The sequence below is a fragment of the Pan troglodytes genome, chromosome 21 (assembly GCF_028858775.2).
Source record: "Pan troglodytes isolate AG18354 chromosome 21, NHGRI_mPanTro3-v2.0_pri, whole genome shotgun sequence".
In the NCBI taxonomy this organism is placed as follows: Eukaryota; Metazoa; Chordata; class Mammalia; order Primates; family Hominidae; genus Pan; species Pan troglodytes.
The window spans coordinates 43,563,349-43,706,473 of record NC_072419.2 but is presented as its reverse complement, the minus strand read 5'-3'; the positions used below and the strand labels follow the sequence as shown (position 1 = coordinate 43,706,473).

Below are 143,125 nucleotides of genomic sequence, written 5' to 3'. Positions count from 1 at the left end.
CTTCTTATGAATATACCACCAAGGGATCTATTTGTGCATGTTTTAGCACTCCAAAAGGAAGGGCTGGGGACACTGGGCGATTAAGGATACAGCAGTGAGCAGATGGGGTATAGTAGAGGGATTACTGGGCAGTCACATGCATTAGGTTGAACAGGACCTTATTAAACCAGCTACCTCTCATGGGTAACCTAATTCCTGTGTCCTTCTAGGGCCTATCATTGATGACATTTGGGTTGTTTCTAGTTTTTCACTATGACAGATAAAGCTGCTGGGAGCATTCAGTGTGCATCTTTGAGTGGCCTGTGTACTCCTTTCTCTTAGGTATATCCCTAGGAGTGGGATTGCTGGGTCATGGGATAGGCATATGTTCAGCTTTCACAGATATTGTCAAACAGTTTTCCCAGTGGTTGTACCAATTTGCACTCAGCAGAAAGGGCTTATTTATTTACTTATTTATTTATTTAGAGAGAGGGTCTCACTCTGTTGCCAAGGTTGGAGTGTGGTGGTGTGTAGTGTGTGGCTCAGGAACCCCTCCCACTTCAGCCTCCCAAGTTGCCACGACTACAAGCGTGCACTACCATGCCCAGCTAATTTTTGTAGTCTTTTTTTTTTTTTTTTTGGAGAGACAGGATTTCACCATGTTACCCAGGTTTGTCTCAAACTCCTGGCCTCAAGCAATCCTCCTACCTCAGCTTCACAAAGTGCTGGGATTACAGGCATGAGGCACTGTGCCTGGCCAGAAAGGGCTTTTTTTTTTTTTTTTTTAAAGTCAGGTTTATTGAGGTACCATTTGCATAGAATGACATTCACTCTTCTCAGTGGACAGTTTTAACAAATACATGTCATTGCATACCTCCCACCACAATTAAGATAGAAAACATTTCCATCAACTCCAAAACTCCCTCATGCCCCACCAGCCCCTGGCAACCACTGATCTGTCCCCTGTCCCTCTACTTTGCCTTTTCCAGAATGTCATAAATGGAGCCATACGGTATGTAGCCTTTTGGGTCTGGCTTCTTTCACTTATCGTAATGCGTCTGAGATTCACCCATGTTGTTGTGTGATTAAATGTTTGTTCCTCCTTATTTCTGAGAATCATTCTATTATATGGCTGTGCCACAATTTGTTTGTTTGTTTTAATGTCTTTGCAAGTTGAAAGATATTTGGGTTGTTTCATATATGGGGCAATTATGGATATGGGGCAATTATGGATAAAATTACGATAAATGTCTATGTAGAGGCGTTTGAGTGGACAAGAGTTGTCATTTCTAGGGGAAATACCCAAGAGTGGGGTTCCTGTGTCATATGATAAAACGTATGTTTAACTTTATAAGAAACTGTCAAACCATTTTTAAAGGCTTACCATTTTGGCACTTCCACCAGCAACCTATGAGAGTTCCAGTTACCCTTCATCCTTGCCAGCACTTCATATATTGTTAGGTTTTGTGGTTTGGTTTGGTTTTTTGATTTTAGCTATTCTAAGTGGGTATGTAGGGGTTCAAATCTTTTTCTCATATTTTGGTTGAGTTGGCTGGGAGGGTTTCAAGTGGAGGAACAGCATAATCAGATGTGTAGTTGAGAGCGGGCTGGAGGGAAAGCTAGACCAGAGTGGACGAGCCTGTCTTCTGGGGTCTGGGAGGTGCTTGGTGCATTCAACGGGATGACAAGGCCCACCTCAAGAGGATGGCCCTGAGGGTGCAGGGTGCGAGAGTCTGAATGAGGTTTCGGAGGGCATTAGGGAAGTGCTGGTAACTCGTTGGCCGTCGTGTTCAACACTGCCTTGGGCTGGAGTCCCCAGAAGCAGACCCTGGGACAAGAATTTAGGAGCAAGTGATTTATTCAGGAAGCGGTCTCAAGACAAACTGGACAGGGAATGGGGAAGCAGGACAGGAAAGGGAGAGGAGGTCCGGCCAGGCTGTGACCTTAGACCAGGTCCCGCAGGGGGCTGCCTCAGCCTCACCCCACAGGGGAGCTCCACTGGGTAAGTCACACTCCCGAGCTGTCCCTCCTGGAGGCAAGGAAGCTGGGCTTTCAGAGTCCTGCACCAAGGCAGGCATGGCTATAGGATTTGGGATGCATCGTGGGGTTGGGACGCAAAACATAAACACCCATGTAATTCCAGCTCTCAAAACCTGTGGGAAAAGAAGCTCCCGGAACTTTAGTCACAAACACAACTTGCAAGGGCTAGTCGTGGGAAACTAACATACCAAAGATAGGGTTCAGGGGCATAAAACACTGGCTAAGCAGGGTCTGAAAGGATCTAGCAGAGCCTCAACACGTCCCACCTCAAACGCGGCATCGTAGCATCTAGAACAGGGTCTGGCCCCTGGTAGGTGCCCAGTAAATACTTGCTGAAATCACTGAATGAATAAAGCACTGAAGGCATGGCAGATGGGACACTCAGGAAGGAGGGCTGGTTCTGAGGAAAGATAGAGTTTGAATCTTTGAATCTTTGCTCAAAAAGCACCTGTTAATTTTAGCAAAGAGGCTAAGACTTTTCAAAACCATCAAGTTCCGGCTTCTTCATGTTTTTAACAGTTATTCACTTAGTTCACCTATTTCATCTTGCATTTACCATAAACATCAAAAATAGAGTTTGGTTTGGGGCCCGATGACTTTGAGGTGGTGACATGTCATCAGCAGTGTTAGCCAAGGATCCAGCACGAGGGAGAGTGTAAGGAGGCCAGAACGGCAGTCAGAGAGATGATGGCCCCAGAAGAGGGTGTCGAGAGAGGAGAGAAGAGGAGGAAGGAGGCGGGTAGTGGCTCACACCTGTAATCCCAGCACTCTGAGGGGGTGAGGCTGGAGGGTTGCTTGAGCCCAGGAGTTTAAGGCTGTAGTGAGCCGTGATCGCGCCACTGCACTCCAGCCTGAGTGACAGACAAGACCCTGTCTCTCCAAAAGGAAAAAAGAAAAAGAAGAGGAGAAAAAAGGAAGTCTTAGAGGCTTAGTGAGCCAGGGAAGAGGAGCTACAAAGGGTGAGGAGGGCACAAAGTGGCCAGAGAGTGGGCAAGAAAGCCAGGAAAGAAGTGGATGCTGGGGAAACCCAGGGGTCACACATTTGAGGAAGAAGAGGTGGTTGATGGTCTCAGATGCTGCCCAGCTAACACCACTGGCTGAGCCCTCATGGAAGACCCTGATGACATTGGCCAGGGAGGTTTCGATGGCCCACAGGGCCTGGAGCAGCCCAGAAGGGGCAGCCAGGCCTGAGAAGGAGGGGGACTGTTGGTAGAGGGGTGGAGGAAAAGACAGGGTATACTAAGAAGGAAGAAATGGGCTGGGAGGCCCCACATCGATGAGATCCAGGCCTGGTGGAAGGCTCAGATTTAAGCAATCCCTCAGTGTTGGGCTGAGCTGCCAAGGTGAACTCATTAAGTCCTCAGTGTGTAACTTTATCCCCGTGTCCTGGGTGAACTTTGTGGGGTCCCAGATCCTCCCGAGCAGCGGGGTGGTGTTACATCATGCCTAGGGCCCCCAGCAGTTGTCCCACTTGGCTGTGGCCGATGTTGAAAGCCCCCAAGAGACAGGCAGGCAGGTGAGCCTGTGGGAGCCTCGTGGCATCCTGGAAAAAAACATGGGGGTAGTGAGGATTATGACAAGAAGGGGAGATGCAGGGAAGGGTGCCCAGGAAGGAGGGGGACTTTGATGAAGGCAGAGGCAGGATGGGAGCTTTTGAGAATTTATGGGTGGAGAGAAAAGAGCCAGCAGAGAGGGAGAAACTGGAGGAAGGAAAAGACAGATGTAAGGCCCGGGAGGACACAGGCAAGGGACAGCTGGCCTTGGACACAGGAAGGTGCAGGCAGATCGCTGCAGAGGCGTGAGGGAGGGGAGTGGCAGCGGCCAGTGCCTCCACAAATGCCTCTGTTTTCTCCATTGAGCAGGAGCTGGGCTTGTCTGTGGGGCCCAGGGGAACAAGGGGGGAATGGGGGCCCCGGCGGAACAACTGCTACGGGAACGGAAAGGCGTTTGGGGACCAGTCAAGGGGTTGCTGAGCTGCACTTAAGACCCAGCCAAGGTTGGAGAAAATTAATCTGTGCTGGCGCCAATCGGCATGGTGATGTGATTTGTGCCTGCAGCACTTGGCAGCCCAGGGTGAAATGGAGAAAACAGGTGGTTTTCTTAGCTCCTGCTCATCCACCATCTCGTGGAATCTGCCTGGCAACACTCACTGCCTCCGATTTACACATGAGAAAACTGAGGCCCAGGGAGAGGAGGCCACATGGCTGGAGTGTTGCGACAAGTGAGTGGGGACACAGGACCCAGTCCAGGGCCATGGGCTCCCTGCTTGGGGCAGCCCCCATGGTCTTGCGACCTGCGGCTGGCACACACTGTGAAAAGCATTATGGCAGCCCCTGTCCTCACCACTGAAACACACAGGGAGCCTGTTCCCTTGTGTGCCCATAACTGTGCTCAGCTCAGCTTTGCCTGCTCACTAAAACCTGTCAGGGAGGGACCAGGAGGAAGCTGCAGTTCAGAGGAGGCACGTAACTGATCCAGGGTCACATAGCATTAAGATATCAATTCTCCCCAAATTGATCTATAGATTCAATGCAATTGCAATCAGAATCCTAGCAGACTTTTGGTAGAAACTGACAAACTGATTGTAAAACTGATAGAGAAATGCAAAAGACCAGCAGGGTGAGGTGGCTCACTCCTGTAATCCCAGCACTTTGGGAGCGGAGGCGGGCGGATCACCTGAGGTCAGGAATTCAAGACCAGCCTGGCCAATATGCTGAAACCCCGTCTCTAATAAAAATACAAAAATTAGCCAGGCATGTTGGCGGGCACCTGTAATCCCAGCTACTCAGAAGGCTGAGGGAGGAGAATCGCTTGAACCCAGGAGGCAGAGGTTGCAGTGAGCTGAGATCGCGCCATTGCACACTAGCCTGAGCAACAAGAGCAAGACTCCATCCCCCCAACAAAAAAAAAAGAAATGCAAAGGACCTAGAATAACCAAAACAATCTCAACAAAGAAGAACACATTAGGAGGTCTTATGCTACCTAATTTGAGGACTTACTATAAACCGACAGTAATCTAGATGAAGTGGTATTGCCTGTGGTTAAATGGAACCTAATAGACAGTCCAGATGTAAAACCACACATACACAGTCAATTAATTGACTTTTGACAAGAGTGCCAAGGAAAGGATAATTTTCCTGAAATGCTGCTGGAACAATTGAAAAACCACATGGAAAAAAAATGAGGCTTAACTCTTATCTCACATCATATCCAGAATTTATAAAGAACATTCTGGCCAGGTACAGTGGCTCATGCCTGTAATTCCAGCACTCTGAAAGGCCGAGGCGGGTGGATTGCTTGAGCCCAAGAGTTTAAGACCAGCCTGGCAACATGGCAAAACTCATCTCTACACAAAAATGAGCCAGGTGTGGTGGCACACATCTGTAGTCCCAGCTACTCAGGAGGTTGAAGTAGGAGGATCACCTGAGCCAACTGCAGAGGTTGAAGCCAAGGATTACCTTGACCGGGGAGGTGGAGGCCAAGATCATGCCACTCCACTCCAGCTTTGGCGACAGAGAGAAACCCTGTCTCAAAAACAAAGCAAAACAAGAATGCTTACAACTCAGTAATAACAAGATACTCAAGCTGATTTTTTTTTTAATTAGCAGAGATCTGAACAGATACTTCACCAAAGAAGATATATGAGTGACAGATAAGCACATGAAAAGATTCTCAACATTGTTATTCAGCAGATGCAAATCAAAGCCACAATGAGATTCCACTGCACACTCACTAGAATGGCTCAAATAAAAGACTGACCATATCACATCTTAGCAAGACTGTGGGGCACCTGAAACTCTCATACATTGCTGGTGGGAGTTCATAATGGTGCAATCACTTTGGAAAACATTTTGGCAATTTCTTATAAAGTTAAACACACACCAACCATTCAACCCAGCAATTCCTCTTCTATATACTTACCTAAGAGAAATGAAAACATAGGTCCACACAAAGGCCAGCCCTCAAATATCATAGCAGCTTTATTGATAATAGCCTAAAACTGGGGGAAAAATTAATGTTTGGCCGGGTGCAGTGGCTCATGCCTGTAATCCCAACACTTTGGGAGGCCGAGGTAGGTGAATCACCTGAGGTCAGGAGTTTGAGACCAGCCTGGCCAACATGGTGAAACCCCGTCTCTACTAAAAATATGAAAATTAGCTGGGCGTGGTGGCAGGCACCTGTAGTCCCAGCAACTCAGGAGGCTGAGGCATATCGCTTCTCGGCCTTTTGTCTCAGATCAAGTGTAGGAGGCTGAGGCAGGAGAATCGCTTGAACCCGGGAGGCAGAGGTTGCAGTGAGCTGAGGTCGCACCACTGCATTACAGCCTGGGTGACAGAGTGAGACTCCATCTTAAAAAAATAAAAATAAACTGGGAAAACAATAAATGTTCATCGGCATGCAAAAAGGTAAATAAATATGTATATAGTTATAGAATGAAATACTACTCAGGAATGAAAGGAGCAAACTACTGATACATGGATTAATCTCAGAAACATTATGCTGAATAAAATAAGCCAGAAGCAAAAAGGTACTTCCTGCGTGATTCCTCTATGTGCAACTCAGGAAAATGTAAATCTGATCTACATTGATGGAAAGCAGTTTATTGGTTGCCTGAGGCAAGGAGTGGTGAGAGATTGACTTCAAAGGGCCATGGAGGGAAGTTTCTGGGGACAGGAAAGTTCTATATCTTGATTGTAGTGGTGGTTACATTGGTGTATGCATTTGTGAAAACTTATCAAGATGTACACTTAAAATGGATGCATATCATTGCATGTAAATTATACTTCAACAATTTAAAAATATTATGAAAATCATTATCATGAGAAAAATAGAACTCTGTGAACCTGCTTATACTTAATTTATTGGGTATTGATTATTTTTATTTACTGTTGAGGAGGGAGAACCATAATCCTGGGGCCTCTGCATGGTCCGTTTTTTTTTTTTTTTTCGAGACAGAGTCTTGCTCTGTCACCCAAGCTGGAGTGCAGTGGTGCAATCTCAGTTCACTGCAATCTCTGCCTCCCGGGTTCAAGCAATTCTAGTGCTTCAGCTTCTCAAGTAGCTAGGATTACAGGCACCTACTACGATGACTGGCTAATTTTTGTATTTTTTGTAGAGATGGGGGTTTCACCATCTTGGCCAGGCTGGTCTTGAACTCCTGACCTCAGGTGATCCATCCACCTCAGCCTCTCAAAATGCTGGGATTACAGGCATGAGCCACCACACCCGGCCCTCTATTTGGTCTTAATCTAGCCCTGGAAGGTTAGTCAGGGCCAGATACCAGAAGGCTTTGAATGCCAAGTACAGTAGTTTTAAGATGTCTACACATGCTTTTACACACCTCCCTTCAAGGTAGAACCTAATTCCTCTATTCTGAGTATGGACCGAACTTAGTGACTTGCTTCTAGCTATAGGACAAACCAGAAGAGACGGTGTAGGATTTTGAAGACTCAGTCATAAAAGGACTGCAGCTCCTCCCTTCCTCTTCCTCCTTCTTACCCTCCACTCTCTCTCTTTTTCTCTCTGATTACCTCCTCTTGGGGAAGCCAGCTGCCATGCCCTGAAGACACTTAGGGAGCCCTGGGAAGAGAGCCACATGGTGAGGAACTAAGACCTCCTGCCAACAGCCACTTGATTGGGCCATCTTGACAGCAGAGCCTCCAGCTCTGGTCAGGACTCCAGATCACTAAGCCCCAGCTAATAGCTTCACTACAGTCTCCTGAGAGACCCTGATCCAGAACCATCCAGATATGCTCCCAGACTGCTGGCCCTCAGCAACTCTGTCAGATAACAATGGTTTGTTGTTTTAAAATGCTAAGTTTTGGAACAATTTGTTACACAGCAATGGATAACTAATACGTATTTTGGTATTTGGAAGTGGAGTGCTACCATAACAAAAACCTAAAATATGAGAATTGCTTCGGAACCAGGTACTGGGGAGAAGCTGAAGGATTTTCATGAGAATTATAGTGAACATTTGAAGAGTTCAAAGAGAAACTATTTATAGAAGCATGACGTCCTTTGCAGACTGCAGTGAGCATTTTGTTTTGTTTTCTTTAAGTGAGGAAGATCTTATTGGAAACTGGAGGAAAAGGGATCCTTCTAATGTAGTAGCAAAAAGTTTAGTAACACTATTGCTTACAGTAACACGAAAAGTACAAAATGTGCCCAGTGAGACAAGTGATCTAGTGAAGGAGATTTCCAGGCAAACTGTTGAAGATGTCATCTGTTTATTTTTGATATTTATGGTAAATGCAAGATTAAAGAGGTGAACTAAGTGAATAACTGTTAAACATGAAGAAGCCAGGACTTGATGGTTTTGAAAAGTCTTGGCCTCCTTGCTAAAATTAAGAAATGCTTTTTGAGTAAAGATTCAATCCAGAACATTGCCAAGAAAATATAATCTAAAAATCAGGTGAGGGTGTGGCTGCAAAAGATCTAAAGTGGTTCCTCAGAGTACTCTCAGTCAGCAAAGGGCCCTCTAAAAAATTTAAAGACTTACCTCACAGACCCTCTGACTCAAACAGTTGGATGTTTAAGAGCTTGTCTCTGCAGAACCACAAAGTAGTCAAGGGCTTATCTCAAGAGATTTTTAGATGTGGCTTTTGTCTTGTAGAGTAGATCCCAAAAAGATTCACAGGAGAACAACAACATTTTAAAAAGAATTATATCACCAGGCACAGTGGCTCATGCCTATAATTCCAGCACTTTGGGAGGCCGAGGCAGGAGCATTGCTTGAACCCAGGAATTCAAGACCAGCCTGGGCAACAAAGCGAAACCCCATCTCTAAGAAAATATAAAAATTAGCCACACGTGGTGGTGTGTGCCTGTAGTCCCAGTTACTGGAGAGGCTGAAGTGGGAGAATCACTTGAACCTGGGAGGCAGACGTTGCAGTGAGCTGAGATCACACCACTGCACTCCAGCCTGGGTGACAGAGCAAGACCCTGTCTGAGGGGGAAAAAAAAGAATTATATCAACAGAAATAGCATCAGCATGTACTGAAAGGGACAGAGGTAGTGTGAAAGGAAAGAGGCCTTTGAACTTGCTAAATTCTATTAGCAGGAAGCAGGCTGAGAAAAGAACACAGTTGTAAACACAGGCTACTTTTTACTTTGAGGTAGACCCAAGAACCTAGAAGGAGACAGAAAGAGCAGAACCCCTTGGAAAATTATTTCTGAGCCAGAGTAGCATAAGTCCCAACCCTTCAACATTTCCCCAGCTAGATTTCAGAATTACTATGGACCAGCGACTTCTCTGTGCTTCCCATTTCCCCTGGTTCTGAACGATTATCCTATACCTATTCCACCATTGTATATTGGGTGCCGAGTGGGGTTGAGGGGTAGATAGGTAACTCACCTCTTGGGATTCACAGGTTTACTCATTGAGAGGGAGTGTATTGGTGGGGATATGCTTAGGGAACCACTCCCAAGGAGCCTCACCCACACCTGCATATGGTTTAGATGACAAAAGTCTTGAGTTCAAGCTCATACTGTACCAGTATGAGACTTCAGGGTCCTTCGGAGGGTGGACTGTATTTTGCATGTTAGAAGAATGTAAATAATTTGTGGTCAGAGGGAAGACTATAGTGCTTTTAATGTACGTCCACAATTTTTTTTTCTTTTTTCTTTTTGAGACCAAGTCTCGCTCTTTTGCCCAGGCTGGAGTGCAGTGGCATAATCTCAGCTCACTGCAGGCTCCACCTCCCGGGTTCAAGCCATTCTCCTGTCTCGGCCTCCCAAGTAGCTAGGTATGTCCACAAATCCTTTGGCACTCTTACCTTTAAGAGATAGAGCTTAATTCCTTTCCCCTGAATGTAGGCTAGACTTAATAAGTCACTAGTGAATAAAATAAAGTGGAGGTGATGATGTACAGCCTCAGAAACTAGGTCATAAAAGTCACTGTGGCTCCCCAGTGTCCCCTCTCCCTCCCCACCCTCTTCCCCTCCTTACCTTTCTTTGTCATCAGTCTCTCTGGGGGAATCCAGCTGCCATGTAAGAACACTCAGGCAACCCTGTGGAAAGCCCATGTGGTAAGGAAATGAGGCCTCCTGCCAACAGCCCTGGGAGGGAGCCATCTTGGAAGCAGATCCTTAGCCCCAGTTGAAGCCTTCAGGATGCAGCAGCCCCAGCTGTCAGCCTGACTACACCTCATGAGAAAACCTGAGCCAGAAACACTCAACCAGGCTGCTCAAAGAATTTTGACCTCAGAAACTGTGAGAAAATCATTTTGTCATGTTAAGCTGATTGCATGGGCGTAATTTGTTGTTATGTTGTAAAAGATGATACACCAACTTAAGGAATCTGATATTTCTCACAGGAGCAATGGGGTGCAGTGGAAGGCGTTAGAGAAAGGAAATGACATAGAACGTTCTGGGATTAGTGCTATGGCCTGAATGTTTATGTCCCCCCACAAAATTCATATGTTGAAATCCTAATCCACAGGTGATGGTATTAGGAGGTGGGGCCCTTGGGGGATGATTCAGTCATGAGGACTCTACTCTTATGAATGGGATTAGTGCCCTTGTAAAAGGGGCCTGAGGGAAAAAACAAACAAGTCCATTCAAAAACGGGCAAAGGATATGAACAGATACTTCTTAAAAGAAGACATACATGTGGCCAACAAGCATATGAAAAAATGTTCCACATCACTGATCATTAGAGAAATGGAAATCAAAACCATAGTGCAATACCATCTCACACTGGGCAGAATGGCTATTATTAAAAAGTCAAAAAATAACAGATGCTGGTGAGGTTGCAGAGAAAAGTGAACGCTTATACACTGCTGGTGAGAATGTAAACTAGTTCAGCCACTGTGGAGAGCAGTTTGGAGATTTCTCAAAGAACTTATAATAGAACTAATATCTGACCTAGCAATCCCATTACTGGGTATATACCCAAAGGAATAAAATCATTCTACCATAAAGACACATACGTGTTCATCATAGCACTATTCACAATAGCAAAGACCTGGAATCAACCTCAATGCCCATCAACAGTGGACTAGATAAAGAAAAATGTGGTAAATATACACCATGGAATACTATGCAGCCATAAAAAAGGACAATATCTTGTCCATTGCAGCAACATACATGGGGCTGGAGGCCATTATCCTAAGTGAATTAATGCATGAGCAGAAAACCAAATACTGCATTTTCTCACTTATAAGTGGGAGCTAAACATTGAGTACACATGGACACAAAGAAGGGAGCAATAACATAGAGGCCTACTTGAGGGTGGAGGGTGGGAAGAGGGTGATGATGGAAAAACTACCTATCAGGTACTATGCTTATTACCTGGGTAATAAAATAATCTGCACACTAATGCCCCGAGACATGCAATTTACCTATATACCAAATCTGCACATGTACCCCATGAATGTAAAATAAAAGTTGGAAAGAAAAATGAATGATTTTCTTAAAAAGTGGCCTGAGGGAGACTCCTCACCCCTTGCACCATGTAAGGACACAGCTGAAAGGCACTGTCTATGGACCAGGGAGCCTTCATCAGACACCAGATCGGCTGGTGCTGTGACCTTGGACTTCCCAGCCTCCAGAACTTTGAGAAATAAATATTTGTTGCTTGTAAACCACCCAGTCTATGGTAATTTGTTATAGAAGCCTGAATAGAATAAGGCATTTAGAAAGAATTTTCTTGGTCCCAGAGTGAAGAAGGGATTGGAAGTCACAAGATTCACAGAACACTTCATACAGGTGGAGACTCTGAAGCTAGGTGTCTGTGCCACACAGCTGAGCCAGGGAGTTGTACTCTGGGCAGAGGAAGAAGCCTGTGCTGGGGCAAGGAGGCCAGACATTGCCTTATGTCAGAGGTGGTAGGTGTAGGTAGAGAATGAGATTCTGAGCATAACTGTGAATGGACGGTGAGCTGCTTAGGCCCTGAACAGGCCTTTCTACCCCTTCCCCATCCTAACCTCAGCCAGCACCAGCAGTTGCTCCAGGATGTGTTGGGCACCTACAGAAACGCTGCTCAACTTAAATCCCTGTGAGCCCCACAGTCAAGCCGAACTATCCCCACTGTGCACTGGGGACGCAGCAGTGAATAAACAGACAAAATTCTCTGCCCTCATCAAGCTTCCATGTTAATGGAAAAAAGACAGGTAAAGAGCAGAAGGAGGTTAGGGGACGAAGACAGGCAATTAATTTTATAGACAGTAAATATATACATAGAGAGAAATACACAAGGTAATGGAGCATTACAAGTTGAGTTAGTTTCAATTCTAAGTAAAGTGATATCTTATCTCAGGCTGCTATAACAAAATACCATCTACTGGATGGTTTAAGCAATATTTATTTTTCGTCGTTCTGGAGGCTGGGAAGTCCAAGATCAAGGTGCCAGCGTATTTGGTGTCTGGTGAGGGCCCTGTTCCTAGTTTGCAGATGAAAGCTTTCTTGCTGTATCCTCACATGACACAGAGAGAGGGATCTGGTCCTCTCTTCCTCTTCTTTTAAGGGAACTAATCCCATCGTGGAGGCTTAACCCTCATGACCTCATCAAAACCTAATCACTTCCCAAAGGCCCACTTCCAAATACCACTACACTGGGCATTAAGGCTTCAACACCTGACTTTTGGGAAAACACAAACATTCAGTCCATAGCAGGTGGTTAGGGAAGGGTTCACTGAGAGGGTAACGTGAGCACTTGTGAAGTGAGCAAGTTGGCCACGTGGATATCTGGGGGAAGCGTTCCAGGTAGAGGGAACCAAGTGCAAAGGCTCTAAGGTGGGATCCTGACTCCCAATGTCTCTACTAACCAATAAAGAGCTTTATGAAAATTAGAAAGAAAAACTAGGCAAAACATTGGAAACAATTGTTTGCAGACATTGAACAACAGGCAGTAGCATAAGACAGTGATCCCTGAAGAAAGGTAAGCAAATCAAGTTAGCTCTACAGTTCACCCAGCTTTCTGTCTGGAGGCATCTTAGGTGCAGGGAGGGGAAATTCAAATAGAGTCCAGCAGTATTGCTGAGTTGATCTTTGAGACCAAGAACAAAGTTCAGGTAGGCTTAGGTGGCTGTAAGTTGAGGGGCAGAGTACCTGACTGAAGGAAGAAAAACAGCTCCAGATATCTACATGTGTCCTCTTGAATCACTGCCATGTGCAAGGCTTCAGGTGTGTAGGGTGAAATTCCCTGAGGCCAGGCAAAGAAAGACTGAAGCATTTTAATTTGAACAATTCCCAGAAGTCACACAGGTTAGGAACTATCCCATAAGTGAAGGCTACTGTGGACCCACCCTAAAAGAGCTTAAAAATAAGCCTCAAAATGATCAAAGTAATTAGCAAGTAATTTAACTGCATGCCACTCTTTAACAGAAGACAACACAATTCCAGACCATCAATAGTGTAACATTTACAATGTCCAGCATCCAATCAAAAATTCCTAGACAGGCCAAGAACCAAAAATTGTAGCTCATAACTAGGAGAAAAATCAGTAAATAGAAACAGATCCCAAAATAACAGATAATGAAACAAGTAAGCAAGAATGCTAAAGGTCTTTTCTATCTATATATTTAAAAGAAATAGACAATCTTTCTTCTAAGCAGAGGCAACCCCAAACCAGGGCTCATGGCTTGGAGAACAGAACAAGGGCTGGGTTTTGTCCTCCACTGACATCCTCTGCCAGGTGCCCTCATGCCATGAACAACCATAGGTGACAGCCCTGGTGTCTGTCTGCTCAAGGAACACCAAGGAAGCCCATGTGGCTGGAGCAACATGAGCAAGGGGGAAAGGAGTGGGAGATGAAAGGAGAGAGGTAACAGGAAATAGACTGGGTAAGGCCTGTGGGCCATGGTGAGAATATTAACTTTTACTGTGAGTGACATGGAAGCTATGGGAGGATTTAAGCAAAGGTGATTCATGATTCTTCCAGAGGTTAATGGAGGATGAAGAGGGGGTGGGAGTGGAGGATGGACAACAAAGGAGGAAGCCTCTTCAGTTGTCCAAGCACAAGATGCTGGGGCCTGGCCAGAGAGAGGGGCTGAAGGGATTGGGGTTAGAAGGGTCTCAGAGTGGTCCCTTGGAAAGAGACTTGGCAGGAAGTGGGACAGATGTGCCATGGGCAGCAGAAGGAGTTAGAGATGGCTCAGTCTCCCACTGCAGCCTGAGGCAGGCAGCGGGGCTCAGTGCTAATGCGAACTGGAAGAGAAACACATCTCAGGGTGTGAAGATGATGCAATGGGTTGGATTCTCCTGTGGAGGAATCTAGTGGCTTGAGAAGAAGAGAAAAAGGTGGGGAGTCTTGGTTGCAGGAGCAGTTAGGGAGATGTCAGCACAGAGGGCAGGGGATGAGTTCATCCGGGGAGTGTGTGAGGAGTGAGAGAAAGAGATGGAAAGGAAGACAGACCACACAGGCAGACCCTGCCCCAGAGTTAGCTGAGCATGCTACAGATGGCTGGATGGAGAGGCAAGCAGATGAAATGTCCATGAGAGTGACAGAGGGTGGAAGCCAACCCTGACCATGCCTCAGAAAGAGATGACCCACTTACACGTACACACAAGTACACACACACACAGCAGGAATGATGCGTGGACAGAGCAAATTCTTAAGTTTCCTCTGGAGAGCAGAAGGAAGTGCAGCTGAGGAGGATGAAGGCAGGGGTGGGAGAAGGGGGCTCGGAGAGACAGGCCCACAGACAGGCAGAGACCCAGGGGCAGTACACAGAGGGGGCACACACACTGACTCACGTATGGGAGCTGTCCAGCTCCTGGAAGATGCTCAATGTCCAAAGTGGGTGGACGAATGGATGGCAGAGCAAGTGGATGCACAGGGGTGAGAAGTCACCAAGCGAATGAGAATCAGAAGGAGAAAAGGCTCCAAGTAAAGAGGAACCCACAGATGTGACCCAGGGTGAGACACACAAACACAGTTGTGTTGCAACATGGGGACCAAATCTAGAGGGAATATGGAATAATGAGAGAGAATGGGAAAAGGAAGGAGAGAGATTCAGAGAGGCAAAGAGGCAGATGTGTGCACACACAGACAGACAGACAAGCAGGCACACGGCAGCCTGATCACACACTGGGGACCCTAGAGTGAGACACAGAAAGAGGCCATGCACAGAAGCTGCTACCACCTCACCAAAAGAGCAGGGACACCAACATGCTCATCGGCAGGAGGAAGCCAGCTCAGCCATTGTGCATCTGATAAAAGAATGTGATGCACCTAAACTCTGACATGGAAGCAGACCCAAGACACATTGCTGAATGAGGAAGGCCACTGCCAAATCACATGCACAGTGTGTAGTATTTATGTTCAAACAACAATAAACAAACCAACAATAATAGAACAAGTTTTCTCTTCTTTCCTTCCTTCCTTCCTTCCTTTTTCCTTCCTATCAATCATCTAGCTAGCTAGCTACCAGTATAATTCACATCAGTCTAATAACTGAGGATCCATGTGGGAAAATAAGTAGAAATCAGGATTTGGGAGGAGGTTTCAAAGGAGACTTTAGTCCTTCCTTCCTGAAATTTTAGTGTTTTTTTTCAACTTGAAGTTCCTCCAGCTTCAGACATTCCTCAGCCTTCCTCTGTGCTGACACTCAGAGAGAACTCAGATGCAGGCTCTCAAGATGCCCGTGGTCTGGCGGGAAAGATCCCCCCAAACACATGCATGTGCCTGGCTGTTCCCAGGGGTGTGATCCTGTGATGCTATGGGGGCTTTCAGGGGAGAGGCCCTGGGACTTCATCAGGGAGGATGAAGTGCCTGAGCCAAGAGAAGCCTTGCTGTGTGCCAGGCAGACAGGTGAGAGGCGTTCCTGCCAAGGGCAGCTTGAGCAAAGGCCAGAAGGTGGGGAGAGGCTGAGTCTTTCTGCACTGCAAGAGGTTCCTTGTGACTGGAGACAGGGCAGAAGGATAAGTCACCAAGAGTGTGAGGGTTTGGCCTTGTCCAGAGCCTTAAAGCAGGAAAAATTGGCTTGAAGTTTATCAGGAGGGTGGGGAGGCGGGGAAGCTGGCTTTGTGGGGTTAGGCCAGTGAAGGGTGAGCTGCCAAGTGGGAGATTTAGAAAGGTGGCTTGGGTGGCCTCACCAAGTGTAGACAGGAAGGGGCAAGGCTGGAGATGGGAAACCCGGGAGGCCCTGGGAGCTGACACTCAGATGGGATGGTGGTGGTGTGCTGGAGGCACAGCCCTATGGTGGGACTGGATGTGGTCAGAAGGAGTCAAGAAAGTGCCTGAGAGTTGGTCTACTTGTGCTGAGGATGGGGAGCTGGGCAGGTGAGGAGGTTGGAGAAAAGAAGAGCAGTGTGGGAAGGGCAGGGAAGTGTCTAGTCCTGTGCTCAGGTACATGGATGTGCAAGTCCCAGTTCAGGAGAGAGCTCTATGTCCAAGAAGGACAATGGGTGGCCACAGATGTCCTGGGGGTGGAGGAAGCTGCCCTTGGGGAACGGGCAGGGCAGGAAGCGGTGGAGGACTGAGCTCTGGGAAGCATCAGTATTGAGAGGTGGATGGAAGAAAGAAACTGCCCAATGGGTGGGAGAAAAGCCAGGAGCACCCAGTGTCCTGAAGGAGGAGACAGTGGCCTCCCAAGCAAGGATGGGCACCCCAATCAGGACCCCAATGGGCCAGAAGAAATGAGGAGGAAAAAGGGACCATGGGCTTTGGCAAGAAGGAGGTCTATGGAGAGCTCTCTTGAGAACCATGGTGGGCTCAATGTGGCTGAGGTCCCTTGCCAAGGATGGGGTATGCGTGGGCTGGGAATGGAAGCAAGTAAAGCCAAGGGTCCCTTTCCCAGATTTTCTGCAGATGGACAGAGAGAGAAGACAGAGCATGGGAGGAACAGGTCACCAGAACACATCTCTCATGCTGGAAAGCAGACTCAGAAGGAGGGAAGAGGATGGCTGTCACCAGGGCAACCATGCTGGCCATGGGATGAAAGGAGCAAAGGAGGAGATGGGAGATTTGGGAGAAAGAGTCAGCACAAGTTTAAAGGGAGGAGGTGGGGAGAAGGGGAAGCCTGGATTTCTGTCCCTGGAGATGGAGGATGAGAGCATAAGATGAAGCCTGGAGAGGAGGGAGGTTGGTTGGAGCCTGGGGAGTGTATGATGCTGGGAGTATGACTGAGTGGGGCTGAGGACAGGACAGTGAGTATACAGGTCTGGGACAGGGGAGATGAGCACAGAAATGCAGAGGAGTTTGTGTGCAGGGACCTCTGAAGCCCTGGTGTGGATAGTATGGCCCATGGAAGGTCAAGGGCAGAGGGGTGAGGACACAGCCCTGGGGAGCACTGATAGTAGAGATCAGGAGGAAAGAGAAGGGTCTGAGAAAGTGGCCAAGACAGAGCAAACACATGCATATATGCACATGCAAGAACACACACGGTGATGCTTGGAGACTTCCAAAGTCCCTATCACCCCATCTTCCCATGGGTGGTAACTGGTCCTCTCTCCCCCTGGACTCCTTAGAACACAGCCCGGGGTTTTGGAGTCTTTGTCTTCAACAGAGCACTCAGGTGCTCAATGTATGTCAGGTGGTAGGAGGGAGGGATGGATGGATGGATGTATAGATGGATGGATGGATGAAAGAGTAGGTGGATGAATGGGTGGGTGGACATATGTATGGATGGGTGGATGGATAGGTGGGTGAATGGGTGGATGGGCAGATGGATGGCTGAATGAATGGATGAATGAATAGATGGATGGAGGAATGGGTGGATGGATGGATGGATGGATGGATGGATGGATGGATGGATGGGTAGATGTATGGATGGAAGGGTGGATGGGTGGATGGATGGATGGAGGGATGCATGTATGGATGGGTGGGTAGATGTATGTATGTATGGATGGATGGATGGATGGATGGATGGATGGATGGATGCATGGATGGATGGATGGATAGATGGATGGATGGATGGATGGATGCATGGATGGATGGATGGATGGATGGATGGATGGATGGATGGATGGTTGGATGGATGCATGCATGCATGCATGGATGGATGGATGGATGGGTGGATGGATGGATGGATGGGTGGATGGATGGATGGATGGATGGATGGATGGTTGGATGAATGCATGCATGGATGGATGGATGGATGAATGGATGGACAAAGGAAGACAATTATCCCCTCATCTCCACACGATGCTGCAGCAGGGACTGAGAGAATGGGGGCCTTTAGCAGCCCCTCGGAGAAAGAGTTGGCAGGGAGGGGGAACAGATGGGCCGTGGGTGGCTAAACAGGAGTAGTCAGAGACGATGCAGGGCTCCTGGCTGCAGCACCACACCGAGGAAGGCACTGACATTCAGTGTTAATGAGAACAGGAAAGGGGCCAGTTTGTAGTGCAGAGATGATTAGATGAGTTTGAGGTACCTCTGGAGGGCCCCAGTCAACACTGGCCCCAAATCTGTGGCATGCAACAGAGAATGAAGGTGGGTGATTTTCAGACGCAGAAGGAGATTGGGGGATGTGCTTACAGAGGCCTCTATGCCCAAGGTGCATAAGGGGCACCTCTTGTGCAGAGGGCAGGTGCAGCGCAAGAGGAGGGAAAGAAGAGAACAGGAGAGGACAGATGGACAAACCTTGGTCCAGAGCTCACCAGGCATGTTGTGGATAGATGGAGTTCATGAGAGTGACAGGGAGGGTGGGACCCAGCCCTGACCATACCTTACAGAGAAGTGACTCACACACATGTGCACCTGTGCACACACACAAAGAGTAAAACTCTCCAAGCCCCAGAAAGAGAGAGAGGGAGCTGACGGGGAAAGTGGTAGGCACACACAAGCACGAACATGTGCGCACACATGCACAGAGCAGGAATGACGCACAGACTTGAAGCAAAATCCAATAAGCCTCCTCTGGAGAGCGAGAGGGAGTGAGACTGAGCAAGATGCAGGAAGAGGCAGTGTTGGCGGGGCACATCAATAATAAAGTTAAAAAATGAAATGAAGAGGGGGCGGCAGGACCCTCGGGGAGCTGAGACGCAGGCAGATGCAGAGATGCGTGCACATGGAAGAGGAGGGAAAGACGGGGGAGGACAAGCCTGACAAAGGGCCTAAATAGAGGGGTGCACAGTGGGACCCACACCTCCACACAGAAGCAGCCACAGATCGTGACCCTTGGGGCAAGGGCCAAATCTGGAGAGGAGGAGAAGAAACGAGGGAGAGGATGAGGAAAGATGAAGGAAGGAAGGAGAGAGACAGACTCCCAGAGACCTGAAGAGGCAGCACATTCCACGGACAGACAGAAAAGAACCCACATACTGTAGACGAATTCTGAGGACCCCTCCGCCCCACCGCCCCACCACACCAGAACCCAGCAGAGGGCAAGGCAGAAGAGGAATCGGTGACAGATAAGGTTGTGGTGACATTATCTGTCATGGTGAAAAGGGGAAAACACCCATGTCCATCCACAGGAGAGCTGGTCACCCACAGTGCAGCTCTCTCCCGAAAGACCCAGATCTGTGAAACAGGGTGCATCCTGGGGTATGCTTGCACACTGGCCCTCTGGGGAGAATGTTCCCTATGGGTTGCTTGTGCCCGCTTCTGTAGTGTAAATACTACCACCATGGCCAATTTCAGGCTAGCATCGTGCCATCGCTGAGCAGGATGAGGAAGAGGTGCCCACTTTGGCTCTTGCACACCAATGACGGTGCACCCACATGTTCGTGGAAAGAACTCGAAGACTCATCACTGGACAGACAAAGCTATTGGCAAAATTTACACAGAGTAAATGGTATTTATATTTTAAACAACACCCCACCACCACCAAATGCAGCTCTGTTTTATTTAGATGAGAGGACACATATAGGCTGTGTGGACAGGGTCACACAGAACTGGCCACAGAGGTTCCCCTTTTTGGGGGAATTGGAGGTGGGAAGCGGGAGGGAGAGAGAAGAGACTTCAGCCTTTTGTCATGCTTTAATTTTGTGAAAGCACAAAAAATTTTAAAAATTTTGTGCAAAAATAATTGCTTCATGTACCACACATAATTAAAAACTAATTTTTTAATTAGGAGAGGAAGAAAATGGAAGGAAAAAAGGGAGCACGAGAGTGAGGAGGAGGGAGCGCTCTCCTCAGTCCGTCTGTCCTCAGTTCGTCTGTCCCTCCGGCCTCTGCCATAGTCACAGCCATTCAGCAAAGACAAATCAGATGCAGGTCCTGCCCTCAAGGTGCTCACAGCCTGGGGGTGGGGAAAGTTGCCCAACACACATATATCTGGGTGCTCCGGACACAGAATCCTCACCCAATAGGTCAGGGGCCCCCAGGAAGAGCTTAGCAAGGACTCTTTTGAGGAGGACAGGGGGCTTCCCAGGGCCTCCCATGACCCTGCTCAGCACAGCTGCAGGATGAGAGGGGAGATGCTGGATGAGGTCAGCATGAGGATGGTCACACAGGCTCTAGGGAAGGCTGCCTGGGGGGCAGCGCACAGGGAGAGGGAAGATGGGGCCCTGGGGACATGGACACAGAGGGCTGATGGAAGGCAAGGAGGCTGCAGAGGAAACAGGAGAAGGGTGGCCCGAGAGGTAGAATCAAGGAAAGAAAGGGGCTGAGAAGCCAGGAGAGACCCCCAGCATCAGAGGCCATCAATGGAGAGAAAATGGGCTGTGGGGTTTGGAGGCCTCTCTTCTCCCCATTGGCAGGTACAGAGCAGCTGCAGGGGTGAGCAGGATGGGAGGGAGGGAGTGGCCACAGCCAGGGATGAGAGTTCCCACCCGGCTGGTCTGGGATGAAAGAAGGCATAGGAGGAAGAAGGGAACAGGTCAAGGGAGAAGGAAGGACTCCTGGGTAGGAGTGGGGTGAGCTTGCCCACCTGCTGAAACAGCGCAGGAGAGGGTCTACGGGAGGGGACAGCTGTTGCCAGGGCAAAGGCACTGCCTGGGAGCACAGAGAGGATCAGAGGAGAAGATGGGAGAGAGCCCTTAGAGGAGGAAGTGGCCCTGGGCTGGAAGTGGGAGGCAGGCAGAGGGCATGGGGCCTGCCTGTTTTCAGTCCTGGATTTGGGAAAACGGGGAAAACACAGAGCCTGTGGAGGACTTAGTGAGTCAATGCTGTTGGCAGGGTCTTCAGTGGGGTACATGGTTGAAAGCGCGCTGCTTCAGCAGAGAGATCTAGCGTGGGCCCAGAGACGTGGACATCTCTCCCTTTCACACACCACACACACTGTGAGGCACAGTGACACAAACACATGGGTGGCACCTATCACCCCATATTTTCATTGCAGATGATGAGTCTGCTTCCTCATGGACACAGATGCACCAGGATGTCTCCTGGGCTCTGGGAGCTGTGTGTTTTGTTCAGCAGAACATCCAGTAGGTGTTCAGTGTATGCTTGTTGGATGGATGGATGGATGAATGGGTGGGTGATAGATGGGTAGATGATGGATGGATGGATAGATGAATGGGTGGATAGATGAATGGATGGGTAGATGGATAGAAATGATGGATGGATACGTAAAAAATGAATGGGAGGAAGGATGGAAAGAAAGGAGGGAAGAAGGAAGGAAGGAAGGAAAGAAAGGAGGGAAGAAGGAAGGAAGGAAGGAAGGAAAATAGATGGATGTGTGGGTGGATGAATGGAAGAAGTAGTTACACAGGCCTATGGTCCAGGCATGAGATGCTAAGGCCTGCTGTGGCCAGGGCTGAGGCGTTGGGTTAGGGTCTTGAACAGCCCCTTGGAGGAAGATTCAGCAGCAGGAAGGGGAGACAGATGTGCCATGGGTGACAGGAGAGGGAGGTGTCAGAGATAACTCCTGGCAGCTGAGATAACTCCTGGCAGGTGGTGATGCTCAGTGCTGAGACCAGGAAGTGTGTGGCTGGCCCTGGGAGGTGATGGGTTGGAATGTGAAGATGACTTGTGGGTGAGAAGCTCTGGGTCCATATTGGTTTCGAGTCTGATTCTGCATTTGAGGGCAGAGTTCGGATGGCAAGTGAGGGATAGCGGTGTCAGCCAGAAGAGTGGGACCAGGACAAGGAGTGGGGCCTGACCTTGGAGGACAGGAGGAGGAGATGGAGTCGAGAAGGAGAGGGGAGGACATAACAGATCGTAGCCTGGAGCTCAGTGAGCACTGTGCATGCAGAGGGATGGGGGCAGGCTGGGCCAGGGTGTTTGCAGCTAGCTCGTCTGTAATAGCGATCATGGGGAAGCAGCTACATGCCCATCCACAGAGTGGCATCAACCACCATTCACCTGGCCTCCGCACTACCATGCAGCAGAGATTCTGAGTCCTGGAAGCCATCTGTGATCCGCTGTTGTGCAGAAAAGCCCACCACAGAGCAGGTGTGCCTGGTTCAATATGATTCTCATTTGACATCAAAACCAAAGCCAGCACCACCCACAGGACTTGCCTTTTTTCGTGAGAAAATATCATATACAGAGAGTGGAATGATTCTCCCAAATCAATACTGAGATTACTTCGGGGGAGCAGTATTTGTACCCTGGGCTAGATGGGATGGGAAGTGGACAAGAACACCAGTCTTATGTACAACACTTTGATTTTTGTTTTTTACAAAGACAGTGGGTCCGTGAATGACTTGTGTAATTAAAAATTAATTTTACAGCCAGGTGCTGTGGCTCATGCCCCTGTGGTCCCAGCACTTTGGGAGGCTGAGACAGGAGGATCACTTGAGGGCCAGGAGTTCAAGACCAGCCTGGACAACATAGCATGACCTCATCTCTACAAAAAAATTTTTAAAATTCAGCTGGGTGTACTCTCTCCTCTCGCTGCCCAAGATGCCGAAAGGAAAGAAGGCCGGGGGATGAAGGTGGCTCCAGCCCCTGCTGTCGTGAAGAAGCAGGAGGCCAAGAAAGTGGTGAATCCCCTGTTTGAGAAAAGACCTAAGAATTTTGGCGTTGGACAGGACATCCAGCCCAAAAGAGACCTCACCCGCTTTGTGAAATGGCCCCGCTGTATCAGGTTGCAGCATCAGAGAGCCTTCCTCTATAAACGGCTGAAAGTGCCTCCTGCAATTAACCAGTTCACCCAGGCCCTGGACCGCCAAACTGCTACTCAGCTGCTTGAGCTGGCCCACAAGTACAGACCAGAGACAAAGCAAGAGAAGAAGCAGAGGCTCTTGGCCCAGGCCGAGGAGAAAACTGCTGGCAAAGGGGACATCTCCACTAAGAGACTACCTGTCCTTCAAGCAGGAGTTAACACCCAGTAACCACCTTGGTGGAGAATAAGAAAGCTCAGCTGGTGGTGACTGCACACGATGTGGATTCCATCAAGCTGGTTGTCTTCTTGCCTGCCCTGTGTCATAAAATGGGAGTCCCTTACTGCATTATCAAGGGGAAGGCAAGACTGGGGCGTCTAGTCCACAGGAAGACCTGTGCCACTGTCGCCTTCACACAGGTTAACTGGGAAGACAAAAGTGCTTTGGCTAAGCTGGTGGAAGCTATAAGGACCAATTACAATGAGAGATACGATGAGATCCACCATCACTGGGGAGGCAATGTCCTGGGTCCCGAGTCTGTGGCTCGCATCGCCAAGCTTAAAAAGGTAAACGCTAAAGAACTTGCCACTAAACTGGGTTAAATGTACACTGTTGAGTTTTCTGTACATAAAAATAATTAAAATGATACAAATTTTGCTTCAAAAAAATTAGCTGGGCATAGTGGCACATACCTGTGGTCCCAGTTACTCAGGAGGCTGAAGTGGGAAGATCGCTTGAGCCCAGGAGTTAGAGGCTGCAGTGAGCTATGATTGTGCCACTGCGCTCCAGCCTGGGCAACAGAGCAAGACCCTGTCTCAAAAGAAAATGAATGTTATAAAGGGTGAGAGGAGAGGCGGCAAACGAGGAGCAAAAGAGACTAGTAGAAAGACACACCTTCCATTTGTCCATCCTCCTCTCCAACCTGAGACCCAAAAGGAAGCCAGGTGCAGATCCTCTTCCCAGGAAGCTCCATGTCTGAGCGAAGAGAAAGATGCCCTCATACCCATGCCCAGGGGCTCCTGGAAGACAGGAGTCAGCCAGCAAAGGCCTCTGTGGGGACGACCCAGGGCCTCATTGTCCTCATCGCACCTGCCAGTTGTACACTGTCCTCCCACCCAGTTTCCTCACTCTTATCTAGTTTGGATTCCACAGTCCCTCTCTCTTTGTTGTTGAACTTGCAAAGCCTCAGCTCTTCAACTGCACAGACTTTGATTCTCCACTTATTCTCAGCCTCCTTTGTTTTTTTCAATGATGCCTTATTCTTAATACGTGGAGGGGGAAGGAAGAAGAAGGAGGCCAGAGGTGGAGTAGGAGGACGTACCTGTAGGGTGGTCATAGGGAGACTCCGTCTCCACCCCAGGCAGATGGGAGCTTACGTCTGGACTTTACTGTGTGCAAAAAGGCATGGATAGTAAGCCACCCTGTTTCCCAGAGAAAACTGCCCCAGCAGAAAAGGCAGAACAGGAAGAAGCGGCAGGAAGTTCAGGCCTGGGGCTCTGGACCTTGCCTGAGCCTGGTGGTGGGTTCAGAGCCAGCCACAGGTAGCCATAGAGAAGTGGGGCTGTGGAGAAAACAGCAGAGCTTAGGTTTCCCTCCCCAGCACTTCTGTGCACAGGAGTTGGTGGGGGGCAGGGCAGGAAGGAGACGTTAACAGAAGGCCAAGATCTCAAGAGAATTTCTCCCTGAACTCTGGGCTTCTGCAGGGCATAGCCTGGGGTTTGGGCGTCTGTGTCATATTCAGAGCACCTAGGAAGTGTCCAACTGATGTTTGGTGGTGGAGGGATGGATGTTGGAGGGATGGATGGATGGATGTGGTTCAGGCACTAGATTCTTACATCTGGGCTGAGGCAGGGGCTGAGGGGATGGAGAGGGATTATCTACCTGCCCTTTCGAGGGAGATGTGGCAGGAAGAGGGGACAGATGGACCATGAAGACAGGGATAAGAGCAGCCAGAGGTGACTTGGTGCTCCTGGCTGCTGAGCCCTGGGTGGCAGAGATGCTCAGTGCCAAGGAGAATGGAGATAGAGCGCCTCTGGTGGGTACAAAAACAATGCGATGGCTTGAGCTGGGCAGGGCTTCGTCAAGCTTGAGCCTATGTCTTAAGGGGAAGGGAAAGGGTCTGGGCTGCATGAGGGGCCGAGGGGGTGGTGTCAGCACAGAAAGCCGTGGGTGAGCACATCCAGGGAATGTTTGCAGAGAAAGCAGAAGACTCCAGATAGGCCTTGGGGCCCCATGGTGTGAGAACAGACGGAGGGGGAGTTAGGGAAGTAGAGGAGGAGAGACAGGACAGACAGACCACCCTTGGCACTGAACTAACTAAGCAGTTTATAGACAAATAAAAGAGCAGGAGACAAACAGCAAGGAGAGTGACAGAGAGGGTGGGGGGGCAACTCTAGTCACGCCTCAGAGCAAGAGATGAGACCCACATGTGTGTTCACAACGGTGACTGGAGAGGAAAAAGGACATGGGTCCTGGCACTCAGTAGCTGCTGTGTTTGTGGATGGATGGATGGATGGATGGATAATGAATGAATGGATGGAGAGATGGATGGATGGATGAATGAATGGATGGGAGAACAGATGGAGAGATGGATGGATGGATGATGAATGGATGGATGGATGGTTGGATGGATGATAGATAATGGATAAATGAATGGATGAATAGATGGAGTGGAAGGATGGGTGGATGGATGGAGTAATTCAGGGAGTAAGAATAAAATCAGATAAAAGAGCCAGGAAGAAAAAGACTCCTATGTGACCACTTTGCTGGTCATCATTGTGATAACCAAAATTTCCTCTGGGAAAGGGGGTGGAAACTAGGATCAGGAAAATCAATAAGAAATTTAGAACTTTAGAGCAAAACTCCACAAGCCCCAGAAAAGAGAGAGCTGCAGGGGAAAGTCAGCCAGCACACGCACAAAGCACACACACACACACACACACACACACACACAGAGATACACTGCAAGAATGACGCACAGCCTCAGAGCAAAATTCAATAACTCTCCTCTAGAGAGAGGGAAAGAGCAGAGATGAGCAAGACAAAGTCAGATACAGGAAGAGAAGGGGGAGTAGACGTCAATAAGAAAGTTGAAAACAAGAGGGGGCGTGAGCCATGCCAGCAGGCAGTGGGGGTGGCAGGCAGAGGCCCAGCATGGGTTCACAGGGGAACCAAACCCTCCAAAAGGTGTGCCACTCCACACATGGCACCTGGGAGGGGATCCATGCACTTTGGCTGGATGGATGTGTGGATGGGGATGATGGGTGGATGAAGTAACCCAGAGACTGGAAACAAAACCTGATAAAGGGCTTGGAGAGAGAAAGTTCTAGATGCCCTCTACTTCCCCTGTCCCTTTCACCCTTCTCCTTTGCTCTAGGAGGCTGATGACACCCTTCAGGGAGGTGCCCTGCCCTCTGGCTTCCAGCTGGGCTTGGCCAGTGAGATGGCCAGCAGGAGATGATGGGGGAGGAGAATGAGATAAGGATGCTTATCCCCCCGGGTCACCTCAGTCTGGGTGGTCCCTCTCCTAGAGGTCTCAGCTCCCAGCAAGGCAGCCCCTCTAGGTGACAGTTTGCCTCCAGGGCCTGGTCACTCATTACTTCCACCCTTCACCCCTTAGGGAGTAGGGGGTGGTCACAGCCTCACAACTATTAGCTCTAGGTTTCTGCAAAATCCCACATCCTGCAATATAGCACCTTTGTAAACAAACTCGCCTCAGATTTTCCTAAATTTAAGTGTTCCATCCCTTTCCTGTTAGGACCCTGACTAACACAAACCCACAGTGAAAAAAATAGACAACACAAACACACACACCCCATGCTGGGACACATAAAGCGACAGCAACATCTAGAAAGAACAGGGAGGGATGAGAAGCTGAGAGGGAACAAGAAAGAAAAGGAGACAGAAAGAGTAACCCAGGGCCCCAGGAGGCGGAAGGGAGAACGCACTAATGGGACGGGGAAACAGGGACACAGGTGTTCGTGGCAACCTCATTTTAATTACAAAAGAGTAGAAACCATCTAAATGCCCATTACCAGAAGAACGGCCAATAAACCATGACAGCTCTGCCTGCTGGAATACTATGCAGCTGACAAAAAGGCAGATGGACAGCTTTATATCTTGAGATGGAAGGAGATCCCCAAAATATGTCAAGTCAAAGTCCCACTGAAGAGCAATATTCATAGCTCAATGCAATTTCTATGAGGAAAAAATGCCCTAAGCCAAAACCTACCAAAAAATCAGATTCTATAGGGGAAAAATATACATTTTTATGTTTAAAAATATGTATGTAGTATAGAATGATTCCTGCTAAAGTAAGAACTGGTTTTCCCCAGAGGAAATGGCTAGAGAACAGGATGGGATGAGTGAGTGTCAAAGGAGACCTTTAATCTTATTTGTAATACTTTACTATTTATGCAAAGATGATGTGGTCATGTGTCACTTAAGTAATTAAATATTCATATTTTTTTCAAGACAGGCTCTTGCTCTGTCACCCAGGCTGGAGTGCAGTGGTGAGATCACAGCTCACTGCAGCCTCGTCGAACTCCTGGGCTCTGGTGATCCTCCTGCCTCAGCCTCCCTGGTAGCTGGGACTATAGGCACATATACCACCACACCCAGCAAATTTTCTGATTTTTTTTTGTAGAGACGAGGTTTCACAATAAGCATTAATTTTTTGAAAGAGAAAGAGAACAAGAGAGTTAAAGGAAGAGAAGAGATCCTCTAGAAAGACACAACTTTCATCCATCTGTCTGTCTGTCCTCCCCTCCAGCCAGCCTCTCCTCCATGCTGAGCACCAGACATGCAGACTCTTCTTAAGAAGCTCAAAGAAAGATGTCCAAACCTAGCCGTTCCTGAGGGTCCCAGTGCCCTTGGGGGGCAGGGGAGCTTCTCCAGGGGAAGGTTCAGCAGGGCTCTCTGTGGGGAGGACACAGGAAGGAGCCCTGTGGAGGCCATGGCCAGGGGAACAGCCCCTCAGGGCAATGGATGTGGGGGTCCCAGCTCAGCAGGAAGAGTTGGCCACAGACACAGTCAAGGTGTGAATGGACCCTATGGCCTGAGAGGGGTGGAACCGACCCACAGAAGAGTTTGTGCAGCAGGTTGGGGAAGGCAGGGCCTGGCCTGGGGAGCGCTACGACGCAGCAGATCACAGAGCAAGAGGATTCCACCAAAGCAAACAGGAGAGGTGGCAGGACAGACCCTCACTGTCCCAGGAGCTTAGGGAGGAGAGGGATCCTGGTCCTGGCACCTTGACCAGGACCCCTCATGAACAAGGGGAGAGGAGGAGATAAAAGATCCTATTCCATTTGGCAAACAGGTCAGTGGAGGCCCCAGGTGAGCCCCATGGTGGGCTCAAGGTTGGGGCAGGTGGTGGTCACAGAGGGCCAGGGAGGGAAGAGGAGAAAGAGCCTGAAGTTCCATCTCAAACTCCTCTGTGGACGGAGGAGAGAGCAGATGAGAGGGAGATGGGAACAAAAAGTCAGCGGAGGGAAGTGAACAAGTTTGCCTCTGAAAAACCCAGGAGAGGGGAACATGGCGTTGCCAGGGCAACCACACGAATGGGGTAATGGAGAGGAGTGAAGGGAAGACGGGGTGGGAGTGTGGCTTAGAGGAGGCAAACCTGAAAGGTGGGGGCAGTAGAGGGGAAGGGCGCCCGGACTCGAGTGCCCAGGGATGGTGAAGGGGAGCACAGGGGAAGGATTGGGAAGTCAAGGATTTCTCCCTGGGCTTAGAGAGTTTGTGATGCCGGTGGGACGTCCAGGAGGTGGGGGCAGGTAAGAAGATGTTTAGATGCGTAGGCCTGGGGTGTATGTAGGGGGGCCTGGGTGGACACAGAGGCAAGAGGAGGGAATCTCAGAAGCCCCACAGGTGGGCGGCCTGGCCCGGGGAGGGGGTATGCGTGGAGGGGCGCAGATGGAAGAGAACACAGCCCAGGGCTGGCTGATGCTGGAGGGGTGAGGGAGAAACGGGTGTGGAGAAGTGGGCTATGCAGAAAGACACCACACGCACACATACACACAACACACAACACAACACACATACAACACACACATGCACATGTACACGCACAACGCACACACACATAACACAATACACACAACACACACCCACATGCACACACACATTACACACACACCCTGAGTGTGATGCTCGGTGACCCAACCCAGTCTTCTTGTGATATAACAACCGGTGTGTCTGCCCTGGACTCCAAGTTTCTTCAGGACACAGCCTGGGTGGGACTCCGGGCTCTTCAACCTCAGCAGCGCACACACAGATGTTTAATTCACGTTTGTTGAATGACTACTGGATAGATGGGTGGGCAGACACAGACAGATGAAGCAGGACAGGAAAGGTGGGAACCAACCTTGACCTTGTGTATACACTCATGCGCACACTGCAGGAATGATGCACAAACAGCCCAATTCAACAAGCTCCCCTGGAGAGTTGGAGGAGCGAGGCTGAGGGAGCAGGAGACAGAGGCACCGAGAGAGGGGGTGGTGCATCAGAGAAAAGTTTGAAAAGTCAAGGAAGGGGAGCAGAAGCCTGGGGAGGCAGACAGGCGGAGGAGCAGGCGCGCAGCCCACCCGCCGGCTCCCAGGAGCCGCTCACGTGCTTTTGTTAGGTGGGTGGTGAACGCCGCAGCACAGAGAGGGCAACCAAGCCTGAGAAAGGCCTCAGGGGGGAAAGCCCCCAGGGCGACGCAGAGGCCCAATGACTCCCACACCTGCCCTTCCCGCCCCACCGGCCCCCCTCCTCCTCCCTGCTCTGGGCTGGGGAGGCTGAGCCCCGTGGATGAGCCTTGGGCCTACAGCTTCGCGCTGGACCTGGCCACTGGGGAACCCCAGCAGGAGAGTGGAGGGAAGAGGGAGGGAGATCAGCATGTCTGCTCCCCTAGAGCTCAGGCTGCTGTGCCCTCTGCTCTCAGCTGCCCTCTCAGCTGCCTTCTGGAAACTTCTCCTCCCTGGTTCCTTCGGATTCACTGGAAATCACAAGTTCGCTGCTCTCCTGGCTCCTGCACCCCCTCCCTCAGCACCTTTGTAAACAGACCCTCCTGAGGCTTCCTAGATTGGAGGGAGACATCTGTTTCCTGTTGGGGCCTGAATGAAGATAGGAGCAGGGGTCAAAGGGCACCTCAGTCCTACATGGAAGGCTTCAGTTTTTTACAAATACAGTGGGTCCTTATAGCATGTGTTGAGTTAAAAAATGATTTTCCAAAAGGAGATGGGAAGCAACAAGGGGAGAAAGAGTAAGAGGGTAGAAGAGCAGAGCTCGCAGATGCCCCGTCTGTCCTCATCTCCACACTTCCCTCAGTGCCAAGACCCTGAGAGAGGTCACACCCAGGCCCCACAGAGCCCGTGGCCTGGCGGGGACAAGGATGACCACAAGCCTGGTGCTGAGTGCTCCCAGGGGAGTGCTCCCTGCATCCAGGAGGGCCCAAGGGAAGGCTCAGCGGGAGCTTCTCTGGGGAGGACAAGGGCCCTCTGGGGAGGACAAGGTCCCAGGCCTTCTTCTTTACCATGGTGGGGCGTGGGAGAAGGGGACGGAACCTGGTGGCCACTCCACATGGAGCCTCCCCGTCAGGCTGATGACATCTGGGCTCTGCAGAGAGGGCCAGAGTGGAGCCTGGCCAGGGTCAGCCTTGGAAGGGCAGGAAAGTGCTGGGGAGCAGGCAGGGCAGGGCCCTGGAGCACCGGAGTCCCACGCAGCTGGCAGGAGAAACCCTTCAAAGGAATGGAGGAGGCCCAACTGAGAGGTGCGGGAAAGTCTGGCCTCTGTGTCTGGGGCCCAGGGAGAGGCTGCTGTCCAGAAGCCAGCACTGGCCTCCATGGGGCAGGGGAGTGAAGAATGGATAGGCTGCAGGTTTGTCAAGGAGCAGGTAGGCAGACTTGCGGGGCACTATGAGGGGCTTAGGGCAGGGGTCCTCAGTTGCAGAGGGGAAGGCAGAGAAACCTCCAGGCCTAATACTCCCTCCCCAGCTCATCTGTGGCCAAACAGGAGGGAGCCTATGAGTCTCACCCCCACCTCCACCACCTCATCTACCTGCTGAGAGGGCCATGGGGAAGAGAGAGCGTCAGGTGGGGGTGGGAGTGAGATTTTGCGGAAAAGATTGTGAAGACCTGGGGCACATTAGAGGTAGGGCAGGGAGAGGGGAGGGGTGGCCAGACAGCTGGGTCTGGGAGTGGGGGTGGGGGTAGGAGGATGGAGAGTTTGATCCTGGCTCAGGGAGTCTGTGAAGCTGGTGGAACCAGTGAACAGAGCAGGGGAGAGAATAGTGAACATGTGATGTCTGGGGCTTGAGCTGAAGAGCCGTGATGGGGGGACACTGAGGTGAGGCAGTTTGTGGCAGGGCCTTTGAATTCCCAGGAGTGGACAAGCAGGGAGATCTCAGGGAGGGAGAGAAGCAGAAGGGGGAGGCGCAGCTGCAGAGGTGTCTGCGCTAGAGCAAGGAGGAGGCAAAGGGGCTGGAGAAGTAGCCAGGAGTGACCCCACCCATGCACACATGCACCCACACACATGCACACGCAAGTGCACACTCATATGTATACACATATGCACACACGCACACACGCACACATGTGCACATGCACACACACTGTGATTTGCAGCGTGACATAAAGTCTTAGGAAGCCTCCATCAGCCATCTTTTAGTGCAGGCATAACTGCTCTGTATTCTCCCTGGACTCTGAGCTCCCACAGGCCATGGCCTAAGGCTTTGTGGCCTGTGACCCCAGCGAATACCCAGTGGGTGCTCAGTGCAAGTCTGTTAATGGATGGATGAAAGGATGGACGATGAGGGGATAGGTAATGGGGGAATGGATGATGGGTGGACAGAAGATGGGGGGATGAATAATGGGAGGATGGATGATGGGGGATGGATGGGTAATGGGGGAGATGCATGATGGGGGGGTGGATGGATGACAGATGGATGGATGATGGGGGATGGATGGGTAATGGGGGAGATGCATGATGGGGGGGTGGATGGATGACGGATGGATGGATGATGGGGGATGGATGGATGATGGGGACATGGATGGATGATGGGGGGTGAATGGATGATGGGGATGGATGGATAATGGGGGATGGATGGATGGTAGAGGATGGATGGATAATGGGGGATGGATGATGGGGGATGGATGGATGGGGATGGATGGATGATGGGGACATGGATGGATGATGGGGACATGGATGGATGATGGGGGATGAATGGATAATGGAGGGATAGATGGATGGATGCTCCTGGCATCACAAACCTGACAACTGGGCTATGTCAGGGGCTGAAGTGATCGGAGTGGGGAGGGGGCTGCTTAGCCACCCCTTGGAGAGAGACTTGAAAGGAAAAGAGGACAGATGGGTAGTGGGCAGCAGGAGGGAGTGGAATCAGAGATGACTCGTGCTCCTGGCTGTGAAACCCCAGGTGGTGGTGAAGCTCAGTGCCAATGAGAACTGAGTGAGAAACGCATTTGGAGGATGGGGACAGGATGTGCTGGGCTTGAGTGAAAGAGCCCAGTCTGTGTGAGCCACGATTCACTGGCAGGATGAGGAGAGAACAAGTAGGGTCTGGGCTGCAGGGGATGCTGGGGTGTCAATGCAAAGAATGACTCTGTGAACCTCAGGGAGCTGGTGAAAAGCTGGGGAGGGAATGATCCAGGACAGGGACCTGGGGCCCCAAGATGTGAGGGTAGGTAAAGCAGGAGGAGTCAGGAAGGAAAGAAAGAGACAGGACAAACAGGCAGACCCTGGTCCTGGCTCAACAAGTATGGTGTGTTGGATGTATGGACTAGCAGATGGATGAAGAATCACTGAGAAAAACAGAGAGGATGGAATCCAATGAAGACCAACATATGTACACATGTGCATGCACACACAGCAAGACCTGGAGAAAGTGGGAAACTTTATGAGCTTGAGAAAAAGAGAGGGAGCTAGGGGGAAGCTGTGCGCACGCATGTGTGTGTGCACACACATACAAACACACACACAGCAGGAAGGATGCACCAACTCAGAGCAAAATTAAATAACACTTCTTGAGAGAGTGGGAAAAAAACACACTGAGCCAGGAGACCAAGACAGAAGCTGGATGAGCAAGATGATGTGTACATTCAAAAAATTAGAGCATGGGAAGTAGAGCAAGGTGGGGTCTTCAGGGAGATGGCCAGGCAGGCAGGTGAGACCCAGGCACATGCATGCACACAGACACCCTGACACACACATGGCCAAGCTTGAACACCAGTTCCTGGAACAGGCTCAGTGCGTTTTTCTGAATGGGTACACGGTGGGTGGGAGGATGGGTGGGGTAGCCCAGAGGGTGAGAACAAAAACCTGAGAAAGCCCCCAGAGAGGAGTCACCTGAAATTATCCTAATTTGGTTGTGATATCACTTTCCTGATGGGACCTGTTACTGTTACATAAACAGAATGGGGAACAGACAACGCACACACTCCCCACACACATACTCAAGAACTAGGGCCAAGTCCAAGGGGAACTGGGAAAGATGAGGGAGAAACAAAGGGCAAATGAGGCAAGAAGGGGAGTGACAGAGCACTTGGAGACCCCAAAAGATAGATGAATGCCCAGACAAGGTTTGGAGTGCCCTGGAACCTAAAAGAGGGAGCCAGAAGGAGACGTGTGTGTTCACTGCAGCCTCGTCTGTAATGGTGAAAAGGTAGACACAACCAAAGTGTCCTTCCCTGGGGAGATGTCTAAATAAACCCCAGTGCCTCCCTTTTCCAGAATCCTATGCAGCAGAGGAAAAGAATGTAGTGCAACTCTCTGTTCTAAAGGGGGAAGAGGGCCCTATGGGGGCTACTGGAGGTAAAAGCCCCTGGAGAATAATGTATACAGTATGAGGCCATTTCTTTTAAAAACACCAAACAGTATTCTGCATTTTCTAGAGGAATATATATGCTTCCATTTCCAACTGTTCATTGACTTTTTTTTTATATTGGCCATTTTTACATTGGCCTTTTATTGTGCAACCTTGCTAAACTCACTTTCTAGTTCTGGGTGGGGGGTTGTAGATTCTTTGGAAGTTTCTATATAGATAGTAATGTCATCTGCTAATGGAGACAGTTTTAGTTCTTCCTTTCCAGTCTATATCTTCTTTTATTTCTTTTTATTGTCTTATTGCACTGGCTAGGACTGCCAATATCATGTTAAATAGAAAGACTAAAAGCAGGTGCCCTTGCCTTGTTCCTGATCTTAAAGGAAAGCAGTATCATCACTGGCTTTGTTTTGGGCTGTTTTATGAGAGAGAAAGAGAGAGAGAGAGAGAGAGAGAGAGACAGAGATGAATTTTTTCCCACTAATTTGATAACTTAGTTTCCTCTTAGGAAAGAGAGGATTGGGGACCAGGAGGTAGGGTGGTGGGTACAGTGGAAGAGACTTTAGTCTCATATGTAATGTTTTAATCTTTTAAGAAGAAAATGTATTTGCATATCACTGATGAGATTGGAAAGTAAAAGTAATTTTGGTTAAAAAAAAATAGAAGAATGACAGGAAGGGGAGAAAGGGACTGATAAAGAAGAGGATGAGGCCAGGCGCAGTGGCTCATGCCTGTAATCCCAGCACTTTGGGAGGCCAAGGTGGGCGGATCAGTTGAGGCCAGGAGTTCAAGACCAGCCTAGGCAAAATGGTGAAACCCCATCTCCACAAAAAAATACAAAAAAATTAGCCAGGTGTGGTGGCATGCCCCTGTAGTCCCAGCTACTCTGGAAGCTGAGGTGGGAGGATCACTTGAGCCCAGGAGGTCAAGGCTGCAGTGAGCTGTGATTGTGCCACTGCTCTCCAGCCTGGGTGACAGGCTGAAACCCTGTCTCAACAAAAAAAGAAGAAGAAGAAGAAGAAGACAAAGAGGAAACCCACAGACATACATGACTTCCGTCTATCTGTCCATCCCCTTCCCCACCCAGCCACACACATCCCTAGCCTTCCTCTGTGCTGACATCCACAGAAGACCCTGACATCAAGGTTCACAGTCTCGTAGGGGAGAAAAGTGCCCAAACCAAGGCATGCCTGGCTGTTCCTTGGGGGAGCTCTTGGGAGATGATGGGGGTCCTGGGGGAAAGAAGCCAGCAGAGGCTTCATCAAAGGGGACATACAGTGTGTTATTCTTGAAAGATGGGTTTGGGAAGGGAAGGAAAAGAGGTCATTGTAGCCGATGGTGAGGAGGAGCCCATAAGACACCCACAGGGACCTCTCACATTGGGCAGATGAACGTGCAAAGGACAAGAGACTGAAGATCTGGCACACAGGAGGTGGGTAGAGGGCCCTGCCTGAGCACCTTGGCTGGCACAGAGGAAGCAGGGGTGGCAACACTGAAGCCAATGGCTCCCTCCCCAGCTCTTCTGATGATGGAAGGAGAGAGGGGACAGAAGGGAGACAGATCAAGATGAGAGTTTCTCTACAGGTTAGAGAGAAGTGGGCATGCTCCCCAGCTGAGAGAAGCCAGGAGAGAAGGGAGAATGGCCGTTGCCAGGGCAACAATACTGGCCATGAGGATGGAGAGGACCAAAGGGGAAGACAGGGGAGAGATGTTAGAGGAAGAATTGGCAAGAAATTAGAGTCAAATTGAAGATGGATATCTCTTCCCCATCCAAGGAGGAAGAGAAGGTGTCTGGGTTTTTGGTCTCAGAGATGGAGGTGGGAACAAGGAAGGGGAGTGGGGATGTTAAGGGGTTTGATGCTATCTTGGCAAGTCTGTGGTGTTGCTGAGCATCTGAGTGGATTTGTCTAGTATAGCATCTACCACAAAATATTTAAAAATGGAATAACTGAATAAAGTAATAAATTAACAAATGAATAAATGAATGAGGCAAACCAGAAGTTATATCAAAGCCCACTATGTGAGAGAGAAACAGAAATATGACCCACAGTGACACAGACAGGCACAGACATGGGTGTGCATTCACACACTCACACACACACACACACACGATGATGCACTCACAAAGGGGAGGCCAAACCTGTGTGGGCTCAGAGAGAGAACCCTGAAGCCAAGAGACAAGGAAGAAGGGAGCTCAGAGGGCAAGTCAGGGAGGCAGAGAGGTGAGTGGAGGGCACAGAGGTGAGAGACATTAAGGAACCAACCTGAAAGGACCTGAGCCATGCCTGTAACCCACAAGAATTGACAGAGCGCCTACTGCATGCCAGACAGTGCTGAATGACCAAATTACAGCACAGAGCAGAACAGATCCAGCCCCTGCTGGGTGGACGTACATGAGCACCGTCTGCGTGAAGCGCATCTCTGCAGCCCTGGTCAGGGACAGCATGGTGCAGGCACACTAATCATGGAAGGACCTGGGCCAAAGCAGGAGGACACAGCCCTGGTGGAGGGTTGGATGGAGGAAGGAGGTATGAAAAAGTGATAAGTAAGACAGATGCCGGCTAGGTGCAGTGGCTCACGCCTGTAATCCTAGCACTTTGGGAGGCCGAGGTGGGAGGATTGCTTGAGCTCAGGGGTTCAAGACCAGCCTGGGCAACATGGCGAAACCCCATCTCTACCAAAAATACAAAAATTGGCAGGGCATTGGTTCATGTGCCTGTAGTCCTAGCTACTCGAGAGGCTTAGGTAGGAGGACTGCTTGAGCTGGGGAGGCAGAGGTTCCAGTGAGCCGTGATTATGCCACTGCACTCAAGCCTGGGTGACAGAGCCAGACGCTGTCTGAAAAAAAAAGAGAGAGATCACTCCCCCAAACACACTGTGTGATGACAAAAGGGACATAACGTCTTGGGAAGTCTCCATCACCCATCTTGAAGGGCAGTGACAACTATTCTGTCACCCCTCTGGACTCTGAGCTCCTGCCTTTGGGGCCTGTGTGCTCAGCAGGGACCCAGTGTGTACTCAGTGCAAGTCTATTAATGGATGGGTGGGTGATGAGTGGATGGACAGATGGATGGATGGATGGATGGGTACAGTGGTCCAGGCTTCAATTTTCTAGGCCAGGGCTGTGGCAGGGGCTGATAAGATGGTGGGGGTTGGGGGGTGCTGAGCAGCTTTTGGGGAAAGATTATACAGGAAGAACAGATGGGCTGTGGGCGGCAGGAGAGTGAGGACTCATAGATGACTTGGGGCTCCTGGCTGTGGACCCAGGCAGGCAATGACACTCAGCGCTAACGAGAACAGGGAGAGAAACACATCAGGGGTGCGGAAATGATGTGGTGAGTTTGTCATCCACTGAGTTTGTGATACCAAAGACAGCTGAGGATTGGCTTTGAGTATCCAACTTGTGAGCATGAGGGCAACCTGGCCCTTGGGGCCGTCAGCACCAAGGGCAGGGCAAGGTGGTGCAGAGGAGGAGGGTGGAGCTCAGGACATGCACCGGGGCCCCAAGATGTGAAGGCAGGTGGAAGAAGAGGATGAGAAGGAGACAAAGGCAGGGATGGCAGACAGCGTGCATTCACACATGCACACGCATACACAATGGAGCAGCCCAGGTCCTGACATGAAGCAGGTGTTTAATCAACCTCTTGTGGATGAATCAACAAATAGATGGAAAAGGTGTAAATGACAGTGACCCAGAGACCAGGAACCGCCCATCCCAAGTCCCAGGGGGAAAGAAGTGAGAGACTGACAGATGTACACACACACACACACACACACACACACACACAGCATGAATGGCTTGCAGACTCAGAGCAAAAACCCAACAAGGCTTCTCTGTAGAGAGAAAGGGAAAATGTGGCTTTGGAAGGAGATAAAAACCCAGGCATTGAGGGAAGGGAGATGGGACCCTCAGACACACAGCAGGGACATGGATACAGGCACCCTACAGATACAGGCACAAACTCACCTCTCACTGACTGGCACAGAATATTTTAGATGGATGGATGGGCGGGTGGATGGATTGATGGATAGATGGATGGATAAATGGAAGAGTGGATGAATGGATGGGTGAATGGATGAGTGGATGGGTGGGTGGATGGATGAATGGATGAGTGAGTGGGTGGGTGGATGGATGGATGGATGGATACATGAAAGTGAATGAATGGATGGGTTGATGGATGAGTGGGTGGAGAGATGGATAGATGAATAAATGGAGGAGTGAATGAATGGATGGGTGAATGGATGAGTGGATGGGTTGATGGATGAGTGGATGAGTGAGTGGGTGGATGGATGGATGGATAAATGGAAGTGAATGAATGGATGGGTGGTTGGATGAGTGGATGGGTGGATGGATAGGTGAGTGAGTAGGTGGGTGGAGAGGAGGATGGGTGGATGGATAGGGGGTGGGTGTGTGAATGGATGGATGGAATAATCCAGAGATGAGAACAAAACCTGATTGCTTCTCAGCCTTTTGGCTAATATCGAGTGAGAACAACACATGATAAGGGTCCAGAATATGAGAGATTCACAGATGTGTCCACACACACATATCACACATCTACACTGTCTAGCATAGCATCCACCACAAGATATTTAAAGATGGAATAACTGAATAAAGTAATAAATTAACAAATGAATGAATGAGGCAAACCAGAAGTTATATCAAAGCCCACTATGTGAGAGAGAAACAGAAATAAGACCCACAGTGACACAGACAGGCACAGACATGGGTGTGCATTCACACACTCACACACACACACACACACGATGATGCACTCACAAAGGGGAGGCCAAACTTGTGCGGGCTCAGAGTGAGAACCCTGAAGCCAAGAGACAAGGAGGAAGGGAGCTCAGAGAGCAAGTCAGGGAGGCAGAGAGGTGAGTGGAGGGCACAGAGGTGAGAGCTGTTAAGGAACCAACCTGAAAGGACCTGAGCCATGCCTGTAACCCACAAGAATTGACAGAGCTCCTACTGCATGCCAGACAGTGCTGAATGACCAAATTACAGCAGGGAGCAGACCAGACCCAGTCCCGGCTGTCCCGGAACTGACCCTCCAGTACAAAAGACAGAAAGAAAGGAGGAGTAAATTAATGAGATCATTTCAGATAATGATAAGAGTGAAGAAGAGGATAAAGTAGGCTGGTGAGACTGAGTCTGGGGGATGGTCAGGAAAGGCCATCCTGAGGAGGTGGCATCTGAACCTAGCACTGAGTGACAAGAAGGAAGGACATAGCCTTGTGGATTCCTGGGAGGAAAGTCTTCCAGTCTGAAGGAACTGCAGGCTGAGCCCTAAGACAGGAATGAGCTTGGTGTGTCTGGGGGAGAGCAAGCAGGTCAATGGGGCTGGAACCAAGCAAGTGGGAGGGAAGCAATGCAGGAAATGAAGCCAGAGCTGGGATCAGGGTCACATCATGTCAGATTTTGTAGACTATGGCACAAAACTTGGATGTTATGAGCAGGAGGTGGCATGATCCTGTTTACAAGATCCCTCTGGTTCTAGATGGAGAATGAGTTGGAAACAGAAGTAAAAACAGGGAGCCCACAGAGGAGGCTGGGCTGGTGTCCCAGAGGAATGATGGGGGCTTGAGTTAGCATGGGGCAGCTAGGGTGAAAAACATGGAATGGATGTGGGGAGCTTTGGGAGTTAAGTCAGTACTCACCAGTGGATTAAACATGGATATGAGTCATGGAAGAACAGGGGGCTCCAGAATGACTTCTAGGGTCTTAGAGTGGTGTCAGTTACTGATGTGGGAAAGACTGGGGAAGGAGCAAGTTTGTGGGAAGATGGAATGAGTTCTGCTTTGGACATAGCGAGTTTGAGATGCCTCCTGGACATCCAAGTTGAGATGTGGAATGGGCAGTGGAGTCAAGTTCAGGGAGAGCTGGAGTTAGGAAGTCGTCAGCAAATAGATGGTGTTTCAACCCAGTGAGCTGATAGAGATCAGGAGAGGGTGTGGGTACAAAAGAGAAGGGGGCCATTTAGAGGTTGGGGAAGCAACAGGATCCAGCAACAGAGACTGAGAAGGAAAAGTACAAGAGTGTCGTATCATGAAGGCCAAGACGAGTGAATGTTTTGAGACTGAAGAAGTGATCAACCTCATCAGGCACTGCTGATGGGACAAAGAAGACGAGGCCTGAGGAGTGACCGCTGGATAGGACAAGATGGAGGTCACTGTTGATCCTGCCAAGAGCAATGCCAGCAGCAAAGTGGGGATGGAAGGCTAATTAGAGGGGCTAAAGAAAGAATAGTTGGGGATTGACTTCCAAAGTCTTGTTTTGATCAAAGACGTGCTCAAGCAAATGAGGTGGAATGGCAGCAGATGAATGCTGGGGAGTGGGATGGCTCAAAATTGAGATTTCAGAGTTGGCACTGTCATTGTATGGCAAGACCAAAGATGTGATCATAGCTGCAGTTGAACAAAGGACAATATTTTGGGCACCTGGGAGGTCCAGATCACAGTGTTGGCTACGCCATCCATGTTGGCATTGAAGTTATCAAGAATGGCCACAGAATTCAGAATAGAGAAGACAGAGAACCAAGAAACAAACAGTGATTGAGGGGACACAAGAAGGGCTTGGCAAATGACCACCCCAATGAGAAGTACTAGTGGAAGTAAACAACACAGAATTAAGAGTGATGTGGGGTGCCCTCCATGGTAGGGCACATGGCAGTCTTCTTTACCAGCACAAGGACCCCAGACAGAGAAGGAGCATGTGTAGGGGATGACGCTGAGTCCACTTGGTCCAGGTGGAGCAGCAGGTGCCTGAGGGACCTCGGGGTAGAAACCTCCAGGAAATGGCTAATCAGAGGCTCAGGATAAAAGTTAGGCAAGAGATAGAGACCCTGGAATCATCAGTATTTGTGTGGTTATTGAAACAGTGAGGAAAAGAGGGGAAAAGGAGTCATGAGGAGGGCTGGGGATGCAACCCTGGGGATGAGAGAGGGTGGCATGTCTGGAGAGACCCTTGTTTTAGACGTGTGTGTGTGGGGGGGGGGGGGGGGGTGTGTGTATGTGTGTGAGATACAGGGTCTCGCTCTGCCGCCCAGGCTGGAGTACAGTGGCACGATCTTGGCTCACTGCAACCTCTGCCTCTCCACCTCAAGCGATCCTCCCACTTCAGCCTCCCAAGTAGCTGGGATTACAGGTGCCCACCACCACGCCCAGCTATTATTTTAGACTTGAGTGGTAGCTGTGCCAGGTCCTGAAGTGAGGGCAGCCAGGCAGAGGCCCAGCTTGGAGGATTGAAGTCAGGGGCTCATTTGGAGCATGTGACGTTTGAGTGGCCACAGACTGACACATGGAGATGGCCACGGGGCAGCTGGACATCCATGCCTGGGTCTCAGGCCCAAGCTAGGAATCATCAACACAAGTCTTGCTGGTTTTGCAAGTCATAGGACTGGGTGAATCAGGATTCCCAAGGAAGTGAGGAGAGAAACAGAGACCGAGAAAGAGAAGATAAGCAGACATTGAGCCAGGGGCTCACCAACATTTCAACAACCTCTACAAGGGGTTCTCCAGGGGCTGGTCATTGCAGGACATGAGGAGAAATGCGGGAGGGACATCCCAGAAAGTGCTGAAATGCTGCCAAGAGTCAGAGGAAGAGAAAAACTAACATTTAAAATGTCCATGAAATTTGGCAGCATGGGGGCCACCTATGAGCTTGACCAGGGCAGAGGCATCAGGGGAAGGGGCTGATGGGAGTGGGTGGAAGAAATGGGGCTAGTGGCGGTGGCGGGAGTGCAATTCTTTCCCAGAGGTTTTCTAGGAAGAAAGGAAAGGAAAGGAATGGAGCTGTAGCTGGAAGAGAGATGGAGTCACGGGAAGGATCTTTTTCTAAGACCGGAGAGGCTTGCAGGCTGGCTCAGGAGACCCAGGGCATTTCCAAAGGGCAGCCATCATTCAAAAATCGTAAAAATTGTGCCCTAGAGACAAGGAGTGTGGGGGACGGGGAATCTGAGAGGAATATAAGGAAAAGAAAATGGCATACCCATGGGGTCGTTCACTCATTCATTCATTCAGAAAATCTTTAGTCACAGCTACCCGTTTAATCTTTAATTACAGCTACGGATTGCAAACCTGGCCCTGCCGCAACAGCTTTTCGGTATTTGCCTAATCCTCGAGATACTCCATGAGGAACATGTCGTCACCAGCTTCGTTAACGGACACGGGGACTTAGGAAGGTAACAGGTGTTTGAGTAAGAGAGCGGAGGTGGTGGGCCAGGGAGGGGGCCCCGGAGGACAGTCGGCAGGAAGTGGGGACAGATGGGTGGTGGGCGGCAGGCACTGGAAGAGTCAGAGATGAGTCCGGGCTCCTGGCTGCAGCCCCGGTGGGTGGTGACGCCCAGCGCTAATGAGAACAGGAGAAAAACACATTTGGGGACTGTAACGACAGGCAGTGGGCTTGAGGCATCGGTGGAGGGGCCAGCAGGTGCCGGCCTTGTGCCTTCATCCAGGCGAATGGCAGGGAGGGACTCTGAGGGTCAGCACCGTGGGTAGGGAATGGGCTTCCCAGTGAGAAGGTGCAGAAGGTGGACAGGGTACAGGGAGCCCAGGGCAGGACAGAAACTGCAGAAAAGAGAAAGATTCCAGGGCCCTTTACACTGAGAGAGAAATGCTTGACACATACCACCTCACACCACCTTACAGGGTGATTCTGGAGCCAGACAGCCTGGGTTCAAATCCTACCTTCACTACTTACTTGCCGTGTGACCTGGGACAAGTCTTTTCACCTCTCTGAGCCTTGGTTTCACCATCCGTGAAAGGAAATAATCATAGGGTCTATACTTGTCCCGTAAGGATTAAATGAAAAGCCCACGGAAGGTGCTTAGGACGGTTTCCAGCATGTGGTGAGTGCTGTGTAAGGATTCACGGCTGCTGCTCTTCTGTTCTGTCTTGTTTTGTCCTTGAGCACCAATAGCCTTGAGAAAGGCAGACGGACACAAAGAGACCCATGATGTGACTGAGGCTTGTTATGACAGAGCCCGGAGTGGAAGCCACTTTCTAAAGGGGAAGCAGGAAAGGCTTCGGAAGGAAGGGCCATTTGAGCAGGGCCTCGAAGGATGCATAGAAGTTAGCCAGGTGGAGAAAGAAGGTGTGTTCCTTCTTCCAGCTGCTCCCAGGATCCACTGAGTGCACTCAGCCCCACGCTAGGCAGGCGAGGAAAATCTCCAGAGAGAACTGGAGTGCCAGGCCCACCCTCCGCCACCCCTGGCCTGGGTACGAGGCAGGTACAGAGAGACAAATAATTACAAGAGAAGATGGGAACAGCAGCAACAATGAGGTGGTGCCCAGGGGTCATGGGAGCCCCAAGGCAGGATGCCCACTTGTGGGGTGACAGGAAGGGGTGCTGTGAGAAGAAGGGAGCTGGGTAAAGGGGAGGAGGAGGGAAGGAGGGTGCATCCCAGACCGAGGGGACAGCCATAGCAAAGTGTCAAAGCTGGGGAAGGCCACTCATGTCCCCAGTGATCCTGACCAGCCTTCCCTCCCCCATCCTCACCGCCTGCAGCCCTCCATAGTTTGTCTCCCATGCTTATTCCCTGAGTATCTATTAAACATCTCGGAGGAGCCACACCTGCGTGGACCAACCTCTTTCCTTCTTCCCTACTGCCACCGCAGCCCCTCACAGCCTCTGCACCTTCCTTCTTCTTCTTTGCTGCCAGAGGGCACATTATCAAACTCCTCCACTGTGACAGATCACCCCCTTGCTCTATAACCTTCACTAGCTCCCTACGGGCCATGCAGTAAAGTCCAGAATTCCTAATGTCTGCTAAAACGGGGCAACAGCAGCTTTCCTGGCATTGGCCCAGGCTCTTCCCACAGCCAAGACCTCCCCTCAGGGCACTTTCTCACCCCTCAGTCCCCACTGGACACGCCTCCCTCCTCAGCTCCCTCTCCCTCCCTGGCTCCCTCTGTCTCCCACATCACCCCTTACTCTGCACCCTTCTGGACTCTTGCTGTCTCTCTGGGCATCTCTGTCTCTCCCTGGGTCTCTCTGCCTTTTTGCCTCCCTTTATCTCTCCCTCTGTCTCTCTCTGTCTCTCTATATCTCTCTGTCTCTCTGTCTCTCTCCGGGTTACTGTTATGCTCTGGGTTTCTGCATCTCTTCCTCTGTTTCCCTCTGTGTCTCTTCATCTCTCTGTCTCTGTCTGTCTTTCTCCCTCCCTCTCTCCATGTCTCTCTCTCTGTGTGTCTCTCTGTTGCCCTCTCCATTTCTCTCTCCCCCTCTGTCTCTCCCTCCCTCTCTCCTCCCCGCTCTCTCTCCATCTCTCTCTCCCTCCCTCTCTGTCTCTCCCTCCCTCCCATTCTCTCTCTGTGCCTCTCCATCTCCCTCTCCATTTCTCTGTCTCTCTCTCTCCCTCTCTGTCTCTCTCCCCACCTCTGTCCTCCTGGAGTCTGTGTTCCATTCCCCTCACGCGCAGCTGGTGGCCGGCACGTTGGTGCAGACCCTAAAGCCCTCCAGGGCAGGCTGTGTGCTGAGTCCCAGTCTTTGTGTTGGGCTCCAGGTCTGCCCCTGGAGGGTCTTTCTCCTGGCCCCCATCCCCACAACTTTTGTCTTCTGTTTCTCAGTGCCTGTCTCTAGAATTAAATTCCATTTCCTTCCAATCCGTGGGTGAGTGCTGCTGTGCGTGTGGTGCCCGCATGCCTGTGTGTGTTCACACATCTGTCCCTCTGTCCACCTGCCTTGGTCAGGCCTGCTCTCCAAGTCTCTCTGAGTCACTCATTCAAATGCCAGCCAGGGAGCCCTCCTGTGCGCCAGGAGAGGGGCTGGGGGCGCCATCGCCAGTGATAAGAATGACTGTGGTGCCATCGGAGAAAACGTTCCTGGCACTGGCCAGGTGCACAGCCTTTGGAAGAGAAGCTAGTGGCAGCTCCATGTCAGAGAGGAGGAAACTGACGCTCAAGGGTGAGGATGAAAGCAGCGACCCTGGAGGGAGACTCAGACCTACCTGCTGCAAATCCACACTCCATGCCCCTCTCTGATGTCCTCCTGCCCTGTACTGAGCTGGAGGCCTTGGGGAGAAACTGAGGCAGAGACGGGGTACAGCTAGTTCAGGGTCAGAGTTTAGGCTGGGAACCTCATGACAGTACGGGACTCTTATGGGCCACTCCATCCCTCTGCTCACCATTCCCACCCCCACCCCCCAGGACCTCTCAGCCACACTGTGAAGTCACTGCAGGCTAGTGGAGGGGTCCCAGGCAGAATCCAGGCCTGCAATGACAAAGCCCAGGCCAGGGCAAGGGGGCAGGGAGGAGACAGGACCTCAGGGAGATGTTTGGGGTTCAGAATGGCAGGAAGCAGGACACTCCGGCTTGGGTGGCAGAAGCCAGGGGTCAAGCAGGGGTCCCACTGCGTGCTGACAACAGGTAATTGGTGCTCCCACGGCACGGCCCACTTCCCAGCCCCTATGAGGGTAGAGCAAGAGGGAAGCTCCTCCGTGGCCAGTCCCCTGGTCCCCTACCCCCTCATCTCCCAGGCCACATGAGGAAAGCTCCTGGAAACAGAACCGTTTCCTGCTTCCACTTGCTGCTAGGAGCTGTGTCCTCTGCCTACACCGCCCCACTCCGCTCCTGGAGGCTCTGTGCCATCCTTTAGGAACCCAAAGACAAAGGGATGGGGACAGGAAAAGGGACTGGGGGCCACAGGCAGGCACCTAGCACAGTCATCCCTGCATCCCGAAGCGGGCAGAGGAGGAAGGAGGAGGGAGGAAGGGCGGAGGACGCAGGGTCTCTTTCTGTCTCTCTCTCCCCCCAACTATTTCTTTCTAGCTTCCCCCCCCCACACACACACACACACGCGTGCACTCACACCCACACGAAGGGAGAGAGGTAGGAGACCCTCAAACAGACGGACCTTCCCAACAAAGACATTCAGATGGGCTGACGAAGACACACAGGGGTGCCCCAAGTGGGGACCCCCAAATGTTTCTGAAGGAATGAATAAGAGAGTAGAGAGTGGGGTAGAATCTGCAAAGAAAAAGTGAGAAAAACAGTGCACAGACACAAGGCAAGGATAATGAAAAGCTCCCCAAAATGTCGGCGACGGCTCCTCTCTCCCTGGGAGGTGGGAGCACAGGGATTTTTATTTGTCTTCCTCTGCACATTCTTTTTGGTATTTTCCACCTTTTCTACAGGGAACACATATGACATCTGAAACCAAAGGAAAACAATAAATGTCATTTCTGAAAGAAAGGAAATGTTCGCAGAGGGGAACAAAAGCTGGCAGGGCTGCAGAGGCGGTGAGGGAAGGTGGGAGTACATGCAGCCTGGCTCACACCCACCCACCGCACACACACACAACCCTCAGCGCCCACACTCACACACACACCACACACACACACACACACAGCCCATTCTTCAGGCTCACAGCAGGAGCGGCGAGAGTGAAATTCCAGAAATCTCCAGGAAAAAGGGTGGAGAAGAGGAGGAAGGAGAGGTAGCCAGGAAGGCTGGAGGTGGAAGGACAGACAGACACACTCACTCACCCCCGCACAGGCACACCTCAAAGGGACACGAGCAATAGGCACCAGCACCCTGTTACTCCTGTGGGTGGTGGGTGCAATGTTCATGGTTTTTTTTTTATTACAAAGGTAATAAAGCTCTCTGTGCTCACGGCAGATAATTTAGAAAGAAATGATGCTCCATCTTTGAATGAGCAAAAGAAATGATGAATGGGGGTGACCCGGGGGAATAGAGGGAGAGCGAACTATGAAGAAACCACAGAGAGGAGGCGAGGGAGACAAAAGTGAGTGGAGGGACACACACACACGCGTGCACACACACACACACACAGAGGATGCAGTGAAGGGCAAGATGGCAGTTCACGAAGGTGCAGAGAAAGGGAGGCGGCAGAAAGACAAGCGCACACACAGGCAGAAGGTGTCCAGGGAGCCAGATGTGTGGACACCCCGCCCCCCATATGCACCCCAGGAGCTCCCACAGAGTAGGGACAAAATCCAAGGAACCTTCAGAGACAGCAGGAGGCACGCTCTCCCACAGACACACACAGTGTGGCCCGGCGTCTGCAGAGTGGGGTTTGTGAATGAATGAAAGTGGATGTGTGTGGGAATCCCCAGGGTGAGGGCAGAACGGAGACGGAGGAAGGCGCCCAGAGACAGAGGGGCTCAGAGACAGACCAGAGAGACGGTGACAGACTGAGAAAGGCAGAGTCCCTGAGAGGAACAGAGAGAGGGCCAGGCAGAGCCCAAGGGAAGAAGGGGCGGACAAGAGTGTGCAAGGTATGCACACCTGTGCACGGGGGCCCGGGCTACAGACCAACGTGGGGGCCACTTCCCAACCTACACCCAGGGGCCTCTCTTCTTGGGAAACGGAACCCACAGAGGCTTCGATTGTTTTCTCTGTATTTTCTAAACATCCTGTCATGAAGATGGAGCGTTACCTTTGCAATCGGGAAAAAAAACGCATGGCTGGGAAGAAGAAAGAAGATAAAGAAACAAAACTGTCGCAGAGGGAGTGAATGGAGATGAAGTTACAGAGAACAGTGAGGGGAGGCCATCAGACGCACACGCACACACACACACAATATGCACACGTGCACACATGCACATATATACACACATCAACATGCACACATACGCTTGCATACACATGCATACACACACATACACACGTGCATACACACTCACGCATACACATACACACATGCGTGCATGCACACGCACACAGGTGTGCACACATGCATACACACACTCATGCATACACATACATACACACATATACATACACGTGTTTGCACATGGGGAAGGAGGAGCAGGGAGGCTGTGGGCAAGGAACGAGGAGGGGCTGGCAAGGTGGGGTAGGCCTCCAAGGCACTGAGCCCCAAACCCCAAACAGGCTGGCACCCACTGAGAAGGAGACTGGGGTGTGTTTGGGGCGACCTGCTGCTGTGTGCAGGCTTCCAGGGTTAGGTTGGGCTGCAGCCGGTTCCCCTTGAACCTACCTCGATCTGGGGGCAAGTCTGGGCTGACCTGGAGGCCGGGCAGGGAAAGGGTCTCCCAGAGGAAGGTCCCAGAGCCCAGGAGCACAAAGCGGGGCCCTGGGGAAGGAAGAAGAGTTTGCCAGAGGGGGAAGAAGGCATGGGGGAAAGAGGGGCCGGGTCACCAGGCAGAGGACAAAGGCTGAGCACAAGGACAAAGGCTTGGAGGAACAGAATATCCTGGTGTGAGACACGGAGACAGATAGCGGCAGAAACAGAGGACAGAGGACAGAGAAGGCAGGGGCCAGGCGGGGCCTGGGCGTGGGCATCTGGAGGACTTGGGACAGGCACTGCTCTGGGTTTCTGACCCTGACGGGAGCGGAAGCAGAGGCCACAGAGGAAGCCAGCAGGGTCCTTCCAGGGAGAGTTGGGGTGGCCATAGAGAGGGAGGTGGGGATTGAGAGCTGTCGGGGGTGTGGAGGGGAGTTCAGGAGTCCTCACGATGGTTTGTGGATGGGGGAGGGGCAGGCCAGCCCTGGCCTGGGCGAGTGGGCTGAGGGTGGGAACCTCCAGCTCTGGAACCAGGGACCAGGTGTGACCAGAGGGTGGGTTTAGCTCTGTGGCCTCCTGGGGAACATGGGGGATGTGGGGATCCCTCAGGATGGAGCTCCAGGAGCAGTGAGACCCAGCTGGAGGCAGCAGTGAGAGGACAAGACCCCAGGATGGACCCCCCCCTCCCAGGGCCCCCAGCAGGGTAGGGGTAGGCAGAGGGAGGGGAAAGAGACACACTCACAGACACACATAGACACAAACACTCAGAGACACACAGACACACACACATACACACAGAGACACTCAGAGACACACACAGACACACATAGACACATTCACAGACACATAGACACACACAGATACAGACACACACACAGAGACACACACAGACACACATAGACACACACAGACACACACTCAGAGACACACACAGACACATAGATATACACACAGTCACAGACACACAGACATACACACAGTCACAGACACACACTCACACACGGACACATAGAGACACACTCACAGACACACAGACACACACAGAAACAGACACACAGAGACACAGACCACAGAGACACATACTCCAGAACACACACAGACACACACTCCGACACAGAGATACACACTCAGAGACACACACACACTCACAGACACACAGAGATACTCAGAGACATACATAGAGACACACACATACACAGGATACACACGCAGACGCACGTACAGACACACAGATACACAGAGACACACAGAAATACACACACAGACACACACAGAGATACACAGAGATACACAGAAATACACACACACTCACGGACACACATAGAGATACACACTCAGAGACACACACACTCACAGACACAAAGATACACACTCAGAGACACACACACAGACACATACACAGAAATACACAGACACACAGACAGACACAGAGATACACACTCACAGACACACAGAGATACTCAGAGACATACATAGAGACACACACATACACAGGATACACACGCAGATGCACATACAGACACACAGATACACAGAGACACACAGAAATACACACACAGACACACACAGAGATACACAGAGACACACAGAAATACACACACACTCACGGACACACATAGAGATACACACTCAGAGACACACACACTCAGACACACACAGACACAAAGATACACACTCAGAGACACACACACAGACACACAGAAATAGACACACAGACACAGAGATACACACTCACAGACACACAGAGATACTCAGAGACATACATAGAGACACACACATACACAGGATACACACGCAGATGCACATACAGACACACAGATACACAGAGACACACAGAAATACACACACTCACAGACACACACAGAGATACACAGAGACACACAGAAATACACACACACTCACGGACACACATAGAGATACACACTCAGAGACACACACACTCACAGACACACACAGACACAAAGATACACACTCAGAGACACACACACAGACACATACACAGAAATACACAGACACACAGACACAGAGATACACACTCACAGACACACAAACACACATGCTCACAGACACACACACAGATACACACTCAGAGACACGCACACAGACACACACAGATGCACAGGAGTCCAGAAGAAGGGGGAGAAGACAGAGCCTAAGAGAGGAGGAGGAAGGGAAATACGTGGCATGAGCAGAGTCAGACATGGCACATCTGGAAAAATTGAGAAGGGAGGAGAGAGGCCAAGAGATGGAGAGAGAGGGAGAGAAGAACAGGAGCAGAGAGAGACAGAGAGAGAGGCTGAGAGACAAAAAGAGAGACAGAGAGAGTCTGAGAGATGGAGAGAGACAGAGAGAGGCTGAGAGATGGAGAGAGACAGAGACTGAGAGATGGAGAGAGACAGAGAGATGCTGAGAAATGGAGAGAGACAGAGAGAGGCTGAGAGATGGAGAGAGACAGACAGAGAGGCTGAGAGACAGAGAGAGAGACAGAGAAGAACGGGAGCGGGCAGTGAGTAGCAGGCACTGGGAAGCTGCCCACCACCTCCCTTCCTTCCCTCCCAACCTCTGTCTCTCTGACAGCCAGGGCAGATTTCAGTAACACCTTAGAGAGAGAGAACAGGCTAGAGGCAGGGGAAGAGCCAGAGAAACACAGACACGCACACACACACACATGCACACACTCACACATGCACACACACACACGTGCCCGGCCAGCACACGGGAGCGACTCGAGGGGTGCTGCCTGAAGGAGGGAGTGGATGCGGTGACTCACAGAATGAGCACGAAAGCCAGACCCCACAGAGAGGGGGCCAGGCGGGGGTTTGGTGTTGTGTGTGTGTGTGTGTGTGTGTGTGTGTGTGTGTGTGTCTCACATGCTCAAAGAATGACAATGACCTCCAGGGCTAGAGCAGAGAGAAAGCAAAGAGTACAGTGTGATGAGATAGACGGATGGACAGACAGACCGACTGACTGAGAGAGGGCACTGGGGGGCACTGTGACACACACAGAGGGCAAAGTATTTGATGCCCAAAAGGAGCAATGAAGCACTAATGCTCCAGTGGGGGAAGGCGTTGCAGAAAGACAGTCAGACAGACACACACAGTAGGGAGGAAACTGGGCGTGGGACACTCAGAAGAGGAGCAGGAAGACAGAGAGGGAGAGGAGGAGGGGCCGAGGGGCCAGGACACACGACCCCTCCTCTCATCCTCCAGAGTCCCTCTCTATAGCCGCCTGGGGGGAAGCCGCTCCTGGGCCCAGGGGACCCAGAGCCGAGTGGCTCACGGCCTGGCCTGACGGACAGATGGGACACCATCAGCACACGGTGCGGCAGGAGTGCTCCTGGAAGCCCCTTCCCTCAGGAAGCCACGGTGGCAAGGGAGACACGGACTCTGCTTAGGGGTGGGAGGCACGGGGAGGGGAAGGCGGGAACAGTCCCCCAGTCTGCAGGGGGAGGTGACTTGGAGCCAGATGCCCGATCACCGGGGCAGGTTGGGAAGGGACACCTCACACAGAGGGGTTGCAAGGGCCAGGAGGGGTGAGAATGTGTGTGAGGGCGGGGTGGTGTCTGAGATGACAGGCCATCTGGGTGGCCGGTGGCTGGTGTGGGGGTGACAGAGAAGGGGTAAGGCTTGAGAGGCAATGGGGGTTGAAGCATGCAAGGGTTTGATGCCCAGGCTAACGCCTGGACGGCGCCCGCAGGATGGAGGGAGCCCAGGAAGGGTTGAAGCAGCCAGGGACACATGGCCAGAAGTGCTTGAGAGGCAGCCACGGGCTCCATGTGCACACTGGGAAGGGGAGGACGGAGCTGGGTGTGGCCTCCCTGGGGACTGGGTGAATGCAGGGAGGGATTTCCACTGCATCCTGGCCAGACAGAGCTCAGAAATGAGATTGTTCATTCAATCAAGCCCCTTCTACATGCCAGGCACTGTTCTAGGAGCTGGAGACGCAACACTGGACGACACAGACATGGGCCTGCCCTCATGGGGCTTACAGCATAGTGGCAGAGATGATAGTGTGAGAGACTGAAACTAAGCCAGAAATAACGTGTAAGAGGATGGCAGGGAGTGATCAGTGTTATAAAGACAAACAGCAGCGTAAGGGGAAATAGAGTGACAGAGACGCATTCAGATGGTGTGGCCAGGAAGGGCCTCTCTGGGGATGGGCAGTCCAGGCAGCAGGAACAGCCTGTGTATCGAAGGCACAGAAAGGGCAGGGCAACTGCAGCACAAAAAGTGGCGGGGTCTGTGGGCGGCCAAGGAGGGCGCAGGCTAGAGCCAAAGGGCCTTCCCTGAAGGTCGGGTGAGGGCCTTGGATCCGCTTCCAAAAGGTAAGGCTCCTGGAGGGAATCGGGGCTCTGGTGAGGACTGAGGAGCATGTCAGGGCCCTGCCTGGCTCTGCCCAGCCCTGCCCCGTAGGAGTTTGTGGGTGCAGGGCTCAGGTACACCTTGAAAGTTCCAGACAAACTCACTCAGCAGCAGGAAGGCCACCAGAGGGGCGAGGGTGGGAGCTCCACGGCACAGACGCAGGCCTGACGCACGCGGGAAGGGGAAGAAAGCTCCAGAAAGGCTCAGAGGGAGAGAGAGAGGGGCTGGAGAGCTCGGAGCGGCGAGGCAAGGCTCCCTACACCGCCAGGGGCTCCCAGATGACGCACACACCAGGCCCACGCAGGGAGAGGGTCTCAGCTGCGCTCTGTGACGCAGGCCTCGTGCCAGGCAAGGCAGTGACAAGCAGACCCTGACAAAGCCTCCAGGAGGGGACTCAGGGAAGACGAGGGGGAGACGGACAGAGAGAGGGGAGTCGTGATGCCTCCAGAGCCCCCAGAGAGGGAAGGAAGGACACATGGATGGTATCACCCAGACACACCCCTGCACTCAGGGAGTTCCCCCAACTCATCTCTGCACCCAGGCAGGACTGGCCAGCAGCCCCATACACCGAGACAGACACACAGACAGCCCCCTACAGACAGCTGCCATGCTGCAGGCCTCCCTCCACACCGGCAAAACCGGCCAGCCAGAAACCCACTCCAGGACACATAGACCACCACACACACACCCCAACACAAGAAACACACACATGCACAAATCAGACGCCAGGACTGCCCAACAGCAGAATGCACACACACACACATCTCTCACAGACACGAAGACAGAGGGACAGGCAGACCAGATACGCAGCGCTGACAGACAGAGACAGACAGACAGACAGGGACAGGCCTGCAGACCCTCCCTCAGACAGGCTGAAACACCCCACTGCAGTGGAAAGAGTTGGGTGGGACAACAGGAGGCAGGAGGAAAGAGACGGGTTCACTAGAAGAGAGAAGTCACAGCTGAGGAGGAGCGTATGAGCCTACGGCCCGCAGCCCAGCACACTCCACTGGAGTCTCCCCACCAGACCAGGGACCAGGGCCGCGGATCTGTCTCCGTATCCCTAAGTCCGCCCCCTGGGGGTGCTGGGTCAGGGAGCATCTACCAAAGGCACGACCAAATTTGCCTGCTGTGAGCCAAGTGCAGGCCAGAGCACTGCACGGGCTGCTGCACTGCAGGAGGTGACAGGTGACAGAGACTCCAAGGAGGGGACTAGAGCACAGCCCAGGAGGGGACATGAATCCCAAGGCAAGGTGCTGGGGAAGGGACGGGGCGAGACCCATTGGGGGACCACATGGACCGGACGTGGGCGAGGAGGGGAAGGGGACCAGCCCAGGGTCTGAGCTGGGTGCTGCCAGGTAGTGGGCATATGAGGCGGGACACCCCAGGCTTTGGTAAAGAGGGGTGTGTGAGTCCATCGTGAGGTGCCCATGGAATGTCTGGAAGGTTGTATGCAGGGAGGGCTGGAACTCAGGGGATGGAGGTGGGGTGGTCCCTACAAAGGGGGAGCTGAGCCCCAGAGTGGGGACAGTCACCAGGCGTGGTGGGAAGGGAGAAGAGGACAAGGAACAACAGTATGTTAGAAGGCCAAGACTCGGAGAAGGAGTCCTCTGGAAGCAGGGCAGGCTTAGGGGACCGATGTGTCTACAGTCAGATGCCAGAGAAGTTGAGGAAGATGGGGACAAGGTCATGTCTGCAGGGAGGTAGGCGAGGTGCTGGTGAGAGCCATGCGGGAGGTCAGGCACAAATCGCAGCTGGAGTGAGTGAGAAGGAGGTACGGACAGCAAGACAGCTCAGGATATGGAGGGGAGGGATGGGGTAGGGGCTTGAAGGGGGCTGGGGGTTGCTCTGCAGCGGAAGAGATGGACCGTGATGAGTGGACAGGTCTGGGCTCGGCTCGGAGATCCTGGCTAGAGACCCCGATGTTGGCAGCTTATGTGTGCAGCAAAGGGAGTTGGCAGAAGGGAATGGGGGGGATGCCAGGGGCAGGAGGAGGTGGCCAGAGCTGGCATGGAGACGGACAGGCCGGCACATGCCCAGGGTGAGAGCCAGCCTGCGCCCATCCCTCAGAGACAGCGAGGGGAGGAAGGAGGAGTGGGAGAGCCAGAGAGAGACACAGGGCTGGGCTACCCTGGAACAATCTCGATGGAGCCCCCAGGAGTGGGAGAGAAAGGGAGGAAGGCAGAGGTGGGGGAAGGAGAGCGAGCGGGGAGGTGGTGGGCAATCGGGGAGACGCGCACACACACACACACACACACTCCTACAGGGACGCACAGAATAGAAGCAGAATTCAATAACAACTTGGAGAGGGAGCGGAGCGGGAGAGAGCAGGCAGGGAGGGTAGTAGGGGAGGGAGGTAGGCACACGCGGAGCCCGTCTTAGGAGGTGTTCAATAACCGCTGATGGAGCGCAGGAACAAAGACAAGGGGCTCCCAGAGGGAAGCAACAGCTGAGAAAGTTGCAGGATAGACAGACAGACAAAATGTCACGCATACACACAGTGAGAAACACCCCGAGCCTCAAGGGGCGGGTGGGAGGGAGCCTGCACTCGAGGGCCAGGACGGTCTGTTTCTTGCTCCGGGTGGTGGAGGCACAGGTGCAGACACATGTGAAATTCATCAAAGCTTTTCATTTCAGATTTGTGCATCTTACGATATGTAAGTTAGATCCCAATTCTTTAAAATGAGAGGAAGAGGATAAAAGGTGGAAGGAAAGGTGAATGCGTCAGACAGGGAGACAGGAACAGACACACACACACAGGTACCAGTGATGCCCAGGGAAGAACAAAACCCGACCAAGTCAGAGGAAAAAGGAAATAAAATGGAACCTGACCAGGAGAGAAAGACCGACTCCTAGACCCCCACATGGAAAAGGAGAGGCCCCTGGGAGACCTGAATTGGGGGTAGGGGATTTATAAGGCAGGAAGGAAATCGCCTTGAGCTAGAGGGGGGCATAAGAGAGTGGCAGGGGAATGGCCCGGCAGGGGTGACCTGCTGGAAGTGGAGTGAGGCTGCATGAGGCCCCCTGATGAGGGAAGGAGCCAAACAGGATGCCAAGCCCAACGGGCCTTGAAGGGTTTGGGGCCAGGTGATGGGTGTGGGGCCCAGGAGGCAGCTTTGTTCTCAGGTCCCGGTCCAGAACCCACAAGCGGGGAGGGATGGAGATGGAGAGGTGAAGAGGGTGGGCGCTGAAATGGCCCCGCAGGAGGGTGCAGGGGGGCGGGTGACAAGAGTGCAGGCCCAGGAAAGGGGTGGGGAGGTAGAAAAGGGCCCACAAATAACTCTTGGACAGACAGACAGATGGATAGATGGATGGATGGACAGAGCACCCTCTCTCATCTGCAGAGCGAAAGCAAAGCCTCGGAGATGATGCAGAAAGAGACAAGGAGAGGTTTAGGGGAAGTGGAGAAAGAGATGGATCCGGGCAGGTGTGCAAAGGTCAAGATGCAGCCAGAGAGAGCAAAGGGGAGAGGAGATCTGTCTCTCTGTCTCTCCCCCTACACCACACACATGCACGCACACACACACACACACCTGTGTGCACAACTCACAAGAGCTGTTCTGCATGTGTGGACCAAAGGAAAGTACAAAGGAAATTACCCCAGGGTGAGAGTGAAGGATTAGGTACAGTGGCAGAGATGATGCCCTGACAGCTTGTCACATACTGGTTCACGTGCACAGACCTCGCCCTGTGAACCCACACACATACAGCCAGGGCAGATTTCAGAGTGCCTTAGAGACTGGCGAGAACAGGTGGGAAGGAGGGAGAAGTGGCAACACACACACACACACACAGCCCAGTACACAGGAGAGATGTAGAGGTGTTGATTGAACTGAGGGACAAGTGCAAGGGACTCAGAATGAACACAAAAGCCAAGCCCTGCAGAAAGGGGGCCAGGGAGGGGCTGCTGTGACCCTCCACACACACACACACACACACACACACACACATGCACATTCTCTCTCTCACACACACACACACAGGCGGGAGCAGCTGCTCCGAGACGAGTGTTTTGGGAAGAGCTGTGAAAGTGAAAGAAACAAACCCCCAGCCGATGGCAGCGACCCCCACGCTGGAGCAAGGGGAGGCAGCTGCTGCCCACGCCGGAATCCCACCAGCCTGCAGCCACGGTAGGCAAGAGCCTCGGGGAACAATGAGGAGCCAGACCTGTTAGCTGCACATTCACATGCTCACGCCTGGGAGGACCCTGTGAGTGTGTGTGTGTATGGGGGGTGCTTAGGAAATGAATGGGAGGTGGAGTCATGGCCAAAACTGTTGGAAAGAGAGCAAGAACACACACACACTCATTCATACACATTCACAAGACACACACATACACACTCACACACACTCACACACAAACACAGTCATGTACACACATACACACATACACACACATGCACTCACACGCACACTCAGGTACATACACTCACATGCACACATATACACAATACATACACACTCACATACACATACACATGTACACTCACACAGGCACATACACTCACATGCACACTTACACACACACACCCCACACACACACATACACGACTTTGCAGCCACTTCCTAACGGGAACAACTAATTAGTGCCTGAATGGGCTAGGCTAAAACCAACAGGCAAAGATAGAAACAAAGAGACAAAGACTCAGACAACAGAGAGAACAAAACAAAAGACAGAGGGAGAAAAAGAGACACAGAAACGGAGCCAAAGACAGGAAAAGAGAGAGAGAAAAGGAGAAAGAGAACGACCCAGTGAGAGAAGTGTGCCCTGGCCACCAGGGCTGCCTCATGGGAATGGCTCAATCAGGATTTTACGAAGGAGCAAGTGAATGAATGAAAGAAAGAAAGGAGGAGAGGCCTCGATGGGTGGGAGGGGCCTCAGCACAGCCGTCGCTGGATGCAGGCAACCGCAAGGGACCGCAGGCCACAGCCACACCACACACATGCCATGCTGCACACACACTGTACCACATCCACACCACCCAAACCATGCAATACACAACCATGCAACACACGCACCACACACCACACACACCGCAGACCACACTCACACCTGGACTGTGGTAGAGAAGGTGTGGGGATTGGGGGGGACAAAGGGAGGGTGAGGAAGGGGGGACCCAGACCTGAGCATGCCACGTGCACACGCGCACACACACACTCATACACAGACACACTCACACACACAAATGCAGGAAGCCCAGAGAAAAGACAAAATGCCAGCAAAACCTCAGAGAGGAGAGGGAAGGAGACAGAAGGCAAATACAGGAGAGACAGGTGCCGGCTGTGCACTTGTCACCCTCTCTTGGTGTCTGTCTGTCTATATGTTGGCCTGGCCCTCTCTCTCACTCCCTCCCATACACACACACACACACACACACACACACACACACCCTGCTGGGCAGGAGCAGCTGCTACATGGTGTTCTAGGAAGAACCAAGGGGGAGAGGGAAAACAACCACCACCCATAGCAGTGACCCCAACGCTGGAGCAAGGGGAGGCGGGCAGGCAAAGGGTCGGGAGCAGGGAGCATGGCCCACCCTGGAAAGCTCACAGCCTGCAGATCTGGGAGAGCAGGAGACCTGGGGAAAGATGAGGAACCAAGACCCCTGCTCCCTGGCAGACACGCCAACGCACAGACACAGGGACACACACAGGTGTTTGTTGCAGGAATGAATGAATGAATGAATGAATGAGGGGACCCCAGAGAAAGAGACAAACCTGTTATGGTGAAAGAGATGAACATAAGCCAGGCACAGTGGCTCATGCCTGTGATTCCAGCACTTTAGGAGGCTGAGGTGGGTGGATCTCTTGAGCCCAGGAGTTCAAGACCAGCCTGAGCAACATAGTGAGACACTGTTTCTATTTAAAAAAAAAAAATAGCCGGACGTGGTTGTGCACGCCTGTAGTCCCAGCTACTCAGGAGGCTGAGGTAGGAGGATCACTTGAGCCCAGGAGGTTGAGGCTGCAGTAAGCCATGATTGCACCACTGCATTCCAGCCTGGGAGACAGAGCAAGACCCTGTCTCAAAAAAAAAAAAACCAACCAAACAAACACAGAGAGATGGACACAGAGATGAAGAGGGAGGATGTGGCGTGCGTGTGCATGCACACATGCACACACACATACACACACACGCATCGTCTTGCTTTAATGCACTAAACACAAGGACAAACTGCAGAGGCAAAATGAAGAAGACAGACACAGAGAGGGTAGAAGGCGGGGAGCATACACAGCCTGCCCGGCATGGCATTCGCCCAGGCCTGGCAAGAGGAGGGGATCAGTGAATCTATAGCCCATGCACCATACTTTTGGGACCCCAAGAAAATGTTCCAATTTCTTTTAAAATCAGAAGAAAAACGAACTTTTAACTCAAAGAAAATGTCTCAGTATGTCCTATTAATATATTCGTGTTGATACCAATGCTATCGTAACATGTAATTTTTAATTTTCTTTTCTAAGGAAAGGGCAAAGGTGTCTAGGCCCACGAAGGTCCAAATGGGACTCCAGCTGGGTGCCCAGCCTGCGATAAGACCAAGGCCAGGACAGATCTCACTGCAGGGAGTATCAGAGACAAGGGAACCCAGCAAAGGGGGTTATCAAGAGGGCTTCCCAGAGGAGGTGGGATTTGCAGGCTGAAGAAAGGAAAGATGTTGGCCAGGTACAGTGGCTCATGCCTGTAATCCCAGCACTTTGGGAGGCTTAGGCGGGCAGATCATGAGGTCAAAAGATCAAGACCGTCCTGGCCAACCAACATGGTGAAACCCTGTCTCTACTAAAAATACAAAGATTAGCTGGGTATAGTGGCGCACTCCCGTAGTCCCAGCTACTCGGGAGGCTGAGGCAGGAGAATCGTTTGAACCCGGGAGGCAGAGGTTGCAATGAGCCAAGATTGCGCCACTGCACTCCAGCCCGGGCAACAGAGTGAGACTCTGTCTCAAAAAAAAAAAAAGAAAGGAAAGATGTCAGGCAGAGGCACCATGAGCAACGCCTGCATGGTGGGGATCAGGATGCCACAGGTCAGCCTGTGCACAGGCAGGTGGGGGAGACACAGGGCTCTGAGTGGGGCCAGAAGTGGTAAGAGGAAATGAAAGCCCACAGCAGAGCGTTAAGTGAGAGAAGGCTGAGCCACCCAGGGCATGTGGCTCTGTGCCAGAGGTCCCCCTGCTGACGGAGTGGGAGTGGACAAGTGAGTTGAGTTTTCGGAGGTTGCAGGTAAGATGTCCAGGGATGGTTGCCAGGGAAATTGTCCAGGAGGCAAGCCTTGAGGCTGAGGCTGGACCAGGATGGGGAGTGAGGAGAAGAACACCCCCAGATGCCAAGTCCAGGAGCCTCTGGGACAGGGGAAGTGAGGTGAGCAAGAGATTCATGCACAGACACACACGTACACAGGTGCATACATGTACACAGATGCAAACACACACTGACACAGTGGCAAGAACAGGAGGGAGGGAGAAGGGGAAGTCAGGTGGGAGGTAGATGGACAGACACAAAGGCACAGAGATCTGGATACATGGACACATGCACACGTGCCCACACACACAACCTGGGGGTGGAACAATCAAAGAAAGAGATGAGCATTTAATGAGACCACAGCAAGAGGCAGGCGGGAGGCAGAGGCTGACACACAGACGGACAGATGGACACGGCCCCAGGATCCCAGGAGACACGCTCCAAGGGCTGGGTGGGAAAAGCCCCAGAAAGGGGAGGGCTGCGGGGAGTGAGAATCGGGATGGACCTCACAGACGACAAACAGATGGACAAAAAGCTTCTCTCCCTGCCGCTCCCTCCCCGCCACCAACTCCAGCCCCTCTGTCTCCATCCCCTTTTTCTGTCTGTCCTGTCTGAATCTCTGAATCTCTGCCTGTCCCTTTTTCTCTCTATGAACCACAGCGTTTCAGAGCCTCCGAGAGAAAAATGGGAAAAGAAGACAGAGATGATAGAAAATGCAGAGTGTGCGTGTGTGTGTGTGTGCATGTGTACGTGTGTGTGTGTGTGTCTGTGCATGCGTGCACCCAGCATGAAGTCTGGTCTGGAGAATGTAACTAGGGAGGGAGGAAGAGAGGGGACGAGAGAAGCAGAGGATGAACAAAGAGACTTTCGAAGCTCATAGGAAAAAGCCTGGGAGGCAACAGCAGCAGGGACACGCATATGCCGCACACCCCTACACACACCACACACCACACACCACACACACCCTGCATGCACCCTGGAGACATGCCCCAGACTCCAGGCGGGAGGGGTGGAGCAGGGGGTATGAAATATGGTTGGTTGGTTGGTTTGTGTTTTCCTGTATCTTTCCTATTTTGCCAGAAAGAATATATATTCTTTTTTTGTCATGGGGGAAACATTTTAGTTTTCTCAAAAAGAAAAAAATGCATGCAGAATTAAGAGTAAAACCAACTGAAGGCAGAAAGGAAAGGCTGAGGGGGCATGGAGCCCTGGGGTCTCATATCCCCGGGAGACACCTGGACACTACACAGGGCCGAAGGAGGGGACAGTGGGGCCAGGAGACTGTGGCCCAGGCAGAGTGGATGACATCTCTCGCCTCTGCACTCCATCTCTGTGTGTCTATCTCTGTCTCCCTTACACACCGAGTCCAGCACAAGCCAACTGGACACAGGCCCAGAGTGAAGAAGTCCCAACCGGAGAAGGAGCCAGAGACAGGAGTGGGAGAGACAGAGCGACTTTCCCGCCTGCCTTCCCTGAGCAGACATTACCCATGTGGCAGGACCTGGGATCACTAGGGAGAACGTCACCCAGTCCCTCAAGCGCTTGTTCTAGTGGGCGGGCTGACAAGCTCTGAGGATTCCAGGGCGTCAGGGAGAGCTCCCAGGGCCGGTCTGTGGCCTCGGAGATGTGCTTTGCAGGATGAATAGGAGTTTGCCAGGTTGTAGAGAGGGAAGAAAGGGCATTCTCAGCGGTGAAAACAGCCTGGGCAAAGGCATGGAGGTGTGGGAGGGCCTGGGAAGAGTCAGAGATGTGAAGAGGTGGATGGGGAGAAAAATCTGAGAGGCAGAAAGGGAGGGTGGGGACTAGAGAAAGAGAGACAGCACCCAGGCAAAGAGGAAAAGAGACAGAAATTAGCAACAGTGAGACAGAGAGACACATAGAGAAAGAAAAGGAAAATCAGCCAGGCATAGTGACTCACACCTGTAATCCCTACACTTTGGGAGCCGGAGGGGGCAGATCACCTGAGCCCAGGAGTTCAAGACCAGTCTGGGCAACATAGCAACACCCCGTCTCTACAAAAAAAAAAAAAAAAAAAAAAAAATTAGCCGGGCTATGAGGGCACACAGCTGTGGTTCCATCTACTCGGGAGGCTGAGGCAGGAGAATGGCTTGAGCCCAGGAGGTGGAGGTTGCAGTGAGTCACTGCACTCCAGCCTAGGGGACAGAGCAAGACTCCATCTCAAAAAAAGGGAGGGAGGGAGGGGAAAGGGAAATAAAGAAAAAGAAAAGGAAAGAGAAAGAAAGAAAAAAGCAAGGAAGGCGGGGTGTGGGATTTTTAAAAACCTACATATTAGGTACAACGTACGCTACTCGGGTGACGAGTGTACTACAAAATTCACCCCTACATAATTTATCCAAGTAACCAAAAACCACTTGTAACCCCAAAAGCTACTGAAATTTTTAAAAATTAAAAAAGAAGAAATAGGAAATTGATGTAAGGCCAGAGAGGGCTGGAGAGGCACTGACAGACAAGAGAGAGGAAGAGAGAGAAAGACTCAGAGGGACAAGGAAGAGGAGAGAGGCCGCGCGGTGGCCGGTCCCTCCTGTCCCGGCGCGCGGGGTTGGGGTTGGACCCTGCCGCGCCGCGCACGCGCATGCGCACGCCTGACCCGCCGCGGCAGCGCGGGCGAGCGCTTTGTCCCGGTTGCGCTCGCACGTGGCCCTGCGCCCCCGGGCACACGTGGGTCCCGCCGGGAATGGCCAGCGCTGGGGGTGCGAGCCCAAGCTCACACGGGTCCACGGGCACACATGCTGTTCCCACCCACATCCACGCGAACCCAGCTGCACACCTCGGTGCCCACACACTCCAGGAGCCCACAGGCTCATGAAGCCCCTGGATCTGTGTTCACACAGTACACACACATTCTGCACACACAGCCAGAGCAAGCGGACCGGCTCACCTCATCGCGTTAATGCCCAAGCACACACATCTGGGACGCATTTCCATGAGCCCAGGCTCACAGACCACCTAGACAAGTGCTCACACACAAACATCCAAGCACCATGTCTGCGAACAAACAGAGCCCACGCACATACCCCCATGAACACAAAGGCACACGCATCCAGGTATACTCCCACCAGCAAGCAGAGAACACCTGCCACAACCTCACATCCAGAACCCCATCTCTACTCCTAAGACACACGCACACCCACACACACACACACACACACCCGCCCCCTGCGATCTCCAGATGCCACCCTGACCTGGACACTATGATGTGTTTGGCTTGTGAAAATAATACTGAACAGAAAAATGTCCAGTTTTTGAAATTTGTTTTTAATTAAACAATGTCGTGGCCAGAGTTGACTCCGGTGCACAGGTGTGTGATCTGATGTATATTTGTGTAAAATAAATGTGTTCGTATAGACGGTTGCAAATCAACCTTCAAGACTGTGTGCTTCGGTGGTGGGGAAGGAGGGAGGAGGGGAAGGGTCTTTGGATTTTTCTTCAGCGTTTTCAGGACTTTTGTGGATCGACCCAGCACCCCTGCCCTGCACTCCTAGGAAACACACGAAGAGCACACACAACGGTATTCTCGTCGTGTATTTGTGATCTCCTCTAGGCAGGCCTGACAGCCCCACCCACTCCCCAATGTCACTGCTACCATCCACCACGGACATTTGAGTCCTGAACTTGTCATGCTCAGGGAAGTCCTGTGATGTGCCTTGTCCTTCTCCCAGGTGCTCACCCCCTAACACAGGTGCAGATGTTCACAAACAGCCACATTCTGCCGTAGCTGTCTCCAATCTGATGTCACCCCTGCCTTGGCCTGAAGCCCTCCAGCTACTAGTGCTGCCCAAAGACCCCTCAAGAGGTAGTTTGTTCTCGCATTCCGCCCCATCTCGCTTTCCAGCACACAGTAGATGTTCAATAAACTGTTGATCAAATTCTGAGGTCTGTTTGTGTTTAATCAGACAATATGCAAAGTATTTACAACCAATTCTGGATACCCCCACCCCCCACCCCCCACCCCGCAAGTCTGGGCCTTGGAATTTCGGAGCCCCAGGCCCGGCCCAGAGCCAGGGGTCCCCCAGGCCTCTGCATAGTCATCTGAAATCTACAAAACACTGTTTTAAAAAAAAAAAAAAAAGGACAGTATTAAGACACCTTACACAAAGGGCCTTAGGCAGTTGGAGAGGGATTTGAGAGCTCGCTGGGGTGAGTGAGCCCAGATTTGACTGGAATGGACGGGAGAAGACTTGGGTAATAAAGACGTATGAAAGGAAAAGTTGAAATTTCATAGGCAGGCACTGCTTGGCCTCCTTCCCCACTGGCAGGGCCTGGCTGGCTCAAGAACCCCTGGCAGTGGGAATGTTATTGCTATGATGAGGGGGCCATGGTGAAATGTACAACATGTTTGGGGGACGGAGCGGGGGGACATTTTTACATGTTAAATATGGACGCACATGGAGACACGCACACATGCACACACATACACACACACAGGGACCCTTGGCAAGATGCCACAAACTGTCAGCTGCCCCTTTACAGATGGGCACACTGAGGCCCAGGGAGAATCCACCACATACCCGAAGGCTGAACAGAGCCAGAGCCCAGTCTCCTGATGTCCCAGGGCTAGGCTCACCATGTATGTCCTGCCACAGGGCCTGGACTAGAGCTGAGCAGTTGCAGAGGCCATGGCCACATGTGGGGCAGACTCTGCAGCCCAGAGAGACAGCAGGGGCCACCCAAGGTTACACAGCCAGTCCTGGTGCATGGCAGTGGGTAACACGTCCTCTTTCACCCCTGCTTAGGCACTCTTTTCCCTCCTCATGAGTTAAAGGGTGCCGACTTGGGGAGGAGAACAGGGCCAGGAATTGAAATGCCACAGGACAAAGTACGGGGAAGGAGGCCAGGACCAGGGCCTCCTGGACTCTTGGCTCTTCTATGTCTGCTTGATTGCCTCCAGAGCCGAGGGGCTCGCTCCCTTTCATAGCCGGCTGGCTCTGAAGGTCAAACATCACCCACAAGCTGATTGAAGCCTCTCTCTCCACACCTGCACCTTTTACCCTGATTCCCCAGCTCAGCCCCACATCTGCCTCCATGCTGTTCCCAACAGCTGGGCTGAGTGGGCAGCGGCAGTGGGAATCTGCCATCTCGAATGCATCCTCAGACCCCTTGTTTCCTGGGCTGTCCCAGTCTTTCCGTGATGCCTCCGACGAACTGTTGGTTCCTGAGGATGACAGAGGCAGCACCAGGTTCCAAGCCCGCCTCCACTCTGAACTGCTCCGTGGCCTTGGGCATGTCACATCCCCGCTCTCAACCGTCTCCCCATGGGTGAAATGGGGGCAAGGAAGTGATGATCTCGAAGGGTCCCTCAGGTCTAAGGAGGGCAGGGTTTGAGGGGGTACTCATCCCACCCACCCACCATCATCAGGCCAGGCAAGGCCTTGTGCTGCCCAGCCTGGAAGCAGCGGCAGAGGGTCTGTCTCGGCAGCCTCCGCCTACAGGTGTTTCCAGAATGGATGGCAAGGGGCAGGGTGGCAGGCAGGCGGGGCCAGGGGCCCATCGCTCCTCTTTGGAAAGGCTCTTTGGCCAGCTCTCGACATAGACCGGGGGTGGCACAGAAGTGGGGAAGGAGTTCGGTGAGTGGAGTAGGCTGAGGCTGGAAAAGGGCACCCTCAGCCCCGGCCCCAGCCCTTCTCCTGGTTCCTCTTCCAGAGACCCACAGAGCTCCAGGAGGGAGTGCAGGGAGAGGCGTGCGGCCACAGCGGGAGCTGGACAGAGTCACCGTGCTGGTCTCGCATACCCACCGCCCTCTCAGGCCACCCTAGGTCCAGAAGCCCCTTCCATGCCACCAAAGAGGAAGGGCCTCGCCCCTGGCAATTCAGCCCCACAGAGAGAGGACCAACAGCAGGCAGGCAGAGTGGGGCAAGCCCCGAGACAGGGGCCACCCAGCCCAGGATCCAAGCCGAGAAGCCGGTCTGGGCCCGCCTGTGCCTAGAGGTTCTCCCCGGGCTGGTACTGGGGCTCGGTGGACGTGAAGTAGTCCTCCAGGAAGGCCTGCAGGTACTCGAAGGTGGGCCGCTCCTCAGGCTCCTTCCGCCAGCACTGGCACATGAGGTCGTGCAGGGACTCGGGACACTCCGGCGGGCAGGGCATCCGGTAGCCCCGCTCCACCTGGTCCAGCACCTCGCGGTTCACCATCCCTGTGGGCAGACCGAGGCATGGGGAGCCCGGCTCCAGTGAGGAAAGTGGGGTGGGGGAAGCTGATGGGGAGGGCAGCGAGGGCTTCCTGCCTAGGACAGGTTGGGTGTGACCATAGATAAGTCCTGTCCCCGAAGCTGAGAGCATGGACCATCGAGAGAGCCTAACATCAGACGCTCAACTTATTTGTTTTACGGATGGGGAAACAGGCCCAGCAGGAGTCATGACTTGCCCAAGGCCACCAGGGCAGAGGGATTCAGGGACCAGAGACAGGCCATGAGGACCTTCTTACCAGGGTAGGGCACCCGTCCCTTTGTGGTGAGCTCAGTCAGCAGGATCCCGAAGGACCACACGTCTGACTTGATGGTGAAGCGGCCATAGAGGGCAGCTTCTGGAGCCGTCCACTTGATGGGGAATTTGGCACCTGCAGGAACGAGAAAGGTCAGGGCAGCTCTGACCTCCTGTCATGACCGCTCTGCTAGATAAGCACCATGAGGAATGACAGCTGAGGAAAAAACTGAGGCTCAGAGCGGGACGTGACCTGTCCCAGGCCAAGCGCGACATACCACACAGCCCCTGCCCACCTTGCCGCGCCGTGTACTCATTGTCTTCAATGAGCCGAGCCAGCCCAAAGTCGGCCACTTTGCACACCAGGTTCTCTCCCACCAGGATGTTGGCTGCACGAAGGTCCCGGTGGACGTAGTTCATCCGCTCCACGTACGCCATGCCTGAGGCGATCTGCAGGCGGAACCGTGGGAGCCTGGCTCAGGTGCCACCCATGCCCTCCCAGGGCCACAGAGCACTCTGGGGCTGGAGAGCCAACCACCCCTTCCCCACCCTCCCCACACTTCTTCAGGCAAGTGAGGTCAGTTCACAGTAAATGCTGTTGGCATCGAAAGCAGGAGCAGTGCTCTACGGGAGTAGGGAGCACAGGGCACAGAGCAGAGGGCAGAGGGCAAAGGTCAAAGGGGAGGCACGAGATCAGATGCAGCCAGGAAAGCGAGGTGACCAGGGAAAGAGGCCCCAGCGGACCCAGACACAGATGAGTGCCAGGTCCTGCCTGCTGCCCAAGTCCCCTCTCTGAGCCTCAGTTTTCTCATCCGTCCAATGGGAGTAACAGCCAATCCTCGTCACTCCTGGTTGTGATGAGGATTAAATGAAAAAAAAAAAGGCTTGTTGACCACTGCCTACAGCAAGCATGAACACGTCTGCTAAGCGACTAAATGACCTTTACAGAGACGACAACTGAGGCCCGAGGTCCCACAGTAAGTCAGTGACCCCTGATGCCCAGGTAAAGGCCTTCTGCTGCCCAGAATCACCCCTCAGGGCACCTGTAAGCAGACCTGGTAAATACATGCGGCAAGATCAGTGAGTGTGGAGGCAATCAAGGCAGACTTCTTGGAGGGGGCACTCAAGAGGCCAGAACTGGCTGCACCAGATGGGTCTGGGTGCTTGAGGACCAAGGGTGTGGGGAGGCGGGAGGGGCTGACTCACCTGAGCAGCCATGTCCACCAGCTGAGGCAGCCGCAGGTACTTGCCTGTCTCCCCCTTGAGAAAGTCCAGCAAACTCCCTGGGCAGAGAGAGACCCAGCTCCAGCTCCTGCCCTGTCCCTCTGCCAGGATGCAGTGATTCCCAAAACCCGTCCTCCCAGGCGGCTGGCCTTGCTTTAACCAGCACAGCAGATTTTACGTAAACTAATCTCTGAATAAAGTCTCACTCAGTGCTTGTCACTCAAAAGGCAAGCAGGATGGGAAACAAGCAGAAGTCCACCTCCAGGTGAACAGGTAAACTGTGCTAATGCAGACAGCGGAGTCCTGCTCAGCAACAACAGGAACAAACTGCTGGGAGATGCAACAAGGATGCATCTCAGGCCGGGAGCAGTGGCTCCTGCCTGCAATCCCAGCACTGTGGGAGGCCGAGGCGGGAAGATCGCTTGAGCCCAATAGTTTGAGACCAGCCTGAGCTACACAGTAAGTCTCTGTCTGTACAAAAAATACGAAAAAAAAAAAAGTAGCTGGGCAGGATGTTGTGTACCTGTAGTCCCAGCTACTTGAGAGGCTGAGATGAGAAGATCAATTGAGCCTGGGAGGTCAGGGCTGCAGTGAGCTATGATCAAGCCACTGCACTCCAGCCTGGGCAACATAGCAAGACCTCATCTCAAAAAATAAAAAATTGAAATGTAAAAAGTAAAAAAACGATGCATCCCAGATGTAAAAGATTCCATGTATGAAATTCTAGAATAAACAAAACAAATTTATAATGACAGAAAGCAAATCAGTGGGTGCTTGGGTTTGGGGCTGGAGGGTACTGTCTGCAAAGGGCATGAGGAACTTTCTGGGTGACGGAGATGTTATATATCTTCATTATGGTTAGGGGTACACAGTAAATCCAGTTGTTAAAACCCACTGAACTGAACACTTAAAAGGGGTGTATTTTATCATATGTAAACTATACCTCCAAAAAGTGGAATTTTGAAAAATAACTAATTAGTTTAAAAATTACTGTGGCTCACACCTGTAATCCCAGCACTTTGGGAGGTGGAAGTGGGAGGACTGCTTGAGCCCAAGAGTTCGAGACCAGCCTGGGCAACATAGGGTCCCATCTCTACAAAAAATAAAAAATTAACTGGGCCTGGTGACACACACCTGTGGTCCCAGCTACTTGGGTGGCTGAGGTGGGAGCACTGCTTGAGCCTGGAAGGTTGAGGCTGAAGTGAGCTATGATTGCACCACCACACTCCGGCCCGGGCAACAGAGAATTTGGCTCTACTGCATTCCACCTTTGAAGATGCCCATTCTAGACATGAGAGGAAATGAGGCTCATGCTCCCTGCCCTGTCCAGAGTGCCCCTGCCCCCTGCCCCAGCCGCCCAGGACTCACCCTTGCTCATGTACTCCGTGACGATGTAAATGGGCTCCTCTGAAACCACAGCATACAACTGCACCAGCTTCTCATGCCTCAGCTTCTTCATGACCTGGGCCTCCTGCAGGAAGGCCTCTGGAGACATCGTGCCAGGCTTCAGGGTTTTGATGGCCACCCTGGTGGTACCGTTCCAGGTCCCTGTTGAGGAGGGATGCAGGCTGACTCAGTGGAGCCCCCCAACTCCTACCACACAGGGATCCAGGATCTGCCCACCTGGGCGCCAGTGTCAGCTGTGGCCTCCACAGCCATGTGACAAACCCAGTCAAAGCCTGGGCCCTTTCTGAGTCTCAGTCTCCCCATCTGTACAATGGGTACAATGACAGGGTGCGCCTCATGGCATTGTTACTAGGATTAAATGCTCAAGAACCAGTAGCTGTTGTCGGGACTGTGATTATTAAGAATGTCCAGGCTGGGCGTGGTGGCTCACGCCTGTAATCCCAGCACTTTAGGGGGCTGAGGCGGGTGGATCATTTGAGGTCAGGAGTTCAAGACCAGCCTGGCCAACATGGTGAAACCCTGTCTCCACTAAAAATACAAAAATTAGCTAGGTGGTAGTGGTGCGTGCCTGTAATACTGGATACTCGGGAGGCTGAGGCAGGAGAATGGCTTGAGCCTGGGAGGCAGAGGTTGCAGTGAGCCGAAACTGCGCCACTGCACTCCAGCCTGGGTGACAGAGTGAGATCCTGTCTAAAAAAAAAAAAAAAGTCCTAAAAAGCAGCTTATTAGCCTAGACAGATAGGGGACCAAGGTTCTAACTCAACTGGTGTCACTTCTGGGTTAGTCATGTTCCCTCTGAGCAGGACTTTGAACGTGCCTCATGTGTTAGCAAATGCAATGTGTACTGGTGGAAGCCAGGGGTGATGTGGAGCTGGCCCAGGGATTTCTAAGGCTGTTGCCAGAACAAGAGGTCACCTCTGGAGCCCACCCGCCCCCCAAAATGAGACACTGTCCTAAGCATGAGGGCTTGGGGGTCAGGCTGGCCAGAGCCTCTCACCTCCGCCTCCTGCCAGCAGAGAGACCATGGGAGAGTCAGTTCCCCTCTCTAAGCCTCAGTTATCTCATCTGGAAAATGGGGATTCCATAGTGCCTACCCGTGGAGCTGTTTGAGGATTGAATGAGATTTTAACCACTGGGCCAGCCCCACCGTGAGGGCTCAGTAAGTAATGTGGTTATCATTTCACTACTATCTGCTTTTCTAACTGTGGGGCTCTGGGGGAAGCTGCATTCTAGACCAGCATGTTTAATCCAGGTTCTTGTCCCAGTGGGCCTCGAGGTTCCTTTGATGTGTGACCTTGGGCCCGTTCCTCCCAGTCGCTGGGCCTCCGTCCGAGGGTTGGGGCTCAGGCCAATCTCTGTGGCCCTCCTGGCTCAGGCCATCTGCATGTGGCACTTCATGAGTCGACCTGGAGCACCCAGGGAGGAAGTGAGGCCCTTCCCAGGGACAGCACCTCTCACCCAAGCCAGAAATGAGTTTTGCAGCCACCATAATGGCTGACGCTGTGCATTCACCCAGGTTTTGCTCAAGTCCTCACTTTGTGGCTGTGCCCACACCCTGGCTTCTCACCCCTCTCCCCTCTCACCAGCTCAAAGCCCACGCCTCCCCTTCCCGGACAGCCTGACCTCCAGCCTCCAGGCCTCTGTCCCTGCAGTGCCTTCCACCCAGGAGGCCGCTCTGCTCTCCTCCATCAGCCCTCTGGAGGGCGGAACGTGGAGGCAGTGGGAGTGAGTGGAGATGCGGCTCAGATGAAACCACCTTGAAAACAGCGCACCGTGATCCCCGCTAGCACCATGGGCTTACGGGGTTACAACTGCCGTCTCTCCTCCACCCTGGCCTCCGGTCCCTCCGTGTGAGCAGAAAGCATCCGGTGGAAGAGGGGCCTGGGTTTTGTCAGGGCTGCACGGTGCTCATGCTTTGCTGTTTCTCCAGGGTTAGACGGGAAATCGCTAACAGGCCCAGACCATGCCAGACCTAAGCTTCCCAGCACTCCCTCCTGTGAGCCGGGCTTCTCTCTCCATGGCGAACAGCTAGTGTGTGGACACGCACTGGGTCAGGGTCTCCACAGTCTCCCATAGGTCCCACTGTCACCAGCCCCATTCACAGTCGGGAAGACTGAGGCTCTGAGTGAGGCCACTGGGCCCAGCCTACACAGCAGGTCTGTGCAATGCCCAGCCCTGTGCGGATCTTGGAATCAGGCACTATGGTTTCCACGGTCCGGGGCACAGTGCTTGGGTGGCCACAACCCAACTCGGTGCCAGCCACTGCTGGGGAGCTCCAGATTTACAACAGGGCCCCGTCATCCAGCAGAGGCAGCTAAAGGCAAAGGGACCAAAGGAGCCCGGAGCTGCCACACGGGGTGGGGGGTGGATGCCTCTCCCGAGGGCAGGGGCCAGGCCTTACCCATCCACACCTCGCCAAAGCAGCCCTGGCCCAGCTTGACCTCCAGCCGCAGCGACTCCCGAGGGATCTCCCAGGCATCCTTGGCCAGGCCCTGAGTCTGCGGCTTGGACGTGGGGCACACCGTGGTGAGGCGGTGGCACAGGCCATCGGCATGTTCTGAGGAGGAGGCAGGAGGAGCAGTTAGGCGGGTCTTCTGCCCTGGGGCCTCCCTGCCCCTCAGTGTGTGTCGCCCTACATGCCAGATGCACACAGATTTCAGGGGACACGCAGGGTGCCCTCAAAGCCAGGCATCTACATCTGTGTGCACACAGCCCCACCCCCACACAGGCCCACAGTGCTTTATGCATCTGCTGAGTCAGTCATTCAGTCAGTCATTCAGCAGACAGTAGGGGGTGCCAGGAACCCTGCGGGGAGGGAACATGTCCAGGGAACCTGCCCTCAGGAACTCAGAGTCCAGGGAGGAGCCCCACTTCCCTAATCACCTCCCAGGACCACAGATGTGAATGTGACTGGAGAGCTGTTCGCGCAACAGCAGGAGGGGCCTGGAAGGCTTCCTGGAGGAAGCAGCAACTGAGCTTGGATGTGCAGGACGGTGAGGGGTTAAGTAGGGAAGAGCCCTCCAGGCAGGGGCACAGCCAGAGCAAAGGCTCTGAGGAAAGAACAGCTGCAGGGCTGGAGAAGCGGAGGACAAAGGGGCGCAGGGAGCAGGTGGGGAAGGGTGGCACCAGGCGGAGGTGGGGAGGCAGTTAGGATTAGACCACTCAGGGGCCGGTGGGGGTCTTTATCCCAAGATTCCAAGACAGCCCGTGGAGAGTTCTGATCTGAGGGAAAGGGGTTCAGAATGAGCCACACAGTGGTGGCCGAAGAGACAGAGAGTGGCGGGTGATCCCAGAGGAAGTCAGGAGGCCAAGCTGAGAGGAGGAGGAGGCTCGGGGTGGGGAGTGGACCAACACCTGTGCACAGAGGCCATGTGTGCCACAGACACACGGGCACACAGGCACCCACAGGCCCCTGACACTGCAGTCAGCTCCGGATGCCCAGGTGGGTGGGCTACAGCACTGCGCCCACGCCCGAGCCCTCACCCAGCACGCAAGCCCCGCGAGCTCCCTCTGCCGCTCTCTTCCCTCTTTGCTGCAATCGATCTGGCCGCCCCCTCCTCCTCTCCCAGCAACCGGTTCAGACCGGTCCTAGGGCTACAGAGACAAATGACACCAGCCTCTGCCCCCTCCCTTCCAGCTTACTCTGGGGCTCCTCAGGGCAGCCCCCTCCATACCAGCCAGCTGCAGAGAAAGGCGGGCAGTGGGACACTGCGTGGAGCAGGGAGAGAGGGGGACAGGGAGGAGGGGGGCTGGGGGAAAGAAGAGGAAGAAGAAGGAGACAAGGAAAGGAGGGAAAAGGGAGGAGAGAGGAAGGGAAGGGGGAGGGGGAAGTGGGGAGAGGAGCAGGATAACAGAAGTCCCCACCCTTCTAGGCTCCAAGGCCCCTCCCCAGGGTCTGCAGCTGAGGCTTTGCCCGCCCGCCCTCCGAGGCTGGCTCACTGGAGTAGTAGGCCACCAGCTGCTGCAGGCTGTTGAACTGGGTGCGGGAGGTGATGTAGAAGCCACCGCTGTCCAGCTTGCGGATCTTGTAGTGCTTCACGTTGAGGCCCTTGGCGTTGTCGAAGTCAGACACTGAGAGGCAGTAGGCACCTGCGGGGCACCGAGGGGAGCCGTGACCGCCATGCCCTCTCCCCCCGCAGGCCGCTGCTCTGGACACCGTTCTGTGCCTGCCTGACATTGGAGGGAAGGGAGGCCCAGGCGGGGCCCCAGGCCCACCCTGTCTCTCAACAGCCAGCCCCGGGGCAGCCACAGAGGCAGGGCCAAGGGACCCAAGAGACACTTGATTAGTACGTCCTGCCACGCACCCTTGGCCCCAGCAAGACCTCCATATCCCAGGTGCGCATCCTAGCTATGAGACTTGGAGGGGTTGCTGGCCCTATCTGGGCCTCAGTTTCCTCCTCTGCACAATGCGGGTGCTCCCAGGGCTGCTGGGGAGATTCCATGCAACCACATATAGAAGGGCCCGGCACACACTGGGCACTCAATAACTGTTTGCTGGGAGCCTGTGAGTGGCTCCCTGTGGCTGTGTGGCCCTGGCCTAACTGCTTTCCCTCTCTGGATCAGCTTGCGGGGGCACTGTCCATGTCCCCCCAACCTCCTTGCTGAAGACAGGCCCAGGCTCAGGCGGGAGGGGGTGGTTGGCAGAGGCTTTGGCCGTCGTGGGCAGGAGACCACGGGCTGGGTGTGGCCTGAAGGCTGCCTGGGTCAAACGGGGCCAGCCCTCGTGCCTCCCCTCTTTCCCTTGAGCATAGAAAAGCTTTTGGCCGGAAAAGTTTCCTCCCATCCAGCAGGCCTGGGTAGGACCAGAGGCCAAGAGACGCCCAAATGGCATCGGGGAACAAGGCTGAGCCCCGGAGGCAGGGGCAGAGGCTCCAGCTGCCAGGGACAGGCCTTCTCAGGAGCCTGGCCAGGCAGTGCATGGGTATGGGGGAAGCCCAGCCATCCTAGCCCACAGACCTCCCCCTCTGCGATCTTCAGGAGATTACAATCCCAGCGTACAGAAGAAATGAGGTCCAGAGAGGGAAGTGGCCAGCCTGGGGTCACCCAGCAAACCAGAGACAGGGCTGGGGCTCAAACCCACATCCGGGGACTCAAAGCCTGCCTTAGGCAACCATGATTTTCTACTGATGGCCCGGGAGGGTGCATGTGGAAGCCACAGGCCTGAGGCTGAAGCCAACCCCAGCCACATGTCCATACACGCACAGGCATGCCCGTGCCCAGTAGCCACACGCTCACACAAGTACACGCTCCCTAGGCCCTCAGACACCAGACAAACCACAGCAGTCCATTCCCACACAGCAACACACAGACAATTCCACCCCACATGCACACACACACACGCCCAGATGTACACACAGCGTGCGCACCCGCACATGGCTGCACGACTGCTCGTAAATGCACGGCTCGACATGGATACTCTGCTCCCCATCTCCCGCTGAGCTCCAGGCCCACAGGAAGCAGCTCAGCTTGGTTGCCATGGTGACGGGCGCCTGCAACCCACTTTCAGAGGGGCTGGAGAGAAAGGGGATGGTCTTCATTCTCTGGCTCAGGGGAGGGACAGGAGAGGGGCAGGGACCAGGACTGCAGCTGGGGGAGGGCAAAGCCAGCCTCCAGCATCCAGTGCAGCCCAGGGACCCCTGGGGAAGAGGAAGAAGCAGGGCTCATTGTAGCAGCACCTACCCTGGGAACGAGCCTGTTACTGTGTGACACTCAGACCTCCAGACAACCTATGTTCATCTTTTATCTGAGAAAACTGAGGCCAGAGAGACTAAGCCTCATCTTTCTCTGGACATCTGGCCACCGCGGATTACTCAGCGTTCCTCAAATGCACCTCCCTGACTTTGATCCTGCCATTCCCTCCACCCGGAAGGCTCTTCCCTCCCTACTCCACAAACCAAACTCCTGCTCATTCCACAACACCCAGCTCAAACCACTCACAGAAGACTCAGTATCCGCTGGCCAGCAAGAGCGCTCGTACCTTTCGTGGTCTCACTTTCTCGCACGAGGAAGGTCCCTCTCGGGTTCTCTGCATTGAGCAGTAACCGCTCTGACTCCCGTCTGGTGATCTTGCCAAAATACCACCTGGGGGTGGGAGGACGGAGGATGGTGCTGACTGTCCGGGCTTCTGCCCACTCACAGTGCTTCTCCCTGGATATGGCTGGGGCGCTGGACAGCCAGACCTCCCACCCCAGCCCAGGAGAGGCACTCTGCACCGGCAGTGTCCAGGGACGACGGGTAGAGGCAGCCAGAGACGGTACTCACTCCTCGGCCTGGATGGAGTCGGAGGGCGCCACGTAGTTGCTGGGGATGTAGCCTGTCTGTCCTGTGCTGAGCGAGTGGGCCAGCCACCAGTCTCCCTCTCTGAGCAGGGACAGAAGGAGGGAGGAAAGGAGAAGGGAGCCGTCAGCCACAAGCCCGGTGCCCACCATCCTCCTAGGTGCTGTGCTCAGGGCTCTAGTGGCTGAGGAAGGCCCAGGGAGGTGGTGGGGCCAGCGTGAGTCCCCGCAGCATGCCAGGTCCAGCTGGCCTGGAACTCCTCCCCTCCCTGGCGCAGACGCCTTTTTGCCAAAGCTGGATCAGATGGACTTTGTCTTGGACCAGGGCAGGACTGGCCTTGGTCATCTGAGGCTCAAATCCATAGGGGAGGAGTCCCGGGACAGGAAGAAATTCACTTCCTTTCAGATGTACCAAGACATCTCAAGATGCCGAGAGCTGCCTTGGGAGGGAGGGAGGGAACCCCCTGTCTCTGCGGGCAAGTAAGGTTGTAATAGAAGAGATTCCTGGCTGAGAGAAAGTCAAGTGAGACCTACAAAGTGTCCCCATGCTCTGAGATTCGGAAGCCCGCTCCTGGGAGCTGGTGAGACCTGGGTGGAGGCAAGCAGGGGCCCTGCTGGGACCCAGTGACCATCCAGGCCCCAACCCTGCAAACTAGAGCAAGGCTTGCCTCTGTCCCAAATCACGGGTCACACCTAAAGGGCTCCTCGGCTGAAAACTACAGGCCTCCTCCTCCAGCCTACCCATCTGCAGGGGGAAACTGAGGCCAGAGGGGGCTGGGACTTGCCCAAAGTCACACAGTGAGCCCTGTCAGAGGGGGTGAGGTGGCAGAGCCCCAATGCCCAGGGCACTTCTATGCGAAAGTGAGGAGAAGGAGTGGGGGGTGTGATGGGGATGGGGCAGGAGGAGCTCCCGGCGTGGTCGGGTCCCCTGGGCCTGGGCGGGAGCGGGGAGGGGCGGAAGTACCTTTGCAGCCATCTGAATGTGAACCAGGTCTGGCTGGAGCGGGGGTCCAGAGACACAGAGGAGGGAGGAGAGAGCGAGAGCCCAACAGGAGAGAAGAGGCAGAGATGGGGGTGGTGAGAGGCGGAGAGTGGCAGAAAGAGCAGGGGAGAGAGCGGGAGAGCCAGGCGGTGCTGGGGACAGGGGACGAGGGGGCAGCCACAGAGGCCTCACATCCAAAGCAACCAAGGGGACAGGGACGGGGTCCACAGGGAGTGAGGAGAGGTCAATGGGCAGGGAGACCTGGGAACTAGGGTCCAGCCCCCTCTCATTCCCACTGTACAGCTGGGAAGACTGAGGCCAGAGAAGCAAAGGCCTCTTTGCTCAAGGTCACACAGCCAGGCCCAGGCTCCTGACTCCCAGATAGGAGCACCCCCTGCAGGTTGCAGCAGGGCTTGACAGCTTGCTGCGCTCTTCTCAATCCAAGGCCACTTTTGTACTTCACCAGGACCCTGAGAAGACACACGGCAGGCAGGGTGGCCCCCACCCACCGCCAGGGCCCAGAGAGAGAAAGGCCCTTGCCTACAGTCACACAATCTGAACATGAACCTGGATCCCTGGCTCCCACTTCTTCTGAGCTGCCCCTGGCCATATTCTTCAGCCCATATAGAAGATGGAGAAGTTGAGGCCAGGAGGGAGCAGGGCTTGGGGAGCTCTCCAGGGACCTGTCGGAGGACAGGTGAGCACCTGAGACACTGGGGTTCAGCCGGATGGCTCGAAGTGAGCCAGAGGGTGTTGTGTCCCCTCCTGATGGAGGCAAGGGGGTGTGACTGGGGCTGTGTGGCCTGTCTTGGCTCTGTGATGGCTACACACACACTCGGGCAGGGGGGCAAGCCATATGGGGTCACTGGAGGGAGGGCCCGGGAGTAAGGAGGCAAGACCCACCTCAAGGAAAGAAGCCTTTGGATGCCCCAAATCCCCACCCACCTCCTTGTTGTACACCCACCCGGGGTGTCCACACTTGTCTCTCCCACTGACCCCCAAGGCCACCCTGCAAGGGAGGAAGGCAGGGCTCCAGGCCCCAGATGAAGAAACTGGCTCAGAAATGTCAAGCGATCAGCGCAGGGACACACAGCACCCAGGCCAGAGTAGCCCAGCACTTTATTTATTTATTTTTTTTTTTGAGATGGAGTCTTGCTCTATCACCCAGGCTGGAGTGCAACAGCGCGATCTCGGCTCACTGCAAACTTCACCTCCCAGGTTCAAGCGATTCTCCTGCCTCAGCCTCCTGAGTAGTTGGGATTACAGGCAAGCCCCACCATGCCCAGCTAATTTTTGTATTTTTAGTAGAGACGGGGTTTCACCATGTTGGCCAGGGTGGTCTCGAACTCCTGACCTCAAGTGATCTGCCCACCTCGGCCTCCCAAAGTGCTGGGATTACAGGAGTGAGCCACCGCGCCTGGCCAGCACTTTCTTTAGAGAGTTGGGGAAACTGAGGGACAGAGAGGTGCAGGGACTTGCCCAAAGCTACAAAGCAAGGACTCAAATCACAGAAAACAGCTCTCTGAGATCTTTCAGTTCAAAGCCTCCATTTACCAGCGGGGGAAAATGAGACACAGACAGGCCAGTGATTTGCCCAAAGCCACATGGTCAATGAATGGCAGAGCAAGAGTGAGAAGCAGGGCCCCTGACTGTCCACAGCCAGGCACAGTAGGGCCTCCCCAGGCCCCAGAGAGGCTGAGACCTTTGGGAAAGCCTGTGGCAGATGAAAGAGGAGGCTGCAGGGCGGGGTCAGAGGACAGGCCACAGCGGGAAGGGGCCAAGGTCTAAGACCAGACGCTAAAAATTGAGGCCGTTTGACAAAGCTGCAGTCCGCAGGCTGGCCGGCCTCTGGGGAGTCTCCAGCCACCCAGAGTGGAAGGCTGGCAGGAGGCCTGTGCTCGGAGGCCAGCCAAGCAGGGCCCAAGAGCGAGAGGAGTGCAGCTGACGCTACCCGACTTCAGCGAGCAGGGCTCCCAGCTCCCCAGAGTCAGCCCACCTGTGAGTCTGGGGTTTCATGGTCTAGTCTGGAGGTTTCATTTCACAAGGGGCAGGGAGAGAGATGAGATGCACTCCAATTTTACTGAAGGACCCAAGGTCCAGTCTCAGCCTGGCCCCTGATTTAGAGGGGTCTGAGGGAATGGGCTCCAGTGCTGGACTGCCCTAGACACCATCCCAGCTCACCACTTGCTGGCTGTCTGACCTTGGCCCCTCCACACCACACTCGCCAGTCTCAGTTTCCTCATCTGCAGGGTTAGCATGTCTCCCTCCCAGGATATAAAATGCCAGAACAGACAGTGCACGGTGGCTCACGCCTGTAATCCCAACACTTCGGGAGGCCAAGGTGGATGGATCTCTTGAGGTCAGGAGTTCGAGACCAGCCCAGCAACATGGCGAAACCCCGTTTCTAATAAAAATATAAAAATTAGCTGGGCATGGTGGTGCGTGCCTGTAATCTCAGCTACTTGGGAAGCTGGGAAGCTGAGGCAGGAGAATCACTTGAACCCAGGAGGTAGAGATTGCAGTGAGCCAAGATCACACCACTGCACTCCAGCCTGGGCCACAGAGCAAGATCCGGTCTCAAAAAAAAAAAAAAAAAAAAAAAAGCCAGATCAGAGCCCAGCACAACATGCATCAGCTGTTAGATCTGGATTTAGCTAAAAAACAAAAATAAAAACAACTAAATTGGTATTTCCACAGTGACCCTTCCTACTCTTCAAAACGTTTTTTAAAACCAAAGCAGCACAGTCCCAGTCTCCAACAAGGATTTGCTGTGTTATCTTGGTCAAGTACCCTGCCCTCTCTGAGTCTTAGTTTCCTCATATGTAAAAAGCAGACAACATTCACAGAATCTCCCTTGCAGGCAAAGTGTGTAAACAGTGAGCGTCATGCTGGGCTCAGAGTAAACTGAGATAATGACTGTGATGATCATCTGAGCCTCAGTTTGCCCACCTGTGAAATGGAGATATCAATCCCCATCTTCCCATGTCAAGGGCTTGGGAGGCTCAAAGCTGCCTCCGGTGGCTGCGGTCACCAGTCACAGCAGCATCAAGCCATCAGGGAGAGGAGTTCTACGGCATCCAGCACCTTCCCCCGGGTCTGGTCCTCATCAGGTGGGCAGCAAGCAGGGAAGGAAGGGAAGCCTTCCCACCCATGGCTAGAAGAAGGGCCAAGAGTCCCAGAGCCATGATTTTTCACAACTGCTGGTCACCAGCTGTGTGACCTCAAGCAACTGACTTCACCTCTCTGAGCCTCAGGATCCTCTTTTGGGGCCCTAATCCTTGGGGCCAGCCAGGGTGGCGTGTGGCTCAGGGGCACGGCAGCTTTGGAACCTGGGACATGTGCCAGCGTGGGCACTAACATTCGCTCCCTTGGGCTGCTGGGACTGGTTGGGAGGGCACTCTGGGGATGGCCGCTGAGCTGGTGCACCACAGCTGAGGCTGGCCAGGTGGGCAGTGGCCAGGAGGTCAATTGCCAAGCCCCAAGACCTGGAGCACATGGTCTGTGGGATGAGGGAGGAGCGAGGCAGGGGTGAAGCCAGCACAGGTCTCTGGAGGAGAGCATGAAGGCAGGACCCCGAGGCTCTAGACTCCCGAGGTGCCCCCTGCCGCCATGCCGGGGGCAAGGAGGCAGAGGCCAGCTGAGGCGCTGTTGCCCAGAAGCGCCTGCCAGAAAACTCCCAAAAGAAGCTCCTGAAATTTGGGTGGGAGGAAGGGGCAGTTCAGGGAGCAACCCAGAGTCAGACCCAGGAGGGGCCCTGACTCCTGAGACTAGGATGTCAGATGAGGGAGCTTGAGGCAGTCAGACCTCAGCCCCAGAGGGCTTCCTCACACCCAGGGCCACACAATACCCAGAATACCAGGACCCAGGGCCATGTGGCAGCAAGATCCATGGCGGGGGATCTCTGGGTCTGCTACTGCGAGGACCCCCACTTGGCCAGACCCCATCCACAGACGGGTTCCTCCTCTAGCTCTCTACTGCCCTGACAGCCAGCCCAGCCTCCACACGTGCCTGGGCCCCATGCTAGATTCAGAAAGCCCCCCACTCTTACAGGGTGGGGGAGGCACTGCACAGTAATAGGCCCTGAGCACTGATGGCGGAAGGACGTGCATGCAGGCGGGTCCCCAGGATGAGGTGTGAGACTCAAACACCTTAAATTCAGGTGGCCCATCTCCTACCAAGCCCCGCCCCCCAAATCCCTTTCCCTCTCCTCTCCTACTAATACCAGCCCCCCACCTACACCTCCCTTCTTCACTTCTTTTTATTGAGACAGAGTCTTGCTCTGTCACCCAGGCTGGAGTGCAGTAGCACGATCATGGCTCACTGCAGCCTTCAACTCCTGGTTCCAGCGATCCTCCTGCCTCAGCCTCCTGAGTAGCTGGGACCACTGGCATGCGCCACCACACCTAGCTAATTTATTTTTATATTTTGTAGAGGCCAGGTCTCCCTATGTTTCCCAGGCTGGTCTCAAACTTCTGGGTTCAAGCGATCCTCCTGCCTCAGCCTCCCAAAGTGCTGGGATTACAGGCGTGAGCCACCGCGCTCAGCCACCATCTCTGACGTCTAAGCGAAGGAGCATTGGAGCATTGTGACATGAGGAGGGGCTCCCAATCCACCCACCCCCATCTCCCAATCAGCTACCCCAGGGTCTTCCCTGAATGAGATTCCATCACTTTCAGGCCTCCTGGCAGCCCCAGCCTCCTGGCCAAACCTCCCCCAGCCCACCCTCCCCGGAAGGCAACAAGAGTGGAGGGAAAGGGCTGGAAAAAGGCAAGCATGGGGCTACTCTCTGAATCCAGGTGAAAAAGGCAGAACCAAAGTTCTCCGAGCCCTTCCTGCCTCCACAGCTCTGCCCCAGCTGTCACCCCAGTCTGAGACGCTTGGTAGAGACTCCACCAGGACTTCAGAGCCATCCTGCTGACGCCCCTCCCCTGCACGGGCCTCTCCCTCCTGTGGCCTCTGCTGCACCTCCACTGAGCCTTCCTGAAAGGATCATGGGTCGGAGGGCCAGCCTAGTCTTCCAGCTCTGCCACTACTAGCCATGTGACCTTGGGTAAGTTATTTCACCTCTTTGGGCCTCAGTTTCCTCATCTGTAAAATGGTGCAAGTAAGACTTCCCATTTCTCGAGGCTATGGTGATGCGTAAATAAAATAACGCAACTTCAAGCACTCAGCACAGGGCCCAGCTCACACAGAGAGCACAAGAAATGGTGACGTTGTCACTGCTGTTCATTCATCCTGTTCACCATCACCTGCTGGGCACCCGCCACTGTGCTGAGTTACAGGTGCTATGGGGACCCAGAAGTGAGGTGCACCAGAGAGCCACCCTCCAGCAGCTCCCAGTTTAGGGGGGAAGCAGACACAAACAGCTGGTGACAATAAGGAAACTGTAGCTTCGCACCAGGACTCGGCCATGCAAGGGGGGAGGCGGAGCCGGGAGAGCCCCCCCTCCCACCCCCCCGCCAAGAGCAGGTTGAGGAGGGCAGAAAGTTGCTGCTTCGGTTCCAATCCTGGCTTTGCTACTTGGCAGCTGTGTGACCTTGGACAAGGGCCTTCACATCGCTGAGCCTCAGTTTCCTCATCTGCAAAATGGAGACAGCCCCCTCCCCGATCACTTCAGCCCTGGCTAGAATGCAGAGAGGAGTCAATACAAGGACACAGGTGGAGACGACTGGCATGGCAACTGGCACCTCTGTTCCCCTTTGCCCCTCTGAGAAGGCAGTCCTGCACTGATCTTGAGCGATGAACAGGAGTTCCCCAGGCAGACACTGGAGAAAGGGCATTTCAGGCAAAGGGAAGAGCATGCGCAAGGCAAGTGGGGCATGAGCAAGCCAGACACGCTCGGGGCAGTGGAAACCCCCAACTTCCTTAGCCAGGCCTTCGAGGGCACCCAGGGATCGATTCTCCTCTGCCTTCTAGAACCTTCCTGCCTTCCACACCCGTGAAGGCGTCAGCCCCCTCCAGTCCGGCACCCTCCCGCAAGCTGCCCTTCCACCACCTCCACCTGCCAGATAACTTCACTGGCTTTCCTTCGAGGCCCTTGACCCTCTCAGTCCCTGTGGTCATCACCGGAGGCAGGTCCACAGCAGGGGCTCCAGGAGCCGACTCTGGGCTCGCCCACTGCCTGACTCTTGGCCTGGGCTGGGGCCATGTGCTGTCTCCCTGGCCACATGCTGGCTCCAGGGGGACGTGGCCAAGGCCTTCTCCACCCAGGCTATCCCCATCACAGCACTGGGTCCTGCATGCAGCAGATACTTGGGTGGGCTGACGGGGCAGAATGGGAGGGTGAGTGAGTAGGAAGGTGGATGGGGAGAAGGTGTGCAGGAGAGTGCAATGGAAGGGCCCCTGATCGCAGCCTGCGTTAAGGTCCAGGACCTAATCAAATTGGTGGAGGGGGGAGAGGAGAAGCTGGGAGGTGGGGAGCAGCCAAGAGAGCCAGAGATCACAGGCAGGGAGTGGAAGCACATGCAGACAGCAGCCCCCACCCCCCGCGAAGCACCCCACCCAGCCCGCCGCCCACGGAGCATGTACACACCTGACATCCACCTTCCTCCTAAGGGCCAGCGAGAGAGAAGCAGAGAGAGGGAGAAGCTGAGAGAGGGCTGGAGGGAGCAAGCGAGAGCCAGGGATTGGGAGGAGTTCCCCATGGCTGGGGGAGCAACAGCAGGTGCTGCCCAGGGCGAGAGTGCAGCAGGCGCCTGCCTCCACACTGCCCTGGGCTTCGCACTGCCCTCGGCTCTGCACTGTGCTGCCCTGATGCCAGATCCTGCATGAGCCCCTGCCCGCTTTGAAGTCCCACCACCCAGCCCTGAGGGGCAATAGGGAAGGGGGCACTCACGTGTTGTTGACAATCTGGAGCCGCTCGCCTTTCTTGAAGGACAGGTCTGTCTCCGTCCTAGACTCATAGTCATAGAGGGCCACAAAGGTGGTCACTCCACCTGCAGAGAGGGGTGGGGTGTGTCAGAACAGTGGGGCCACAGCCAGGGAAGGCATGGGCAGGATGGCCCTGTACCCAGGAGGAGTGGATTTGTCTCCCACACACAAGTGCTCAGCCCAAAGACACAGTCAGGTTCAGTGAAGATGGGCCTGTGCACGTGTCCACTGCATCCGTGTATCTGCGCGTCCCTGCAAGGGCGTGTGGGAGCGGGAGCATCCCTTCCTGTCCGCGTCCGTCCCCGGGGCTTTGGGCAGTGCTGGGTGCTGGCTTATCTGTTTGGTGCCTGTCTTGCTCTAGGAGCAGAAGTCGCCAATAACAAGCATCTTTGTTTTGTTTCCAGACCCAGGCACATAGTAGGTGCTCAAGAAAGAGCTATAGGCTGAACGAAGCGGTGAATGAAGAACACTGCCCCAGGAGGCTCGCTCTCTCTCTATAAAGTGTGTCACTCTGGGCACTCCTGGTGTCCAGGAAGATTTGGCTCCAAGTAACTGCCCCCTCAAAAAGGCCCCCGTACCCCCTTCCACCATTTTAAGCTACAGCCTCCACCTCCTCACATCCCCCAGCCCTCCCTCCCTGCCTGTTTTGCGCCTTCGCAGCAGCGCCCCTTCTAACACCCTCCACGAGCTGCCCTTTGCTTCCTTCCCCCAGGTGGGTTCTGTCTGCACCGCTGGGGCCCGGGCAGCAGAGGAGCCCTGGCCTGTAGTAGGAGCTCCACATATACTTATTGAACAAATGAATGGTGTGTCTGTGGGTCTGTTTCTCTCGCTTGGGCGTGCGTCTGCGTCTGAAGGGTCCATGCCTGTCCGCGTGTCTCTGAGTGTTCTCATGTTCTCGATGCACCTGTGTGTATCTGTCTCCTGGGCGGCCACGATGGTGAGATTGTGATTTCCAGCTGAGCGTGTGTCTGTGTCTTGTGTGTGTCTCTGAATGCGCTTCTGACGGCATGTGCGTGTGTCTTCAGCTACAAGTGTGAGGTCACCTGTGCATGTGAGTTTGTATCTGGGTACATCTGCGATGGGGATGTGTCTGCGGGTGTCTGTGACCCTGCCTCCACCCCGCATGTGTGCGTGTCCCTGGCGGGGGTGTAGCCGTGTGTGTGGCCCAGCGTGTGCCTGTGGGGAGAGTGAACGGGTCTGAGTGAAGGAGTGAAGTCTGCGTGGAATGTCTGGGGCACCGCCGCGGCTCTCCAAAACGGCCCTCTCCGGGGCTGCGGTGACCGCAGAGCGCCAGCAGAGGGCGCAGGGGCGCATCCTGGCGCGGGCCCAGCCGGGGCCGTCCGGTGCCCCGTTCCCCGCGCGACCCAGCTGCCCCTCCGCCGCACGTGGGCCGCGCGTCCCGACTCATCTCTGGGCGGACCCAGGCAACGAAAAAGGACTGGGCGCCAGGCAGCAGCAGGCCCGGTCCCCGCGCCGCCCCTCTCTCTGGGCCTCAGCGTCCCACTAGGACCCCATCACCACACCCCGCGTCCTCTGCGCCTGCTCCACCCCAAAGCCAGCGGCGGCGGCGTGGATGCTTCACAGTGTGTACGCCCCCCCCCCCCCCCCCCCGCCCCGCACACCCAAGTCACCCAGGGGCGCTACCCCTGGCGAGAGGAAGGGCCTGCGCAGAGGGGGCGACCCCGGGCACACAGCCCCGCCGCCTCCCCGCCGTGGCCCCAGGTGGACGAGGACCCCGCGCCGCCCGCGCACTGACCGGCCAGCGGGCCCGCCCTCTGCGGGGAGGTGACGGTGTCCGAGGAGTTGAAGCCTCCGAACAGCTTGGGCTCGGCGGCCGCGGGGGCGAAGGCCGCGCTGGGGCCGCGGTGGCCGTCGGCCGAGGCTGGCTTGCTGGGGGTCTGCGAGGCGGGGAAAGCGCCCCCGCCAGCGCCGTGCACGTTCTCGGCGGGCTCCAGGCTGCGGCGCCGCTGGCTGGCATCCTTGGGCTTGCTCTTGTTGCTACCCATGGTCCTGGCAGGAGAGAGAGAAGACACTGGAACTGGCAGGGCTGCCGGGGCCCCTTGGCCGGCCTCCCTCCCACCCATTCCACAGATAGGGAAAACGAGGCCCAAAGAGAGGCAGCAGGGCCGGGCGCGGTGGCTCACGGCTGTAATCCCAGCACTTTGGGAGGCCGAGGCCGGCGGATCACTTGAGGTCAGGAGTTCGAGACCTGCCTGGCCAACACGCGGAAACCCGGGCTCTACTTGAAAAAAAAATTAGCCGGGCATGGTGGCACGCGCCTGTAGTCCCAGCTACTCCGGAGGGTGAGGCAGGAGAATCGCTTGAACAGGGGAGGCAGAGGCTGCAGTGAGCTCAGATCCTGCCACTGCACTCCAGCCTGGGCGTCAGAGGAATACTCTTTTTAAAAAAAAAAAAAGAAAAGAAAAGAAAAAGAAAAAAATGGGGGACAGGGGCACCAGCCTTTTTGGGAGAGTTAGCCTCTCAAAACCTCGATGTCTTCATCTGTAAAATGAACGTAAGGATGGCATCCATCCGTAAAGGGCTTCCTCGGTCCAGCGCCAGGAACGGAAGAAATGCCTCATAATCAGAAGCCCTGACCTTACCCACCCACCTCCCCCTGAGTCACTGTTTCCCTCCCTCCTGGCAGGGACAGTATCTGAGCCACGCCTATGTCCCGGGCACCTAGCACATGGAGGGGGCTCATTGAGGGTTTGTTGAATGAATACGTGGCTGACGGGAATTGCCTAACGCTGGGGAAAGGTGCTAAAAGTGGCAGCCAAGGCCATACAGCAGGAGGTTTGAAGCAGAGATGGCTGGGAGCTCACTCCAGCCACAGGGCCTTCACACATACCATTCCCACTGCCCAAATGCTGTTCCCTGGCCACTTCACCAGGGTGACTGGTGCCTCCTTCCGTTCTCAACTCAAAAGTCCCCTCCTTGGGAAGTGTTCCCCAAATCCTTTCACTGGATCCCCCTGACTTCTGTCTGTCTTTGATAACATGTGGTCCTGTTTTGTTTTTGTTGTTTGAATTCATGTGGTTATGTGACTACTGTCATGGGCTTTTGTTCATCTTGTTCACTGCTGTGCTCCCAGTGCCTAACATGGGGTGTGGCACACAGTAGGTGCTCAGTAAACAGCTGAACGAATGAATGACTATTTAAGAGCTAAGGGACTTCAGAGCCAGAAACCTGGGAGGTCCAGAGAGACGGAAACACAGAGTAGACCAAGTTGAAAACTCCCCCTGACGCCCACAGTCCTGCCACCACCCTCTGCCTCCCATTTCCCCATCCGCAGGCCCTGGCTGGTCCCAGCTCCCACCCAGATTGGCTGGGATCTCCCCACCCATCTTGAGCCCTGATAGGGCCATCATCTCACCTGGTAGAAGGCAGGGGCTGTCCCAGAGGACCTGGGAGGCAGCCTGGGGTCTTGGCACAAACACCAGGTGTGGAGTCAGGGGTCTCGAAATAGAGGCCCTGCTCCACCTCTCCCCGCTGTGTGTCCCTAGGCAAGTGGCTTTCCCTCTCTGGGCCTCAGCGTCCTCATCTGCAAAGCAGGGATAAAGCAGACATCTCAGCACTGTTTTGAGGATGTCATTAGAAAGAGAAATCATAATGGCGCCCACTCTCTGATCACTGTTCATCAGGCTATGGCTCTAGCAGGCCCGTGCTAAGAGCCTCCTAGACCTGAAATATCCTTCAACCCTCCCAAAGTCTTTTCAACCCTCTCAAAGCAAGAGCGAGACAGGGTATGGCATGGTGGTGAGAGTGGGCTCTGGAGCTGGGCTCTCCACATCCAGATCCTGGCTCTACCCCTAAATAGCTGTGTGACCTTAGGCATGTGACTTAACTTCTCTCTGTGCCGTTTCCTCACCTGTAACGATGGGGTCATTGTGATAAATGCACAAGACACTGTAGGGTGCTAGGGGCATCACAGGTCACCCTGCACCTCAGCCGTTATTGATATTGTGTAATTCTGGACACACCAGGGAGGCAGGTTCCGATTATTCTTTGGGGAGGCAGAAGGCCTGGGAATCGGTCCAGAATTTCCTCTGAGAACCCATGAGTGGGGAAAAGGCCCCCTGACTGGCTGGGTCCTCGGGCAAGGCTGTTTGCCCTGAGCGCCCAGCCCAGCTATGAGACGCCCCCTGCCTGTGTGAATTTCAGCCTGTCCCCTGTGCCCCTGGGGCCTCAGGCTACCCAGCTGCACAATGGGGGTATGGTTTGCATGCTCCCTGGGGACCACCCAGCTCAGAGAATGTGGGGTTGGGGAGGCCCTGGGGAGACCTGCTGAAGAGCTCAAGGGATTACCATGGTCTCCTGAGGGACAAGTCAATGGACCTGGGGACAGGTCCAAAGTCAGTTTCTATGGCAACCTATTCCATTGAGGTCACGATACCCATCAGCACTCACCCAGCTGGTGTCCCACAAGAACTGCTGACCTGGTTACCTGCAGCCCAAGGCTTGATGGGGGCCCAACCAGCCCGCCCCCTAGCCACTTGCTTCCTGGTGCAGCATTTATAGTACCTACTAGCAGGCCCTGTGCTCCTCACTATAGGGGGACATAGAGACGAATTAGCCAGGTCCTGCCTCAGGACCCCAAAGCAGGGGACTTGTTTATGAGACTTTAAGAGGAAGTAAAAATTAAAAAAAAAAAATTTTATGGAGGAAGAACTATCTAAGAGCCTGAATTTTCTTTAGAATAAAATAAATGTTGAGGAGTGAGCTCCCTGTCACTGGAGGTAATCAAAGATGGGAGAATGGGTACTTGGCTGATGTGCCATGAAGGGAGACAGAGAGCCAGGGCTAGACCTTAAGGGCCCTTCCAGTATCAAGGATACATGTCACCTCTTGGAAGGGGACAAGAAGAAAAGACACAACCCCTGACCCCTGCACTCACAAACACGAAGACCACTCCCCACTGGGGCACTCAGAAAAAGCATAACAGGGACCTTTAAGACGAAGCTAAGGTCCTGAGCCACCAGGTGCAATGTTTGATGGTTTGTGAGACTGTTTTTTTGGTCTTGGTGGTTGATCCTGGTGTTTGTGGGGAGGCAGACGGTTGAGGTTAAGAGCCGGAGTGCTGGAGCAGACTCCCTGGTTTGAATCCTGGCCTGCCGCCCTTCGCCTCAGTTTTCCTCTCTATCGATCGGGAATAACACCCATGTCAGGACTGCTGGGAGAATCCGTGAGAAAAGTACACGGAACATGCTCAGGATGGCACGGAACGTTACCAGGCCTCCGTAAATGGTAACTTTTATCATTCAGAGTGGACTCTTTGAGAACTACAAGAAGATTTAAAAAAAAGAAAAGAAAAAATAAAAGAAAATGCCCCATAATTCTGCCCCTAGAAGACAAACACCTGGGTGTGGTGGTGCGTTTCCTTCCAGCGTCACAGCAACGCAAGACGGTCAACAAACTGGGGTCCACCCAGTGCCCTCCACTGTGCACTCGCGGCTGTCAGGGCCAGGCAGGATCCATCTCCATGCCCCCAGAGACCAGGACGGGCCTGACACCCACTAGGTGCTCTGGAACTATTTGCAGAATAGACAAAAGACTAAATGGGCATGGATGTATAATTTGCATCCTACTTTGTTCCTGCAATGCCACACTGAAAAGACTAAATATCATTCCGTGGTATTCAAATACTCCCAGAGCTCAGACCTTGAATTTGACCTTGCTCTAAGTACTTTGCAAACATTGACTCATCAGCTCCTCATGATAATCTAGGAGGTAAATACTAATCATGTCTTTATCTTACTGTTGAGGACATTAAGATACAGAGAGGTTGAAGAACTTGCCTGAAGTCACACAGCATGGGTGAGAGTGAAAAGGGGCCACCACACTGGGCAGGTGGGAATCAGGGGCTGAAACTCACAGGCCCCACCTCCTACCCCCAAGGGACTCTCTCTCACAAAGCAGCCAGATGGCCTTGGAAGAGGAGTGAGAGGATAAAGCAGCCCACCCCACTCCCAGAGAAAGCCTGAGAAAGCTCCGAGCAGAACGTCCTTGAGCAAGAATGGCCCACTGAGGGTCATGCGGGTAGCACTGTGGCCCCCACTTTCCAGATGAGGAAACTGAGGCCCTGAGATACCCAGAGGAGATTCTACACTGCCGCCTCCCTCTTTTCACTTTATGTGTTAGTGTGTTCAGAGCATCTTCTCAGGCCACTCCAAGCTCTCTCGTTCTTTTTCTTTTCCTTTTTTTTTTTTTTTTTTGAGATGGAGTCTCACTCTATTGCCCAGGCTGGAGTGCAGTGGTGCGATCTCGGCTCACTGCAACCTCCGCCTCCCGGGTTCCAGCGGTTCTCCTGCCTCAGCCTCCCAAGTAGCTGGGATTACAGTCACCGAATACCACCCCTGGCTAATTATTATTATTATTATTATTTTTTTTTTTTGAGACAGAGTCTCCTCTGTCGCCCAGGCTGGAGTGCAATGGTGTGATCTCGGCTCACTGCACCCTTCGCCTCCCAGGTTCAAGCAATTCTACTGCCTCAGCCTCCTGAGTAGCTGGGATTACAGGTGAGTGCCACCACTCCCGGCTAATTCTGGTATTTTTAGTAGACACAGGGTTCCACCATGTCGGCCGGGCTGGTCTCGAAAGCTACACGGCTCTTCACTCGATGACTCAGTGAGGGTGGGAGTTAGTCTCGGAGGGCTGCTTCCATGCCGTGGGACCTCACGAGAGACCACCCTCCTCCCTGGCACAAAGCTCTATCCTTGCACTTCCTGGTTCTGGTGCCCAACTGCCGAGTCACCATGAGTTGCTCCTTGGAGAGGGGCCAACCCCCCTCATCTCTTCCGCCACTTGCAGCCTCCAAGGTAGAGATAGACCCTTGCGGGGGTCAAGGGGAAGCAGTGGGGGCCCCACAATGGGGCTGCCTGAGGTTCCCAGGGAAAGGTGGCCCCTTTCCTTCAGGAAGCCACTCCTCACCGTGGGCTCTGGACTCCTCAGCAGACAGGGGCCTGCACTATGGCTCGCTCCCTCGAGAGGTGCTGAGTTGCTGCTATAAGAACTTTTCCCTCGGCGTTCCCAGTGCCTTGAGCTCAGCAGGTCCCCAAGTGGCCTAGTACCTCCCGCTAAGCCTGCATCTCCCCCCCACCCCCATCCCCATCACTGACTCAGCGACACCCCTGCACATCCCACCCCAGTCATTCTCCAGGTATTGGCAGAGCACCTGCCATGTGCCAAGCCCTGTGTGGGGCTCTGCCCTTGGGGAGCCCCGGGGTAGTTCCTGAATCTTCCTCAAGCTCATTCCTCCCCTCCACCCTGTCTATCTCCAGTCCTTCAGGCCAGGGCCCTGTGATCCTAGGCCTGGACACAGCAGTGTGGGCCCCTCCAGTCCACCCTCCCCCTGCAGCCAGAGGCGGCTCTGTAAACCTCACAGACGACTGGGCCTCATCCGCTTAAAACTCTCCACAGAAAGCCGTTAACAACCTACGTGTTCCTCAGAGAGGGGCTGGTTAAATAAAGGGGCTCCAGTCCTCAAGTGGACAGCAGTGCAGCCATTACAAAGAATGAGAGCTGAGAGTGGCCTGATAAGAGACCCCAACACACTGTTTCAGTGAAAGGAAGGCAGCGGCAGGGTAGAATCTCCTCTGGGCATATTAGGGCCTCAGTTTCCTCCTCTGGAAAATGGGGACGATGCTACCCACATAATAGGGTTGTGAGCAATCAAACATGATAATGCAGGTAGTGGGCTTAATGTGGTGCTGGGCCTGTAGCAAACATGAGCTGCTATTATCTCTGTAAAGGAGATTGAGCCTGGGCAACATAGTGAGACTCTATCTCTACAGAAGATTAAAAATTAGCCTGTAGTCCCAGCTACTTGGAAGGCTGAGGTGGGGGGATCACTTGAGCCCTGGAGTTTGAGGCTGCAGTGAGCTATCATCGCGCCACTGCACTCCAGCCTGGATGACAGAACGAGACCCTGTCTCAAAAAAAAAAAAAAAAAAAGAGAAGAAAGAAAGGAAATTGCACACACACACATGTGCTCTGCCTGAGCAACACAGTGAGACCATGTCTCAAAAAAAATAAAATAAAATAATAATAATAATTTTTTAAAAACTAAAAGAATAGAATTGGATTGTTTGTAACACAAAGGAATGATAACTGCTTGAGGTGACGGATACCCCACTTACCCTGATGTGATTATTACACAATGTATGCCTGTGTCAAGATATCTCATGTACCCCATAAATATATACACCTACTATGTACCCATAAAAATTAAAAATTAAAAAAACTTTAAAAAAAGAAAGCTCTGGAAGGATTCCAAATTCATCACAATGTTTCATCTCAAAAGTGTGGGATGGGGAGAGGAAAATCCCTTTTTCACTTTACACCCTGTATCAGTTGACATTTAGAAATGACTTTGTCATGATTTTCTAAAGTGACAATTTTTAAAAAACATTCAAGAGCTTCCCATCATAACCCTGCGGATGAGGCCTAAAGCCATCACCTGGGTCCACACGGCCCTGCAGCTGGTGGTGCTGCCGTCTCCCATGGCGTGTCCCATGCTCCCACAATGATCTACCCAACCACAGGGTGCCACACACTCTCTCTCACCTCCTGGCTCACAGATGCTCAGACCACACTGCTGTGCAGCCACCACACACCAGCCCCTTCCTTCCTGACTCTGAAGAACATCATCTCACCTCTTCTAAGGGTGGAGAGTAGGCCAGGAGCTTAGGAGCTGAGAGTGAGGACTCCAGTCAAACCTGGGTTCGAGTCCTGGCTGCACTTCTTAGTAGCTACATTTTCTTGTGCAAGTCACTTTGCCTGTGAGTTTCCTCCCCTTTAAAATGGGGATAGAAACCTAACAACTGAAAAGTACGAGTGAGAGTCCTTGTGGCAGGAAAAGAATAAGTGCATGATAAACAGCACACAATGTTGTTTACTGTTGTTATTATCATTCCAGGGAATAAGAGGAGGCAGTGGCAGGGCCTTGAATGCCAAGCACAAGGCTGGGTGCTTTACACACAGTTGGTTCTTAATTGACCCAACAGCACAGTGACGCAGGGACTGTAACTGCACCCACTTTACAGATGGGATCAAGGTTCAGAGAAACTAAAACCTTGTCCAAGGCCACACAGCAAGTGAGTGCAGCAGAGCTGGGGTGCTCACGGTTCAGGAGAGCAGTGTCAGAACCTACCTCTGGTACCCCGCCCACTGTGCCAATGACCCCATGGTCCAAAGCAACACAGGGGTCAGAGGGCAACCTATGACCTCATTGCCCACATCTTAGACCCTCCAGGGAAGCAGAAGCATCACAGAGCAGTCAAAAACTACAGGTGGGGCTGGGCACAATGGCTCATGCCCGTAATTCCAGCACTTTGGGAGGCCGAGGCAGGTGGATCACCTGAGGTCAGGACTTAGAGACCAGCCTGGCCAGCATGGTGAAACCCCATCTCTACTAGAAATACAAAATTAGCTGGGCATGGTGGCGCATGCCTGTAATCCCAACTACTTGATAGGCTGAGGTAGGAGAATCACTTGAACCAGGGTGGTGGAGGTTACAGTGAGCAGACATCGTGCCATTGCACTCCAGCCTGGGCAACAAGAGCAAAACTCCATCTCCAAAATATGTATATATATATACAGGTGGCCCAGGGCCAGAATGCCAGGTTCAGATGCCAGCTTGCAACTTCCTAACCATGCAGCCTTGGGAAATGGGAATTGGTGTGATTATTCCTACATAATGTGGGGTTCATTGTGAGGAAGCGTGATGTCATATTTGTAAAGTGCCTGGCACATAGAAAGTGCTCGGCACATAGAAAGTGCTCAATATCTAATTGGCTATTATGATTTCTGTGCAAGACCTTGTTCAGACACTTGCCCTCTTTTGCAGTCACTTTGACAGTTAGGCAAAAGCCTCCAAAATGCCTACTATATGTGCCATGCCCTGTGCATGGTCCTGAGGGGTGTTGTCTGGTGGAGTTGATTAGGAGCCAAGGCCTACAAAAGCCCCTTTACAGGGAAAGAACCCAGAAAAGACAAGGATATCACTATGGACTGAATGTGCATCCCCCACCCCAGATTCACATGTTGAAGCCCTAATCCCCAGTGTGGTGGTGTTTGGAGGTGGGCCTTGGGAGGTGATTAGGTTTACATAAGTCATAAGGATGGAGTCCTTATGACGGGATTAGTGCCCTTATGAGAAGAGGAGGAAACCAGAGCCCTGTCTCTCTCTGCCAAGTGAGGACACATTAAGAAGGTGGCCGTTTGCAAACCAGGAAGAGAGTCCTCATCAGACACTGAATCTGCTGCCACCTTGATATTGGACTCTCCAGCCTTCAGAGCTGTGAGAAATAAATGTTCATGGTTTAAGCTGCCCAGTCTATGGTATTTTGTTACAGCAGCCTGAATGAACTAAGATACATGTCCACCAGTTAACCCCACTCTAAGATACTTGCCAATACAATTAGCTTAGAAAAAGAGGGTTGGGTGTGGTGGCTCACACCTGTAATCCCAGCACTTTGGGAGGCTGAGGCAGACAGATTGCTGGAGCCCTTGAGTTTCATACTTTCCAGGGCAACATGGTAAAACACCATCTCTAAAAAAAAACACAAAAATTTGGCCAGGTGTGTTGGCTCATGCATGTAATCCCAATACCTTGTGAGGCAGAGGCAGGAGGATCATGTGAGCCTGAGGAGTTTCAGACTAGCCTGGGCAACATGGTGAAACCCCATTTCTACCAAAAATACACAAAAGAAATTAGCCAGGCATGATGGTGTGCACCTGTAGACCCAGCTACGCAGGAGGCTGAAGTGAGAGAATCACTTGAGTCTGGAAGGTTGAGGCTGCAGTGAGCCATTATCACAGCACTGCACTCCAGCCTGAGCAACAGAGTGAGACTCTGTCTCAAAAAAAAAAAAAAAGAAAGAAAGAAAAGGAAAGAGGCCAGGTGCAGTGGCTCATGCCTGTAATCCCAGCACTTTGGGAAGCCAAGGCAGGTGGATCACCTGAGGTCAGGAGTTCGAGATCAGCCTGGCCAACATGGTGAAACCTCGTCTCTACTAAAAATACAAAAATTAGTCAGGCATGGTGGCAGGCACCTGTAATCCCAGCTACTCGAGAGGCTGAGGCAGGAGAATCACTTGAACCCAGGAGGCAGAGGTTGCAGTGAGTGGAGATCATGGCACTACACTCCAGCCTGGGTGACAAAGTGAGACTCTGTCTCAAAAAAAAAAAAAAAGAATAGAAAAAGAAATTGAAGAATAAATGGAATCAGAAAAGAGAAGGTAAGAGTATTATTATTGGCCAGTTGTGGTGGCTCACACCTGTAATCCCAACATTTTGGGAGGCAGAGGCGGGTGGATCACCTGAGGTCAGGAGTTCAAGATCAGCCTGGACAACATGGCGAAACCCCATCTGTACTAAAAGTACAAAAATAAGCCAGGTGTGGTGGTGCATGCCTGTAATCCCAGCTACTCTGGAGGCTGAGACATGAGAGTCACTTGAACCTGGGAGGTGGAGGTTGCAGTGAGCCAAGATTGCGCTACTGTACTCCAGCCTGGGCAACAGAGCAAGACTCTGTCTCAAAAAAAAAAAAAAAAAAGAGTATTATTATAGTAGTTGGTATAGGTATAAGTCTGGGAAATCCAAGAGAATCTACTGCAAAACTATTAAACCAAAAGCAAATTAAGTAAAGTGGCAGGGAATTAAGTTAACATTCCCAAATCAATTATGTGTATATATACCAATTGCAATTAGAAAATAAAATGAAAGAAAGCTTAGCATTATTAAAATATCGGCCAGGGGCAGTGGCTCACACCTGTAATCCCAGCACTTTGGGAGGCCGAGGTGGGCAGATCATGAGGTCAGGAGTTCAAGACCAGCCTGGCCAGTATGGTGAAACCCCGTCTCTACTATAAATACAAAAATTAGCAGTGTGTGGTGGCAGGCACCTGTAGTCCTAGCTACTCGGGAGGCTGAGGCAGAAGAATCGCTTGAACCCGAGAGGCGGAGGTTGCAGTGAGCTGAGATAATGCCACTGCACTCCAGCCTGGGCAACAGAGCAAGACTCTATCTAAAAAAAAAAGAAAAATTATTCATAAATCAATCTAAAAGTTCAATGTGATCCCAATTAAAAAAAAACCCAAGTTTTTTTTAACTAGGCAAGTCAATTTCTAAATTTGTAAGTAAAAACATATGACTAAGAGTAGCCAGAGAACTCCTAAAAAGAAGAGTAATGAGGGAGAAACAGCCCAACCAGACAGTAAACCTTACTATAAAGACACAGTAATTAAAACTGTGTGCTATTGGCACATCAGTACATCAGGGGAACAGAATAGAGTCCAAAAGTTGTCCTGAAACATATGGGAATTTACTATATAATGAAGATGGCAGTTTATACCAGTGAGAAAAAGGTGGATGATTTTTAAGATGGAGCTAGGACCAACAATCTGCTATCAGAAAACAAAGCTGGATCTCAATCTCACTATATATGCCAATAAATTACAAATCAATCAGATTTAAACCACAAAATACTCAAACAATAAAGCTCTAAAAAGGGGAAGAGCTGGGCGTGGTGGCTTACGCCTGTAATCCCAACACTTTGGGAGGCCAAGGCAGGAGGGTTGTTTGAGTCCAGGAGTTTGAGACCAGCCTGAACAACATGGTGAAACCTCATATCCACAAAAAATATATATATGTATGTGTGTGTATATATATGCATATATGTGTATATATGTGTATATGTACATATATGTATAATGTACATATATGTGTATATGTGTACATATGTACATACATGTGTGTGTACATATGTACATATGTGTGTATGTGTACATATGTACATATATGTACATATATGTGTGTATGTGTGTGCGTGTGCATATGTAATGTGTGTGTATGTGTACATATGTAATGTGTGTGTACATGTGCACGTATGTACATGTATGTGTGCATGTGTACATATGTACGTATGTATGTGTGCGTGTGTACACGTGTACATGTGTGTGTGCATATGTACATATATGTATACATATGTATGTGCGTGCATATATGTGTACATGTGTATGCGTGTATATATGTGTATATATGTATATATGTACATATGTGTATATGTGTATATATGTACATGTGTGTGTATGTGTATATATGTACATATGTGTATGTGTGTATATATGTACATATGTGTATATGTATTTATATATGTATATACGTGTGTATATGTATTTATATGTGTATATGTGTGTATATATGTGTATGTATATGTGTGTATATATGTGTATATGTGTATATGTGTATATATGTGTATATATATGCATAAAGGGGAAAAGATAATGAATTTTCATATCTCTGAATGGGGAAAGCATTCCTAAACATGACATAAGACCTAGAAACCATTTTTTAAATGATAAATCAATCTACATAAAAATCTGATATGGCTCAATAGACATCATAAACAAGTTCAAAGGACAAAGAAAAATAATTGCAACTCATATGATAGGTAAGGGTGTTTTTTTTTCTTAGCATGTATATAATAAGCTCCCATAAAATAAGAAAAATGACAACATATAGTTTACAGAAAAAGCAAACAAATGGCTTGCAAACATATGACAAGATGCTCAACCTCACTCATAAGATAAATGCAAATTCAAACCATACCAGCCACCCAACAACAGCAGATACACGTTCTTCTCAAGTGCACATGGAACATTCTCTGGGATAGACCATATGCTACACCATAAAACAAGCCTCAATAAATTTAAAAGGAGTGAAATCATACAAAGTATGTTTCCAACCACAATAGAATGAAGAAATCAATAACAGAAAGAAATTTGGAAAATTAAAATATGTGAAAACTAAACAACACGCTCCTCAATTACCAGTGAGTCAAAGAATAAATCACTAAAAAGCTTAGAAAATACTTTGAGATGAAAGAAAATGAAGACACAACATATCCAAATATATGGATGTGGTAAAAGAGAACTTAAAGGGAAATTTCTAGCTGGAAAATCCTATATTTAAAAAAAAGAAACCGTCTAGATGTGGTGGCTCACGCCTGTAATCCTAGCACTTTGGGAGGCTGAGACAGGTGGATTGCTTGAGCTCAGGAGTTCAAGACTAGCCTAAGCGACATGGTGAAACCCCCATCTCTAAAAAACACACACACACACGAAAAATCGTCAGGCATGGTGGCACCTGCCGGTAGTCCCAGCTACTCGGGAAGCTGAGGCAGGAGGACTGCTCAAGCCCCGGAGTTCAGAGCTGCAATGAGCCATGATTGTGCCACTTACACTCCAGCCTGGGCAACAGAGTGAGACCCTCTCTCAAAAAATAGAAATAGGCCGGGTGTAGTGGCTCACGCTTGTAATCCTAGCACTTTGGGAGACCAAGGGGGGCGGATTGGAGGTCAGGAGTTCAACCAGCCTGGCCAACATGGTGAAGCCCCATCTCTACTAAAAATACAAAAATCAGCCAGGCATGGTGGCAGGTGCCTGCAATCCCAGCTGCTTGGGAGGCTGAGGCAAGAGAATTGCTTGAACCTGGGAGGTGGAGGTTGCAGTGAGCCGAGATCACACCATTGCACTCTAGCCTGGGCAACAAGAGTGAAACTCCGTCTCAAAATAAATAAATAAAAATAAATAAAAATAAGAAAGATTTCAAATCAATAACCTAAACTTCTACCTTAAGACACTGGGAAAAGAAGAGCAAACTGAACCTAAAGCTATACAAGGAAGGAAAGAATAAAGATTAGAGCAGAAATTAATGAAATAAAAAATAAAAAGCAATAGAGAAAATCAACAAAACCAAGAGGTGATTCTTTGAAAAGATCAACAAGATTGACAAACCTTTAGCTAGATTGAACAGGAAAAAAAGAGAAGACTCAAATTACTAAACTCAGGAATGAAAGGGAAGACATTATTACTAACCTTAAAGAAACAAAGATTATAAGAGACTACTATGAATAATTCTATGTCAACAAACTAGGTAACTTAGATGAAATTCCTAGGAAAAAAACACAAATTATCAAAAATAAGAAGAAATAGGCTGGGCACGGTGGCTTACGCCTGTAATCCCAGCACTTTGGGAGGCCAAGGCGGGCAGATCACCTGAGTTCAGGAGTTCAAGACCAGCCTGGCCCACACGTATATGGTGAAACCCTGCCTCTACTAAAAATAAAAAATTAGCCAGGCGTGGTGGCACATGCCTGTAATCCCAGCTATTCAGGAGGCTGAAGCAGGAGAATTGCTTGAACCCAGGAGGCGGAGGTTGAGGTGGGCGGAGATGGCGCCATTGCACTCCAGCGTGGGCAACAAGAGTGAAACTCCGTCTCAAAAAAAAAAAAAATAAAAGAAGAAGAAGAAGAAGAAATAGAAAATTCAAATAAATCTAAAGCAAGTAAAGAGATGGAATTATTAATTTTAAATCTTCTCACAGAAGCAGCCCAGGCCCAGATAGCTGGACTGGTGAATTCTACTAAATACTTAAAGAAGAAATTATACCAGTTCTTCTCTAGGAAACACTTCCCAACTCATTTTCTGAAGCCGGTATTACCCCGATACCATAACCACACGAAGACATCACAAGAAAAGAAAATTACAGACCAATAACTTTTATGAAAATGAATATATATATTACATATATATAAATCTTCTACAAAATACTAGAAAACTGGATCCAGCAACATATGAAAAGAATTAGATGCCATGACCAAGTAAGACCGATGTCAGGAATATAAAGTCGGTTTAACTTTTTTTTTGAGACGGAGTCTTTCTCTGTCACCCAGGCTGGAGTGCAGTGGCACGATCTCGGCTCACTGCAACCTCCACCTCCTGGGTTCAAGCGATTCTTGTTCCTCAGCCTCCCAAGTAGCTGGGATTACAGGTGCCTGCCAGCACAGCCGGCTAATTTTTGTATTTTTAGTAGAAACAAGGTTTCGCCATGTTGGCCAGGCTGGTTTCGAACTCCTGACCTCAGGCAATCCTCCCGCCTTGGTCTCCCAAAGTGCTGGGATTACAGGCGTGAGGTACCAAGCCCAGCCAAAGTTGGTTTAACTTCTGAAAATCGATTAATGTGATACACTATACCAATATAATAAAGGTCAAGAACCATGTAATAATTCTAATACATGTAGAAAAAAGCATTTGACAAAATTCAACACTCCTTCATGACAAAAACGATAGAAGGGAACCTCCTCACCCAGATAAAAAGCAGCAATGAAAACCTCACGGCTAGGCCGGGTGTGGTGGCTCACGCCTGCAATCCCAGCACTCTGGGAGGCCGAGCCGGGTGGATCACCTGAGGCCAGGAGTTAGAGACCAGTGTGGCCAACATGGTAAAATCTCATCTCTACTAAAAATACAAAAATTAGCTGGGTGTGGTGGCAGATGCCAGTAATTCCAGCTACTCAGGAGGCCGAGGCAGGAGAATCGCTTGAACCCAGGAGGCAAAGGTTTCAGTGAGCCAAGATCACACCACTGCACTCCAGCCTGGGTGACAGAGTGAGACTCCCATCTTAAAAAAGAAAAAAAGAAAAGAAAGAAAAGAAAAAAGAAAAAGAAAACCCCAGAGCTAACATCCTACTTAACGGTAAAAGACTGCGTGCCATCCCCCTAAGATCAGAAATGAAAAGAATATCTACCCTCACCACTTCTATTCAAGATTGTACTGGAGCTTCTAGCCCGGACAATTAGGAACGAAAATGAAACATAAGGCATCCAGATTAGAAAGGAAGAAGGAAAACTCTCTTTTTTTGCAGATAATATGATCTTATATATAGAAAATCCTAAGAATTCCACCAAAAAATCAGTAGAACTAATAAATGAGTTCAGCAAGGCTGTAAAGTACAAAATCAATATACAAAAATACATTGTATTTCTATAGGTTGGCAATGAAGAATCCAAAAATAAAATTAAGAAGGAAATTTATGATAGCATCAAAAGAATACTTAGGAATAAGATTAATGAAAGTATAAAACTTACACTCCGAAAACTACAAAAAAATTTTGAAAGAAATGGAAAGACATCCCGTGTTCATGGCTCAGGAGCCTAAATATTATTAAGATGGCAACACTCCCCAATTGGTCTGCTCCCTATCAAAGTCCCAGCTAGTTTCTTTGCCAAAATTGACAAACTGATCTTAAAATTCATATGGAAAGTCATGGGACCCAGAATAGCCAAACAGTCTTTAAGAAAAACAAAGTTTGAGGACTCACACTTTTCAATTTCAAAACTGTAAAACAACAGTAACAGCATGGTACTGGTATAAGTGTAGACTTATAAACCAATGGAGGGGAATTCAGAGTCCAAAAGGAAACAATCACATTGACAGTCAATTGATTTTATACAAGGGTGCCAAGACAATTCAAGGGAGAAGAAGCTGGACACCTTCCTCAAATCCTGCATAAAAATCAACTCAAATTGGATCACAAACCTAAATGAAAGAGGTAAAAATAAAAAACTCTCATAAGAAAATATAGGCGTAAATGTTATGACCTTGGATTATGATTTCTTTTTTTGTTTGTTTGGTTGGTTTATTTGTGTTTGTTTGTTTATTTGTCTGTTTGTTTTGAGACGGAGTCTCACTCTGTTGCCCAGGCTGGAGTAAAATGGTGCAATCTCAGCTCACTGCAACCTCCGCCTCCCGGATTCAGGTGATTGTCCTGCCTCATCCTCCTGAGTAGCTGGGATCACAGGTGCCCGCCAATGCGCCTGGCTAATTTTTGTATTTTTAGTAGAGACGGGGTTTCACCATGTTGGCCAGGCTGGTCTCTAACTCCTGACCTCAGGTGATCCACCCGCCTCGGCCTCCCAAAGTGCTGGGATTACAGGTGTGAGCCACCGCACCTGGCCAGATTATGATTTCTTAAATACAACACCTAGAGCACAAGCAACAAAAGGAAAAATAAACTGCACTTCATCACAATTAAAAACTTCTGTTTTCCAAAGAACAACATCAAGAAAATAAAAGCACAACCCACAGAATAGGAGAAAATATTTGCAAATCATATATCTGACAAGGGACTTGTATCTACAATATATAAAAATCTCTTACAGTGGCTCATGCATGTAATCCCAGTGCTTTGGAAGCCAAGACAGAGGATCTCTTGAGGCCAGGAGCTTGAGACCGGCCTGGGAAACAGAGTGAGACCCCTACTAAAATTTTTTTTAAAATTAGCCAGGCGTGGTGTTGCATGCCTGTGGTCCAGCTACTCAGGAGGCTGAGATGGGAGGATTGCTTGAGCCCAGGAATTTGAGGTTACAGTCAGCTATGATCACAGCATTGCACTCCAGCCTGGGTGGCAGAGTAAGATCCTATCTCTACAAAATAAAAAAAAAAAAAATTAAGTCAGGCACGGTGGCATGCACTTATAGTCCTAGGTACTTGGGAGGCTGAGGCAGGGTGATCACTTGAGGCCAGGACTTTTAGACTAGCCTGGGCAACATAGTGAGACCCTGTCTCTAAGAAAAAAAATAGATTACATTAATAATAAAAATAGGCAAAGAACTTGAATAGACATTCCTCCAAAGAAGATATACAAATTGCCAATAAGCACATGAAAAGATGCTTAATGTCACTAGTAATTAGGGAAATACAAATCAAAACAGCCGAGTACCGTGGCACATGCCTGTAATCCCAGCACTTTGGGAGGCTGAGGTGTGAGGATCACTTGAGCCCAGGAGTTCGAGACCAGCCTGGGCAACACGGTGAGACCCCCCATCTCCACAAATTAAAAAAAAAAAAAAAATTAGCCAGGCGTGGTGGCACACACTTTTGGTCCCAGCTGCTCGGGAGGCTGAGATGAGAGGATTGTTAGAGCCCAAGAGTTTGAGGTTGCAGTTAGCCTTGGCAACAGAGTGAGACCCTGTCTCAAAAAAAAAAAAAAAATCAAAACCACAATGAGATGCCACTTCACAGACACTAGGATGGATGGCTAGAATCTAAAAGACAAATGTTGGCAAGGATGTGGAGAAATTGGAACCCTCAGACATTGCTGATGGGAATGTAAAATGGTGCAGCTGCTTTGCAAAACAGTCTGGCAGTTCCTCAAAAAGTTAAACACGGAATTACCATATGATCTAGCAATTCTACTCCTAGGTACACACTCGAAAGAAATGAAAAACATATGTCTATACAAAAACTTGTGCATGAATGTCCAGAACAGCATTACCCATAATAGCCAGAAAGCCCAAATGTCCATCAACTGATGAATGGATAAATAAAATATGGTATATCCATATGATAGAATATTATTTGGCAAGAAAAAAAAATGAAATATTGATCCATGCTACAATATGAGTGAATCTTGAAAACATTATGCTAAGTGAAAGAAGCCAGCCACAAAAGAGCACACTTGAATGATTCCATTTCTATTAAATGTCCAGAATAGGCAAATCTATAGAAACAGAAACTAGATTAGTTGCTGCCTAGGCCTAGGGAAGGGAAGTTTAGGGGGAAGTGGGGAGTGACTGTAATGGGTGAAGTTTCTTTCTGGAGTAATGAAAATGTTCTAAATTTGACTGTGGTGACGATTGTACAATTCCGTGACTCTACTAAAAACCACTGAATTGTATACTTTAAATAGAGAAATTGTATGGTATGGGAATTTTATCTCAGTAAAGCTGTGATACACATTTTTCAAATAAACTACACTGGGGGCCACTGTTCACCTATCAGATTGGCAAATTGCACTTATGCAATTTATCCCCAAATGTGATAACACCCTATGCTGGTGAGAGTGAGGAGAACAGAGGGTGTGGTGACACCAGCACAATCTCTCTGAAAGACAATTTGGCAATACCTATCACAATTATACACCCACCGGCCCTGCAAGGTGGAATTGATCCTAAAAGAACACACGAACACAAGGCATATGATTGAGGATATTCATTTGTGGAATTGTCTAGAACAAGCAAAAGCCTGGAAACAACCAAAATATCTGTCCTTAATTAAATAAAGTGTGACCACCATACATGCAGTGGAATACTACGCAACCATGAACAAGAAAAGTGCAGCACAAATAAATGATCTCTGAGGTACACTGTCAAGAGAAAAAAGTCAATTGTGGACAGGGTAGAGTGTGTGCTATCATTTGTCTAAAAAAAAAAAAAATTTCTGGCCAGGGATGACGGCTCATACCTATAATCCCAGTACTTTGGGAGGCCAAGACAGGAGGATTGCTTGAGCCCAGGCATTCGAGACCAGCCTAGGCAACATAGTGAGACTCTGTCTCTACAAAAAAATAAGTAACTGGCTGGGTGTGGTGCGTGTGCCTGCAGTCCTAGCTCCTTGGGACACTGAGGTGGGAGGATCGTTTGAGCCCAGGATTTCGAAGCTACGGTGAGCATGATTGTGACACTGCACTACAGCCTGGGCAACAGAGTAAGACCCTGTCTAAGAAAAAAAAAAAATTCTTTGCAAATGTATAATATTGAGTCAAGTGCAGAAGCTAAAAATATCAACACCTGGCATTCCCATCATTATTGAAATTCACATTATGCTAAAAAAATTGTTAATATACATGCTTATATATGCTTGGATCTCCCTGGAAGGATACACCAGAAATTTTTTCAAGTGGTTGCCTCTGGCAAGGAGAACTGGGTGTGAGAGAGGCTTACTTTTCCCTGTCGTGTGTGTGTGTGTGTGTGTGTGTGTGTGTGTGTGTGTGTGTGTGTGTTGATGTCTTTTCTTTCCTTTTTAAGAAAAAACACAGGCTTACCTGGTTTCAAATCCTGGCTCTGTCTCTCATAGCTGGGCAAGTTGCTTCACTTCTCTGAGCTTCTGTTCTCTGTTCTGTAAAGGGAGGGACAATAGGATTAATATCCACCTTGTGAGGTTGGTGTGGAAGATGAAATAAGACAGCACAAGCTCAGGGCCTCCCCCTGTGCCTGGCTCCTAGCAAGTGCACAGTCCCTGTTTGCCATTCATCTGTTACTATGGACACGGCAGTGCACTGTAACAGGGACCACCAGAGAGCCTCAGAGCAAGTGTTCCAAGGACCAGCATCTCCTCTGGCTGGGAGAAACTGGGAAAGGCTTCCTGGGGGAGGCAGCATTTGCGAAGGCCTTCGAGGACAAGGATTTCCACAAGTAGAGATGAATGGGGGCCACGTTCTTGGCAAAGGGGGCTACACAAGCAAGAGGCCGGGAGTGGGAAAGCCCTGGACAGCCACTCAGTGGTGCACTCCTGGGCTTCTCCAACAAGATTTAGCTGAGCGCCTACTGCGCCCCAGATGCCGTAGTGGGAAAAACAGTCAAAAGCCATGTGGCTGGGCTGGCCGAGGGAGGAACTACTGAAAGTATCGTGACAAGGATAACGAGGGGCCAGGTCCACGTGCTCATAGAGCAGGCCAGGAAATGGAGGCTCAGAAAGGGAGAGGGGCCATCCAAGATCACACAGCAGGTTCCCAATTTCTGAACATAGCCTCTCTCAGGTCCACCCTCTCCTTGTCCCCTAGACCTGGAGAAGAGAAAGTCCAGAGGGGTCCTCCTGCCATGCCCTCATCACGGGGTGGACACAGAGGCCAAATAAACCAGGGGCCCCACAAGGAGGAGGGACGGTTGGTCCTCAGAGGATAACAACAGCTACGGCGTCACCATCACGGTGCTCCTGGGTGGCGGGCACCATGCTTACGAGCTCAGTGAACCACCCCAACCCTCTGTGGTGGGCTCTGATTTGCAGATGAGGAAACTGAAGCACAGAGAGGCGGGGCTGCTTGCCTGATGTCACACAGCTCATAAGACACAGCACCGGGAGGCAAACCCAGACTATCTGGGTTCCACCGTCTCGTACCCCAGAGCCCATTCCTCAAAGGAGGCCCCGGCAGGGCATCTATCAGTGATCGCATCCTCTCAGAAGGGCCCAGGGTGGAAGCTGTTCTCAGCCAGTCCTGGAATGCCTCCTGATAACAGTACCCCAATGGCAGGGGAGAGGTGGGAGGCGGGGCAGGGAAGAGCAGTGGTGGGTGTAGTATCAGGCCTGTGCGGGGATGGAGGGGGAAGGCGGTGGGCAGGGACTTGGCCCATTAGCAGCCATCCTCTCCCTGATGGGAGAGCCGAAGGACTTGTCAGGCACCTGCCATGCACCACGCTCATCACCTCATCGCACAGATGAGGAAACTGAAGCACAGACAGGTTAAATGGTGTGCCTGAGATCCCAACTCTTAGCAGCCGAGTGACAATCCCTAACCCTCTGCATGTCTCCCTAACCGGGACGGCCACCCAGAGCCCCTGGGAACCGCCCAAGGAAGGAGCCTGGGCTCCTCTTGGCAAAACCCAATGTCACCAGCTGCTCTGGTCCAGGCGGGGGTGGAATGGGGTGTGCTGATGGGGGTGCAGAAACCCACACTTCTCCCCCTCACATCCTCCCGCCTGGGGTTCACGCTCCCCTCCAATGTTCCCAGCAGCCCTGTAGCAAGCTGTGGCCACACTCATTTTACATACAAGGCCACAGGGGCTCCAGGAGGCTGCCCCAGCCAGAAGGCAGACAGCCAGGATACCAGCCAGATCCGAGGGACACCAGAGCCCATCCTACCCCACCTCCCCTGTGAGGAGCACAGCAAGGGCGGCCCAGGAGGGAGCCTGGGTGCAGAGGCGCAGGCGGACCAGGATGCCAGGTGGGCAGGGCCTTGTTCAGAGCGAGGTCTGGCCAGAGTGTGTTCCGGTATAACTGGGTCACTGCTGGCCCTTGGCCTAGGCACGAGGGGGCCCAGGGAAGACCCCGAGAGGGATATGTTCCATGCAAGTCACGAAGGCCTGCAAAACTGACAGCAGGGCCAGGAAGCTTTTCTCAGGCCCCTGGGAGCCGGCGGTCAGAGAACAGTGGCCCTTCCCACAGTGTCTTGTCAGGGACCGTCATCTCCAGCTCCAAAGGGCCAGAGGGGCAAGAGGAGACACCTAAACCATGGTGGCCTTCCCAGAGGAGGGGGTATCTCAGCTGAGGCCCAAAGGCTAGGTGGTTTGTGAAGAGAGGGTGGGGAGTGTGATCCAGGCAGGTGGGATGGCTTTGACAGGGCCTGCAGCTGGGACCGCTTAGAGAAAGGTGAGGGAGCTATGTCAATTTCAGTCCTGCAGCCTCAGTTTCCTCAGCGGCAAAATGGGGGAAAGACTGGCACACCAGGGTGGCTCTCTCTTCCCTATACCCACTTCCCACCATCTCTCCCTCCTCCGAGCCCCCACACCCTGGAGTGAGGTCACTGAGAAGGAGACAGCATCTAGGGACTGGTGAGTTGGAGGGGTTAGGAGGCTTCGCAGACACCCCCACCCCACCCCAGGAACCATCCCAGAGTCTGTCACCAGGCAGCCCCATAACGGGGTGGGTAGGGCAGCTCACAAGGCCAGGGGGTCACAGCCCCAACCCCCAGGAGCTTTTGTGGGCCCTTCTCCTTGGCAGCTGAGGAGGCTAAGGCTCAGAGAAGGGGGCTGCCAGGCCTTGGTCACACAGCAAGGCCAAGGCCTGCCCTGGAATAAGGGTGTGGGCTGGGGGCAATGGCACTGAGGATAAGATTCTTGGGGCACCAGGCCCCAAAGCACTGAGCTGAGGAGAAACTGGAAGAGGAGACATAACCTTGGGGCCCAGCCTGCTGAGGGCTAACCACCACGTGGCTGAGTGGAAGGCTTCCATGAGAATCACTGTGCGGCCAGGAGCAGTGGCTTGCACCTGTAATCCCAGTGACTCAGGAGGCCAAGATGGGAGGATCGCTTGAGGCCAAGAGTTTGAGACCAGCCTGGGCAACAAAGTGAGACCCCCATCTCTACAAAAAAAAAAAAAATAGAAAAAAAATGTAACCGGTCATGGTGGTGCCCAAGAGTTCCAGCTACTCAGGAAGCCAAGGTGGGAGGATTGCTTGCACCCAGGAGTTTGAGGCTGCAGTGAGCTATGATTACACCACTGCACTCCAGCCTGGGCAACAGAGTGAGACCTTGTCGCAAAAAAATAAATAAAGACATAAATAAGAGCTAACCTGGGCTTCAGCATCTCTGCCTGCACACAGAGACCCCGGCATCTCTACATCTCTACCTGCACACAGAGACCCCGGCATCTCTACCTGCACACAGAGACCCCGGCATCTCTACCTGCACACAGAGACCCCAGCATCTCTACCTGCACACAGAGGCCCTCAGCAGCACTCCTGCCCTGCCCCTGCTCAGTGTCAGGAGAGGATCACAGAGAACACTGAGGTGGCAAGTTTTGCTCTCTCCCAGCCGTAGGTCATCTTTCCGAGAGCCCCCAGCTGCCCCACCCCTGATGGCTGATGGCTGATGTGCCTTGTGGAGATGGCCGCCAGCCGGCCCCTGCCCACGGCACCCACTGTTCCCTGCCAGCTGCTTTGGGAACACACAGTGCCCCCTCCTCCCCGCCCACACCCATGCAGTATCTCCCTCCAGGGACACTGGTGGGCAGGAGCGCCTAGTGGCCAGGCCCCTCCACACAGCCCAGCCTGAGCTCCAAACCCACGCCCTGGCCCCATTCAAGCCTGCAGGTGGCCTGCCCCTGGCTGTGTGGTCACAGGAAGGTCAGCCTGCCTTTACTCATCCATGAAATGGGTCTCTGGCAGGTCTCAGAGGGAGGAGAGGGCATCCGAGACAGGCTGGGGACGGGTGATCGTAAGATGATAAAAACGATCGACACTCCAGCCTGGAGATCACAGGACCAAGGCCAAACTTGGATGGAGGGGACCTGCCACAAGCTCCCATCCCTTGACCCTCCCTTAAACTCGTAACTACCCTCTAGCTTCCAAGCCTTTGCACATATTCTTCCCCCCGCTAAGCTCCACCACCCACCTCCCCTTTCACTGCCCCACCATGAACTACAGTGTACCCTTTCGGCCTGACCACAGGCAGTACCTGACCTTGCCTGCCCCCCCACAAGCTGAGAGAGGGACCGCCACCCTTTTCTGGGCTCATGTAGCCTCCACCACATAGGGATTAAGAGCTAGACTGCCAGGATTCAAAACCTAGCTCTGGCCCTTCCTTGCTGTGTGACCTTGGGAAAGTTACTCCACCTCTCTGTGCCTCCACTGCCTCTCCTGTCAAATAGTGATACACATCATCTACCTCAAAGGACTGTTGTGAGGATTAAATAAGTTTATATCTGTGAAGCACACAGGACTGGACCCATACCCTAGCAAGTGTGCTCTAAGTGTTTGCTATCAGTCAAAAGAGTAGGAGCAGCTATTCTTTGTTGAGCACCTACTATGTGCCGGGCCTATGCTAGGCATCCTACTTGAATGATCTCACAATAGCATGACAGCGGGGGCTATTATGAACCTCGCTTTATGGCAAGGAGGGGGAAGTCCAGAGACATCAGTTGCACCATCAAAATATATCTGGGAGAGGAGGGGATTTTTGCTGATATTAAGAAGTTAGGCCATTAGATGGTGGCTCACGCCTGTAATCCAGCACTTTGGGAGGCAGAGGCAGGAGGATCACTTGAGTCAGGAATTGACTCAGGAATGACCAGTCTTGGTAACATAGAGAGACCTCATCGCTACAAATTAAAAATTTTAAAAACTAGCCAGGTGTGGTGGTATGCGCCTGTAGTCCCAGCTACTCAGGAGGCTGAGGTGGAAGGATCGCTCAAGCCCAGGAGCTTGAGGCTGCAGTGAGCTGTAATTGCACCACTGCACTCCAGCCTGGGTGACAGAGTGAGACCCTGTCTCACCAAAAAAAAAAAAAAAAAAAAAAGAGAGAGAGAGAGAGAAAGAGAAAGAAATTGTTCACATTTTTTACATGGACTTTAGTTTTATGGCTACTTTTTAAACACAAGAGTCCTTGTCTTTTAGAGATACACACTGAAATATTTCACACGTGAAATATGATGCCTGTCATTTGCTCTAAAATGACACAAGATAGCATGGGATAGAACAGGTGTGGAGGAGGCGGGACTGGCCATGGGTAGTGGTGCTTGGCTCAGCGATGGGTTCATGGGGTTCATTCTATGAACATGCCTCCAGAATAGAGTGGGAAAAGCAAGATTAACTTAAATGATGCAAAGAAAAAAAAATGCTTGGCCCTTTGACCCTCCCAATAACTACCCCCAGACTGAGCGAACCGCCACCCCCTAGACTAAGGCAGCAGCCACCTCACTGGTCCACCCACCTCCACCCTCAGCCCCCAGTCTGCTCTTCACACAGCAGCCAGGTGCACCCAGAACTCTCGTGTGACCCCATCTCGCTCCAAGTCCAAAGCCTGCATTTTAGATGGCTCAGGTGCCCTCCCTGATCCGCCCTCCTCTCTCCATTCTTCCCCTGTTCTTCCCCTTTCTCACTCTGTTCCCCTGGCCCCCTCCAGTTCCACCAGCACTCCAGGCTCTCCCCTGCCTCGGGGTCTCCCCACTGGCTGTTCCCTCCCCAGGGAGCTGCATGGCTCCTCCCTCCCCTCCTTTGTTGTGAGCTTCTTTGAGGTGTGAGGCCTTCCCTGGCCACCATCTAATTGCGACCCATCCTCCACGAGCCCGCCAGCAGGCCCACCCGCTTCCCTGCATTATGGATTCGTGGCCCTTACCGCCTTCTTACGGGCTGTGTGTGCAGTTTCCTTATTTGTTGTATTCTTCTGTCTCCCCCTCTAGAATGTGAGCTTTGCAAAAGCAGGGATCTTTGGTTGGTTCCTTGCTATCTGCAGCTCTAGAACATTGTTGAGCACAGAAAATATTTGTGGGATGGATAGACCGACGGATGGGCCCCACCTAGGGCCCCACAGGAATAAGAGGTGGCAGCCCTCGGCCCCAGATCTGTCCAGTCCCACAGCCTATGCCCCACCACTGTGCCCTCCTGCCACCTGCCTGGTCCATCTCTGCAGCAGAGCTTCTGCCCACCCTGGCTTACACAGGGCAGAAGCAAGTCTGAGACAACTCCAGGCCCTGATCCCCACCCAGCATGGCCCAGGCCAGGAACTGAGGTCCCAGAGGATGTTTGCTGAGTGAGCAAAGAGTGAGTGAAGAGTGAGCAAGGGGCCGTGCGCGGGCCAGGGCAGCCAGGACATGCCTGGTCCCGTGTCCGCGGCGCGAACATGCTCAGGGACAGTAGACTCAAACCGGCTCTGCCAGTGGGGCTGGGGTGGAAACGGCAGGCTGGGGCGGACACCGGCAGACATGGAGGGGTGCACTGGGGATGGGGCCTGCAGCCCAGAAAGGGCAGAAGCCCAGCAGGGGGGCCACGGAGCTCCTACCAAACTCACGCCCTGGAGAGCACAACTGTCCCAGCCCTGACCGCTCTTCTGCTTCCTCCCAGGCAGAAAAGGGGCCTCTATCAGACCCCAACCCCTGGCCTGCACTGTAGGGGACTGGATCCCTTCCCAATGGGACCTGTGCAGGGCCTGGAAGCCCTCCAAGGAAGCGTACTGCCTGGAAGTGGGTGGCGCCTGAACAGGGCAAGGAGAGGTGAGCCCTGGGCTGTGCAGAGACCACCCGGTACGGAAACCCTGATCTGTCCCAAGGTGCTGGGGAGACTTGAGTGAATCCACGAGCCCTTCTGGACTCAGTTTCCCTGTGTGGAAAGTGGTGTTGGGTATGGATTCCAGGACTGTGAATCCCAAGGTGCTGAGTTACCTGAAAGGGGCCACTCAGCCCTCCAGCCCCTTCCCAAAGCCCAGCTCTGGGGTGACCACGGCCAGAGCCTGGGCCCACACACATGCCCTTACTCCCCACAAAAACAACAGTAATCAAAATCCTTACTAACTACTGAACACATGGCGTATGCAGGACATCAGTTCGGCACTTCACACTCAGTCTCATCGGCTCCTCCTGCCAGCACTGTGGGGTAGGGACCGTTACTGTGCCCAGCCTCCTCCTCTCAGGCTGGCTAATACAGAGCAGGGAACCCTTCTGAAATGTCAGTTTGAACCCTTCGTTCCTGCTTAATACCACCCACAGAACCCACACTCCTGACACAAAGGCCAAAGTCGTCACAGGGGCCTCCAAGGCCCTCAGTGGCCTCCACCAACCCCATCCCTCCCCTCGCTCTACTCCATCCACACCAGCCACCTGCCCCTTCCCTGAAAAGCCAGCACACTCCTGCCTCAGGGCCTTTGCACCTGCTGTTCCTGCACTGGCAGCACACTCCACCCTCACCTACACCCTCACTCCCTTGCCTCCTTCAGGTCTTCAGGACTCAGCCATCTGCTCAGACAGGCCTTCCTCGACCACCTGTTTCTTGATACACCCAGCCAACTCTGCTCTCCAAGTCTCAGCTCCAAAGCCACTTCCTCACAGAAAGCCTCCCTCAAACCCCAGTCCAAGTGAGGATCTTCAACTTCTACTTCCTAGCATGGACCGACCACAGCTCTGATGACATAACTCACTGTGTGAGAACCTGTCTCACGGGGACGGGGGCCACTTCTGTCTTCCCTATAATTTAATACTCTGCAGCAGGTGTAATATTCAAAACAATGAACAGCTGGGATGCTTGGGTACCAGTGGGTCAGAACAGACACTGGCCAAAGGCACACAGCCTAGCATGGAGTGAGTACCTGATCATGGATGGATGGATGGATGGATGGATGGATGGATGGATGGATGGATGGAAGAGCAAGCAGGGCACCCACAGTAGGCCTGGGACTTGCCTGAGAAGGTGGCCCAGAGAAGAGAAGGGCCCATCCGAGCTCACAGCCAGATGTTGGCCAGGGCAGCTGTAGCCAGCCCAGCCTGTCCTCCTGCACAGCCCGACTTTCGTTTCCCACCCTCTGTGTCTGAGGAAGCTCCTTCTCCCCAGGGGAACTGAGTGAAGAGAAGGGGCAAGCAGTCCCCTGCTCCCCAAGGACAGGGGCTCTCAAGCTCCATCCGCCCTCCACAAAGGGGCTTTGTCCTCTGTGCTGAGAGCCTAGGGTAGACCGGAAGCCGTCCCCCACAGCCCAGCAAGTCTCAGTCCCCGAGCCGGCTGGGGCAACAGCTCTAGACGCAGACCCACGAGGCAGGCAGAGTGCTGGCACAGCTCTTCACAATATCATTTCATTCTCTCAGGAGCCGTAGGAGGGAAGCTCTAGTGTGACCCCCATTTTTGCAGATGGGGAAACTGAGGCTCTCAAAGGCCAAGGTCTGCCAGCCAGCAGGTAACAAAGCCTGGATTCTAATCCAGGCCCATCTGGCACCAGTGCCAACAGCCACGGCTCTCAACTCCCCCTGTCTAGAGTCCAGACCCTCCAGGTTCAAGAGGGCAGAGGGGGTCTTTATAGGGGCAATCAGGCCTAGCCCTTCACCCAAGTCGGGGAGCTTTGCCCTGGTGAGGTTTACCCGAAAAGGAAGGGAGGCCGGGCCCTAACCCCAGAGCCCTTGCCCAATGCCCCAGGCGCCTTGGGAATCTGCCAGTTGGGCCGCAACACGTCTCCACCACTTCCTGCCAGGCAGGCGTCTTCGAGGAAAGGATGGACAGGCAGAAGGACCCAGGGGCAGAAGCTCCCCACCCTGCCCCCCACCACTCCCCTGTCCATCCCAGACCTGGCCATTTCCCCTGCCAGTGCCTGCTTCTCTCCAGGCCCATCTGTTCTCAGTGCGGCCACCGGGGCCACCTCACTGAAGCCACACTGACCCTGACCCAGACACTACCCAGAATGTGGGATACATTACTCTCACCCAGTAGCCCCTCCTCACTGCCCGAGGAGCAGGCCCCCAGGCCCTCTACCCATTGGCATCAGCCAACTGACCCAAGTCAAGACTCCATGGCTCCTCAGACCTCCAAGAGGAGCTGCTCACAGGGCACCTTCAGGCCGTTTGTCAAGCTCTATCTCCCCTCAGAGGTCCCTCCCATCCTTCCGGTAAGTCAGGGTACCTCCTCCCCCAGGAAGTCTTCCCTGACCCACTCCCTCCAAGGCCCCAGGTCAGCCCCTACCTTTTGCCCCAGGGAGAGGTTTTAGATCCCTGTCTTGAACCCTGTGGGCTGCCTTTACTTGGCAAAAGTAATTGAGCCTCTGAGGCCGGTCTGATCCTTCTCTGTCCTCCACACCTGCAGCAAGAGTCTGGCCTCAACCTGCTCTGCTCTCATCACCCCCAGGCCCAAGCCTGAGTGCCCTGTGAGGGTTTGAGGCTCTGCCTGATCAGCCAAGCCACCTTCTAACCCCCTTGTACCTGGCCTGCTGCTCCCCACCTCCATGGCTATCCACACCGCCTGGCTACTTCCTACCCCCAGACATTTTTGCACACGGTCCCTTCTTCCCGGCCCACCCTCACCCTTCTTTTTTTTCTCATGAGCTCCTGCTCATCCTTTAAGATCCAGGCCAGGTATCACCTCCTCCGGGAAGCTCTCCTGGCATTGTGCTGGGCTGCCATAGTTCATATGGCCCCTACCCCATGGTGCCATAGGGAAATGACTGGAGTCTGTCTGGCTCCCCCAGAATATAAGCTATGTCCCAAGTACATCCTCAGGGTTCCCAGCACCCATCACAAGGCCCAGATATCACCGGTGGATAACAGAGAGTCCAGCTGCCAACTCCCTACCCAGAGAACCCAGGGGCAGAGCCCAGGAGCCGCTCCCAGTGGCAGCACTGAGTCCTATTTTGCCCGCGATGCCCACAGCTCTAAGGTATGGGTGGAGTGGGCGGAGGGGGGAGCTCGCTGCAAATGGCCAACTGGTAACCAAACCCACTCCGTTTCTAAAACTAGGGCACAGGAGAGAAACGGGAACAGCAGTATTGTCCCCAAATAGAACTATGTCTCATCTGGTTCCGGGGCCTTCGGGAACACCTGGCGGGGTGGGGGTGGGGAGGGCAGGAGGCTGCTCCCGAGGCTTCAAACACAAATCTAAAGTTTAGAGGGCAGGGGAGTCAGCATCACCCAAAATCACCACAGTTGGTGCTGAGATCCTGCCCACTTCACCCAGCGCCAGTCCAAATCCCCACATTATGGGGTCCTCTCCCACTTCACCCACCTGGCTACAGGGTGCTCCCCAAACTGTGCCACCTCCAAGCCTGTGCTCACGTGTATCCTCTACCCAGGATGCTGTTCGCCCCTCCTGCCAGTCAGGATCCTACCCGTCCTCACAGCCGTACCCATTAACAGTGACACTTTCTATAAGCCTGGCATGGGGAGAATGAGCACATCAAGCCTTCCCAACAGCCCGGTGAGGAAGACTCCTTACCCCTTCTCACAGGTGGGAAAACCAAGGCTCAGAAAGAGAAGCCACCAGCCGGGGCACGCGGCAGCAAAGGCAGGCAGACGCAGTGATGTGGCAGGATCTGGGTGCTGGCAACCACAGGGCACCCAGAAGGCCTGGTGGGGATTGGTGCAGTCTCCCAACCAGGCCCAGCCTTGAGGACTTGGCACAACTCAGGGACAAAGTCCACAAGGCACAGCCCTGGCCTCCCAGGCAGAATAAGAAGCCAGACCTCACCTCCCGGCCCCTGCCCCTGCCCCTGCCTAGGGTGGCTTCTAAGAGACTGAGGAGACACACTGGCGGGATAAGATGGAACTGTCTCCCCAACAACATGCACAGAGCATGGCACAGATGAGAAAATTGAGTCCTGGAAGTCCGTCCCTGCAGCTGTTGAGTGCTGCCTCCAGGCCAGGCCTTGAACTAAATGCTTTATGGAGATGACCGTACCCAGTCCCCACCCCAGCCCCACCAGGTGCACACTTGTTACCATCATTTCCCAGATAAGGAAACTGAGCCTCAGCGAGGGGAAGCAACTGACCCATAGTCCCAGGGCAAGCAGATGGACAAGGAGGCTTCAACCCAAACTAAAGGCAAGAAATTAGGACCTTGATTGAGTCCCTTCTCAGGTTCTAGGCCTCAGTTTCCCCATCTGGAAAGCAGAATGCGCCCCAGGAGACTTCTGGCTGTGACATCACATTGTGACCTGGCGGATGCTATTTCCTTTCTCTCCATTTTCCCATCTGGATAACGGGGTGGTCTTTCCCTTCTTCCCCAGGTTGATACAAATTACAATAAAATAACATGCACCGAGCACTTACTGTGTGCTGGCATTGCTGAGAGCGTTGGACACAAGACTTCATCCTTGCAACAAGCCCATGGAGTGGGTTCTACCACTAGGCTCATTTTTCAGATGGGGAAACTGAGGCACAGAGAGGTTAAACTGACTCACCAAAGCCACACAGCTAGTGGGTGACAGCAGTTGGGGGTAGAGGAGAAGTCTCCCTGTCTTCACGCTGCCCAGTGAGGAACTGTGGGAAGGGCTGGAGGGCTGATCAAGGGTCTGTGGAAGCAGAGAAGGGCTCAGCCCAGATGAGGCGGGGCAGGCCTGGCATGCCCAGGAAGCCCTGGGTTCAAATCCATGCACTGGATGACCTTGGGCAAGTCCCCTGGCTCCTGAGCTTCCTCTTTGGTGAAATGGGGCCGGGACCACTACCCCGCGAGGCTGCTGTGAGCATGAGACAACCATTTGCCTGGCACTGCAGAAGGGCTCAACTCCGTGCTGGAGGAATGAACGCTGGCTGAAGGGACCGCAAGGTCTCACGGTGGCTCATTGCTCCTTCAGGGTCCCGGGCGTGTCTGGTCCTCCCTTCAGAAGTGGGAGGAAAACTGGCCCAATCTGCCTCTTCTCTGATTTTTAGAAGGAACCCTCCAAGTCCCTTCAGGGCTGTGTGACCTCAGGCAAGTCACTTTACCTCTCTGAACCTCCAAATCCTCCTTTTGACAATAAGTCATGCTATTCACAGAGCTCTGGGAGAGGGGTTCCAGACTGAGGAGACGGGCTCAGTGGGGAAAGAGTCCAGTTCCATTTGCCCAAGCAGAGAGAGCACCTGGCATGACCCTGATTTGAGGTCACAGTTTCCTCATCTGCCACACAAAGTTTATTACAGTGGTTCTGTCTGTCTCAGCCCCGCTGGTGCTGGGGATGCACAGAGGTAACTGCGGAAAGTTCTTTGTAAACTGTAAAGGGCTGTGCCCTTGGGAATATGATGATTACCATATTCCCTTAGAGGCAAAAAGAATCCTATGACTTGTCATCTAAGGCAGAATGTGTCAGAGCCATGAGGAAGGGCAAAGAAGGGACAAGGTGAAGTTCAATGGTGGATGTGGGGTCAGTACGGACTCATGGACTCAGTGGGACCGGCAGGGTGGTCACAAAGGCCTTCTGAAGCCAGAAGCATCTCAGCCACTGGAGGGGTACTGAGAGGGAGGGCACACCAGGCAGTGGGAGCTGCAGAGGCAAAGGTGTACGGCCCGATAACCCCGGTCAGGCAGGAAGATAGCTACAGCTCGAAAATGTGGGAGATGATCGGGGCAGGGCACCTCTAGGGGCCCTTGCTGTGCAGCCCGAGCCCATCCCTGCCTCTCTCTGAGCTTCAGCTGCCTCCCAAGAAACAAGAGCAGGAACAGCTCTCACCTCTCAGATCAAACGGGCAAGGATGCTCAAATAGAATCCACCTTTGAAGAGGGGGGCCCATTCAGTGAGGCGGAGGAGGGAGGCCAGGGTGAGGCATTGGGGCACTGGGAGGCTATGCTAGGCCACAGGCAGGCAAGGGCTAAGGCAGAAGCCAGGCTCAGGGAGGCTGGATGGAGCTGGTGGCTTCCAATCAATCCAGTCACCAAGCTTGTCTGTTTCTAGTTAATCTTCCCCCAACTCCCTTCCCCACAGAACAAGCCAACCACAGACAAAGGTGGCTGGCCACTGCCCTGGTGATTTCCGGATCAATTGGCCTGCAGAGGCCCAGGATTCCTGCCTCATCAGGGAATCACCTTTCTAACAGGCACTCATAAATATCACGCACTTCCTGAGTGCAGGCCCTGCACCCAAGCACTTGGCACACATTGGCTCATCGGATCTTCATGCCATCTTGTCAAAGCTGGTGCCAGCCTCGTCATCCCCATTTCACAGATGGGGAAACTGAGGTTCTAAGCTGTATAATCATACACAGCAAACAAGTGGCCAAGCCACGATTTGAACCCAGAACCAACTGGCTTCAAAGGCCTTGCTACTTCCATTACCCTTTATGGCATAAGCATCCTTGAGCACCCAAGATCCCAGTACTCCAGGTCTGACTGGGGAATCCATCAGCCAGAGCTGGAACCCAGAGAGTCAGGGTCACCTGCCCCCAGCACCGCACCCCTCCTATACCTGGGAAAAGTTTTAGCCATGTTGGGTGCACACTTAATTAATAAGAATCAGATACCCACAAATTACTCAGCAGCCAGAAGTCTGGGCTCACACCTCACTTTGCTGCACTCCTGTGGCCCCAGCTCTTAGCCTCTCTGAGCTTCAGTCTCCTCTTCTGTGTAACAGGAATAAGAGTTTGACTGCTCCCAGGATGGAGCAAGGGACACAATGGGTCACCTTATTATGACCCAGCTCAGAAGAGCATGACATGAAGATATCGACATCAGACAACGTAAAAGTCAAGGCCATGAATTTGGGCAAAGCAGCCTAAGAGAAGCTAATCAGACCCCAACAGGGAGGCCATGCTTCCCCAGGCCACTCCAGCTCAATTTCCACTCCCAGCAACTGGATTCTGCCTGTGCCAGCCTCATAGCCCAGCAGGTCCAAGGGTTCAAAAGAACCCGTTCCTAAAGTTTCTCAGTGTGTCCACAAATATCACCACCCACCCACCACAGACATCCCCACCCCTACATGAGCACCAAAGAAGACTCCGCTGGGCCTGCCCCTGGAGCACTCCCCAGCTAGGATCACCATCACAGAGCCTCAGTGGGAGGAGTCCTCACCATACAGATGAGGAAACTGAGGACCAGACAGGAAGGGATTTGGCCAAGATCATTCAACTTCTCCTCCCTTCTGGCTTCTCCTTTTACTCTGGAACTTCTCTGGGTAGTTCTAAGGGAGAAGAAGGACCAAATGGACCAAAGTTGGGGGAAAGTCACTTGCCCAAGGACCCAGAGCAAGGAGTAGGGAGATGGAGGTCTGGCTCCCAGCTCTGAGATCCTCCCCGGTCATCTATCCCTGACTCAGCCTTACCAGGCTGTACTGTGGGAAGGAGGAGGCTGGCTGGCTGGGGAGAGTCCTGGATCGAAGACAAGAGCTCTGCATTTTTCTCCCAGCGTAGATGATTTGCCCTGGGTCTTTCTAGCCTCAATCCCCCCAATCTGTGAAAGGAGAAGGTCAGAATAGATCAAGAATGACAAACTCATGGCACACATACAATACTCTCTTATCCTGTGCCCATGGCAGACATGACTAATCTATCACAGCACTCTTTCCCATGAAGCCAACACTGAGCCTCGGAATGCTTCTCAACACAGCACTCTAGGCCAGGGGGATGAAAGCCCAGAAGCTTCCCTAAACTAGATAATATCTGAGTCCCCAAGAGGGAGGAGAATGGGGAAAGAAAAATATAAAATTTTCTAAGCACCCAGTAGATTTGAGCCACGGGGAATACATTAGCTGATTTAATCCTCACAAGGGAGGTGTGCAGAGGCTGAGGTTCAGAGAGACTAAGTGACTTGGCTTTGGACAAACAGCAGGGAATGAGGCCTTGAACACAGGGGAGGCCTCTACTGGGTCTCTCTCCCCCAGGAACAGCGACACGGAGCCAGCCACCAGGTGGGGACCTAAGGTACAGCCTCATACCATCCTCTTGTTAGCCTTACCAGGTAGAAGCCCTAGGCCCATTTCACAGCTTCAGAAACTGAATCACAGGACAGGGCATCAGCTGCCAGAGGAGGCAGGACTTGAGCAGGTGCCTGGCCCTCCCCCGCCTCCACTGATTGAGTCCCTAATGTGTGCTAAGCACTTTATTTCTGTCCTCTTGGGACATCCTGGGAACCATGACTCACTATCCTACTTCAGGCATGAAGAAACTGAGGCTCCCCAGAGGAAGTGGCCCCCAGGAGCTCAAGGGGAAGCCAGAGGGGTTTCCCACGGAGATAAGGGGTGGGGGCCATGGAGGGGAAGGAAAGGGTTGTGGGAATCCGAAGGGAGATAGAGATGTGGGGACACACACCGAGGCAGGAAATGAAGCTCCGGCAAAAGGCCCAGAGCAGGGAAGTGGTGGCCTTTTTCAGTGGCTCTGCTGGACTAGGAGTCCAGAGCCTACAGCCAAGGCCTGGCCCTGTCACTTGGCAACTGGGAGACCCTAGGCAAGTGGCTTTCCCTTCGTGGGTCTTAGTACTTACAACCGGAAAATGGGACCAATCATACCGAAGGCAGGCTTCGAAGAAGCGGGGCTGGGGCTAGACGCATGGCATTCTCCCCAGTTTAGCCTCTTCATACACAGAGAAGGCAAAGAGAGGGCAGGGCAGGACTCAAAGTCACCCTGCACATTGGCGGCCTTGGCTGCCAACATCCTCTCCTGAGCCAGCCCTGCCCCAACCGGCACCTTCAGACTCAGTGAGATCACCCAGGCAAGGGCTTGACCACAGAGCTAGCAGGGCCAGACCCAGAGAGGCCGAGTGACCTGTCCAATGCAACAGCGCAAAGCAGGTCCCATTTGCCAAGTACCTACCGGTGCCAGACACTGGGCACACAGCCCTCCTTTAACCCTAATCCAACAAGGAGGTATCTATTGTCCCCATTTTCATGACAAAGAGACTAAGTCTCTCAAAAGACACAGTAAATGATCCAAAGACACACAGCAAGTGGGACGGTCAGAACATAAACCCAGGCCTGTCTGACTCTTAAGCCCTTACCAAACCTTTGGTCCCCATCTCTCGGGCTGACCCCTCCCTGCTCCCTACCTCACTCCCAGCTTCCAGCCACCCAGCATTGCACTTCCCACACCCCCGGCTCTCATCCTCTCCAGCCTTGCTGCTAGTGAACTCCTACCCCACTTCCAAAGCCCAGCCTCAAACACCCGCTCCTCTTGAGACCTGATCTAGGCCTCCATAAAATTGTGGAGTCCAGCCTACAGATCTAGGTCTATCATCAGATCTATTTCTATTGTTCAGCTCTGTACCTCTGGCCTCCAGCTTGGGGCTGTTCACAAAGGGGACACCAATCAGCCCCCTGTGTGACGATGAAGGCCAAACTCCTCCCCAGGGCCCACAAGGCCCCAGCATGGTCCAGCCCTGCTGATACACCCCCTCATTCTACCTCTTACCCACTCCCCTTCATTGTGCACGCTCCAGCCTCACAGCTTCCCCCACTGATTCTCCATGACAGCACGTCTTGGCACATACCTCAGGGCCTTTGCACATGCACTTCCTGCTGCCTGGCAAGCCCTTTCCCTAACTCCATGCCTGGTCAACCCCTACATGCCTCCTTCAAGATTCTTGTGTACCCTAGGCCTTTCTCCCTGAGCCCTTATCATATCTGTGATTATATAGTAACTCAACTGGCAACTTGTTTGCAACTTTGCTCACCCTCCAGATTCAAACTTCTGGGAGGCCAAGGACCTGTTCCCAGCTCCCCAGCAAGTATCCAACCAGGCTGACCACACCCCACCACCCCAGGGCCCCTGGGAAGGGAAAAAAGAGCTCCCTCTCCCCTTCTTTGCCAAGTGAACTCTTGCTCGTCCTCAGCTCAGGCCCTGCCACCTTCTAGAAGCCTCCATGACTCCCACAGCTCCCACTCCCTGCTAACCCCAGCACAATACTGCTCAGCCCGAGTTCCAAGTTCCTGGTACACAGCAGGTGCTCAATACAGGGGTCACAAATGCTTATACATGGGGAGGTTTGAGAAAATGGGGTCAGCTGAGGACCACGGAGATGGGCAGAAGGTCCCTCAACAGGTCACTGAGCCATCTCCTCTCTGGTTCCTGGGGCTTGGGGGAGCCAGACATCCCTCCACCCCACCCCCCAGGTCACAATCAGAGAAGCAAAAGCAGGAACCAGGCTGAGCTGTGGATAAGTCATGCTCCAACAAGAGCTAGGGGACAGGGAGAGAGAGCCACGGGCCTTCCTCCTAGAAGAGAGGGGCCTAAGCTAAGCCTGGCGGGGCAAGGGCAGATAAGCAGCACCTGGAGGAGAGGGCACTCTGGGAGGGACACAGTTTAGGAGCAAAGGCCCAGGGGCACGCGGGAGGGCCTAGGCAGGCAGTCAGCTGAGAGAGGTGACACACTGTAAATCATTTCCTTGGGTGGAAAGACCACATCACCACATCATCAAAAAGGCCTCGTGGCTTTCATTCAATCCCTCAGCAGAGCAGTCTTTTCCGACACTGCTGTGTGTGCAGTCCTGTCTTGCGAACCTCCACTGCCCCATCACTGGAGGGATGCAGGGACAGCCAGACTGTGGTCTCTGAGGTCTAGGCTTTCATTCCAGCTTCCAACTATAGGGCCTTGGTCAAGTCACTTCCCCTCTCTTAGCCTCAGTTTCCCCATCAGCAAAATGAAGATAAACAAGAGTCCATACCTCCTAAAAGGTGCTCAGTAGATGTTGGCAGCTGTTATTACCATTGGCCCAGTTTTATATGTGGCAAAACTGAGGCCAGAAGGGAAAAGTGAGTTGCTTACGGTCACCCAGCTGCTGGTTGGCAGGACGGTGCCAGGGCTATTTCTTTCTCAAGGCACCAACCCATCCTCTTCTAGAATGAACTAGCCAGCAACCTCACATCTCACTCATCTTTCTCAGCCAATGTGTCCAGTGAACAATTCATTTATTGAGCATCTACTACACGCCAAGCCTCTACCTGCAGAAGCGCTTAGAATCTTCGCCTGAGGATTCTCATTTCACGTATAGGGACTTAGAGGGGCAGTCTCTTGGCCCAGGTCACTGGGTGAGACAAGAAGACTCGGTGCCTTGATCCCCCAGCCAGGGGGCTGAGAAGAGGCTCTGCAACAGGATCAGCCTGGCCCACCCTTGAAACCAAGTCTGATCCCAGCTGCACTGTGGCTGTGGCTGGGCCTGGACTTACCCCAGGTGACCCAGCAACCACTGCCCCAAATTGTACAGAGTCCATGAAGTTCAGGAGGTCTTGCCCAGGGGCACACACAGGCTCTGTCCACTCCTAAGTCCACCTGAAGGACGCAGGGGCTGAAAGGATACCACACAGGTGAGCCCCTTCTGTTCACCCCATCCTTCCACCAGCCTAGCAATTCCAGCCAGGCCCACCTGCCACCAATGAGGAACCCAGCTCAGAGAGGCAGGCAGTTGTCTGAGGACACACAGCAGGGCAAGTGGCAGCCCTGGTGGGGACTCAAACCCACCCCAATCCCAGCCCAGGCAGACAGGTGGACCTGGCCCGGTGGCCAACCCCCAAAACTTTTGCCAACTTCTGAGCCGTCTGGTAGCTGGGCCTGCTCAGGGGCGAGGCTGGGGGCTGTGGGCAGGGGAGACCAAACGCAGTCTGGCCCGTCCCTTCCAGGCCGGCAGCACCAGGCCCTACCCGAGGCCCCACGAGGGCAGGGAGGTCCTGGCAGTTCGGCCTGGCGCCCTGACCCCGGGGCCCCTCAGCCCGCCCTGCCGATCCCCCCACCTCCCACCCGGGGCCGGGGGGCGCAGGGCCGGGCAGCCCAGGCAGAGGCGGCGCCGACTGGCTCAGATTTCAGATTTGGCCTAGACCTGGCCCGGGGGCTAGGGCCCAGCTCGCTGGCTTCTCTGGGGGATCCTATGGGGAGCACGAGCTGGAGGGGGTCCCCACGCAGCCAGGACCCCTGCGCCCCCCCCCCCGCCCAGCCCCCTCCCCCCGCTGCATCACAACAAAAGGCCGCGCCGGGCATGGCCCCGTGCGCCCGCCCGGCGCTTGGGTATCGCGGCTCGGCCCGGGGTGGGGGGGGGGGGTGGGAATTGGTGGGTGGACAGGAGTCCCCGCCGGCCCGCGATCCGACGCCAGGGTGGTCCGGGGCGGGGGCTCCCCCGCGCTGGCCGGGGCGGGGGGTCCGCGGAGGGGCGGGGGGCGCTCACCTGGGCCGGCGGGCGGGCGGGCTCACCGGCAGACGGACGCACGGGAGGGCGGACCGCGGGACGTCCAGCGGGTCGGGCAGACGGCGGCCTGGCCGCTCCGGCTCCCAGGCCGGAATGGATTCCGGGCCGGGAGAGACAGATCGAGAGAGAAAGGGAGGAGGAGGAGGAGGAGGCGGCGGCGGCCCGGGGAGGGGAAGAGGAGGGAGGGAGCGCGCGAGCTGGGAGGAGGGGCCCGGCAGGCAGCCGGGAGGAGGAGGAAGGAGGAAGCGCGCGGGGACGGATTCCCCGCCGGTGACCCGGGAGAGACCCAGGGGCGGCCCGAGCCGGGGGTCCGGGCGGGGTGGGGACACCGGGCACAGAAGCCCCGCCTCCCACTCCTCCAGGGCGCCGCACCCCGCGGGCCCCGTCCGCCCCCAGGCCAAAATGCCCTCCCCAACCCACCCACCCTCTACGCCCCAGATCCGCCTCTCCCGAAATCACGATTGGTAATAATATCAGCGGGCGTGGAGCGCCCGCTCTGGGCCAGGCGCCATGCTAAGCTGCTCAGGTCGACTTCAGGGTTTAATCCTAACCACCACCTGGCCTGAGCGGCAGAAGATCGCCCCACTTTACAGATGGGGAAACTGAGGCACTGACAAGAACCAGGCCTTGGACTTTAGCCTTGACCTGAGTTTCTCAAAGTAGGGGCTGGGGCAGGAGGGACAGGGTGGGGAGGAGCGACATTTATTTTAATAGTTACGGGTTCATTTTAAGTGCATAAGGGCGAAACATCCCTGGCAGCCCATTGGAAGTCCCCTAGTTCTAATTATTACTGCTTAGGAGGGGCTGACCAGGGCATCTGAGTGGCAGTCACACTTCCAAGTAAGTAAAGAGGCTAAGTACCTCTGAACCAGGGCAGGAAATGTAGCAGAAAAACGGGACATTGAGGAAATGCTGCTTTAGGCCACAAAGACTGCCCTCTCACCCCCTGGCGCAGGCTCCAGGGCTATCCTTTTGGGGCTGGGCACCCCACCCTTGGCTCCTCACCTGTCCTGGAATCCTAGCACAGGGAAAGGTGGGCCTGGGTCCAGCTTTAAATATCACACCTGCCTCCATATTCCTTCTTTGAAAGTTCTCCCATTTCACAGATGGGAAATTAAGGCCCAGACAGGTCAGGCTTCTATTCCCTGGGCAAAGGTCCCTGCTGAGAGGAGCTGGGAGGAGCACCCTAGAATGTGGAAGGCAAAGGCCTCTGGGTACAACATACCTTCCAGGAGACCAGGAATGAGCAAAGCCTTACTCTACACTGATCTAGGTTCGCATCTAGGCTAGCTGCCCCTCTGCTGTGGGGTGGACAAGTCGATCAGCTTCCCAGCCCAGCCCCCTCACCTGTAAAACCAGAGTGAACATGGCCACAGAAGATTCCTGGGAAGGTTGGAACTGACCAGTGTGAGGATGGTCAGGTTGTGCTAGATGAATGGTAGCTCTTGCGGTGATAAACTGAGGCTAGAGGGGAAAGGGGCTGCTTGAGGTGCCACAGCCAGTCAACAGCAGAAGCCAGCCTGGGCTGGTGAAATGGCTGCACTTGTTTGCAAGGCTGGCTTAAAGATTAACCGCAGCTTCCCAGGGCTCAGGGCGGGCCCCCAGCTGGAGGAGCAGGTTTCTCAGCCCTCTTCCATTCCTTAGACATGTCTAAAGGCCTTTACTGGCCATACTGGGCTCGGGGGGAGGCAGGGACATTTACCCAGTGACACGCTGGAGCTGGCCCTTACCTACTTGCAAGAACCAACTGTGCTCATCTCTTCCCAACTCCATATTCAAGAATGTCACACTGATAGCTCCATGTCAGCCACAGTGGGAGTATTTACCCCTTGGACATCGGAATACGCTACCAATCAAGCCTCTTTTTTCTTCCAGAGAGCTGGTTATTCAATACGTACGAGCACATCACTAAACTCATCCCCAGGAGTTCAACAGAAAATTCTGGGCTTTTCGAGAACTGGGATGACAGAGAGCTTAAAAGCACAGATTTTGGACCAGACCCAGGTTCAAGTCTCAACTCTGCCACTTTGCAGATAATGTAAGAAGCCTCAGTATGCCAACCTGCACAGTGGGCTAAAGATATCACAGCCCCCAGAAGACGCATGTAAGGATGAAATGAGGTGATGCCCGCTCAGCACATGTGAAATCTCTTTCTCATTCATACCCTACATGCTCTTATCAGAGAGGAGGCAACTTAGACAAGTAAAGGTTCTGCAAGCACAGATGCAGCTTCCCACCTGAAGCCACTGCCGACTTCAAGGGCCTGGCTCAGCGGCTGAGGTTCTCAGGAGGATGTGGCCAGCACAATGGTTCCATTATTGAGTGTTTGAAGCACTCTTTATTTTTAACCACCCCTCTGGGCTTTTGCTAGGCTGTAACCCCTGCCAGGAAGGCTCAGCCCCTGTCCCTGGCTACCTCGCCTTGTTCTTCAAAGTCCAGAGTAAACGCCACCTTCTCCACAACATGCTTCCTGACACGCCCTGATGGAGGCACGTGCTAAGTCCATTCTGAGTGTGTCTGTCCCCACCCTGAGGGCAGTGACCAAGGCCTGGCCCATGCCCAGCACGAAGCAGGCACTGCCCAGTTGGCCAGGCAGCACACACTGACTTGGGACCTACAGACAAGAGTTCAAGTTCCAGCTCTTCCCTTCAGTGACTATGTGAACCTGCCTTCTCTGGGCCTCAGTTTACTCATCAGTAAAACGAGGGTAACAACCCTGGCAAGTTCCAGGATTGTGCAGTTGGGAGTTGCTGGTCTGGCCTGGTAGATAAGTGACTCTTTGTGCAAATTATTTTGCTTAAAACATTCTTTGTTGGTAAAGCAGCAACTCATTGCTTAATTCCTGCAAATCATCGTTAATGGACAGCAAGCATTTATTGACTGCCAACTGTATATATGGCCCCAGGCCAGTCTTAGAACACCAACAGGAACCACTTCCCAACCCAAAAGCACCCAGCAGATGATAGATGCTATTGACATCAACATTGCTGAGATGGTGAGTGCTGGTTGTATAGTCCTCTGTCTCCAGAAACCTCCTCTTCCCTCCTTCCCTCAACCTGGGTGGGCCAAAGCCACAACTGAGGGCAGGGTGGAGGGGGTAGGGTGAGGCCTGGCCCTCCACGACTGGCAGTGAACCCACGAGCCAGAGTTGTCCCATGACATGGGATCAGAGGTGCTGCCCACAGCACACCTAGTGCCCTGGTGACCCTGGCTCAATGATGGCTGATCTGCCATGCCCAGCCCCAGCCCAGCTCACCCTTGCTGCAGCAGCCAGGAAACTGGACCCATCACAGGCCTCAGTGGGAAATTCCAGAACAGTTCTGCCATTCTCCACATGGTGTGCTGTGAGTGGTCTAGTTGAAGCCACCAGGCTCAGGGCTACAGGACAGGGTGGGGTGGGGGATGGGCTCTAGCCTGAGTCTGTGGAATGGGCTTGGCACCTCCCCTGGCACTGCACTTCACAGTTTACACAGAGATGTCGTGCTGTGCAGGCCCTGGTCTCCTCCCCTCCTCTACCTGCCTCCTGCTGTCCCTCCACAAGCAGTCCCTGTCCTGAGGCCTTTGCACTTGCTGATCCCTCTGCCCAGAAGGTTCCCCACCCCCTAGTCCTTGGCTTGGCTTCACTCATCCTTCCTCCTGCAGTGGTCATTTATTGAGCATCTACTATATGCTAGGGTCTGTGCTACATGCTGGGATACAGCAGTGAAAAAACCAAGGCTGGTCTTTGGTCTCTAACTTAGAGGAGTCAGGGATGGGCAAGTACAGGGGCTGCAGGGCCCAGAGTGGGGCCCCCAACCCAGCATGTGTGTTGAGGAGAGAGTTGTCTATGGAGAGTTTAGAAGCCTGGGGAGATGGTTGCCAGGTGAAAATGGGACAGGGAGGCAGGGCATGGTGGGTCACGCCTATAATCCCAACACTTTGGGAGGCTGAAGCAGGAGGATCACTTGAGTCCAGGAGTTTGAGACCAGTCTGGGCAATATAGTGAGGCCCTGTCTCTACAAAAAAAAAAAAAAGTAAAAATTAGCCAGATGTGGTGGTGTGCACCTGTGGTCCCAGGTACTGGGAAGGCTGAGCTGGGAAGATAACTTGAACCCAGGAGATCGAGGCTGCAGTGAGCCATGATCGTACCACTGCACTCTAGCCTGGGTGACAGAGCAAGACCCTGTCTCAAAAAACAAGATAATTATAATAACAAACAGGACAGGACAGGTGTGCAGGTAGAGGGACAGTGTGAGCAAAGACAGAGATGGGGAACGCCGCTGCGTCTGCAACTCCATGCAGAAGCAGGTGGTGTTTGCGAAGCACAGCATGGCAGTTGGGCTGGAGTCAGGGAAGTGAGGTGGGAAGGGTGGTAGGGGAACCTGAGGATCCCTGAGTGCCAGGCGTGGCTTCTGTCCTGGAGGTGGTGGGAGCCACGGAGGGTGGTGAGCAGAGCAGGGCCTAGGGAGACATGGAGTGGCGGTCACATTAGGGGACAGGGAGGGGGCAGTCAGGAGGCCTCTGTGCTGAGGAGCAGTGGGGACCCAGCTGATGCAGAAGGCCTGGCTCACACAGGAATGTGTGCATGGGCATATATCCGTGTTCCAGGAAGTGAGGCCAAACTGGCCGAAGGTGGGAAACCCAAGACACTAGAGAAGCATCCCCAACCCCATGGGAGTCAGGAGCCAGGAGCAGATGAGCTTGTTCTCCCCCAGCGGCCGGCACCGGGAGGGGCATCCAAAACATGGGTGTCAAAGGCAGAAAAGAAAAATCTGAAAAACTATCAGAGCAAAGAGGAGACATGATCCTGGGGCAGAAAAAAGACATTAGGGAAAGACTTAGGAAGTCTGACTAAAGCATGGACTTCAATTATAATAATGTATCAGACCAGGTGCAGTGGCTCATGCCTTGTAATCCCAGCATCGAGGCTGAAGTGGGAGGATCACTTGAGTCTAGGAGTTCAAGATTAGCCTGGGTATACAGTGAGACCCCTGTCTCCACAAAAAACAACAACAAAAAATTAGCTAGGCGTGGTGTGCACCTGTATCCCAGCTACTTGGGAGGCTGAGGCAGGAGGATCGCTTGAGCCCAGGAGGTCAAGGCTGCAGCGAGCCGTGATGGTACCACTGCACTCCAGCCTGGCTAACAGAGTGAGACTCTGCCTCTGAAATTTTTTAAAATAATAATAATGTATCAATATTGTATTGATTCATTAATCATAACAAATGTGCCCCCGTCAGGGAAGAGATGGTGACAGCAGCACCTGAGCAGGTGGCGCCTGAGTGGTGACCTTCAAATGGCATTAACCACTGAGCACAGCCCCACACATTCAAACCCTCACAGCCGGACCTTCTGGGCTGTGTGGCCGGTTCACAGATGGGGAACCTCAGGCTCAAGTGTGTCTCTACCCAGCCCAGAATCTGGAGACAAAACACAGACGTCAAAGGCAGAAAAGACCTGCCCATGTGAAAATGGGGGAGACGCCTGGCCCCACTGGGCTCGCATGACGGCCAAGTGCCAAGAAACTCAGATGCTCAACACCTCACTCCCCTGAGGCTGCAGAAGAGGCCCAGAGAAGGACAAGCATTCTCCCAAGGTCACACAGAGTCGCTGGCAGGCAGAGCCACCATCCCACCCCAGCCCAGGCCTCCTTCCGCCACATCCCAGAATGTTTGTGAGAAAAGATGAAAGGAGGCTGGGCCCTTGATCTGCCTGGCCTGATGGGAGGGCAGAGGGCAGCCGGAAATCTGCAGCTAGAGCTGTGACCCCACAGTCCACAGGGGGTGAGAAACCTGCCGCACAGAGAGGAGACGGTCACGACAGGAGGGCTGAAAGAATCATTGTAAAAATAATCACCATGGCTCACAGTCCTGGTGCAAGGAGTTTCCTGAGCAGGGAATCGCTTCCAGGGACTCTGGATGTAGCATCTAGTTCATTCTTCACAACGCAACAAGGTAGGAGCTAGCTATTGTTATCCCACCATACAGATGAGGAAACTGAGGCTCAGTGAGGTGACATGACGTGGTGAGGAAGGGCGGGACCTTGAATTCAAACCCAAACAAAATTCAAGCCTTCCTGGCTGGGTGCGGTGGCTCACACCTGTAATCCCAGCACTTTGGAAGGCCGAGGCAGGTGGATCATCTGAGATCAGGAGATCGAGACCAGCCTGGCCAACATAGTGAAACCCCGTCTCTACTAAAAATACAAAAACTAGCTGGGTGTGGTGGCAGGTGCCTGTAATCCCAGCTACTCAGGAGCCTGAGGCAGGAGAATTTCCTGAACCCAGGAGGCGGAGGTTGCAGTGAGCTGAGATCGCACCACTGCACTCCAGCCTGGGCAACAGAGCAAGACTCCCTCTCAAAAAAAAAAAAAAAAAAAAAATTAAGCCTTCCTGAATCTGGAACTCAGGCGCTGCGGTTCTGTGCTACCCGGGTCTGTGAACCTCAAAGCTCACATATTTCACATCCAAGAGCAAAAGGCCAGATCCACAGGGGCCGGGCAGGGAACCACTGCTGCCCCTCTGAGCACTGGCCTCCACCTCAATGGAATGCCTCCATCCTCCACATTTCCTAGGCATTGGGAAGATGCAATGTAGCAATGTTTTGTGGGAGTACTTTGAAAAGTAGATAGAAGAAAAAATATTCACACTATACTCCACCCTCAAGGAGAGGAACATTACTCCCCAGTCCCTAGGTGTGGGCTGTGCTTGGTGGCTCCCTTCTAAAGAGTTCAGGGTGGAAAGAGGGGTGGGGGCGGTGCCTTTGCAGTGCAGGAACCTTACAAACGCTATCTCAGCCAGGTGATCAGGCCAACATCAGCAGTGATCGGGCCTGCTGATAACATTTGCCCTTGATATGATGTGATTAGAATGGCATTTTACCTCTGTGGTCTTTCTCCTCAGAACCTGGAACCCCAGTCTAGCCATGAGAAAAGCCTCAGACAGATTCTAATAGTGGGGCATTCTACAGAACACCAGACTAGGCCAGGCACTGTGGCTCACATCTATAATCCCAGCACTTTGGGAGGCCAAGGCAGGAGGATCACTTGAGGCCAGGAGTTCAAGACCAACCTGGGTGACATGGTGTGACCCTATCTCTACCAAAAAACAAATTTTTTAATAAAATTAGCTGGGCATGGGGGCACATGCCTGTAGTCCCAGCTACTCAGGAGGCTGAGGTGGGAGAATCGCTTGAGCCTGGGAGGTGGAGGCTGCAGTGAGCTATGATTGTGTCACGGTACTCAAGCCTGGGTGACAGACTTAGACACTATCCAAAAAATAAAAAATAAAAGGCCAGGCAAGGTGGCTCATGCCTGTAATCCCAGCACTTTGGGAGACCAAGGCGGGCGGATCACAAGGTCAAGCGATCGAGACCATCCTAGCCAATATGGTGAAATGCCGTCTCTACTAAAAATACAAAAATTAGCTGGGCGTGGTGGCGCATGCCTGTAGTCCCAGCTACTCGAGAGGCTGAGGCAGGAGAATTGCTTGAACCCGGGAGGTGGAGGTTGCAATGAGCTGAGATTACGCCACTGTACTCTGGCCTGGCAACAGAGCAAGACTCCATCTCAAAAAACAAACAAACAACAACAACAACAACAACAAAAAAAAACCACGAAAAACAAAAAACAGAACACCTAACTAGTATTCCTCAAAACTGTCAGGGTCATCAAAAAAAGAAAAGTCCGAGAAACTATCAAAGCCAAGAGGAGACATGATCCTGGGACAGAAAAAGGACATAGGTGCCAGGTGCGGTGGCTCATGCCTGGAATCCCAGCACTTTGGGAGGCCAAAGCAGGTGGAACACCTGAGATCAGGAGTTCGAGACCAGCCTGGCCAATATGGTGAAACCCCATCTCTGCTAAAAATACAAAAATTAGCCAGGCTTGGCGGTGCATGCCTGTAATCCCAGCTACCCAGGAGGCTAAGGCAGGAAAATAGCTGGAACCCAGGAGGTGGAGGTTGCAGTGAGCCAAGATCATGCCACTGCACTCCAGCCTAGGTGACAGATCGAGACACTGTCTCAAAAAAAAAAAAAAAAAGGGACATTAGGCATTAGGGAAAAACTAAGGAACTCCATAGCAAATATGGACTTTAGTTAATAATAATGTATCAATATTGGTTCGTTAATTGTAACATACTATACTATCATGGATATTAATAATAAGGGATTCCCTAGCAAGCCCACTTGAGAAAAAAAAAAACTTAATATAACAATAATAATAAGGGAAATTGAGTGTGGGGTATGTGCCATGTTCTAGAGCAAAGGACTGAATTTTCGGACAGGGAGGAAGTTAAGACACTTGTCTGTAAACATTTCCTTCTAAACCCAGGGAAACTTAGGACCAGAGAATAGAAGTGACTTGCCCAAACTCAAACTGCAAGTTTATGACAGAGCCTGGACTAAGATCAAGCTTTCTCAATGTCACAAGAATTCAGTAACAGCCTACTGTATACAAGGCACCAGCCTAGGTCCTCATCATGGTGAAGGCTGGTGGGGAGATTCAAAGATTTGTCCATGGGTCAACACCTCCCCAAGGCCAGGTCTCCAGGGACACAGACTCTGCCCTTTGAAGGCTCCAAGCCAGAAGAGGAAACAGACACTGAAACACTATGAGCAGGAGGGCCAGAGAGCGACACACTTTGGTATCCAGGAGACCCAGCCCCACTGCCTGCAACCCTGCAACCTCCCTGTGCCCCACTGAGCTGCTCAGTAAAATGGAACTAAGGATGGTGCCAACTGTCAGTGATGCTGAGAGGTACAACAAGGAGGTGAAATGTGGGACCCTGTGCATTGTGGACACCCAATAAACAGTGATTCTTTTTATTTTTAAGTGTGTTCTGAGTGCTACAGGAGTTCGGGGGTGGGGAGCATTTGTCAGTTTGCCTTGATAGGGGATTCTCGGAGAGTTTACCAAACGAGGGACATTTAGATTGAGTCTCGGCTGGGTGCAATGGCTCACGCCTGTAATCCCAACATTTTGGGAGGGTGAGGCAGGAGGATCGCTTGAGCCCAGGAGTTTGAGACCAGCCTGGGCAACACAGCGAGGCCCCGTATCTACAAAAATGATTAAAAATTAGCCAGGCATGGTAGGTGTGCCTGTACTCCAGCTACTCAGGAGGTTGAGGCAGGAGGATCACTTGAGCCCAGGAGTTTGAGGCTGCAGTGAGCCATGATTGTGCCACTACACTGCAGCCTGGGCAGCAAAGCAAGATCCCATCTCCAAAGTAAAAAAATAAAATAGATTGGGTCCTGAAGGATGGAAAGGACTTTGCCACACCGGAAGGATGTGAAAGCTGCGGTCCCAGCTTTCAGTTCTCACAGTCTGGTCCGAGAGAGAAGGGGACACGTCAAGCCACCCTCCCAGGGGATTCCCACGCAACAGGACCTCCCCATTTCCTGGCCTGGATGGCTCCTTCCTGGCCTGCCTGGCCTCTGAGATTCACCAGTGCCTGAGCCAAGGCCACAGGCAGCAGGGGAGGGGCAGGGGTGGGGGCACGCACCAGGGCTGAACAAACCCAGGGCTCGTCTGGAAAGGAAACCAAACCCTGCCTCCCACTCACCAGCTGAGTGTCACTTGTACAGCTTCCTCCTTCTGTTCCTGTTCAGGAATTACCCAGGCAGGGCTCTGTGGTGGGGCTGGGGGACGGGGGGCTGGTGGGGGGGTGGGGCTGCCCCAGAGGCGGAGCCTGGAGCCTCCTTGGTCTGCTCTGGCCACGCCCAGACTCATCCCCTCTGGCTGGCTGGCCTGCTGCCAGACCCATTTCTCTCCTCAGCAGGCCAGGTTTCCTCCCTCCTCCACACACCTGCCCACGCGGTACCACCATCTCCTCTCTGCTGGTCCAAGCCCCACTCCCCTTTGGCCCAACCCCGGCCCCTCCTGGAAGTCTTCCACAGAGATCCCTCCCAGTCTTGCCTTCCTTATCGTCTTTATCCATTCAGGCCTGCATGTCAGCTCCTGTGCTGGAGCTGGGGACAGACGAGTGAGCAGTGAGTGACCAAGACTGGCACCGTCCCTGCCCTTTGGACCTGGGGCCTCTAATCCCTATGTCTCGTGTGTCCCGCATGCTTCATCCACACCCCGGTGGGGAATCGGAAGCCAGGACTGCAGTCCTGTGCAGCCTCTGAACAGTGTGGCCTTGGGCAAGTCCCTTCCCCTCTCTGGTCGGAGTGGTTTCCATAGCTGCTAAGGGAAGCAGTGCGATGTCCAGGGGGCAGGCAGGAGGGATGGTGATGACTGCTCCCCCAACCCTTCCTGCCCCAATGTAATGCCCTGCAAATAAAGTTTCCCTCCAAGTGGAACTGCTAAAATGCACACACGGGGCTCTGACTCATCAGAATTTTTTTGCAGAAACAAATATAGGGGTCAGTGGGAGGGACCTGCCGGGTGGCTGAACATCATGGTTAAGAGCAGACCTGGGTTTGAATCCTGCCTCGGTAGCTGTGTGGCCTTGGAGGTCATTAACCCCCGACTCTCACTTCTCTCATTGGTAAAACGGGGATACTTGTACACACCTCATATGGCTGTGTAATGACACACATGCTAGATACCCAGTGAATGCATATTATTATCATTTCTGGTGCAGCCGGACAAGTCCATTAATAAAGTAGATAATTATGATGGCCTTAAAATTAATAATGTAGATCCACATAACTTTTATTTTCTTTTTTAGTTCTTTTGAGAAAAGGTCTTGTTCTGTTGCCTAGGCTGGAGTGCAATGGCACAATCACGACTTGCTGCAGCCTCAACCTCCGGGGCTCGAGAGATCCTCCCACCTCAGCCTCTGAATAGCGGGGACTACAGGCGCACACCACCACGCCCAGCTAAAGATTCATATGTTTTGACATGGAAAGAGTTCATGTTATATTAGTAAATTAAAATATTATAGCATTAATGATGTAACTATTTCTGTCTTTTAAAAAAGTGGGCACAGGAAAAATGGAATAAACACTTCCATGATACTAGCAGTTGCCCTGGGGGTGGGGGATCACCGATGAGCTTAATAATTTTTTCTTTTATGCTTGTCTTTATTTTTTACGTTTTCTTCTCTCTCTCTTTTTTTTTTTTTTTTTTTTGAGACAGTTTTGCTTTTGTCACCCAGGCTGGAATGCAGTGGCGCTATCTCGGCTCACTGCAACCTCTGCCTCCCAGGTTCAAGCCATTCTCCCACCTCAGCCTCCCAGCTAGCTGGGATTATAGACATGCGCCACCACACCTGGCTAATTTTTGTATTTTTAATAGAGATGGGGTTTTGCCATGTTGGTCAGGTTGGTCTCGAACTCCTGACCTCAGGTGATCCACCCACCTCGGCCTCCCAAAGTGCTGGGATTACAGGTGTGAGCCACTGCGCCTGGGCATTTTTAAAGTTTTCTACAGTGAGCTAATGCTGCTCAGGCAATAGAAAATAGCTTAAGTTAGTTTTATGTATTTATGTGTTTTTTAGACACAGGAGGTCTCACTCTGTCACCCAGGCTGGAGTGCAGTGGCATCATCACAACTCACTGCAGCCTCAAACTCCTGGGCTCGAGGAATCCTCCCACCTCAGCCTCCAGAGTAGCTGGGACTAGAGATGAGCGCCATGACACCTGGCTTGCCTTCCTTTCTTTCTTTCTCTCTCTCTTTCTTTCTTTCCTTTCTCTCTCTTTCTTTCTTTCCTTCTCTTTCTTTCTTCTTTCTTCCTTTCTTCCTCCTTTCTTTCCTTTCTTTCCTTCCTTCCTTCTTTCTTTTCTTTTTCTTTTTTTTTTTAAGAGATAGGGTCTCACCATCTTGCCCACGCTGATCTTGAACTGGGCTCAAGTGATCCTGCCACTTCAGCCTCCCAAGTAGCTGGGACCACAGGCGACCACCACCATGCCTGGCTAATTAAAAAAAAAAAAAAAACAAACTTTTTTTGTAAAGACGAGGGCCTCCCTATGTTGCCCAGGCTGGTCTTGAACTCCTGGGCTCAAGTGATCCTCCTGCTTTGGCCTCCCAAAGTGCTAGGATTACAGGCGTGAGCCACTGCACCCGGCCTATGAGTTATTTTTAAAGTGCCATCTAGCGCCCTCTAAGCACACGGATCTTTGCTTCCCAACTAGTCGGGAAGCCCAAGTACGAGGCCTAGTCCACAGCCCAAGGTTCCTGGGGGCCAAAGTCCTCAAGGCGGCTGGTCATGCACTTGGCCTTTCCGCACCCGCTCTGGGCTGGTCCCTCTGGGGGCACCTGCTGGGGATGCTCTGTGACGTCCGTTGTGCATTTTGCACCTGTCGTGGCACCATTGATGAGAAAGAGTGCTACCCCCAGGAGGAAGTGCCCAGTTCTTCTCCGTGACGTTCTGGGATGTCCCCTTCCCCTTCCCCTTCCCCTTGGCCTTGACTCACCCTTTCTACGTCCACACACGTTCCCGGGGTAGGGCAGAAGCGGGTAATGAGGAAGGGAGGCTCCTTTGCACTAGGCCTGGGCTGAGGACACAGCCAGTGTTAGCCCAAGAGGAGCCAGCCCACTGTCTGGTGGCTTCAGCTTCACTCTATCTTAGTTCAGGTTCTCCTGAAGCAGAGCCCGAGACTACTCTTTTGAGAAGTGACCCCAGGAAGCTGGAGCAAAGAAGCAGGAAGGGAAAGGCAGGGAAGGAGAAAAGCCAATACATGGAGCACTCTGGAGGTCACTGCTGTAGGCTCGAGAAGGGACTACCTACGCAGCTGCATGCCAGATCTCCCTCCCCAGCCCTGGCCTCCCTCCAGAACTCTGGACCCATCTGTCCAGTCATCATCCAGACCTTTCCGTAGAACGTCCTCCTACCCCGACACAGTATCCCAGAGACTCCACTCATCCCAGGCAGAACATATCTTCTGTTCCCTGAAACTGGCCCTCCTCTGGGATCCCACCCTTTCAAGAACTTCAGCCAGAGGACGGGTGAGGTGGCTCACACCTGTAATCCCAGCACCCTGGGAGGCCGAGGTGGGAGGGTTGTTTGAGCAAGCGAGGTTGAGGCTGCAGTGAGCCATGACCACTGCACTCCAGCCTGGACAACAGAGGGAGACCCTATCTAAAAAAAAAAACAAAAAAGAACTTCCACCAGAAACCTGGCATCCCTAGCCTCCCTCCTCCACTCCAACTATCCCCTCCTTCCATCCCCTCCCTGGTACTCAGGTGGGGCCTGGCTCATCCAGATACCAGCTGTGCCCCTCCCTAATTCATCCTATAACAGTCCTTGTGGCCAAGCTCAGTGGTCAAGCCAGTAATCCCAGCACTGTGGGAGGCTGAGGCGGGTCAATCACTTGAGGTCAGGAGTTCGAGACCAGCATGGCCAACATGGCGAAACCCCGTCTCTACCAAAAATACAAGAAAATGAGCCAGGCGTGGTGGTGTGCACCTGTAATCCCAGCTACTCAGGAGGCTGAGGCAGGAGAATCACTTGAACCCAGGAGGCGGAGGCTGCAGTGAGCCGAGATCGTGCCACTGCACTCCAGCCTGGGTGACAGAGCAAGACTCCAACTCAAAAAAATAAAATAATGTTAAAAAACAGTCCTTGTGTTCTTCTTTCCAAATCACAGCTCTGATCCTTCAGTGGCTCTCCAGGGGCCTTAGGCCAAAGCTCACACTTAAGAGGCCACCAGGGCCCCGCCAGCCTCTCCAGTCCTACCTCATCTGCCTGCAAGGCTGAACGGCTGAACCTCCACCATCCCTCTTCCCTGCCCCTGCCGTTGTCTCCCCAGTGGGCCCTGCTCCTGCTTGCCCTCTGCTGGGATGTCCTTCCTGTCTCTAATCCCCTGCTAACTCCTGTTCCATTCTTTGGTCCCTCCCCTGACCCCCAAGCCCAGGTCAAAGCTTCGTAGATCCCATCTGCACTCCTCCCAGTGGATGTTTCTCCAGCAGGGAGAGGGTGGGCTGGGTCATCATCATGTTCCGGCATTGCTCAGACCAGCGCTTGACGCTGAACAGGCCCCAACACTTGTTGGGACAGGAATCTCAGGCCTGGATTCCCCAGATCAGCTGGCGCCATGCCAGGCCCATCTCAGCCCCTGTCTGAGGCTAGCACATTAGCTCTGGCTTCCAGAGCAGGAACTGAGCCAGCCACCCCGCCCCCCCGTCGCACCCTGAGTCTGGCCTCACCTTCTCTCAGGGCCCCGCCAGCTCAGGGAGGACTCCGGAGGCAGGGATCCCCAGGCAGCCCGGAAGGAGCCCAGCCCCAGTGCTGGCTCAGGCCTCAGCCACCTGGGGCCACAGGCTGTGGCTGTGACCTCTCCTATCCAGATGGTTGGATCTGGGGGAGGCTCCTTCCCACACCCCAAATTTGAACCAAGCCTCGGGCCGCTTGTGGTCCGTGCTTAACTTCCCACCACAGCTGCATCCCTGTCATTAAACATCTTTAATCATCTAATGGTGCAATTAGCTCCCTGGGCTTTGAGCTGGCTCCCCTGCAGCCTTCTCATTCCTGGAGGTGTTGGCATCGAGGTTTCCAGGTCCTTCTGTTCAACTCAGCAAACACTCGGGGAGCTCTGTCTGTGGAAGCTTGCCCTCAGAAGTACCCAGCACGTGAAGGGCCAGCCTGGGCAGCCTCCCCTCCCTGCCACAACGTGGGCCAGGGATAAGAGGAGGCATCCATCACCAGCCAGGCCCCTCTACCTGCCAGACAGGCCCAGAAAGGGTGAGTAACTTCCCCAAGGCCACAGAGCCCAGGTCTGGAGATCTGATTGAGGCCTTGGGAGCGGGTAAAGCATTTGCTGAGTGTCTGGTGGGGGCTCGTTGGTTAATAAAATGCACACGGCCCCTGCCTTTGTGGATTTCACAGGTTGGCGTGAGAGGTGGTCGGTAAAAAAAATTGAACCAAGTGATGCAGAAATGCAGAATGTGCTACCTGCTAGGACGGGAGTCAGTGAGGGACAGGGTGAGGAGGATGTGAGGAGTGCTGAGGACAGCAGGTCAGAAAGGCTTCCCAGAGGAAAGTAGCTAAAGCTTGGTTTTTATTGTTCTTATTGCTTTTTAGAGGGTCTTGCTCTGTTGCCCAGGCTGGAGTGCAGTGGTACAATCCTGGCTCACTGCAACCTCAAACTCCTGGGCTCAAGTGATCTTCCCACCTCAGCCTCCCAAGCAGCTGGGACTAGAATTGGGCAGCTAAACCTCGAAGGATGAAAAAGAATGACCATACAAAGATTCGGGAGAGCTGGGCACGGTGTCATTCCAGCTCTTTGGGAGGCTGAGGCGGGAGGACCGCTTGAGCCCAGGAGGTTGAGGCTGCAGTGAGCTATGATCGTGCCACTGCACTCCAACCTGGGTGATAAAGCGAGATCCCATCTCAAATAAAATGAAAAATTAAAAGAAAATGATTTGAGGAAAAGAACATTCAGGGAAAGGCCCTCAAGGTGGGAACTGGGTATATTGGATCTGGATGGAGAATGGGTGGAGGAAGATTAGTGGGAGATGGAACCAGAGCTCTTCACGGGGACTGGAGCCTCCTGGGGTATGGGGAAGGGGCTTGAGCTTTACTTCCAGGCTCTGGGAGACCACTGTGGATGTTAAAGGAGGAGACAGGTGTTGGTGACAAGATGTTAATGTATTTTTTTTTATTATTTTTTGTAGAGACAGGGTCTCCCTATGTTGTCCAGGCTGGTCTCGAACTCCTGAGCTCAAGGCATCCGCCCGCCTTGGCCTCCCAAATGCTGGGATTACAGGCATGAGCCACCAATGTATGTTTTTGCAAGGCCCTGCCAGCAGCTGCATAGAGCGGGATTAAGGGACGTGGGTGGAGGCAGGGAGGCCAGCAAGGAGGCTGGGATGTCCTCCAGGAGGGAGTGAAAATGTTGCAAGCCTGGCAGGGGAGGTGGCGAGAGTGAATGACTTGAGTGCATTAGGAGGAAGCACCCACAGTCCCTGCTGATGGTTGAGGGGTGTGGGCACAGAGAGGGCAGCTCAAGACGGATTCTCAGGCTTTGGGTGGGTGAGTGGAGGTGCATTTACTGAGATGGGGAAGCCTGGGTAGGAGCCCACTGAGGCCAAAAAGTCACGAGTTTGGTTTTGGCCAAATTATTTTGGGCAAACCTGTCAGATATCCATGGAGATGTTGAAAAAAATGAATAATTTAACCAACACTTTTGAACACACTGCATCAGTTGCCAAGTGCCTTATATGCATTAACTCATTGCAACCCATTGGAAAAAGTGCTACAGGTTGAGTCTCCCTTATCTGAAATGCTTGGGACCAGAGGTGCTTCCATTTTGAATTTTTTTGGATTTTGAAATATTTGCATTATATATCTCTAATCCAAAAAATAAAAAATGAAATCTGAAATGCTCCAGTGAGCATTTCCATTGAATGTCATGTCAATGCTCTAAAAGTTTCATATTTTAAAGCATTTTGGATGGCAAATTTTTGAATTTGAGGTGCTCAACCTGTATCATTATTCCCATTTCACTGATGGTGAAGCTGAGGCTCAGAATATGATGTTTTGTAAAGGATGAGAAAGCCAGGAAGAGCCAGGGGGAGTCCTCATGTCTAATACGCTGCAGGAAGAGGCCTCCAAAGAGGGTTCTAGGCTTCCTGGAAGGATGTTGTTCTGGGATTAGATGTTGCTGGGAGACCACGTGAGATAAGTCAGGGCCAATAAAGTGTCCAGGTCATTGAGCCACCAATCACAAAGCAGCTCCAGCTGACCTCAGGGAGTAAGGTTTCAGGGGAGTAGAGGCGGGAGCTAGACCACTAGAGGTCCTGGAAAGAGTGGGAGGAGAGGTGGAGGCAGCTAAGCCTGGCTGGGGAGGGTAGTGGGGAGACAGACGCCGCTTACAGGGACTGGGGTCCCAGGATACTCCCCTGCCCATCTAGAGCCAGAGACTCCAGGGATTTGTCAGAGATGGACACTTCAGAATAAGAATTTCCTTTTTGAGTCTGGGCGCGGTGGCTTACACCTGTAATCCCAGCACTTTGGGAGGCTGAGACAGGCAGATCACCTGAGGTCAGGAGTTCGAGACCAGCCGGGGCAACATGGTGAAACCCCATCTCTACTAAAAGTAAAAAATAAAAAAAATTAGCCGGGCATGGTGGCATGTGTTTGTAGCCCAGGCTACTTGAAGGCTGAGGCACAAGAATTGCTTGAACCTGGGAGGTGGAGGTTGCAGTGAGCCAGGATCATGCCACAGCACTCCAGCCTGGGCAACAGAGGGGCACTGTCTCAAAAAAAAAAAAAAAAAAAAAAAAAGAGTTTCCTTTTTGGTACTGATCAGCAGCTGTGCACCTCAGTCCTCGGTATTATTGAGGGCTGTTTCTTGCCTGCAGCAATTCTCCAATGGACTGAGGACAAGGCAGGGGTCAGGAGAGGGCAGGGTGCCTCACTCTCCCCTCTCCCAGCTCGGGGTGTTCCCACACACATTGGGACTCAGTCAGAGCTGAGAGGGCTGCCAGGCAGCGCCCTTATGCTCCCAGAGGACTCTGGACCTGTAGGAGGTGAAAAAGGCCACAGCCTTGGGTGCCAGGATAGGACAGTCTCTCCTGGCCATGGACGGGCGCCCTCCAAGCTCACAGCGAACATTAACACTTTCCCCACCCAAGAAGTCCAGAGGTAGGGAGACCTCCGCCATCCCCTGCAAGTGCATTCTGGGAAGACCCAGGCCCAGACTGGGGAAGGGCCTTGCCCAAGGTCTCATCCCATTTGTCCGTCACCTCCTCTCATCAGTGCCACCAGGTGCGAACCTTCCAGCATGGCCACCTGCCCCAGAGGCCCTCCTTGGCTCTCCCCTAGGCTTGGTTAGGCCCTGGCCTGTGTTCCCAAAGCCCCTCAGGCCTAATATCCCCAGGCTTGCCACAGCCTATGGTCATAGTCTGTCTGTGTGTCTGCCTAGCCCCACTGATTGGAGGCTGGGGCCAGATCTGATTCACCTGGCATCCCCGATGCCCAGCATAGGGGCTAAACAGGGCCGGGGCGTCAGTGTATTTGTTGAACCCACCTGAGCTGAACTGAACCGCTTGGGCTTTTGCTAAGGGCCATAAGCCTGGATCCTTCTCTGGCTTGAGAAGCAAAGTGCCACATTTCAGGTTCAGCGTTTCTACCAAGTGACTACATAGGAGCAAAGACTCAGGATCCCTGAATGATAGGAAACCACAGGGAACATCAGGCATCCTGCCCTCATCTTCCAGAGAAGGAGGCTGAAGCTTAGAGTGATGCAGGATGAACCACAGGCCTGCCAGCAGTGGGGATGGGTCGTACTAAGATGGCCTCGGCCCACAGGCCCGCCAGCAGTGGGGATGGGTCGTACTCACATGGCCTCGGCCCTGCTCCTGGCTCCGTTTCCATAAATGTGAAAGCCCAGGTTTCCTCGTCTGCAAAACTGAGTTGGACTCGGCAGTCTCTGAAAGCTCGGCCACTGTCCAGTTCCGTGAACTCACAGGCTCCAAGCCCCGCAGCGGGGGGAGGAGAGGCCCTTTCAAGAGGCTGTTTATCATCTTGTTGTACCCCCTTGAGCTCTTGGAGCAAAACATTCCCAAGAAACAGGGTGATTCATTCACAGCACCACTTGCCAGTTCCAGAGAAGAGGCAGCCCATGAAACATACTCTGTGACTTTTAAGGAGGAGGAAAATACTTTTTTTTTTTTTTTTCAGAGACAGGGTCTCTCTCTATTGCCCAGGCTGGAGGGCAGTGACACCATCACAGCTCACTACAGCCTCCACCTCCCTGGGCTCAAGCGATCCTCCCACCTCAGCCTCCCGAGTAGCTGGGACTACAGGTGTGCACCACCGTACCTGGCTAATTTGGGGTGTTTTCTTTTTTTTTTTTTTAGAGATGGGGGTCTTGCCATGTTGCCCAGGCCGATCCTGAACTCCTGGGCTCAAACAGTCCTACCTTGGCCTCCCAAAGTGCTGGGATTTCAGGCATTAGCTACCACACCGGGCCAGCATTTTTTAATGAAACTTCTCTTTAGCAGAAGAAGGCCAAAGAAGCTGGGACACACATGACTTTTTTTCCTCCCGGAGAACCAAGCTTTTTTGGGAGGAATCTATCATCATCATTTAAGCCTAATTCTCTCAAAACACAAGATGGTACCTTCTAACAACACAAGAAACGACACTGATTTTGAACAATGTGATGGGCTGAACCTGACAACAGCCACTCTTATTGTTGATTGATTGGATGTGGGTTAAAACCAAATTAGATTGGCTGTTTTTGTAGTTCTTGACATGAATCCATGTCAGAACTCTGAGTGTCAAGGAGCAGATGAGAAACTCATGCTGGCTCCTCTTAAATTAAGCAGAGGGAAGCTTGTGGAACGTGTTGGATTGGAAATCTTGCCACCCAAAAAGCCACGGAGGGAGGGAATAGGTGAGTCTGGTTGGGGGTCCTGGGTGTAAAATGGGATAATTGCAGCAGGGTGGATGGCAAGCCTCTGTGATTCACAGAAAACCAGCCTGGAATGACTCCAATAATACAAAGACAGATGGAAAGCACAGTCTCTCATTTTGAAGTCACAGGATATCTATGCCCTGAATTTGGGCCTCCCATAACGTGAATGTTATACTCAAGTCTTTAGAAATTATACTTTGAGTTCCCAACCTCCAGCTGGGTGGAGGTGGGAGTGAGCTTGACGTCTTTGCCCAAGGGGGATGCAGTAAGAAAGCTCTGGAAACCTGGATTCTAGTTCCATGCTGATTCCAAAGAGCTAAGTGGCATTGAGTATGTCTCCAACCCTCTCTGGGACTCAGTTTCCTCTTTTGTAAAATCTTAGGGAAAAGAATGGGTTGAGAGAGAAGACATAACCCTTGAGGTATGGGCTTTTGGGTCATAGTGCCGGGTTTTTTTGTTTGTTTTTGTTTTTGTTTTTGTTTTTTTGAGACGGAGTCTCGCTGTTGCCCAGGCTGGAGTGCAGTGGCGTGATCTCGGCTCACTGCAGGGTCCCCCCCCAGGGTTCTCGCCATTCTCCTGCCTCAGCCTCCCAAGTAGCTGGGACCACAGGCGCCCGCCACCTCGCCCGGCTAATTTTTTGTATTTTTCGTAGAGACGGGGTTTTACCGTGTTAGCCAGAATGGTCTCGATCTCCTGACCTCGTAATCCGCCCACCTCGGCCTCCCAAAGTGCTGGGATTACAGGCGTGAGCCACTGAGCCCGGCCATAGTGCTGGGTTTTAATCCCACCTTTCTTAATGAGGCAAATTGTTTAACCCTTCTGAGCTTCAGTTTTCTCATCTGTAAGGCGGAGACAATAATATCTACCTTAATGAATTTGCTTACAAGTTAAATGACATACTGTGTCCCAAACACATAGCTTACGTCCTGACCCACAGGAAAAGTTTTTTTAAAGTTTTTTATTTTTATTTTTTTAATAGAGACAGGGCCTGACTATGTTGCCCAGGCTAGTCTCCTGGGCTTAAGTGATCCTCCCGCCTCAGCCTAAGAAAATATTTTAGGAAAAAACAACTTACACATAACAAAATGCTCAGATCTGAAGCATTCAGTCAACTTGGATAACTGCATATCAAGATATAAAACATTTCCAGCAGGTGGTGCAGGTGGTGGCTCACTCCTGTGATCCCAGCACTTTGGGAGGTCAAGGGGTGGATCGCTTGAGCCCAAGAGTTAATGACCAGCTTGGATAACATGGCAAGACCCTGTCTCTACAAAAAATACAAAACACTAGTTGGATGTGGTAGCACATGCCTGTGGTCCCAGCTACTCAGGAGGCTGAGGTGTGAGGATCACTTGAGCCTGGGAGGGGGAGGCTGCCGTCAGCTGAGATCCTGCCACTGCACTCCAGCCTGGCTGACAGAGCAAGACCCCGCCTCAAAAAAGAAAAGCAAAGAAAAAATTCATCATCCCAGATAGTTTTCTCATGCCCTTTCCTAGTCAACCCACTTCCCAGAAGCAGCCGCAGATCTGCTTTCTATCACCACAGGTTAGTTGTGTCTGTTTTAGAATTTCACTGGAATAGAAGCAGACAGTACACAGATGCTCCTCAACTTGCAATGGTGTCACATCCTGATAAATCCATCCTAAATAGAAAATATCATTAAGTCAAAAATGCATTCAGCAGGGGAAGGGGCAATGGTTAG

General features: G+C 52.6%; 1 protein-coding gene and 1 pseudogene across 10 annotated transcripts; one reads left to right on the top strand and one right to left on the bottom strand.

Annotated features, from left to right (window-relative positions):
- Nucleotides 1–22,695: 22,695 nt before the first annotated feature.
- LOC469935 (large ribosomal subunit protein eL8-like) lies at nucleotides 22,696–23,533 on the top strand (annotated as a pseudogene).
- A 39,649-nt stretch (nucleotides 23,534–63,182) lies between these two features.
- SRC (SRC proto-oncogene, non-receptor tyrosine kinase) lies at nucleotides 63,183–140,366 on the bottom strand. Of its 10 annotated transcripts, XM_063803330.1 has the most exons (17): nucleotides 122,117–122,253; nucleotides 121,128–121,246; nucleotides 103,154–103,227; nucleotides 85,862–86,029; nucleotides 84,242–84,495; nucleotides 82,451–82,550; nucleotides 82,148–82,165; nucleotides 75,598–75,630; nucleotides 74,620–74,718; nucleotides 74,336–74,439; nucleotides 72,298–72,447; nucleotides 70,760–70,915; nucleotides 68,320–68,499; nucleotides 66,934–67,010; nucleotides 66,024–66,177; nucleotides 65,732–65,863; nucleotides 63,183–65,441 (listed from the first exon to the last, which is right to left on the bottom strand). In XM_063803330.1, exons 5-17 carry the CDS (start codon nucleotides 84,489–84,491, stop codon nucleotides 65,233–65,235), a joined length of 1,662 nt encoding a protein of 553 aa, XP_063659400.1. In that variant the 5' UTR covers nucleotides 84,492–84,495; nucleotides 85,862–86,029; nucleotides 103,154–103,227; nucleotides 121,128–121,246; nucleotides 122,117–122,253; the 3' UTR covers nucleotides 63,183–65,232. The 10 variants fall into 10 exon arrangements, with proteins under 10 accessions (XP_063659400.1, XP_054530738.1, XP_016793382.1 ...); XM_054674763.2 differs by lacking the exons at nucleotides 121,128–121,246; nucleotides 122,117–122,253 and adding an exon at nucleotides 140,345–140,364; XM_016937893.4 differs by lacking the exon at nucleotides 121,128–121,246 and having other exon boundaries at nucleotides 122,117–122,464.
- Nucleotides 140,367–143,125: the final 2,759 nt, after the last annotated feature.

Bases quoted from the DNA above. Each gene is read 5' to 3' on its own strand.
- SRC (XM_054674765.2), bottom strand. From the start codon at position 84,491: ATGGGTAGCAACAAGAGCAAGCCCAAGGATGCCAGCCAGCGGCGCCGC. The intron at 74,440-74,619 runs GTGAGTACCGTC...TCCCACCCCCAG, and splicing joins GACTCCATCCAGGCCGAGGA to GTGGTATTTTGGCAAGATCA. The intron at 66,178-66,933 runs GTGAGTCAGCCC...TTCCGCCTGCAG, and splicing joins TGGTGGACATGGCTGCTCAG to ATCGCCTCAGGCATGGCGTA.